Consider the following 142,480-nt stretch of genomic DNA (forward strand, 5'->3'; position numbering starts at 1 on the left):
ACCACCTACATGAAGGCAGCACCCCTACAGGAACGTGCTCCCTTTCCTTTCACCTCCTTCCCTCCATGCGAGGTGCCATGAGTATGCAGCAGTGTACCTGGATGAAAGAGGAGTTGTGATGCTACCAGAACTGTTACCATTTGTCAGATGCCTACAGCAAACCATGTGTCTTCTGCTAGAAGGACATAGTCTCAAGTTGTGCCAGGGTAGGTCTAGGCTGGATGTTAGGAGGAAGTTGTTGTCAGAGAGAGTGATTGGCATTGGAATGGGCTGCCCAGGGAGGTGGTGGAGTTGCTGTCTCTGGAGGCGTTGAATAAAATCCTGGCTGAGGCACTTAGTGCCATGGTCTGGTTGACTGGCTAGGGCTGGGTGCTAGGTTGGACTGAATGAGCTTAGAGGTCTCTTCCTGGTTGATTCTATGATTCTAAGGCAAGACTAGATCTGGAATAGGGGGTTTCTATTCTGCTCTTACCCCAGTAATATACCATCACAGATCCTTAATCACAGAATCATAGAATCACAGAGTGAACCAGGTTGGAAAAAACCTCTGAGATCATCGAATCCAACTTATCACCTAACCCTTCTAATTCACTAAACCATGGCACTAAGTGCCTCATCCAGCCTCCTCTGAAACACCTATAGCAAGGGGTTGGAACTGGATGACCCTTGAGGTCCCTTCCACCCTAAACCATTCTATGATTCTGCCTCCAGGGATGGTGACTCCACCACCTCCCTGGGCAGCCCATTCCAATGCCAATCACTCTTTGCTGTGGAGAACTTCTTCCTAACATCCATCCTGAACCTGCCCTGCCACAACTTGAGACTGTGTCCCCTTGTTCTATTGCTGGTTGCCTGGCAGAAGAGACCAACCCCACCTGGCTACAGCCTCCCTTCAGGTACTTGTAGACAGCAATGAGCTCTGCCCTGAGCCTCCTCTTCTGCAGGCTGCACACCCCCAGCTCCCTCAGCCTCTCCTCACAGGGCTGTGCTCCAGGCCCCTCCCCAGCCTTGCTGCCCTGCTCTGGACACCTTCCAGCACCTCAACATCTCTCTTAAGCACAGTGTTGCTCATCAGTACAGCTACTCATGCTGCTGATTTTCCCTAGGAAGCAAATCTGTAACAGAGATAGAAGTATGGTGAGAAAAAAGAGGACCATTTTCTCTCTAGTTAAATCATATCTCTCTGTAAAGAACAGAGTGGTCTGTTACTGTGTTGTCTTTTACAGAAGGGATTTAAAACCTAATTTTTGTGATGTGAGGAGACAATGGCACATGAACAATTCCTTGCCAGCACAGCTAGGAGCTGTACCAAGATAATCCATCTCTGCTGCAATCTCCAGAATGTCATTTTTCATGGTCCTTCACTTCAGGAAATTAATTGACAATTAATTGAAATTAATGGCAGGTTTTTCTCATCAGTAGTGGAAGGGCAAGGCAAAAACACCTTCTGCTTCTACATCTGTTGTCATCAGTTCTGTCAATAAATAGCTCAAACAGCTCAAGAATTGGCTTGAGATTTTCTGAGCTTCAGAACTTTGTTGAAAGAGAGAGTGCTAATTACTCATGCATGGAGCAATTATTCCTACAGCTGACCCAGCTGGTAGTAGGAATGAAAGCAACAGTGAGAGGTTTGTGCAGTCTATTGTTTGCCTTTCAGGATGAGTAGTCTCAGAAATGCAAAGGGTTGGAGCAATGGAAGTGAAATTACACTACACTGTCTCCAGGAGCAGTGTGGGCAGCAGGACAAGGGAGGTTCTTCTGCCCCTGTACTCAGCACTGGTCAGGCCACACCTTGAGTGCTGTGTCCAGTTCTGGGCTCCTCAATTCAAGAGAGATGTTGAGGTACTGGAAGGTATCCAGAGAAGGACAACAAAGCTGGTGAGGGGCCTGGAACACAAACCCTTTGAGGAGAGACTGAGGGAGCTGGGGGTGTGCAGCCTGCAGAAGAGGAGGCTCAGGGCAGAGCTCATTGCTGTCTACAACTACCTGAAGGGAGGCTGTAGCCAGGTGGGGTTGGGCTCTTCTCCCAGGCAAGCAGCAACAGAACAAGGGGACACAGTCTCAAGTTGTGTTGGGGGAGGTCCAGGCTGGATGTTAGGAGGAAGTTGTTGGCAGAGAGAGTGATTGGCATTGGAATGGGCTGCCCAGGGAGGTGGTGGAGTCACCATCCCTGGAGGTGTTGAAGCAAAGCCTGGCTGAGGCACTTAGTGCCATGGTCTGGTTGACTGGATAGGGCTGGGTGCTAGGTTGGACTGAATGGTCTTGGAGGTCTCTTCCAATCTGGTTGATTCTATGATTCTAAAGTCTAATGATGTGGACCTTAGTCCTGGTGGAGATTCTGGGATTCATAGAATCACAGAATCAACAGGTTGGAAGAGACCTCCAAGCTCATCCAGTCCAACCTAGCACCCAGCCCTATCCAGTCAACCAGACTATGGCACTAAGTGCCTCATCCAGGCTTTTCTTGAACACCTCCAGGGATGGCAACTCCACCACCTCTCTGGGCAGCCCATTCCAATTCACAGCTACAAAGCCCCGCCTTCCTCAGGCTCCCTCAGTGTTAGCATCCAAATTGTATTTGACACAAAAGCATCTTTAACTGCCTCTGAGATTGTGTAGACCCTTTCTGGAAGCAGTTGTCAGCAGCACTAAATGCCAGTTAGAGTTTCTAGTCTTATTTCTTTAAGAAACTTAGGGAGGTTGCCTATAGCAAATTCAACCTCAACAGCTGAATCTCAAACAGTAAAAACTATTCTGCACAACAGAGCCTGCCTATTTAATTCATCAGATGTGCCAGAGCACAGCAGGTTTCTTGAGCAGAGGAAATAAGCCTTCAGCTCTGTCACTTTCAAATCAAAGTTTTGCTTTAATTTTACTGAGTGTATCATCTTTCCATATTGGAACTAGAAACTCTTCCTAACTAGATGAGTAATCAAAGCTGCAAAATGCTTATGCTTGGGTGGCTAATCAGAGCTGCAGACTGGCTGGTTGCTTAAAGCTAGACATGCTTTCATGTTCAGCTGACTAATTAAAATGGAATGTTTTCCTGTGGAAAATGAGATACTCAGGGCTTAATTTGCAAAATATTGAAGTATTAGCAGCTTGAAGACTGTCAAGATAGAGAGGAAGAACTAAAGAGCCCCATAAGTACCCAGGATTTGGATTTGTGTTTGTTTTCCCCCATCAGAAGGAAGCAAAGTTGGGGGACTGACTCTTAAACAGTGGCTCTGGTTGTCAGAGATTCCATCTGCTTCAGCCAGGAAGGAAGGCAAAACAAATCCATCCTATTGGGAGCACCAACTTCAGTCACAGCAAAGAGCAGGATGATGGAGGACTTGGTCATCTTTCACAATCAGTGCCTGGTACTCATGGAGTGCTTTGCAGTTCTGAGTCTTTTCCAAGACTGATTCCTTATCAGTGGAGATAGGTGTTAAGGTTATGCTGGGCTTGAAAAGTGGCTTCCTTTCTAGAATCTGACTCCAGAGATGACTCCAGAGTGATCTCTCAGTCTCCAGCTTTAAGTACAAGAATTTTGACTGACACATCCAGACCCCAAAATTAAGTGAGATTTAAAGTCAGAAGTAAGCACCCAAAGTGTCTGACCTCAAGACTACACAGGGAAATGGGTACAGTTAACATTTAACATTTCCATGTAGGCTGAACAACTTCATCCTAGCAAATGGTGCTAAAATAGCCAAACTGGTGGCAAATGCCACTCAGGTGTCATAGTTTCATAGAGGATCTTTAGGTAGAATTGCCTGGAGACTGACATGGATGACACACCATGGGTATAGAATCAGAGAATCATAGAATCAGTCAGGGTTGGAAGGGACCACAAGGATCATCTAGCTCCAACCCCCCTGTCATGGACAGGGACACCTAGATCAGGCTGCCCAGAGCCTCAGCCAGCCTGGCCTTCAACACCTCCAGCAATGGAGCCTCAACCACCTCCCTGGGCAACCCATTCCAGCCTCTCACCACTCTCCTGCTGAACAACTTCCTCCTGGAACTGGCACCTTCAGTTCTAGCGTTGGTTGTTGGGAATGAGCTTGGCTACCTATGCCTGGCACTTGTCTTAGTGTTAACTTAAACACAGGAATTCAAATAAATCCCCCTTTTTTTTTAGAATTAGAGGAGGTGAACTTCATATTCCTACCCTTATCCCCCTGCAGTGTGCTGAGGCTCAAACAATTTCCAAGTCCCTTTGCTAGCCCAAGTAGCCCTGATGTGAAGCTTCAGGCTCTGGCCAGGCAGCAGCTCCCTGGTGTCTGCTGGCTCAGGAGGTGCAGGGGCTGATCCTGGGCTCCCCCCTTTTCTCCTGAGAGGAGAGACCTGCCACTGAGAGCAGGCTTGTGGACACTGACCCTGTGCTGATTGCATTGCTGCATTCCTTCGTGGGTCAGAATAAGCACAGGAAAATGACACGAGGGCAATATTTCAAGTCACAGTGCAATTTCTGTCTGTCCTGGTGACCAACCTGGTGCTGGGCACCTGTGAAACAGACCTGAAAATCTTCCTGTTGCTTCTGGACATATTAAGGCAGCTTTGTGATTTACAATTAGCCTGTGACTCCTAGACACACCAAACCCAGAGCAGGCTCACCAGACAGAGCTGAGACATATGGGGAAGGAAACCTTCAGGAAAGATTGGATTTAGAGTGACTCAATGACCTGTAGGGGAGAGCAGACAATATCCAGAACTGAAATGACAGAAAACAGATATGAGCATGAGGGAAGGAAAAAGACAAACAAAACCACCACCAGGCATCTGGGTCAGGACCTGAAAGGCAAAGGTTTCATTCATTTCAGCCCTAGATAATTAGCTACATTTTTAGTCACAATAATGAAGAGTGCCATTTGTGATGTCTTCCTGTCACCACTGATGAAAGTCAGCTGGAACAAACACACTCACTCCTTTAGTAAAGAAAGGCAAGGCAGCTACATGAACCAAGGGTGCTTGAGAGTTTGCTCTTCATGGCATTCAGCCAAGCACTAATCAAAGAGAGGTGCTCTTGTCTTCTGCTCTTTGCTTCCATCTGAAAATCTTCTTGCATTTCAGATGTGCCAGTTTATAGAGAAGGGGACAGAGATGCACCTGTGCCATGTTGCTTCTGCCTACATCACAGAATCATAGAATCAGTCAGGGTTGGAAGGGACCACGAGGATCAGCCAGTTCCAAACCCCCTGCCATGCCCAAGGACACCCGACCCCAGAGCAGGCTGACCAGAGCCTCATCCAGCCTGGCCTTAAATACCTCCAGGGATGGAGCCTCAACCACCTCCCTGGGCAATCCCTTCCAGTGCCTCACCACTCCCATGCTGAACAACTTTCTCCTCATGTCCAGCATGAACCTACCCATCTCCAGCTTTGCTCCATTCCCCCCCGAGTCCTATCACTCCCAAACCCTTTTCTGTGCTCAGTGTCCAGCGTGTCCCTACCCATCTCCAGCTTTGCTCCATTCCCCCTAGTCCTATCACTCCCAAACCCTTTTCTATGCTCAGTGTCCAGCATGTCCCTACCCAGCTCCATTTGCTCCTAAACTTGCAGCATGCATTTTGTGCAGGGAGAGCTGTCTCCCAGGCCAGATGAGGGCTCATAGTGTGCACACACTCACAGAATGCCAGGCTTGGAGAGACCCACAAAGATCATCTGGTCCAACCTTTCTAGGCCCTTTCTAGAGTCAAAGTGAGCTGGCCCAAAACCTTGTTGTTATGGTTTGGGTGTTCCTTACCCCCCCCTACCCCCCACCCCACCCCCCACTTAAGAAAATCACCCAGACTAGACTCAGCCTAGCTGGGAATCAGCCAGGGGAGTTAGGAAGTAGAGGGATTAGTTACTCAGACAGCAGGTTAGAAAGAGAGGCAGCCAAAGCCAGAGAGCAAACTCCAGATTGGCTGGAGCTTCGAGCGATTTGGTCTAGTGGAAGGTGTCCTTGTCCATGGCAGGGAGCTTGGAACTACAGCATCATTAAAGTCTCTTTGAACACAAAACATTCTGTGATTCTTTAAATTCAAAATAAGAAATAACAATCTTCAGAAACAACTATTCAATACCATTAGCCATGCCAGTTTGTTAAAACTGAAGCATCCTCAAGGCCTGTGTGCATTACCACATTTGGACTTGTGCTGTGATCACAGACAGAATGGTTAATTATTAGCACAGTATTTGCACTGTTACCTGAGGCAGAAGCAGCCCTTCTGAGTTTCCCACTGCAGGTGCATTGTGAGATGAAGTACAACACCAAAAGAAACCAACACCACCAGGAGCAGAGATACACTTTGACTAATTCAATATGCAATCATTGATCCTTCCTTTGCTTCAGGACAAGCTATTCTCCTGTCTCTTAGAACATGAACAGACCTCCCTGCAAGCATGACTAAGTTTCAGATCTATCCATATGCATATACCATATGCATACACAATGAAATTATCCCATCTGAATTAATTACCTGTGTAAGAAACATAATATTCCATCCATTCCATTCACTTTGCATTCATTACTACTGAGTACTGAAATACTAAAGAACCTTTTTTGGCCACTAGCATTTGAGTTTGGGATATGATACATACTTTTTTACTTTGCACATCAGGTGCTTTTAACTGTAGGCTTTAATTTTCCTCATCTGGCTACTTATTTTACAGATAAACAGTGGCATTTAAAATCAGAAGTGAATGTTTCAAAGTCAGAACCATGGCAAAGGCAGCATTCTGGAAAAAAAACAAAGATGCATCAATCTATTCACTCATGCAACAGCAGCCTCTGACAATTGTTCTGAGAAGGCTTAGTGAAGAAGATATTATCACAGTATCACCAAGGTTGGAAGAGATCTCACAGATCATCAAGTCCAACCCTTTACCACAGAGCTCAAGGCCAGACCATGGCACCAAGTGCCACGTCCAACCTTGCCTTGAACAGCCCCAGGGACGGCGACTCCACCACCTCCCCGGGCAGCCCATTCCAGTGTCCAATGACTCTCTCAGTGAAGAACTTTCTCCTCACCTCCAGCCTAAATCTCCCCTGGCGCAGCCTGAGGCTGTGTCCTCTCGTTCTGGTGCTGGCCACCTGAGAGAAGAGAGCAACCTCCTCCTGGCCACAACCACCCCTCAGGTAGTTGTAGACAGCAATAAGGTCACCCCTGAGCCTCCTCTTCTCCAGGCTAACCAATCCCAGCTCCCTCAGCCTCTCCTCGTAGGGCTGTGCTCAAGGCCTCTCACCAGCTCTGAAAAATCTCACTTCAGTGACAGCAAAGCTGAAAAGCTTTCTCAGCAGACAAATTCTAACAACAAAAAAAAAAAGATTCCCCTGTAAAATATCTCCTTTTAAAATGTCAGCAAATTACATTTCCCAGATAATTGACTTAGCCAAGACTTTTAACCAATCATGAACACAAACTGGAGCAGAATACACTGAATAATTAATTTCCAGAGTTCACCTTTATTAAAAACAAGGTTTTTGTTGTGAGAACAAATAATCTCTCACTTGTAGCCTGAAAGCCTAAGATAGGATCATTGGCTTCCAGGGTTGTCACTAGCTGCTTAGCAACCTGTCCCACTTGTCTTCCTTCCTTCCTGTTGTACAGAACCGTGGACAGAGGAGTCGGCTGGCGATAGATGAAAATGCGTCGCAAGCACTCACAAAGGGCAGCGTAGGAGTAATCTGGAGCACAAGCCATGAACTTCTTGTCTTGCTTTGATGCTTGGACATAACCTGCATAGCCCCAAAACAAAATAGTAAGTATAAGTAACATACTGCTCTCAACAGCAAAACACAGCTTGAAAAAACAACATGCTTGCACGTTGTCATGGCCTTCTGGTTTTCCACTTCTGTAAACCCCCAGTACAGCTGAGGAAATACAAGAAGTTGGGAGGGAACACAATCAGGAAAGATGACTCTAACTTACCAAGGAGCTCAACCCATTTCTTTCCCCTGTTCTACTAGGAGCAGAGAGCTAACCTGTAACAGTACCAGCATAGTTTAACTGCTCATTTTCACGCCTTGAGGGTCTTTGCTGTGGTTTCTTCTCGTTGGTTGGCCTTAAAAACTTCCAGGGATGGGGCTTCCAGCACCTCCCTGGGCAACTTGTTCCAGTGTCTCACCATGGTGAAGCACTTCTTCCTAACATCCAATTTGAGTCTATTCACTTCTAGTTTTGCTCCATCCTCTCCTAGTCCTATCACTACCTGACATCCTAAAATGTCCCTCACCAGCTTTCTTGTAGGCCCCCTTCAGATGCTGGAAGACCACAATATAAGGAGCCTTCTCTCCAAACTGAACAGCTCCAACTCTCTCACACTGTCTTCTGATCTAGCTGAGGATGTCCCTGCTCAGTGCAGCTGGGCTGGACTAGCTAACCTTTAGAGGTCCCTTCCAACCTTGGTGATTCCATGATTCTATGAAAGTAGTAGCACAAAATAAGAGGAGAGCAGCAGAGGAAAAATATTGTGCTTTAGCCTCCTAGGTACAAAAAAGCTCAAAGACATCATAATTTCTTTCCTGTTATTTCCAAAACAACAGAAACATCCTTAAAAGAGTACCACAGAGTCAACTGAGAAACTTGAAGCTAAGAGTAATTTGAATAAAAATCTTAATCCTCATCCACTTTTTTTCCCAGCATAATGAAATTTGAAATGAGTAAACAAAGAACAAAGTGTGAAATTAATCCCTTTTGTTAGAGGATTTGTTAGGATGCTTGATCTGAAGTTAAAATACCAGGCTGTAGTTAAAATACCAGGAATGGGACTAGAGAACACTTAGAGAATATAAAGACTACAGCTGTCACAGAAGTAGTAAATTCTGGACTAGACTGAGGTATATGAAAACAAGTTCAGCTGTTTCTTACTTGATAGGGACAACACTGGGCTAACACAAATCACCTTATTTGATCTGATATGGCAGTTCTTAGGCTTGCATCCACATTATTCTTGTACTTCTTGATTGTGAGCTTTGGAATGCTGCTCTTAACAGTGGGCAAAACCAAATTCTTAAACCTGACTGCAAGAAATACAGCAGTAACTATTCTTAACATTCTTTCATAATCTTATTTTTGGCTTTTCTGTCAATCTGTAATTTCAGAAGAGTTAGAGGCTTCCTGGGCCTGAGCTGGCACAGTTCCACTCTAAATTGATTCTTCCTGTCACGAAGAGTTGTGGCAGAGGGTTCCATATCTTAAATCCACATACAAAGTATTTCTTCTAGCTTCATTTTTACCTTCTGTGGACCAGCAGAATTTGATGCTCCTAGCTCATACTTTCTATGGGCCAGCCTCATTTGATGCTCCTAGCTCAAACCTTCTATGTACCATCTATGGACCAGCCTCATTTGATGCTCCTAGCTCAAACCTTCTATGTACCATCTATGGACCAGCAGAATTTGATGCTCCTAGCTCATACCTTCTATGGGCCAGCCTCATTTGATGCTCCTAGCTCATACCTTCTATGGGCCAGCCTCATTTGATGCTCCTAGCTCAAACCTTTTATGTACCTTCTATGGACCAGCAGAATTTGATGCTCCTAGCTTATACCTTCTATGGACCTTCTGTGGACCTTCTGTGGACCTTCTGTGGACTAGCAGACTTTGATGCTCCTAGCTCATACCTTCTATGGACCAGCCCCATTTGATGCTCCTAGCTCAAACCTTTTATGTACCATCTATGGACCAGCAGAATTTGATGCTCCTAGCTCATACCTTCTATGGACCAGCCTCATTTGATGCTCCTAGCTTATACCTTCTATGGACCTTTTATGGACCAGCAGAATTTGATGCTCCTAGCTCATACCTTCTATGGACCAGCAGAATTTGATGCTCCTAGCTCATACCTTCTATGGACCAGCAGAATTTGATGCTCCTAGCTCATACCTTCTATGGACCAGCAGAATTTGATGCTCCCAGCTCATACAGAAGAAACAGTTATGTACAATTCTACAGACTTGTAACAATGAGACTGGAAAAAACTAGAAGTCATTTCTGGAAATATCTCACCACAAGCATATAAACACCCAGACATAAGCATATATACACCCAGACATGTCACATGAACTGCAGCTGTTTCAGTGTGAGTGCTGAGGTAGCGATTTGTGGTTTTCAGCTTTTAACTGCAGCTCATCTATCCAAGAAATTCTCCTTTTTAATGTGTAGTCATGTGCCTGTATCCTATATAAGGTCTGTAAAGGTTTCTTTTCCTTCCAAGGCATAAACACTTCCTTTCTTATGTTCCAGTATTTCTAAAATTAAGCTATCATGCTGCTATGAAAAGAGTAATAGCACCTTTCAATTAACACGTGATTAAGTGTGGGAATGTAATGTGAGAAGGAAAAATAATAAGCAGACTGAGCATTTCAACCTTGGTTCCCTGGCTTCAGGATGCCTCCCACCAGAGAGGAGAGATGGTGGACAGCTGGTTAATGAGAAAAACAAGGCATGATGTATGTAAAAGACTGGGCTGTTCTTGCCTAGATTATGCTAATATGTAGGTGTGTGCTCTATGCTCAAGACTATATAAATGGAGTCAGAACAAACAATAGAATCATAGAATCATAGAATCAAACAGGTTGGAAGAGACCTCCAAGATCATCCAGCCCAACCTAGAACCCAGCCCTAGCCAGTCAACCAGACCATGGCACTAAATGCCTCATCCAGGCTTTGCTTGAACACCTCTGGGGACAGTGACTCCACCACCTCCCTGGGCAGCCCATTCCAATGCCAATCACTCTCTCTGCCAACAACTTCCTCCTAACATCCAGCCTAGACCTTCTCTGCCACACCTTGAGACTGTGTCCCCTTCTTCTGTTGCTGGTTGCCTGGGAGAAGAGACCAACCCCCACCTGGCTACAATGTCCCTTCAGGTAGTTGTAGACAGCAATGAGGTCACCCCTGAGCCTTCTCTTCTCCAGGCTGCACACCCCCAGCTCCCTCAGCCTCTCCTCATAGGGTTTGTGTTCCAGGCCCCTCACCAGCCTTGTTGTCCTTCTCTGGACACCTTCCAGCACCTCAGCACCTCTCTTGAATTGAGGAGCCCAGAACTGGACACAGCACTCAAGGTGTGGCCTGAGCAGTGCTGAGTCCAGGGGAAGAATAACCTCCCTTGTCCTGCTGGCCACACTGCTCCTGATTCAGGCCATTGGCTCTCTTGGCCACCTGGGCACACTGCTGCCTCATCTTCAGCCTACTATCCACCAGTACCCCCAGGTCCCTTTCTTCCTGGCTGCTCTCAGCCACTCTGTCCCCAGCCTGTAGTGCTGCTTGGGGTTGTTGTGGCCAAAGTGCAGAATCCTGCACTTGGCCTTGTTCAATCTCATCCCATTGGCCTCTGCCCAGCCATCCAGCCTAGCAAGGTCTCTGGTGGGATTCACACTGAATCGTGTGGAGTCCATGTGGTATCCCTTGCTAACTGGTAGTGACCTACAACACGTTCCAGAAGGCAGATTTGTGGCTAACAATTAGAGATCAACAGGTAGGAAAAGTAGAAAGGTCTCAGACTGAGGAAAGAGACACAGAAATCCATTTCCTACCTAAAGCATTAAAAGTTGCAACGTGTTCCCACATGTTCTCTGGCTGGTCAGAGTGGGGCTGCCAGAGAAGAGCATCGACATCGTGCCTCAGGCAGAAGCATGGCATTTCTCTGGGATCCACAACAACTGAAAAAAGATACTGGTTGCTTCCCAGGTGAATCTGAAAAGAGAAGAAAGAAATACAAAACACTGAGGCAGAACATTCTGTCACACATACTGCCAAAGTGAAGGTGATCAACAGCTTCATGTTTCTTAGTTGCTAAAATGTCTGAATACATTATGCTGCACCCCACTGATCCACAACTCAATATGCTACAGGGAGCTAATACATTTCAAGCAGATGCAATTATGTTTCTTGGGATAATATTTAGGGAAACAGTATGTTCACTACACAAGCCAGTGAGACAAATGTTACCTGCCACACTGCATCCACAAAACAGGCTAGTTTGTTTCTGGTGTTTGTTGGCCTTTAAAATCAACCTGGTTTGCTTTGGCAGCACAGATTCAAGAACAGGCATGCATAGATGTATCTGGATACATTTTAAGTACACACTTATGTATATATACAGAACATGAACCAAGTCTGCAAGACACAGACTTAGGACTTCTAGAGCTTTTCTGAGGAAATGGGGAAATTATGAACTGATCCACAATGCCATCCTGTAACTATGACATTTTCTGTACAACACAGGTTACCCTCTATGCACTTTGTGTGACACAAGGTAGATAAGGAGCAACATCAATGTTTATTATAAGTTTAGTAGAAGCATTTTGGAAAAAATAATACCCAGAATGACAATAAACCCACAAAACCCAAACAAAACTCAAAAAAAACCCAAGGCAAGTCAACCTGTGATGCTTTCACAGATTGCTCTGTTTCCTGTTTTAGTCAATGAACCAGATCAAGTTCTTACACCACAGAATCATACAATCAACCAGGTTGGAAGAGACCTCCAAGCTCATCCAGTCCAACCTAGCACCCAGCCCTAGCCAATCAACCAGACCATGGCACTAAGTGCCTCATCCAGGCTTTGCTTGAACACCTCCAGAGACAGCAACTCTACCACCTCCCTGGGCAGCCCATTCCAATGCCAATCACTCTCTCTGCCAACAACTTCCAACATCCAGCCTAGACCTCCCCCAGCACAACTTGGGACTGTGTCCCCTTCTTCTGTTGCTGGTTGCTTGGGAGAAGAGAATAACCCCCACCTGGCTACAACCTCCTTTTAGGTAGCTGTAGACAGCAATGAGCTCTGCCCTGAGCCTCCTCTTCTGCAGGCTGCACACCCCCAGCTCCCTCAGCCTCTCCTCACAGGGCTGTGCTCGAGGCCTCTCACCAGCCTTGCTGCCCTTTTCTGGACACATTCCAGTATCTCAGCATCTCTCCTGAATTAAGGAGGCCAGAACTGGACACAGCACTCCAGATGTGGCCTAACATCATGTTAGTCAAGGTTGCTCACAGCCTAAATCAAGCCTCCTGTGGAAGCATTCTGTTTACAATCTACTATTTCAAGTGTGACTGACAATTAAATATCATGAAGTAATCTATCCTTCACTTCCCTAGTAAAAAGTGTCAACTTTCTACCAGGCTACCCAAAAAGGTCCTATAATTATCCTGCCATAAGTTTGCTTTTGCAAAAGGCTCAGCTGTGGAAGTAGATATATAAATATTTCAAATAAGAATTAAAGAAGTCCTGTTGTTACATTAAAATGACATTGGAGAATATATATACTGGTAGATAACTTCTGCTGCTACTGTGATTTTATATTATGAATGAAATTTATATCATTTCAAGAGTTTGAGAAGATTTTTGTTCTGATAGTTAAATTCAACTTCATATCATAAAAAAAAAATTAGAAGAATTTCTGCAGTACTTTGCAGGACTTACTACATGAGTGACTTTTAAGGTATCACCATCAAATCTGCACAGGCTTGCACTGTCTTCTAGAAAAGCATCACATTCTTCTAATTCTTGAGCATTACAAGGGGGGTTTTCCTTTTCAGGGTTTGGATTCTGAAATAGAAAGACAATTAATTACACTGAGAATCTGAGCTTTCATATATATATAATTTATATATAAAAATATATTTATATGTATCAATAATAGATATATAATATCTATATGACATATGCATACACACACATATATATCATACATGTATAGAATCATAGAATCAACCAGGTTGGAAGAGACCTTCAAGATCATCCAGTCCAACCTAGCACCCAGCCCTGTCCAGTCAACTAGACCATGGCACTGAGTGCCTCATCCAGGCTTTGCTTCAACACCTCCAGGGATGGTGACTCCACCACCTCCCTGGGCAGCCCATTCCAATGCCAATCACTCTCTCTGGCAACAGCTTCCTCCTAACATCCAGCCTATGCTTCCCCTGGCATAACCTGAGACTGTGTCTCCTTGTTCTGTTGCTGCTTGCCTGGCAGAAGAGCCCAACCCCACCTGGCTACAACCTCCCTTCAGGTAGTTGTAGACAGTAATGAGGTCACCCCTGACCCTCCTCTTCTCCAGGCTAAACAACCCCAGCTTCCTCTTATATATATATATATATATATACATATATAATCACAGAATCAACCAGGTTGGAAGAGACCTCCAAGATCATCCAGTCCAATCTAGCACCCAGCCCTATCCAGTCATCTAGACTATGGCACTAAATGCCTCTTCCAGTCTTGAACACCTCCAGAGACAGTGACTCCACCATCTCCCTGGGCAGCCCATTATTTGTATATCTTTACAAACTTAATGACCAAACCATTATATACTTATTCAAAATGAATAAAGCCATTTCTGTCATGGAGGATAGTAAGAGTACAAGAAAACACATTTCAGTTTAAGGCAAGTATGTAAGCCACTAAAACATGGACATAAATGCCTCTGCTCTAAGTAGTAGAAGTATATACCCCTGAAAACTACTCAGGATATTAGGAAGAAGTTCTTCACAGAGAGAGTGATTTCCCATTGGAATGGGCTGCCCAGGGAGGTGGTGGAGGCACCATCCCTGGGGGTCTTCAAGAAAAGACTGGATGAGGCACTTAGTGCCATGGTCTAGTTGATTGGTTAGGGCTGGGTGCTAGGTTGGACTGGATGATCTTGGAGGTCTCTTCCAACCTGGTTGATTCTATGATTTCTATGATTTCTATTTACATCAGTGCAAGCTTCTTTCAGATTGCCACTCGATATACTAGTGATAAAGAGATGAAATAGTTTTGTAAGCTGATTTTGCTTAGTTAGCAGCTATTTAGGTGTTGCTATGCATGTTTCCATGTATTAAAAGTAAGAAAAAACACATGTAGATCATAGAATCATAGAATCAACCAGGTTGCATGTCACATGCCCCACAAATCAGGAAAGAAACATCACTTTTACTACTAACCTTAGAGCAAGAAATAACACTACTGCATGCTAACAACATCTTTGTTGGATGATTTTGCAGCCAAGTTTTATTTTCTTTGTGATATATTTAAAGAACTAATTTAAAGATAATTAAAAGGGAGCTTCATTTGATAGAAGGCACAAATATGTACTTCCTCATTAAGTATGAATCAATGTTGATTCTTGCAGAAAAAAATACACCCATTTTAACAACTAATATAAGCTGAAAGGTGAGGCCAAACAGAATGTATACAGAAAGATAAGATAGAACACTGGTTCAATTCATCTGACAGGGAGGACTTCTTGAGTTCCAGTGCTCATTATTCATGTCAGCCTGTATTAAAGAGTTGGATTTTAGTTCAGTCCACAAACTGCAGGAGAAGAGCACTTTTTTGTTTGTTTTTCAACTGCTAAGACAATTTAAGCTCAAAGAAACATGAAGAGATTACAAATAAGAGAAATGAAGATAATTAATGTGCTAGAGGCCAATGCACAAGATTTAAAACAGCATCTGCTTCTTCAGAGGCTAGGCTCTGGTTTTCATTTCTCCTCTACCAAGCCTTCTTGATGACCTCTAGTTTAGTGTTTCATGAGGTGGCTGTTAAAAGCAACCTTCCAGGTAAGCATCATTGCTGTAAGTAATTGAGATGACCTTAAAGAATCCATGCCTTTATTACACATATGCAGCTGAAGGAGCAGCATAACAAAATATCTACAATTTATTTAAATGAAAGGTTACCTAAGAGAAGATTTTTTCATGTCTACTGCTGCACACAAGCTGAAAAGCTGTGACAAAGCCAAAACAATCTGATAATCATCATTTCAAGCTCAGTATCTGAGTTACAAAATAAAGCTGAAACTCCTAACTACAGTCAAAAGATTCACTACAAAGATTATTTTAACAACACTTTTGAGCCATATTAAGAAAGTAATCATCCAGATCTAATATATCAAGACCAAGAGTGAGTTGTATTTCAAACATTCTAGATGAGATGCCATTTCCTAATTGAACCAGAAAAGGAAGTATCAAGAAAACAGTAGTTAAAATCTACATTTTGTTTTAAGCAGACTCTTTGCATAAAAACAATGCCAGAAAGTTTGAGTCATGGTTATGTTTTCATAAACTTTCCTTTTAAACATGGCTTTTAGATGCTGAGTGTAAATGGTGACTACAGTTTCCACAGGAAGACAGTATAGAAATGTTGCTAACCAATTAGAATCACAGAACCAGTCAGGGCTGGAAGGGACCACAAGGATCACCGAGTTCCAACACCCCTGCCATGGGCAGGGACATCCTACCCTAGATCAGGCTGCCCACAGCCTCAGCCAGTCTGGCCTTAAACACCTCCAGCCATGGGGCCTCAACCACCTTCCTGGGCAACCCATTCCAGCCTCTCACCACTCTCAGGCTCAACAACTTCCGCCTCACCTCCACTCTGAATCTCCCCACCTCCAGCTTTGCTCCATTCTCCCCAGTCCTCTCACTTCTTCATTGCCTAAAAAGTCCCTCCCTAGCATTTTTTGTAGGCCCCCTTCAGATCCTGGAAGGCCACAAGAAGGTCACCTGGGAGCCTCCTCTGCTCCAGCCTGCACAGCCCCAACTCTTTCAGTCTGTGCTCACAGCAGAGCTGCTGCAGCCCTCTGAGCATCCTCCTGGCCCTTCTCTGGACTCACTCCAGCATCTCCACATACTTCTTGTAATGGAGGCTCCAGAACTGGATGCAGTTGATAAGCATCGATAAGGAAGAAACAGATATCCTTCAAAATGACTTAAATCAACTGCTTTATAAGAAAATACATCTTGATGTTAAATCAGATTTCCTTTTTTGGTGCACTGAAGCCGTCATGTAAGCTAAATTCAGTCTCCCCATGAAGATGATATTACTGCTCAAAGGGTATTCACAACTCCAGTGCCATGATTGTGTGAACAGTTTCAGTTACAAATGAATGTAGTTAGGATTCTGAATTGCTGAGCTGTGTCAAGGAAATGCAAATTTGGACATCCAGAAGAGACAAGAAGCAAATGCACAATTAGTTTAAATGGTTTATTTTCCCCTCCTTACCATTACATCAGAAGTAAGATGCATCAAGCTTTCAGCTATTTCAGAGCATTGGGAAGGGTCCATAACAAATTCTCCTCTTGTGTCACCAACTATTAGCTCTGGCCACCGAGGTCCCTCATTTTTCTTAATTAGAGAAATCTCCAAGCTAAAATGTAACCAGAAGACAAAAAGCAGTACATGAAAACACTGCATCCATTTCTCAGATTAATCAGAAAGCTCCAAATGGAGACTTGAGCATTTTCTGCTCTTCAAATGGAATTAATCAGGAAAAACACATAACAGGAATTATTAGCATGCTAAATGAAATTATTCTAACAGAAAATATTCTAAAGAAAAACAGACCAAGGACATGTGAGTCTTAAAACACTCAGAAGAAAGACAAATAGATCCATGGAAGTGTGATCAGAGTGGCTGGAGAGCAGCCAGGAGGAAAGGGACCTGGGGGTACTGATAGATAGGAGCTGAAGATGAGCCAGCAGTGTGCCCAGGTGGCCAAGAGAGCCAATGGCATCCTGGGCTGGCTCAGGAGCAGTGTGGCCAGCAGGACAAGGGAGGTTATTCTGCCCCTGTACTCAGCACTGGTCAGGCCACATCTTGAGTACTGTGTCCAGTTCTGGGCTCCTCAATTCAAGAGAGATGTTGAGGTGCTGGAACATGTCCAGAGAAGGGCAACAAAGCTGGTGAGGGGCCTGGAACACAAACCCTATGAGGAGAGGCTGAGGGAGCTGGGGGTGTGCAGCCTGCAGAAGAGGAGGCTCAGGGCAGAGCTCATTTCTGTCTACAACTACCTGAAGGGGCATTGTAGCCAGGTGGGGGGTGGTCTCTTCTCCCAGGCAACGAGCAATAGAACAAGGGGACACAGTCTCAAGTTGTGCCAGGGTAGGTCTAGGCTGGATGTTAGGAGGAAGTTGTTGGCAGAGAGAGTGATTGGCATTGGAATGGGCTGCTCAGGGAGGTGGTGGAGGCACCATCCCTGGAGGTGTTGAAGCAAAGCCTGGATGAGGCACTTAGTGCCATGGTCTGGTTGACTGGCTAGGGCTGGGTGCTAGGTTGGACTGGATGATCTTGGAGGTCTCTTCCAACCTGGTTGATTCTATGATTCTAAGCCTGTACAAGCAACCAGAAGTCAGTATTATCTCCACCCTAACTTTATTCACTTTGTATTTTAAACCATCAGAATGGTAAGAATAACTGCTGTCACACACATTGCATGCAAAGCAACATGCAAAGCTATTGTGAGATACAGTGCCTTCAGCATAGACACTCTGCTCCCCAGTTTCCATGGCTGAGCCCATGGGGGGCTGAGCCCACTGGGTACTCATCCCATGGGCTGCTAAGCCCCTTGGGTGCCAATAGTGAAAATGTATGTATTTACAAGTTGTGCTTCAAAACTGCAATCACTTCCCCCCCCCCCTTTTTTTTTTCCTATGGGAAACTCTGTCTTAGTGTCAGAAAATTATGGTTAATATAAAGTCTATTTTTCACTGAGTCTTCTCAAAATGCCTCCTTAAATTGCCATACTTTCCAGAATATGATGGTTGAGAACATTACCCTTGGAACAAAGAGGTATTCTCCACACTTACTGCATGATGCTTCAGGTTTATAGGAGTAAAGTCTGCGTATCTCCAAACCTTTCAGAGAAATTGTGGATTAAAAGTGTCTAATGGGGACCTGTGATGGTTTGGGTGTTCCCAACCCCCCACTCTTATGAAAATCACCCAGACTAGACTCATCCCAGCTGGAAATTAAGGAATGAAGCTTCATATTTACAGCTTAGCACAATATCCAGGCAGGTATTTACAATATAATGCAGCTATAGACAGAAACAGACAAGTCAAAAAGGCAATACAGAAACACAACAGCCCTCCCAGAAACCTGAGTCCCCAGGAGGGGCTCCCAACCACCCTTCCACCTCCCTTCCAACCCTCTACCTTATCCCAGACTTTGCTTTACGCTCAAGGTGAGTTTGGTGAATTGGCCAGGAGAGTTAGAAAGCAGAAGGGTTAGTTAGACAGCAGGTTAGGGAGAAAAGTGCAGGCAGCCATAGCCAGAGAGCAACTCCCACATCTATATTTATATTCTTGTTTTTATACATCTCAGCAAAGCCTATGAGTGCAGTTGCCATCACCACTGTTTCATTTTCACAGCCTATAATCTCATTCTTATCACCAAAATATTCCAGCTAGCTTCAAACTAGCACTGGACCCAAGGATGTGAACAGATTCAAACAGGTTTGTTGTCATATCAGTAAGTTTCACATACACAGAAATAACTTCTTGAATTGGGGGTCTGAGACAAAAAATTGCAGTGCATACACTCTCATTAAACAGGTATTAGATACTGAGAAGTGCAAGGGATCAATAAAACCATTTACTCTGCTCTATGGCTGTACCTGGTAAAAAAATAAAGTGCAATTTTCCTATGACTAACTTTATAGCATTCTGCATAGCTATAGGGTGAAAACAGTAATAGATCTATACCAAAATGAGAAGAAGAAAACCCCAACCAACCCCAACAAGGAGCAGAAGCTAAAACAAATCTATACTACTAACATTTTCCAGGAATTCCTGGAATCAAAACCAAGATTTCCAAGAAATAGGCATGCTCAAAGGGATAATTCCTCTTCAGAAGAAATTAACTTCAGCACTATGCATTTAGTAATCAAACAGGATTGTAAGAACACTTTTATGCTGCTAGCTCACTGAGAATCTCTTCGACCACAGTGCAGTTTTGCTCAGAGTAAGTATTTGGTACCTACTAATCAAAGAAAGCTCAAAAATGTAGCAGCTAAGAACTCTTCACATTTTTCAGTAGTAAGTTTAGTTTATGGAAAAGCAAAAGCAACTGCAATGCAAGTGGCAAACACTGTTACCTGGCACTGATCTCTGTAATTTTCAGATGGAAGTATCTTTTGGATGCTAATAATTGGTATTAGAAAAGCAAGAGTCCAATCAAACAGAAGATACTCCAAAATGCCTTGGAAATGGACACGATTAATGCATTGCCTTCACCTCAGTCCCATATCCAGGAGGTACACTGCTGCCATTAACACATCAGGAATTTAAAGGAAGGATTTTTCTTCAACAAAAGAATTACTGATGCTTACACTTAGTGAACAGAGTTAAGTGTTTTAGTTATACCTATGTACTGGCTTTGGCTGTGACAGTTAATTTTCGTTGCAGTAGCTTGTATGGAGATCTGAGTTAGATTTGGTTTTGATTAAGATAATAAAGAAATATGCTTAGTGATACAAGCAAGTTTGTATTTTGCTAAAATGATGTCCTGGATCACAGAGTAATTGCAAATCTTCCCTAGTGAGAAATATTAATGTTTATTTAAAGGAAATACCTCTATTTCCACAGAAACAATTCCTTCCTTCTGATAGGTTTACACGTGATGACACCATATAGGGAAATTACTCTTTAAGCAACCATTTAACCAAACCTGCTTGTTTCAAGAAACAGTGCCTCATTACTTTAGCCTAGGAGAGAGCAAAAGCAGTAAATGTCCAAATATGTAAGATATACTGGCAGACCCTACTGCTTTTCTTACATTTACTGGAAGATCCATGACAACTTCCATCAGGAACCACACCTGAATGATGAAACTTACTGACTCATCTCCTTGAACTCCCTCTCCACCATCAGCTTGTATCCTTTTTCCCCATACTTTAGCTAATGTTCCAATAATTCCTTTGGTTTAGGAATTAGCCTATAGTTCTGTCTTTACATCAAAAACAATACAAGGTGTGTCCAGTCTGGTAGCCGTGTTAGGTATCACAGAGCTTGTGATAGACTAAACCCTTAGGAAAGGAATGTGACTTACTAAACAAACCTCTACAATGAAGATCACCTCTACAATGAAAGGGCCAGGAAGATAATCAGAGGGCTGGAGCACCTCTGCTATGAGGACAGACTGAAAGAGTTGGGGCTGTTCAGTCTGGAGAAGTGAAGGCTCCCAGGTGACCTTCTTGTGGCCTTCCAGGATCTGAAGGGAGCCTACAAAAAATCTAGAGAGGGACTTTTTAGTCTATCAGGGAGTGACAGGACTAGTGGGAATGGAGCAAAGCTGGAGATGGGGAGATTCAGGATGGGGAGACTCAGACTGGACTTGAGGAGGAAGTTGTTCAGCATGAGAGTGGTGAGAGCCTGGAGGTGGTTGAGTCCCCATGCCTGGAGGTGTTTAAGGCCAGGCTGGCTGAGGCTGTGGGCAACCTGTTCTAGGGTAGAGTGCCCCTGCCCATGGCAGGGGGGTTGGAACTAGATGATCCTTCTAGTCCCTTCCAACTCTGATTGTATGATTCTGTGATCACTGGTGGGAGATGGGCAAAGAAAATGTGCCCATAAAGCTCAGGGAGTAACGGGAAGAAGCTGACCATATTTGAACACAAAGGGTAGCCTTTCTTTTAGATAAACAGCTATCAGCATCTGAGTGGATCAACTGGTGTTGTAAATGTTTCTCCTTGAGTTCACTGGAAGAGTGAATATCACTCAGTCAGACTAGCATGGGGAGCATGAATAAGTGGCTCAGCCCAGGAAGTGTATATAAACTAGACAACTGCCAAAAGAACTCTGCTTACAAAGCTACGTTTAACATTTTAATACTTGTGTTTGTTTGTTGTTGTTTGTTTGTTCCATTTTCCCCCTGGCTAGTTGGTAAAAAAATAAAGTTTTTCTTTAGTACTTCAAAATATGACTGAATTTCCTCACTGAATTTACCAAGAAAGTTTCCTAACTGTGTGGTGCACTGTTTTTATGAAAATAATTTAACAATTTACCTACTCAACTAGAATCAAACAGGCAAAACTATCCTCAGGAGATTGAAAAAAAAATGAAGTAGTCATACAGACATGCATGGGGTAGTCTCTAACAGCTGGTGTCACCAAATACTGCTTTGAAAAGGCAACTCACAACATAAGAACAATAGTGTGAAGAATTTAACTTTGAGCATCACTGTGTGCACAATGTACACTTAACAGCTCAGTACAACAAGCTCTGGTCTGCTAAAAGGTACAGTCATCAGTACAGTTATATATATATATATATATATGCTCTTCTATATTGTAGAAAACAGCTAGTCATGTAGCTTACAAGCAAGTAACTCTAAGAGGAGGGGATTACTTTCACAATGGGCTAGAGAAATAGCATTGTGAGACAGCATTGCCAAAGTCAATGAACTCTTTAGCAGCAGAGACAGGTTCCTGTAAGGAGGCAGTAGCTTTAAATGAGATCCCAGACAGGCCCAAAGTCTGTTACAGTAGACACTTTGAAATCAGTTCATATCAATAGGAACACTAAAATGTACAGCACCTTTTGTCCTCTCTAATTATCCACGTGCAGCTTTCATGGTCCACAGATGAATAGAGCTTCCCTTCCATCAAAGGAGGTTGGTCCTTCAGTGTGACACAGATGTGATCAGGGGAAAAGCATATTTTTATGTCTTCCTTAGTGATGTCTTGAGGAATCTGAACTGTTATTGTTATATCATCTTCAGTCTGTTGCCAGTAATAGAGAGGGTCTGCAATTGGAAGCATGCAAGAAAACACAAACTAGATTACAAATACTCTCCTGGATTCCACAGTGTGCAGTGCTGGGAGATATTGAGCAGAGGTTTGAGGAAGAGGGAGAATTAGTTTTTGCTCTGAACAATTCATATAAAATATATTCTGATTATAAAATGAAGAAACCTTTTTTTTTTTAGCAATCAAGGTCATCTGTGTCCCTTGTGTGGAAAGCAATTTATATTCATATGTATATTCAAATATGCTGATAGAGTTATACAATAGGCCTTACCTATTACCCTAAGTTTATTGTAGCATTTAAAAATTCATAAACTTTTGCCTTAGGACAGCAAAATTCTTTAATCTAAACAAGTTACTCATGTGTTATTACACAATGCAAGTTACCAGACTGAAAACAAACCAAAAGCAGCCAACCTGTTCTTAAAGAGTACAAAAATATCTGGAAGATAGATATTAAGACATTTATTGCTACAGTTCCAAAATAGATGTTAAACTGACAGGCTATTTTCTAAGCCAAAAGAGAGCAGCCTATAATAATCTGCCACATAAATCTTACCTTTCTTTTCAGTCGTTGTTTTTGCATCATCATTTTCTTCTGATTTGTCTTCTTCATCATGCATAAATTGGAATGGTTTGTAAGAAACAATCATTAGACCATCCCCACTGGGCTCTATTGCTGCATAATGGGGGACTGATTTCCCTTGTAAAATTCTCCTTTTAAAGATTTCATATCTAGGATCACCTACAAAACAAACATTTTTTTTAATCTTAACTGTACTATTTTGTTAGAAGACAAACTATTACATGAGAATCTCATTACATTTAGAATATTAAACAGTCCTACCAATTAAATCACAGTACCATAGTTTCAAAAGGAATGTGTCTTCTTTTTCCCCAACGAGTTTGTTAAATATGCAGCCCTTAAATTAATCTACCACTCACCCTCTTTGCTTATCTCTCCAATTGTAAGCCACTCCAAGGTAATGTGAAATCCACTTCCTTTTGTGTCCAGTTCATCTTTTTCCACCCTAAGCAGCAGCACAGCTACTGAATGCACACCAGATTTTACAAAGGAAACACTGTGTGCTATAATAAATGGGCTTCCTAGTTCTTCATTAAACATGATCTAGAAGACAAAAATTTAGGAAAGAGTCAATCAGTTGAAACTGGAAGTCTTACTCTTCTTGAGAAAACAGTGATAGGCTTCAGTGAGTGGCAAACCAGTCAAAGTTTGCTCTCCCCAAACCTCTCTGTCAATATAAGCCCATGAACATCATAGTTCTGGTACCTCCTTCCTTGGCTATCAACCCACAGTTCTGAAATGCTTTCAGTTATCATTGTCTATTTTATAAAATCATTAAATGAAGCATAAAGATTCACAAATCCATTTGCATTATGTTTGTTTACTACTACAATAAGCAGAGATACAAGGACTGCCAAATGGAACAGGATGCATAAACACAGCCTTTCAACTGGGGAAAATAGTCTCGCACTCAAGATAAAAATGCAGGCATTTCACCAAGGCCCTCACTGCTTCTCTAGACACCCCAGCCTCCCAAAACTCTTCACAAATCATAGAATCAACCAGGTTGGAAGAGTCTTCCAAGATCATCCAGTCCAACCTAGCACCCAGCCTGAGCCAATCAAACCATGGCATTAAGTGCCTCATCCAGGCTTTCCTTGAACATCTCCAGGGATGGTGACTCCACCACCTCCCTGGGCAGCCCATTCCAATGCCAATCACTCTCTCTGTCAACAACTTCCTCCTAACATCCAGCCTAGACCTCTCCTGGCACACCTTGAGACTGTGTCCCTTTGTTCTGTTGCTGGTTGTCTGGCAGAAGAGCCCAACCCCACCTGGCTACAGCCTCCCTTCAGGTAGTTGTAGACAGCAATGAGGTCTGCCCTGAGCCTCCTCTTCTCCAGGTTAAACAACCCTAATCTTGTCATGCACAAACAAGAAAAAGTCCAGTGCATCACTGACTCTGTTTAATCATCAGTCAGCAATGAAGGGAGAGGTTTTGCTTTATCTGGTACTGTCTTTACAGAGCAATTCAACTTTCCTTCTCTACAAAGTCTGGGTAGGGAGAGTATGTATATATTACCATCATACTGGAAGGCTAAAAAGCCCCACTGTAAACATAAAGGAATTGCACAGAGAAGGGCTGCACATCTTGTAGCTTGAGACATTTAGCATTTGGTACCCAGAGCTGAAAGCTTTAATGCTAGAAACTACATAGCAAGGCAAAAATAATAATTATTTGGTAGATGTACAATTTTAAGTATGCTATGGCAAGACTTACCTCCCACTTTTCAGGTGCACTGTTTCCACGCTTGCCTGATTTAATTAAGTAGAGTCTTCCTGTGCCATCAGAAAGGGTAACCCACGTGGAAGATGAGAAGTGTATTGAGGCACAAAGACGATCATCATAAGCTGTTAAGTCAGTAGGTAGCCTGAAAACTTCTCTGGGTTTTTGTAGTGCAGTGTCCTATAAACAAATAATCACACACTAAGACTTTATGATGCATTTACCAACTTTAGCACTGAAGACAAATTAAGAATAACAAATCTCAGTAGAAATTCCAGCAGTTTCTTTGAGCATATTTGGGAAAAAAAGGGGGTAGGAAGCATTATTGCCAATCATGTGGAAGAGGTGGTGGAATTTCACTGAGTTGGTTTCTACTTAGCAAAATATATTAAATGAGACATGGGACATTGGATATTTCCCATACTTGTCATTTTTTCTGCCTTATTTAGCCCTTGCCTTTTCAAATTTAGTATTTTCTGAAAAAGGTTTATTCTTACCAGAGTCACTGATAGATTCATAACTCTTCCAAACTGATCAACATAGTAAACATTATCCTGGTACCAGGAATCAAGGTGCAGATAATTATACATGCCAAAAGCACGCATGTGGTCAAGGGTATATTGATCATCACGAAGCTTCACTTCTGCTACAGCTAGGGGAAAAAACAATAAGCAAACAGCATAAAAACATCCACTTTAATATTTATTTATCATGTAATAACTTAAAATTCAAGTAAATAATGTAAAAATAATTATTCCATCCTTAGTCCATAGTCAGCACCTCAAGGCTAATCCTTCTTACAACAACAATTCATTTGGTACTTTTTCAGCTTCCTCTTTCTTGTCTGCTCAGAAACAATTTCCAGCATTTCACTTCCATGCACCCTCCAAAGGACCATTCACAACTCTGTGAAGCAGTCTTCATCTTATGATTTCTTAGGCTTTTCTTTAGTATCTCCTTAAAACTTGCTGAAGAAACAGTAGTTTATTTTATTCCACAGAACATCAATTAGTGCAAAGTAGTTCCTTTTGCAGTGTATCACAGTATCACAGTATCACCAAGGTTGGAAGAGACCTCACAGATCATCAAGTCCAACCCTTTACCACAGAGCTCAAGGCTAGACCATGGCACCAAGTGCCACGTCCAACCTTGCCAGTGGCCAGTGTAATCACTGCCACTGCAAAAGGCATCACAATGTCATGAATTAGAGATGCTAAATGGCTCAGAACTGACCCCACTGGAGATCCTGGCTACAGGAAACTATGCAAGATGATACCACCTGATTAATAAAAAAATTCAGTCATACTACACAAAATGCTTGCAAAACAACAGTATAATTAGCAATTAGTTTCCTAATCACTGCTGCTATTTGCAAACCAACAGTATTAATTCCACTCAGTCCAAATCATTATTCATATTCACCACAAAGGAAGGATTTACTGTACCTCAGCAAAGAATAAATTATTGTTTCCCATGCCATGGCCTTTCAAAAAAAGCTAGAGCATCAACAAAAGAGTGGCAAGAAAACACACCTGTCATAATTGAAAAGATTGCTCCCCATTCCAATTTCTATTTTAATTAGATTTTTTTTACAGTAAATTACACTGTAAAAGAAACCAGAAGGATCTGTTGTGAAAATGGGTCTTAAAATTGTTTTTACGACCAAGCTTTATCACACAGACATTTTTCCAACATGAGATGATGTGAATATTCTGTAGACAATAAAAGAGAAACCCAAATATAAGCCAGGATAATTATTTCCAGTGAAACCAAGTACATTTCATGCTTCCTAAAACTCTTATAAAATTTTCTTACTCTGCTTCTCCCTCCCTACCCTCCTAAACGTGTTTCTACTGTCAGATTTGTAACTAAAACACCTGCAAGTAGTGAAAACAGTCCAAGCTAGATGCTTCCTACAGCAAATATATAACCTTTCAAGAAAATTCATGGAACAGTACACTACTGGTTAGTTGACTGCACTGTAGTAAGCTGTGTGCTAGTTTGAAGCTAGCTAGAATGTTTTGGTGAGAAGAATTAGATTACAGGCTGTGAAAGGAAAACTGTGGTGATGTCTACTTCACTCATAGGCTTGCTGAGATGTATATGAATAAGAAATAAAAACATAGATAACCACTCTCACTTGGGCTGCTGGCTGAGCTGCATCTTACTCTCTAAGCTCACTCTCCATTTTGGACTAATTCACTTTGCTTCCTAACCCCCTGGCCAAATCTCCATTCTTCCTTGGGACTGGGGTAAGGTAGAGAGGGGTAGGGGGAAGGTGAAGGAGTGGTAGAAAGCCCCTCCTGGGGACTCAGGTTTCTGGGAGGGCTGTTGTGTTTCTGTATTACCTTTTACCTTGTATATTGCTGCCTATAACTGTATATACTGAAAATATCTGCTTGTATATTGTGCTAGCTGTAAATAGAAGCTTCATTCGTATTTCCAGAGCTGACTGAGTCTAGTCTGGGTGATTTCTAAAGAGTGTGTGTGTGGGGAACACTCAAACCATCACAAGCTGGAAGCACATTAATAAATTCTCTGTTCTTGATTTTTTTCAGACCATAGTCCTGACAAGCCTTGAAAAATAAGAGGTCTGGAACAGGAGATCCAAATCCCTCACACAACTGCAAAGTATAATTCTTGGTGAAGTCAGAAGCTATACAATTTGCTGGTCATATAAAACCAGAAAAATGAACAATTGTGCTCTGTACTGTCATGAAACATTTCATATAAAACTATCAACTGCTTGCAGAATGCATCCTGTATATACACCTCTCTGCCAAGAGGTAATTGGAGAAACAATTCCCTCCCTGATTACAGGTTCACAGATTGCACGGGGTTGGAAGAGACCCTCAAAGATCATCATGCAGTAGCAGGGACACCTCCAATAAGATCAGGCTACACAGGGCCACATTTAGTCTGATCTTGAATGTTGAGATGAGGCCTCAACCACATCTCCGGGCAACCTGTTCCAGTATTTTACCACTCTGATTGTAGAGACTTTCTTCCTTGTGTCCAGCCTAAACCCAGCCTGCTCCAGTTTCAAACCCATTGCCCCTTGTCCTGTTGCTACAGGACATTCTAAACAGTTCTTCCTCAGTTCCCTTCAGATACTGAAACATAACTCTAAGGTCTCCCTGGAGCCTACTCTTCCCCAGGTTGAACAGCCCCAATTCTTTCAGCCTGTCTTCACAGATCATAGAATCATAGAATCAACCAGGTTGGAAGAGCCCTCCAAGATCATCCAGTCCAACCTAGCACCCAGCCCTAGCCAGTCAACTAGACCATGGCACTAAGTGCCTCATCCAGTCTTTTCTTGAACACCCCCAGGGATGGTGACTCCACCACCTCCCTGGGCAGCCCATTCCAATGGCAAATGAGGTGCTCCATCCCTCTGATTATCTGCCCTCTGATTAAATGAAACTCATTCTGTGATCAAGTGAAACCTGCACACAAATGCCACCTACTATCACACACCATATGGTATTTTACAGATTTTACAATAGGATGAAGTTTATTCCTTCCTTTCTATAGTCTTCCAGGTTCAAGTTTTCTTTCCATGCTTGGAAAAATGAGAAGAAAACCAATCAATAGCTGAGTGCAAAAAAAAAAAGAACATAGAAGAAATTAAGATTTTCAACAAAGCAAATTCAGAAAAAAAGATAATATAAAAGGAAAAGATTAAATCCTTTGCTCAAGTCATCACCTTATTCCATCGAATAGTTTGGGGATTTTTTATTTGAATCTTTAAGGATTTTGTTGTTTCGATTATTTAAGAGTCAGACATTCTGTAGCTTCAGCTTTTGGGGCTCAATTAACAAAGAGATAGTTAATGACAGCTGTTTAACAGGATGATACATGGTCTCCTTCAATTTTGTGATAAATAAATCCATATTACTCAGGAACACCATCTGTCACACCAGAGAGTAAATATACAGAGTGTATACATTAAATCTCAACTTTCAATATCATATCCCAACAACTCTAGTTAGGTAGGATATTTCAGACTAGTAGCAAGAAAACTATGACACTTTGCTAGAACTCCATTTATATCCACCTCCATACTTAAAAAAGAACTAAACTAGTTCAAACATAACTAAGCCATTATTTAAATGCAAAAGCACCAATTACAAAGCAACAGGAATAAGACATCCCTAACCTAACTCGATTTCATTGTAATTATTACTCTGCACTGACAAAAGAACTTTCAATTCTCCTCTAATAAAGAATACTGTCAAGAGATTTCTACTTTAAATGGACAGTGAAGTCTTACAGCTACCATCAAACACTATAAAGGAAACTGAGCCGGGGGGGGGAGGGAAAGGCAGAGAAAAAAAGGTGAGGATCACCCTTGATTTTGAGATGTTTTATTGAATACACCTAAACAATACTGGAAAATAATTACACTAACATATTACTTTAGGGTATCTAATGGTATATGCTTGTATGCCATACTTTGTTTTGCAATGCCACCCAGTGGAAGCAATTTAGCATTTCATATACACTTGTCTGTTAGTGGAAGAGTTTACATTGATTTATTTTCTAGTATCAGCATTCAAAGATCCTTCCATCTCTGCATTAATTATTTTTCTTTTAATATTAATAACTGTGGTGTTATTGTAAATGGCAGAACCACCACAGGGCTGTTGTTGACTAAAAGTACAAGGCTTGTTTATTCTACTGCACGTTGTAAGTGTGTTAATAGACTAAGCACAATAATTTACTGGTTAATAAAGGCATAGCTTACTGAAAACAAGCATGGGCTGACAGACCATGTAATGAAGTATGTCTGCCTGATCAAGTTACTTGCACAAGTGTGAAAAATAAACAGGATCTGTCACACACTAAATTCAACAACAACAAAAAAAAACAACACAAGGAAAATCCAACAACTAGCAAGGTATTTGTGAAAGTATCACTATATGAATGCCTTGGCTTACAAGCTGACTTGTGCCACCTACAAGAACCATTTTGTATAACAGATCCAAAGCAGAATGTGCATTTTCTTTGTCAAGAGATTAAAAGTACAACACAGAAACAGATACACATGTATGATACTGTGTCCTGTTCAATATCGTTATTGATGATTTGGACCAGGGTGAAATGATCTGGTTCAGAGTCCAGCATCTTCAGTCCTGGAGAAGAGAAGGCTCAGGGGTGACCTCATTGCTGTCTGCAACTACCTGAAGAGAGGCCGTAGCCAGGTGGGGGTTGATCTCTTCTGCCAGACAATCAGCAACAGAACAAGGGGACAAAGTCTCAAGTTGTGTCAGAGGAGATCTAGGCTGGATGTTAGGAGGAAGTTGTTGGCAGAGAGAGTGATTTGCATTGGAATGGGCTGCTCAGGGAAGTGGTGGAGTCTCCACCCCCGGAGGTGTTCAAGAAAAGCCTGGATGAGGCACTTAGTGCTATGGTCTGGTTGATTGGCTTGGCCTGGATGATCTTGGAGGACTCTTCCAACCTGGTTGATTCTATGATACCTAAACCTAGAGTAGGAACTAAAGCTGTAAATATCTGAATATTCACAGTTTCTTAGTATTTCCCATATATTAAAGATTCTTTTCCTAGGTTTCATTTTTCAAATGGAAATGCAAGTGCAGCTCTATTTGAAATGTATCAGTGTCATTTGCCACGTTCTCCACATAGAATTACTAATGGGCAACTATTTTTCACTGAAGCACAGATTAACACTATATTAAATAAATAAATAAATAAATAAAGAGAGTGAAGTGATAAACCAAAAATGCATGTGATCAAAGGAATGAATTCTCAGCATATTCTCCTGGCTTCCAACAGGAGCTCCATATATGAGTGAGTATTTCCTATGCCTTTCAGCAGTTGCTGTATGGAAAAGCATATACTACATCATATGTACAATAGTTCTGCCAAAGAGGTAAGACAGAGCAGAAAGGCACAAGGGATATTCACAGTTGAACAGATTCCAAGCCTTCAGAAAAAAAGAAATCAAATGACATCTGATCAGTGAAGTCAAGAGTAAGATTATTGTTCCTTTAAAAATGTGCCTCTCAGACATGTTCCTTGTTGGAGACAAGGATTGGCCCCACAATCACTGCTTTGGGCTCTGTTGAGATTAAATCTGGGCAGAAGTAACAGTACTGAGAAGTTCTTTCCAAACAACATCTGAGAGATCTAAAAGAAGGAAGCAATCAAATGCAAGGGAAACATTTGAAAAGAAGTTATGGAAACAAACTAAGGAAAATAAGGAGAAAAATACACAAAGCTTAGGACGAAGAGTTTGGAATTAAAGGTTTAACTGTGAGGGACTCAGTAGTAGTTAAAACACATTACCAGAATGAGTGCCACAGAGCTAATAAATAAATAAAGCAAGCTAGTTTTAGATTCCAGGCAACCACGGTTTGACAGTTAAAGGCAAACTAGAACAGGATACTATATGCTACATAATGATCCATTATAGCTCACAGAAGCACAACTGCCAAGTTGCTAAGAGCCATGTAGGCACGGTCCTGAGGGACATGGCATTGGAATAGGTTGCCCAGGGAAGTGGTGGTGTCACCATCCATGGAGGTGTTCAAAATGTGTGTGGATATGGCACTTTGGGACATGGTTTAATGGCCATGGTGGTCTTAGTCTGATGGTTGGACTTGATGATCTTACAGGTCTTTCCCAAATAAAACAATTCTGATTCTCAGTTACCCCACAATACCAGGCACTGCTATCCACCTGCTTCAGGAGTCAAAGGCTGCATGGACTCCATGTGTCAAATTTTCATTGGTCTTTTTAATTTAGGGCTAGCATCAAAAGTGTTGGTGAAAATACTGATGAAGATTAATACTTCATCAAGGTTTGTAATACTGCTGCATAAACACTTCAACTACAGCTAACTCAGACAGAAATAATACTCATCTTATTGTCACATATTCCAAGTACTCTAAATTGCACAGGTTCATTTTACTACATAAACCCTGGGATGCCACACCAGCAGAAGTTCAAATCCCAGGTCATTTGAGACAAGCACTCCCAAAACAGATTCCAGAAAATCAAACAACAGCTATTCTACATTCACCTATCAGATTCTACTACCACAAAGTCATGCTGACTTTGTTCCTAAACATTTTGTCTAGTTCTGGGGCTCTTTAGCTTGGAGGAGACTGGGAGGTGACCTCATCAATGTTTATAAAGATGTGCAGGGTGGGTGCCAGGAGGCTAGAGCCAGGCTCTGCTGGGTGATGCTCAATGACAGGACAAGGGGCAACGAAGCTGAGGCACAGTAAGTTTCATGTAAACATGACAAGGATTTTTTTTTCCTGTGAGGGTGACAGAACACTGGAACAGGATGCCCAGGGGGGTTGTGGAGTCTCCTTCTCTGGAGAGATATTCAAAACCCACCTAGAAGTGTTCCTGTGTCGTCTGGTCTAGGTGATGATGCTCTGGCAGGGGGGTTGGACTGTATGAGCTTTTGAGGTCCTTTCCAGCCCCTGACATCCTATGATCCCATTGGACTTCCACTCACTCCCACTCTAAGGAAACAAATCCACCCTTTGATCAGTAACTACTATTAATTTGATAACTCAGAAGCTACTAAGTTCTTCATCAGGTTTCTCATACTTTCAATCTGGTGACAAACGTGTTGGAAAGCAGAAGATGCTAATTCCTGATGTACTTGTCCAAACTGCATGCACTACATCCCACTCAGGTGCACATTGAGATGGCTTTGCCAGGAGTGCACAAGCCAAGACCAGATTTCACAGTATCACAGTATCATCAGGGTTGGAAGAGACCTCACAGATCCTCAAGTCCAACCCTTTACCACAGAGCTCAAGGCCAGACCATGGCACCAAGTGCCACGTCCAATCCTGCCTTGAACAGCTCCAGGGATGGCGACTCCACCACCTCCCCGGGCAGCCCATTCCAGTGTCCAATGACTCTCTCAGTGAAGAACTTTCTCCTCACCTCCAGCCTAAATCTCCCCTGGTGCAGCCTGAGGCTGTGTCCTGTCGTTCTGGTGCTGGCCACCTGAGAGAAGAGAGCAACCTCCCCCTGGCCACAACCACCCTTAAGGTAGCTGTAGACAGCAATAAGGTCACCCCTGAGCCTCCTCTTCACACACAGGTTTTCATACTGATCTATAAACTAGGTTCAAACGCGTAGGGGCGGGCAGTTCTAAGGCCGTGATTGGACAATAGCCAGCGACCAGCCCATTGGAATGGGCTGCCCAGGGAGGTGGTGGAGGCACCTTCCCTGGAGGTGTTCAAGAGAAGACTGGATGAGGCACTTAGTGCCATGGTCTGGTTGACTGGCTAGGGCTGGGTGCTAGGTTGGGCTGGATGATCTCGGAGGTCTCTTCCAACCGGGTTGATTCTATGATTCTACCGAGGAATACATGCGACAGGAGGACGGGGCACCTTACAGCCAACTCTAACGAGAAAACAGGAGACGCAAGGCCGAGTCTCCGCCCGTCGTTCCCCACTCCGGACAGGCGCGCAGGCCTCCCGGGCAGGAGGGCCGTGCTTTCCCCAGCTCAGGGCACGCTTACACCGAGGGCGGCTAACGAGGCCGCGGAACGCTGCAAGAGGGCAGAAACACCCGCGAACCGATTCAGCACCCTCTCCGCTGTCCACCACGGAGCCGTCTGAGACGCGGACCCCCGGCGGACCCACTCCCGCTTCTCACCCGCATCGAGCCCCAGCTGGTAGCAGGCCAGTGGCTCCAAGGACAGCTTGTATCCCTCGAACTTGGGGTCCAAGAGCAGGCGCTTGGCTCGCAGGGAGCAGTGGGCGGCGTCGGCCATGCCGCGGCACGGGGTAAAACTTGGGGGAGCGCCGCAACTCGGCGGCCCCGGGGCGACGCGCGGGAGCCGCTGCGCAGCACCACGGGAAAGGCCGCGCTAGCGCCCGGCAGCGGCAGGCATGCTGGGAATGGTAGTCCAGGCCGAGGGCGCCAGTTCGGGCCGGGGGCCGCGGCAGCATCCTCCCGTACTACGCTTCCCGGCGGCGCCCGCGCGGGAGGCAGGGGGAAGCAGGCGGTGCGCTGTGCGTTTGGGCCGCGGCTCCGCTTCCTGCCGCCGGGGAGTAGCGGCGGTGTGGTGCGGTGAGCTGCGGGCGCGGTGGGCTCGGGCCTGGCGGCATCTTTCCCAGCGGCCGCTTCCGCGCTCCGGCTGCGGCGGGGTGTCGCCGGTGGGGTGTGGGTGAGGCAGCAGGCGAGACGGCCCGGCAGCGAGAAAGCCATTCCTGGCGAGGGTGGGCGGCGCCCGCGCAAGCGGCCCGGTGACCTGCCGGTCCCTCGGGGCAGCCGGGTGAATACCGTTCCGGGGCTGCTGTGTTCGTGCTCGATCCCCGAGCTGGTCACATACTGGTGTTCAGGTCATGCACTGAGGGGGACGCGTAAGCGGACGTCGCGCTGCCTGTAATTCTGTACAAGTGACTTGTCTTTGTGTTGTGTTGGCGACACCAGTGCTTGTAAAAACTCTCTTTTGCCCCGTGTAGGCTTTTGAAAAACCTGATTTTCAAAATGAATAAAGATGCCCAGATGAGAGCAACCATTAACCAAAAACTAATAGAAACCGGAGAGCGAGAAAGGTAAGTAGGCTCCCTACTCCCTGCCGCTAAGAGGTCTTAAATACTATCAAACATGAGCTATGTCTAGAAGTAAAGGTGAAGTAAATGCCTACATGTGAAAGTCCTGAGTATTATATAATGCTATATAGAAAACAAACCCTAGCTGGTGAGGGGCCTGGAGCACAAATCCTATGAGGAGAGGTTGAGGGAGCTGGGGGTGTTTAGCCTGGAGAAGAGGAGGCTCAGGGGTGATCTTATTACTGTCTACAACTACCTGAAGGGGCATTGTAGCCAGGTGGGGGGTGGCCTCTTCTCCCAGGCAACCAGCAATAGAACAAGGGGACACAGTCTCAAGTTGTGCCAGGGTAGGTATAGGCTGGATATTAGGAAGAAGTTCTTCACAGAGAGAGTGATTGGCATTGGAATGGGCTGCCCAGGGAGGTGGTGGAGGCACCGTCCCTGGGGGTCTTCAAGAAAAGACTGGATGAGGCACTTAGTGCCATGGTCTAGTTGACTGGATAGGGCTGGGTGATAGGTTGGACTGGATGATCTTGGAGGTCTCTTCCAACCAGGTTGATTCTATGATTCTGCCTTTTAAACAGTTTTAAGTTCCACACTTGAGACACTGGAAAACCAAAGGATGGAGTGATTGACTTATGAACTCTAAAGGTCTTTCCTCTGTTATTTTGCATTGAAAAGCTCTTGCTTCGTGTGGAAAAAAAACAAACCCAACATTAAATGCAGTTGATAAAAAGAATGAAAACTTCCTCTTTTGTTTTCAAGTTTTACTTGTGATCCTTTCTCATGTTTTGTTCGGGAAGGAAATATGCAGTGGAAAACGTAAAAGAGCCCTTGTGCAAATCACTGGGCTCAGGGAAGTAGTTGGAGGCTTAACTTCCACATCAAAGCACATTTAAAGTGTTGGGAACACTTTCTGTTCTTAACAAGGCTTTATATTGTTTTAACAGGCTTAAAGAGTTGTTGAGAGCCAAACTGATTGAATGTGGATGGAAAGATCAGTTGAAAGCACATTGCAAAGGTAACTGTGATCAACCTAGGTTTTGGACAAATTGAAGTCACAGATGAAGGCTTTACTACCTGAGAATTGATTTAAGTGAGGCAGGCAAGAGGAAAGTAGCCCTGGCAATTGGTTTTACATGCAAGAAAGTTCTTTGCCATCTTGGCAAAAAAAAAGATCTTATAACTGGTCTGAACCTTATTAAGCTTCTCAGAAGAATATTGGAATTGATTCCCTAAATATTCATGATGATGCAGCTTTTTGGGTTTTGAGAAAGATGACTGCCTTACCACAGGAGAATAAAATCTGAGATAAAGGAAAATGGAGCAAATAGAATTGTATGCTCAAGAAAACTCTCTTGTCTGCATATAGGAGAGAAAAGTACATTTGTACTCCTTTTGAATGCAGTTCTTGAAAATAAGGTCATCTGCTTAGGGAACACAAGCAGATGAATCTTTAAATAGCCAGATCTTAAGAAAACATTTAATGTCTAGGGGACAATCAATTCTGTGTACAGAGAGACAGTTAAAAACATTCGTGTTCAGACAAAATATTTTTAGGTTTATGCAACTCATTTGAGGTTTCTTCTCAGAATTGACTTTGCATATGTCAGCAGTCTTCAAGGCACTATAGACAATTGTTTAAATACTGGTATGAAATAATCATGCAGTCATCTTAATTATAGCTTTCTCATTTTGCTGTAGATGTATATCTTTCAGATACACTTTTTTACTTAGCTGAAATAGACAGAGTGTTTTTAAACCAGTTAGGGAGAGCAGTAAGTATATTCTGTTTCTGTGGTTTCCCTTGTTGTATGCTCCAGTCCTTTTCAAATTGCATCTTTCTCTCTATTATGTAAATAATGTGTTTGAAGAGCTGAGTGGACCAACTTGTGCACTGCTCCAGTGCTCCTGTAATACAGATCTGGAAATACTCAAATAAGCTTAAACTGCAGTGTTTGATTTTAAAATATGAACTGATCAACAGGTATCAGTAGTGACATGTATCCATCCTTAGATGTGTTGTTTGAAGGAGAGATTAAATCCACTGTACAGTGAAGTAGTTACTGAGTTAGGTCACAAGCTACTTTATACTCTTTGAGTGGTGTATGCAGGTTTAGGCTCTTAAACATTGGCACAGGTATTCTCTTCTAATGAATTAAATAAAGGACTTAAAATGTGGGGTTTGTTCTTTCCCAGATGTCATTAAAGAAAAAGGATTAGAGCATGTTACTGTTGATGACTTGGTGTCAGAAATCACGCCCAAAGGCAGAGGTAAGAAATCACAAACATGGATGTGGCAGTGCATTAATAAACATACCTACCTTTATGTCATTAGTATTTTGAAGCCAGCATTATGAGCTTGCCTGCTTCAGATTAAAGGAAAAATGATGATGGTTTGTTAATAACTACAAATAAATCATGTAAATTTGTATTGTGTAACAGCCATTCAAAATCTGTGACAAGCTGTATGTGTAGACCACTTTTGTAGGTTACGTTACTGAGTTGTGAGTCTGTATTCATCTATGTAACTGTCTTAATGGTCTCTGAAAAATTGGGGTATGCAGCAGAGATGTTTTGTAATTCCAGTTTTTTTAAAGGTGAAAAGTCTGCACTAACAGTACTAGTGTCATGGGAAGTGGGGAAATGAAAAGGACATAGCATACAGATCCTTAAGGAAACCCTGCAGTCTTCTTTATATAGAGTTCTTAGACTTTCTAATAGGCTTTGGTGTTAGTGGGAGAAACTTCTTTAAATCTTAAATAAAAATAGACCTGCAAAATAACTTACTGATGATCCTTACTCTGAGGTCATAACTGAAATATTTTTTTAGGAGTCTTAAAATTTGTGAAGGAAAAAAGGTAGGATAACCAAACTAGTTTCTGCTGTTTGTCCTGTTTACTAATTATTTCCCCTGAAATTTTCCTATTTTCTTGACTATGGCTAGATAAAAAATACCAATAATAACAATGTTCTCAACAGACTTCAATTTTATCCTACTTTTACTTGGAAAAAAAAAAAAAGATGTGCTGTATGAAAATCAAGTAGGTTCAGTTACTTTATGTATTTATAGAACTGAAAGGACAAAGAACAGAAACAGCTGTTGTAAAAGTTTGGTATTAGCATATTTCCCATGTTGTCTTCTTTACTACTTGCTTTTGTATTTGTGTTTCAGCCTTGGTACCAGACAGTGTAAAGAAAGAACTCTTGCAAAGAATAAGAACCTTCCTTGCCCAGCATGCCAGTCTTTAACTTGGACATTGATCTGGGATACAGTGTTTCCATTTTGGTATTACGTCAATGGTGTCAGGATTGGAATGCAGTTTACATGCTTAAGGATGGAAAAACTTCTCTTTTTTTTTTTCTATATGATGAGTTGAAGCTTCTTTGCACTGCATTGATTTCTTAAACTTGGTGTTATTTTAATTAAAAAAAAAAAAAAGAATAATTTTGGACTTGAGGTTTTAAGGCTCTTCTGTCAGTGCACTGTAGCAGCGTGCCACTTACTCCTGCTTTTAATAATCCACAACTTCACATTTGTGCAGACTTGCTCAGATTTTCTGAAAAGAGGCATGGTTAACAAGTACATTAATTAAAAATGCAGAGAGTGGGGGAAAAAGGTCTGTGGTGTACTACAACTCGTATCCTCTCTGATTTTCCCTAACTAGCTGGGCAGCATGAAGAAGACTACATGAAAATTGTAGGTGGCATTCCTGCTGGTACTTCAGTAGAGAGTGGTTTGAAGTCTCTGACTTCTGCTGCAGCTCATTCCTAAGAGATTGAATTCTTCAAACAAAGCAGTAATTCCCTCTTCAAGTTTATTTAATGAAAAGAGAGTCACAATTCTGCTCCACAATAATGACTGTTTCCTAGCTTTGCTGCTATTTTTGGTATTTTTCAGTGAGGTGGATCTTTGTGGCCTTTGGAAGTTTCAAATATAATACAATAATTTGTCAGCATCTCTTAAGATGCTACATTTTTAAATTCTTGCATCTGGAATCACACCATAAAGAGCTGCCAAAATAAAGTTTATGAAAGAGATGCTCGATTCATGCAGGATCAGTTTGAGCTAACAGATGATGAACAGCAGGAGACATGAAAGCAGAAACTGACTGAGCAATTAGATACTGCTGTGACTCAGCTACTGTGAAAAATTAACTGGTCCGATGTGAATACTCCTAATTACAACTGACCCAGTGTGAATCTTTATACTCCTAATTACAGGAATGCTCTGAAGAGTGGCGGCTCTAGCGGGTTCCTCAACTTCCCCAATCGCGGCTGCCCGAGGAGCCGCTCGGGGGCACCCGTGCCTCACGCTTGGGCCAGGCGGTGACTGCTCCCCGCCGCTCCCCGGCCCCGCCGTTTGGCAGCGGAGAGGAACGTCCCGCGGTGTGCGCCAGGGCGAAGCGCCTCCTTTCCGCGCTGCCTGCGCGCCGGCAGCTTTGGCTGTGGCTGCGCTGACCTGGGCACCGCACTGGGCTGGGAATACGTGGCAGCAGCAGGACTAGCCGTGCCAGACTGCGAGTGGCTTGGTAACTTGGCTGCTTGGAACTGGGGAATCGATGTGAGAGAGGAGTCTGTCAACAGTCAAAGGTCAAGTCTGGCACTAGACAAAAATCAGTGTAAACTGGGCAGTACTGATGCTCAGTGGGTTAAAGATGTGACTGGCCACAAGTACCTTTGGTCTCATGTCCTGACTGCGGCTGCAATGCCTCAGGAGCCAGGCTCAGGGATCTGCTGCAGTATAACAATGCTCCTCTGAGGGCCCATACACTCTTAAACCCTTCATACCAGTTTAACCATATGTGCAGCATGGTCTCTGTACAGAGATAGATGTCACAATGGTGGATGGTAGAAGAAAATCCCTCTACTTATAAGCCCATCTTGTTTTATTTATTTACTTATTTGCATTGGGTCTGTTAATTCAATGTTTGAATTTGCAGAATGTTTGGTTAAAATAGCAAATTCTGAGCTCTTCATTCTGGACTTGATTTATGCAATGATTTATGCTGGAGTACAGAATGTTTCTTCACACCACCTAGCAGAGGGTTTATTTAATATAGCTGTAAATTATCTTCCATATTATTATTCTTGTTCTTAGAGAACGTTGCTGATGTTCTTTGATATTTTGCACAACTTTAAAAGTAATCACAGAATCACACAAAATTAACCAGGTTGGAAGAGACCTCTAGGATCATCGAGTCCAACTTATCACCTATCCTTGTAATTCACTAAACCATGGCACTAAGTGCCTCATCCAGCCTCCTCTTAAACACCCCCAGGGATGGTGACTCCATCACCTCCCCAGGTAGCCCATTCCAATGCCAATCACTTTTGCTGTGAAGAATTTCTTGCTAATGTCCAGTCTAAACCTGCCCTGATGCACTTTGAGGCTGTGTCCTCTTGTTCTGTCACTGGATGCCTGGGAGAAGAGACCAACCTCCACCTGGCTACAACCTCCTTTCAGGTAGTTGTAGAGAGCAATGAGGTCTCCACTGAGCCTTCTCTTCTCCAGGCTGCACACCCCCAGCTCCCTCAGCCTCTCCTCACAGGGCTGTGCTCCAGCTGCCTCACCAGACTTGCTGCCTTTCTCTGGACACGTTCAAGTACCCCAACATCTTTCTTAAATTGAGGGACCCAGAACTGGACACAGCACTCAAGGTGTGGCCTGACCAGCACTGAGTAATTGTTTGATGAATAGCAGCAGTGCATCATGGGCACACAGTAGTTTGCTCCAGAGCTTTCACTTATTTCCTTCACTTTGGTGGGCCAGGGTAAGACTTAAGGTATTCATATACTGAACTGTGGAAGGCTTGTTTGATTAGCAAACATTTGAGATTCCACACAGAACATGACAGTTGAAGTGCAGCTGCTGTGAGTTGCGGTTCTCCTCTGCAGGCAGCCCATGTTTGGCACAGAATAAAGACTGAATACAGGAATTTTCAGAAAGCTGTGCTGACCAATCTGAAGGTAAACTCTTGACAAATAGCTCTTTTATGTGCTTCCACAATTAAGCTGTAAAGTCTACCTAGACTGGGTTACTATGCATTCAGAGGCCTAGAAGGAAGAGGAGTGAGTGATTGCCTTCCAGACATATACCAGCAGCTTCCATCTCAAGGTAATGCTGCCTGCTCTTTGATGTGAAGAGCCTAATGGCTCAAGTCCCCCCAATGAGTTCTCTTAATCACATCACTGCAGCCTCCATTTGATAGCCAGGTAAAAATTCATATCTGAAAACATAGGCAGATCCAAATTAAACTGGAGTAATCCGGTCAGAGGTATCTTGATGGCTCTTCTAAGACTTAGATTTGACATATCAGCAATGGGAGGGTTTTTTTTGAGGAATAAATAGGTCTCCTTAGCAGCCTCAAATGTTTGTTTTAAATGCAGATTTCACTTCACAAAAGCACAGGGTGGCTTCGTTCTGCAAAGTTTTCTCTGTACAATCTCAGTTGCTGCTCATTGGGTTGAGTATTGAAAACAATTGCTAACATTCAGGGTTCAGCCAGAACTTCATTGTCCTATTGAGGTTTTTTTTTTTCACACACTGAAAAATAAGATGATCTGTGCTGTTAGAAGTTCCAGATCTATAACATTTACAGGCAGATAGATGAATTAACTGTGCATTTTCAGTGTAATGAAAGTGTCTTTACTAAGGCAGACAGCACACAGAACTAAATAGTCAAGAAGTGACAATTCAGGATTAATGTGAATTAGCTGTGGGCCAATAGATCTTTTAAGTGGCTGCTCTATATGTACACTCTAGCAGCTGATTCAGCTTGGTCTTTTTGTAGAGAAGCTTGTGAAAAATAAAATCAGTTTGTACACTGACATTGAAATAAAAGGTCAGATAACAGCTAGAGTAAATTATAGCTCTGGATGTGCAGTAATCCAAATTCTATGTGACAGTGAATTGAATAGTCCTACTGCTGTCATTGACAGGCCAATAGAAAAAGTTAGCTTAGCCTCTCCTTAGTCAAGCCCTGAGGGGTGTGAAATACACAATGAGCTGAAAGTGGTTACAGATAATTATTTGTCCATGAATACTTCTCCACATTGGCATGGTCAAAAAAATGTTATAAACCAGTAACATCACCAAGAAATTCTACTGGGATGTCAAGATTCCAGTCAGATAGAACTGCAGCCTTTTGCCACCAAAGGTTTTTCAATTGTTTTTCTGTTGTTTCCCCCCCCATCCCTTTCTTCTTCATTCTTGTTTACTGCCAGAATGCTTCAGGGTAGACCTTTACCACTTGGAGAACAAGTATGTCTGAAATCTTTAGAGAATAGAGTAGAATCAGCCAGGTTGGAAGAGACCTCCAAGATCATCCAGTCCAACCTAGCACCCAGCCCTAGCCAGTCAACCAGACCATGGCACTAAGTGCCTCATCCAGGCTTTGCTTGAACACTTCCAGGGATGGTGACTCCACCACCTCCTTGGGCAGCCCATTCCAATGCCAATCATCTCTCTGGAAAGAACTTCCTCCTAACATCCAGCCTAGACCTCCCCTGGCACAACTCGAGACTGTGTCCCCTTGTTCTGTTGCTGCTTGCCTGGGAGAAGAGCCCAACCCCACCTGGCTACAGCCTCCCTTCAGGTAGCTGTAGAGAGCAATGAGCTCTGCCCTGGGCCTCCTCCATTCTAAATACCCCCAGTTTCTTCAGCCTCTCCTCACAGGGCTGTGCTCCAGGCCTCTCACCAGTTTTGTTGCCCTTCTCTGGGCACATTCCAGTATCTCAAAATCTCTCTTGAATTGAGGAGCCCAGAACTGGACACAGCACTCAAGGTGTGGCCTGAGCAGTGCTGAGTACAGGAGAAATCCAGAAAGAGTCCATCAGTGGTATTAAAAAAATACTGCTGCTTCTCAGCTCTTCTTTCTGGAGGGTAACAGCTCTGCACCACCTAGCCCACGTCCTCATCACATTTAATTGTCAGACTGTGGCACTTAAATATTTGGCTTTAAGTTAGGGATGATCAGATTGTCACTGGAGCAATGAAAACTAGGCAATGCTTTTATCTGCTGGCTTCCTTCAGATTTCTAAATATTTGCAGTTAAATTCAGAATCGAATTGTACTTGGCCAGTTTTTCACTTTCTAAAGGAAACAGCTGTAGCTGCAGAGCTGAATTTGGAATGACTGAAGCCCCAAATGAGGAAAAATAAATTACTTTCCTCATAAATAATTTATATTTCACTACTTCTGTGTAATGGATTGGTAAATAAGCATTCTGCTTGGAATGAGAAAAGGCCTAATCTTGCTTTAGTGTTTTGCAGATTTATCATGGTTCTTTCTGTCAGAACAGTTCTATTCTTTAAAGTGGTTCTTACACTCCCCTTATAACTAATGAAGCGACCCAGCAGTTGATCATAAAAAACACCTCTGAAAGAAATACCTGCTGGTTTCTGTTTGTTGGAGTTACTAGGAAAGAGTTTATCCGTGCTTTCAATCATTGATCCTGAGGTAAACACGTTGCTGCTGATAAAAGCTGGGCTTGGCAGCCTGTGGGTGAATACTGACAAGGGCAGCACAACCTGGCCGCTTTTGTTGGCTGGCTCCCAGTAGCTGCCTGTGTACAAAGTCAGCACAACGTTGAGTTTTTATATCTAGTGCAGAGTGGAGAAGCAACATTTAATTCCCTGGAAAGCAGTGATACCAAAGTCATCATCTGCTGTCGTGGGATCTTTGGATGAGTAAGAAAAGAGATAATAGTAACACTGATCTCTGATGTGTGTACTTCAGTGGTGAATGCATTCACAGAATCAACCAGGTTGGAAGATACCTCCAAAATCTTCCAGTCCGATCTTTCACCCAGCCCTGTCCAATCAACTATACCATGGCACTAAGTGCCCTATCCAGTCTTTTTTTGAACACTTCCAGGAATGGTGACTCCACCACCTCCCTGGGCAGCCCATTCCAATGCCAATCACTCTCTCTGTCAACAACTTCCTCCTGACATCCAGCCTAGACCTGCCCGAGCACAACTTGAGACTGTGTCCCCTTGTTCTGTTGCTGGTTGTCTGGCAGAAGAGACCAATCCCATCTGGCTACAACTTCCCATGATGTATGACCTGTAATTTTGAAAGGAAGAAGGAAAGAGAACTGACAGGGACAAGAGCATTATTGAGGGATAGCACTGGTAGTCAAGCTTTACCATTCTCCCAGTGCTAGTTTATTGGAAAGAAAGCTGATAGAAAAATATGAATGTGATGTGTCAGAAGCTCTTCAGGAAACACAGGAAACAAAGACCACTTTAAACAGAGAAATGCCGAAATTGTTGGTGGAAATAGAAGTAAATTTAAATGCAAATTTTCAATGATGTGGTGCTTGTAAAAGTCCAGTTGCTTCATCACTGGGACAAACTATGAAAAAACATGGTGGATCCTTAAGTTTTTCCCCAGAGCTGGCAGCAGCAGCTGAGCTTCTTCCAGCTGAGAAGGGAAAACCAGAATAAATACTCCATGTTTATACTTCTGCTCACTTGGAAAAGGAAAAGAGGCATCCCCAAAAATGTAAGATCCAGAGCAGTTCATGGATTCTTATAAATGTCCTCTGCTTGGAACATAACTCTTCTGTCCTGGCAAAGCTGACTGGCATCTCAAATGTTGTTTCCTAATACTTTCCAAGGTGAAGCTTTTAAAAAGTTTCCATAAAGAGAAATGCTGCTTCAGCTGAACACAAGCTGAAGCTGTTAGCCCCAGGACAGGTGTAACTGAGTGAAACACAGCACCTTCAGAATCTGCACTGGAAGTGGCACTACCAGGTAGCCATTACAATATTTTTTTTTTTTGGTGGCTTAGAATCATAGAATCATAGAATCAACCATGTTGGAAGAGACCTCCAAGATCATCCAGTCCAACCTAGCACCCAGCCCTATCCAGTCAACCAGACCATGGCACTAAGTGACTCATCCAGTCTTTTCTTGAACACCTCAAGGGATGGTGCCTCCACCACCTCCCTGGGCAGCCCATTCCAATGCCAATCACTCTCTCTGTCCAGAACTTCCTCCTAACATCCAGCCTAGACCTCCGCTGGCACAGCTTGAGACTGTGTCCCCTTGTTCTATTGCTGGTTGCCTGGGAGAAGAGGAAGGAGCAACAAAAAATACCCAGTGCAGTAGAGAATCAAACTCCTGCAGCCTGCTTTGAGGTCAGGAAGACCTATGCAGTCACTGCTGCACTTTGGCCTCTTTTGGTGACAGCTTCCCAAAAAATCACTTTGAGTGTGCACATTTTCCCAGTGTCAAATACGATTTTAAATATACTACATGCTTGCTAAAAGTCAGTCTGTTGAGATGAAAGGACTTCATAGCTTAGAAGTTGACTTCCCATGAGCTGACAAAGCCTTCCTCTACCCCATCTGTTGAACATACTGAAAGTGGAGGCATACTCAGAGCTCTGGAAACAAAAATCTCTACGTTAGGTTACTTATTATCTGCCTCCTTCTCTTTCCTGGGCACCGGCAAGGAATGAATGTACTGTCCCAGGAGGCCAGCCAGTGAGCATGTATAAGCACTTTTAAAAGTGTCTGAGTGCACAGAGACACTGTCAAGATCTGCTGCCAGTTGAGGCTCTGCTCTCTCAGAAGCCACCTCAGCGATTTTGGTTTTAGTAGCTTCCAAATTTACAGCTCAGCATCTATGCAACCACACAGCAATACCCTTACAACCATATGTTAAGCATCCTGATCACAGAGACACAGAATTAACCAGGTTGAAAAAGACCTCTAGGATCATTGAGTTCAACCTAACACCTAACACTTCTAATTAACTAAACTATGGCACTAAGTGCCTCATCCAGCTTCCTTTTAAACACCTCCAGGGATGGTGACTCCACCACCTCCTGAGGCAGCCTGTTCCAATGGGTAATCACTCTTTCTGTGAATAATTTCTTCCTAATATCCAGCGTAAACCTGTCCTGGTGCAGCTTGAGAATCACAGACTCAAGTTGGACGAGACCTCTGAGATCATCCAGTCCAACCTAGCACCCAGCCCTATCCACTCAACCAGACCATGGCCCTAAATGCCTCAGCCAGGCTTTGCTTGAACATCTCCAGGGATGGCAACTCCACCACCTCCCTGGGCAGCCCATTCCAATGCCAATCACTCTCTATGCGAAGTACTTCCTCCTGACATCCAGCCTAGACCTCCCCTGGCACAACTTGAGACTGTGTTCTCTTGCTCTGTCACTGGGTGTCTGGGAGAAGACACTGACCCCCACCATGGCTACAACCTCCTTTCAGGCAGTTGTAGTCTGCCCTGAGCCTCCTCTTCTGCAGGCTGCATACCCCCAGCTCCCTCAGCCTCTCCCCACAGGGCTGTGCTCCAGGCCCCTCACCAGCCTTGCTGCCCTTCTCTGGACACCTTCCAGCACCTCAACATCTCTCTTGAATTGAGGAGCCCAGAACTGGACACAGCACTCAACTTGACCAGCGCTGAGTACAGGGGCAGAATGACCTCCCTGGTCCTGCTGGCCACACTATTCCTGACACAGGCCAGGATGCCACTGGCCTTCTTGGCGACCTGGCCAGGCTGCTGGCTCAAGTTCAGTCGGCTGCCAACCAGCACCACCTGCCCTCCTAATAACTTTAAAAAACACTGTTTTTAAATCGCACTGTCCCGAAGTGACAAAGGCCTGGCCCAAGCCCTCCTCAGGGCTGGCGGTCACTTCCCTTGGGGGGGAAGGAGGACGGCAGAGCGCAGACAGCCGGCGCGGGCAGGCAGCCCAGCGCGTCTATGCCGCCCTGCCGAGCGCTGTCTCCGCACAGACACAGCGTCGGCTCGGCCGGCTTCGGCTCGGCTGGCTTCGGCTCGGCTCGGCAGCCATTGGCCGAGCGGCCCAGGGCGGGAGCCGCTGGCATGGAAACGAGCGGCGATTGGCGCGGCGAGGGGCAGGGGCGCGGCCGGAAGGGGCGGGCCCGTCTCCCGGGTGACAGGAGGCCGAGATGGCGGCGCGGGAGGCGGCGGCGCAGCGCTGCGCGCCTGGCTTTGAATGAGGGGCGGCCAGCGCGGGCGGAGGCTGCGGGAGCGGCCGCCTCGGCCCCTGGCGCCCCGTGCGCTCTGTAGCGTCCCCTAGCCTCGGGACAGGTGAGCGGGGAGGGCTGCTTCCTTCGCTGCCGGGTGCCCACTTCCGCTCCGCCTCGGCGCGGCTGGGTTAGGGGTCCTGGCCTTGGCGCCTTCCCGCCGGGAGGGAGGCCCTCACGATTCCGTCATGCTAACACCCATCCCGTGCCTCTCCCTTCTTGGGACGTCTGTCCCGGGGCTTTGTGGCCGCCGCCTCGCCCAGTGGCAGGCCGGCCTGGCTGCCCCGGGACGGCGAAGCGTCTCAGCGAGGCGGGTCCGGTTACCTTCTGGGTGGAGGCGCGGGGGGAAATCTCGCGGCCTGGGCAGAACGTGAGGTGACTGACGAGGAGATAGGCAGCGCCTGGCCACTGCCAGGACTGACACGAGGAGATAGGCAGCGCCTAGCGACTGCCAGGACTGACACGTTGTGGGAAAAGATGGGGAGGAGGGACCGTTTCGCGTCAGAACTGGCGGGATTTAAGCTTTTTCTTGGTGTTTCTAGAGCTTCTGTGGGACTGGACTGCTTGGGGTTAGGTAGTTTGGAATTTTTATTTACTCGTGCTGAGCGACAAATTGCGTGAATGTTAGTGTGCAAGTTGCTTAGCACACTTTGAGAGACTTAAGAACAGGTCCCAGAAAACTTAAGTCCTGCTATCTGGCTTTTGTGCAGTCTCTAATATCACTGAGCCTGGGCTGTCCTGTAGAGCGGTGGGGCACTGATTCATAGTCATGAATTCACAGTGTAAGTGCTCCAGTTGCACATCTAATGAAAAATAGTGTATCTTCTGCTCTACAGTCCATCTGAATACTCTGGAAAGATGAAGGTGCCTGGTAGAGACTTCTCCATGTTGCACATCGTGTCTTCTTGTGTATCTTGACTCTAAATGGTGGTACTTGGGGAGATAGCAGATGCTGCAAGATGATTTTGTGGGAGCAACAGTGAGGGTGTGTTAATTTATCATCTCTGTCTTTCTGTGTAGGTACAAGTAACTTAAGTCCAGGGTGACTGATAAGAACTGAAACAGAACTGGGATCTCTCAAACTCTGATTCTGTGTCCAGTGTTGAAAAGGGAGTTACATAAATGCTAATGCACTATGTCAAAGACTTCTTGTAAATGTGAGCGAAGTAGCAGTATCATGGGATTGCATGACTTCAGTCTTCATATTCATTGTGCTGATTTTTAGGTGGCAATAGCCTATATAGATAGGGGATTGTCAAAAGAATGACTGTGGTTAGTCACTGGACAAAAACTTTTAACTAAGATTGCTTTGAAAATTAAAACTTGCACAATTTCGGAACATAAAGCTTCAAGAAGTCACATTAACAAAATTTGAACCATGTTGATTTTCCTGGAGAGACAGGGATGACAAGAGGTGGTATTATAGAATTTTTATGATTCCAGAAGTAGCATGCTTAATAAAAAAAGAAGTTGAAACTCTGTGTGTCATGTAACAGGTACATAGAAGTTAGGAATTGCCAGTGTGCACTGCTTTTTCACTACCTTTAGTTAAGAGACAAACATACCTTCTTTGATTGTGGTGTCCTGTGCAGCTCCTGATAGTCTTGAAATTTCAGCCTGGATGTGAGCACCTTTCATGACTTCACTCGCTCCCATAAATCACAGGCAAAGTAGTCTTCACTCCCAGCTGCCACAAAGCTGCCCAGTTAGGTGCTTGTGCTAAAAGTTATACCAGTACTATTGAAACTACAGTGCCTATTGCAAACATTCCCCAACCACCTACCTAGAGGAGGAGATACTTTATAATCTTCCCTTTGGATTCTGCTCCTTTCTTTAGTATGCTTTCAACATTCCTTCCTGCTGTCACTTGATCTGTTTGTCAAACTCCAAATTAAAGTCGTTCTCTTGTTAGTTTTTTTCCTTCCTCCTTCATTGTTTGCAATATTATGTTTCTATATAAAGTGATTAAAAAAAAGCTCAGCCAACTGAAAACATACACAGAATTCAGCCAGGAAGATGGGTCTGGAACCTTCTCATTAGGCTGCAGAATGAGAGTTACTCTCTTTGAGATGCAGAGGATGTTGGGTCTTTTGATACCTGACTGAGCACTGTTCCTGAATCATTATGCTGCCTTGTTAAAATTACAGAATGCTTATGTACATGTTGTACCTGATTTGGAGAAGGAATTGTGTGCTTGAAAATGAACAGACTTTCCAAGCTCTCTACTATCCTTCTTAAGCTTCTACATCCTGTAAACCTACTTGGGCTTCTTTAGATTTATGTGACCACTACTTTGGCAAATTTTTGTACAAAATGAACTTTTAAGAACTCCTACCATTGCCACTGAAACTTTGGAATAGCAATATGGCACTTGCTAGAGTTTCATCAGCTGTTCTAGTGAAAACATACTGGTTCTATTTTAAAGGTGATATCTAAAGAAAACTACAAAGTACAGATCAGTTAGCATTGTAGAGGAGCAGAGGAGGACAGGATAGATGCTCTGAGTGTTTTGACATCTTTTCAGGGACAGGAGATGAGTTCAGTGGGAGAAAATAAGTCTGTAAAGCAATTTTGATGCCACAGAGTGACTTGACTTTAGAATCAGCTTCTTTTGACAGTAGTGGTTGTGCTGTTAAGTATGAAAGAGGGAGTGCTTTTTCATATGACAATGTGATCACTGTACAGTGGTGGCCAGTGAGAGTCTTGCTTATTGCACTGTAGTTTAGTTACTCAAACTGTGCATGATATGGATGACTTGCTGGTTAGTGTCAGTGAAGTCAGAGGTGTCAGGTGTTCTAACAAGGCCAGTGCTGCAAGCAGTATAAAAATGTTTCAGTTCAATAAGCTTCTCAATTTCCCCCCTCCTTCACTATATTTCCTTTACGGATCCATAAAATGGTTTTATTTTTTTGGAAATCAGTTGCATCATTCTTCTGGCTTGGCTCCCAGTGTGTTTAACATCTTGCTGCTGCTGTGCTTAATCCTTTGTGCTCTCTTCTTCCCTGTGAGTAGCTGCTGCATTTTTTTTTTCGCTAATAGAAGGTAGTATGAGCTACACAAAGTCAAACTTCATCTAAACGTGGTGTCCGTTCCAAAACTGTTGGAATTGCAGTTGCATTGGCTGCTAGAATTAAATTAATCAAAATTCATGTCCCAATTTGCTCGTTTATTTATATCTGCTGTAATGGAACCTGAAAGTTCAGTTGACAGTAAGTCTGATAAATGTGATATTTTAGAAGCAGTCCCAATAATATGAGGATGAAAGCCTACCCCATTTTACAAATTGGAAGCTGAGCATGACGCGTGGTGTGCACAGTGGTGTATCTGGCTGACAGACAGCTATGAGGTGCTCTTCATTCTAGTCTGGTGTTTCTTTCACCTTTGCCTTTATCTGTTAAGAAATGATTTGATTATTTCTAGAGCACTGCTACTTTAAATGATGTCACTGTGCTCTTCTGTATCATAGTTGGCTGCTAATTTAACTGTAGTTCCTTCTGGGGGTTGATTATCAGGGAAAGTCTTAACAGAAAGAAAAGGAGGAATGAATGTTGTGGCCCTGCCGTTTAGTTTTACACAGCTCAGTATTTGTTCCTGTTCGTGAGATAAGGGAAATACACAGGCTGTCTTCTTTCCTGTGCTTAATAAAGGCATTAAAACAACAATGAACACTGAACAAGCTCAGTGTAATGGTATCAGGTGAATTAGGTTTGCAGTGACTTCAGGAAATACTAAAGTTCCAGTGCACTTGTACTCATACAACTGCTTCAGAATATGCAATTATTTACCTTTGAGAAAATAAATTAACAACTTAACCTAGCAGACCTGACGCATGCACCCCTCCCATCAAAGGCACCATGAAACCTCAAAACTTTTTTCTAACCTTTCCCTTTTCTTTATGGGCAGTGCTGTCCTTAGAGCAGCAATGCAAATACTGCAAGTGCTGTTTCACATGCTGGGGAGAGTGTTTGACTTGTTTTAATCTTGAGCCAGTAATTGGTTCAAGATTCTATTTTAAACAACTTTTAGCATATTGCTAAAAATTGATGCATATATACTGCTTCATATTTTAAATTAGTATTATAAAAACCAGGCTGATGAAACTACTTTTGAAAGGTGAGAGTTGTTTGTATTACTGTGGCATGTTGTTGCCAACATTTGTGTTGTGCATCTGACAATTTTTAGTGTTCAGTTCTTAAACTCTTTGAAAGACTACCATCAAAGCTTAGAAGGGGTAGGCAAAACAGCTGCCACAGTTGACATGAAATACAGCTACAACACAAGTAGGTTATGTGATTATGTGTCTCTCTCATCATAACTGCAATTCTTGCATGACACAGAAATTGGAGAGGAACAAGTTACCTGACTGTTATGAGGAATGACAGTAGCTATTGAGCCTTGCCAGATGGGCATAATGGTGATATTGGAAGTGTAGTCACTCACATACAGAAATGACCTGTGAAAAATCAATTAACTTCTGACAGCTGACTTTGTCAGCAGTGCAGTTCAAAAGCTTGCAAGCCAGACTTCTTGTGGATTCTGATTTTAGTTAACTTTATATTAGGAAGTCAGTGTAACATACAATTTAATACAAATGGAAAAGGAGAGAATTTGAAAAAACCAATGTCCTGTGTACAAAGGAATTTGAAATACTGATGTACTGTATACATATATACATTTGAATGTTGTTTTTATTTCAGTTCTGCATTGAGGTAGTAAACTGCCCAGTTTCTTAAAATTAAGTCACAAATAATATTGACTCTACAGAGGTTTTCAGATTATCATTATTTCCTAAACCAAAGTTTTTAATTAGTACATTGTGTTTTAATCTATGATCTCTCTGGAGTGCCCAGTAAGTCAGTTAGGTAGACTAAATAGTGGGCAAAGTGGCTTTACTCTTTCTAATATTGTGTACTTTCCTACTCTTTCCCTTCTGCCCCTCAAGCTGATACAAGAGTGAATTCTAACTTTAACTTTTAGAAAAGAGAACTGCCCATTTCATTCCTAACCACATTACTTTTTTTCACCAACAGCTTCCACTGTTTCTGAATCCTTCAAATTCTTGATTGGATGCATTTTCTTGTTACTTAGATATTATCAAAACTACTACTTTCAAAAAGTCAGAAAGTGCTGAAGCACAATATGAAACATTCTATCTTCAAAAGCTAAATGTTTTGGACAGTGTCTGTGGTATTCTTTGTGGGAAGTTTGACTGTTTGCTGTTCCTTTTAGAGGAAAGGCCCAATTAATACTCGCTGTTGGATGAGATTTTCTCCCATGAAACAAGATTAGTACAATGCTAGTGTTGAAGTAGAGGTGAATTGCATCCTGTGAGGCCATTCTCCCGAGATACAGCTTAGTAGTGAGGCCTGTACTTTGATGCTTCCTGGTTGGTTAGCCTTCAATTTTACAGTAAAAGGACTCATTTATTTAATACCCACTTCATATTATTTTTCAGTAGCAGAAATTGCTGATCTGGGCTGTATGTGAAGCAATATTGCCAGTACTGTGTTACTGCAGTGTTTAATAGTAGTTAGATGATCTAATAAAAGAGCACCAATAGAAGATAAATCTAAGCTCCATGAAGCTCACAAATTCCATTGTGTACTTTTTAATAAAATCCTCAGGGCAGTATTGGAGCAGCCTACCTAATGATCCACCTTCCTGACTCTTCCTAACTTAAAGCCTGGAATATAAAAAGTGATTTAAATGCCATAGCATATTTGAAATCAAGCTGTCCTTCCATGGAATCCATGGCCTGAGGAAAATGTCACAGGTCTGTCTTCTCTTCTCACCAGGAGGTATGTTAAACTTGCAACAAAAAATGTTGTTTTAAGTGTAGATATGTATATAATTAAAAGCTATTTTTGAAGCTTAGCCTCTATTTGTTCTGAAATGTTTGCCTGTAGAAGAGAGAAAAGCAAGTTTTGGATTACAGCACATTATTCTAACCAGTTGTACCTGTTTGAGGGGGTGTTTTGGAATAATGTGATACATAAATTCTCTAGATTGTCAGATTGACACTGAAGAATACCTATCAAGACAAGTGGCTTCAGCCCAAAACTAACTTTTTCTTGACTGAGTTTGCTAGCAACGATCCTGTCTGGCATAAGAGCATCACTAGGTCTAGGGGTTAATTGATGCTGTAGTGCACACAGGGCTAGCAGTCTCTCTTTGATTTTTCAGGGGTGCTGGCTCTAAAACGAGCAATATTTGTCCTCATCATACATTTCCATCAAAATGGGAACTAAATTTCAATGGCTAGTTTCGGGTTCTGTTATGAAGTCTAAATTTGTACTTTGTACATGCAGGATTTGCTCAAGCGTGAGCTTCTTGCTGATGACTCTTCAGTGAGTGTTGAGTGCTGTTGTTAGTGTCTCCAACAGTTCAGCTCTAAAGTCAATGCAGCTGATTACCCACAATTGTCTTTTTATAAGATCTTTAACTGACTTTACCTTTGATCTTTAAAAGCCCCAGCATTAGGTACAGCAGTGATAGTAGGCAGATAGCATCTTTGCTCCAGACACTTCCTTTCTTTTCTTGCATTAATACAGTTTCACAGAATGCTACTCGCTGAGGAACTGAGGAAATTGAATTTCAGATGTATAATCCTCTACCTTTTGACTTTTTTTCTTTTGCAGGAAGGGTTTTTCACCATGGCCATAACACAGTTTCGACTCTTTAAAATCTGTACTTGCCTGGCAGCAGTGCTTTCTTTCATTAAAAAGTTAATATGCAGGTAAACAAGTCATATTTAATTTGGTTACCTTTTTGATTGTAATTGTGGGTTTGTGCACTCCTTTCCTGCTCCCGCTCACCATTTTACCCCGTTATGATTTTATTAATTGCTAAACAATCAAGACAGATCAAAACTAAGTCACATGCATTCTTTAAGCTGGATATTACTTCAGAGTTCAAAACTCTCTATTCACCATTCTAGTGTGAATGCAGTAAGCATTCAAAAAACCCTCAGGAGTTATGATTGTGTAGTTGTAGAGTTCAACGGTGCAGCAGCAGAGCATCTTGGATTTGTGCTGTCGTGTGAACTACTGTTGCTTCTTGCTGCTCTTGTAGAATGTTGTTTTGCATAGATAGCAGTCTAGAGAAATGTATTCTGCTCTTGTGTATGATGACTACTGATTTACTAGTGAAGTTAAGGCATCTGCAGAACGTGATAGAGGAAAAAAAACCCTATTTATTTCTCATTCACCTTTACTTATTCCAAGAATAAGAGGAGGCACTCAACTGCTTAGTGAATTCACTGCAGACAGTGACACTTAAAGATACATTTTAATGCTGTATGCAACTATATAGATGCCAGCCTTTGTTCTGTGATTTGAACTCCAAGTTTAAATTAAGAATACTTGCTGTCCAAACTCTAAAAAGTAGAAACACTGAGTTGATGGATAGGTTCTATATTATCTATATATCTTCTGTATTCATCTCTTTAAGTGTCAAGGTAGCTTTTATAAGCAGATTAATTGTTTACTAGGTGTAATTGACAGTATTTTCCTCTGCCTTTCAACTTTTAAATGAACTTAATCCTTGAAATGAACAGCTGAGGCACTGCTTAGGACAAAAAGTAGGAAAACTTTTCTGTGAATAACATGTAGTTGAAAGAATGAAAATGTAATAACTTTCACATAAGCAAGTTGGTGGATAAGCTTAGTTCAGTCTGTTAACTACAGATGTTTCTCTTATTTAACATAGCTTGTTAAATTTTGCTTTCCTGTAATTCAGCCTTGCCTATGGGTATGCCTGATAAGGAGCAAATGTGATTTAGCTAAATATGCATTTTAATTCAGTGGATATGAGCTAGTACTTAATCTTTTATATAGTTTACTGTAACTTTCATTTAAACAAGAGCCTGCAGAGATTGTGCATCTTTCTAGTCAGTATAAAGCCTACATACAATATTAGTCATCCCCTTAATTAATTTTTTTTTTATAAGCAGCTACTGTTTCCAAGAAGTAAAAAGTATAAATATGAAGAGTTGAAACTTCTTTTTGTTTAAAATCTGTAGCAGATATGTCCGGGTGCTGCTAATTAGTGAGAAGATCAAAACCAAGAATTACTGAAGCATTTGACATTCAGAGCAGTGATCAGTATCTCTACAGTGAATTCCAACTAAGAATATTTTAATCATTGGTGTTATTTTTGAAAACTGTCATGAAATAAGCATCTAGGTGGTTTATTTGCAATCCACTGGTGCTTGTTTTCAATGAAACGTATTTGATACAGTTGCTGAAATGCTTCCATTGAAACAATACTCTTCAGAGTAGAAGTGTATAATGAGCAGAAGCCATTGACCTGCATAATCTTGTGCTACTGTTTAAACTTTGAGGGGAAAGGAGCTTTAGAGAGGCTTTCAAATCAAGCAGCTCAGTGGTTTGTTAGACACAGCATGACCACAAGCAGAAAAAAAAATCAGTTTACAGTAGAAATAGTTATCTTTGAGCAAATGTAGTTCCATTGTGATGGCGTCAGTAAACGCTGGCAGTCTAAAAACTTTGACTGCGTGCAAATAATTGAGTTAATTTGTCCATTCTTTTAAAGTTGCTTCTCTATTTCCACTTCAATTTGAAAAGTAAATTGCACTTTGAAAGTCCCTTGAGCGCTGCTTTAAATTCGTGATAAAATTCCTTTTGTTTTTTTTAGCAGACTTTAAATGGCAGTAGTTAATACTAAGGTAGTTAAAGCACTTAATGTTTTAGCCATGAATTTTTTCAGTAGTGCTGTTCTCAGACTTCCTTTTTGTTTTTTTTAAACTTAGTGCTCATGTTTTCAGAGCTTGGAGGAATCCTACATTTTTCTTTCAGGTCTGGAAGAGGGCGAAAGTTAAGTGGAGACCAAATAACTTTGCCAACCACGGTGGATTATTCATCTGTTCCTAAACAGGTAATTGCTTAAGTAAGTGGTGGGTGACTTAACAGATAATCACTTAACAGAGTGATTATAACAGTTCTACAACAGGATTGGTATATATCTGAGAATCATATTATTTATGTTAGATGATGTTAACTATGTATCTTAGCAAAATATAAAGGGACAAGTTTTTATTTGCAGATAATAGTAACTTGTACCATATTGTTCTGTTCAGCCTGAAGTAGAAGACTGGTCTTCATGGGATGAAGATGCACCTACCAGTGTGAAGATTGAAGGTGGTAATGGTAGTGTGGCTGCTCAGCAAAATCCTTTGGAACAAATGGAACCTGATTATTTCAAAGACATGACACCAACTATAAGAAAAACTCAAAAAGTGAGTATTGCAGCTCTGCTTGTGAAGGATTTTCCTTGCTTTAAAATAAGCTATAAGTAAATTGGCAATTTACAGGAAGTGCTGATGGTAAAATTAAAGTGTCCTATTGAAATTAAAATGGTGCTGATGTGTAGTCTAACATGTCCAATTAAGAATACTGACTCTTTGAGATGTTATGTCATGATAATAAATGTTTGCATTTTTAATGTTGATGTTATTCAAAACTTATGAATAATTTCATGGTCTGAAGGCTCTGGCAAGTATAATGTGAAGAACCCTCAATCAGTTCAATTCTGAAAGTTGAACCACTGCACTAGGATACTTGAGCTCATTATGATATGATGACATATCATGTCCTGTTCTGCTAGAATTTGATGTAGCAGCACTGTTGGTTCAGAAAGAATGGTTACTTGTTACACAAAGTTGTACCAGGAAGGCTGGTGGTGGGGAGCAGTTATGTCAAAATACTTTGCTCTTCAAATGTCCATTTTCACTATGGAGACAAGAGAGAAGGACATATCCATGAGAGCATCAACACTGTAAATATTAAACTTCTGGTAACTGCAAGTTTTGGTTCTGTGCGCCAGTCTTCCAGCTGAGTACTTACAGGGCTTTGGAGACCACAAAAGCAACAAGTACTAGAACAGGTTACCAGAAAGGTTGTTGAGGCTCCATCTCCAGACATTTTCAAGGCCCAAGTGAATAAGCCCCAAATACCTTCATCAGCCTCAGAGCTGACAGTGCTTTGAGGAGGAGGTTGGCTTCATCGGTCAATCTCCATGTGGTCCTGTGAACTGGATATGATACCAGGGTCATTTTATATTCAAGATCTGTGGTATTTTCTAGACTAAATTATTCTAAGAATTTTTTTCTCCCAACATTTGTGGAGCAGAGGAAGACTGTGTAGAGGTAGATTTCTCCTCCATATCTAATGGCATTTTTTGCCTAGTAGAATGAGCTTCAGGTTGAGATCAAAACTTAAGTCCATGCTGTTTGAAAACTGTATACAGGGTTTAGTTTCAGTGTATCCCTAGGGATGAGTGCAAGAAATTTCTGCTAACTTGACCTTGTTACCTCACTTAAATACTAATTCATGTTTGCATTTCCACCAAATCTAGGTTTAATACAAACCTTAAGATCTGAGGTGGAATCTACTCATGTTACCACTTACGTTTACAATGTTTAGAAATGGAGCTTCCATCAGATAACATGGTCTGTCATTCCTAAGTAAGATGATCTAGTCCTGTTTCCTTTCTTGCATTGGTACTAGCATTTATACAGCCAGTGGAACTCTGAATCTACCTCTTCTGGAAACAACAGAAACTTAAAGTAGGCTAAACCAAATGAGTGACTAAGTTTGTATCTTGAGATCAAGCCAAGAAAGGGATACATGATCTTGGCAACTATGTTAAATTTACTGGTAAACCTTTTAGGAGAAGTATTAGTGTATGTTTTTCAGCCAGATCAGTACAGGGCTTTACCAGTTGTGATAGTGAATACCTGACTGAATTACACTGCAACTATTGAAGCATAAATTTGTCTTCACAGGTATACTGTTGAAGATGTTGAAAGCTCATTCTAAGTGCAAATAGCACAGTCCTCAAGAGTGGTATCTTACAGTGACCTTTTGTGGAAGCAGGATTTCTCCAAGGAACATGTTATAAAATGTGTAGCTTGTATGAGTACTGGGAGTCATGACTATTTAGTCTGTAATTCTTTGTGCCATTCTCTCTTAATCATAGGTTTCCATGTGACCTAAGAAAAAGGTAGTGGGGACAGGAAAGAGTTCCTGTCTTTTGTGTTCATCCTCTCCTATTTTTCAGTTTGTGTGGCTGCTTAGCTTCTCAAATCTCAGCACACCTGAGATGCAGTGCTGTGTAGCTAGAAGTGTTTTTGAAGGTACATGGTCACCAAGGAGTCTGCAGTGCTTTGACTGTGGTAACTTTTTGTTGCTTTCTTGAATGTTTTCAGATAGTTATTAAAAAACGAGAGCCTTTAAACTTTGGGATTCCAGAGGGAAACGCAGGATTCTCTAGCAGATTAGCAGCTACACAAGATATTCCTTTTATTCACCAGTCTGTAAGTATGCTTCAAGTATTCATCTTGTATTTAAAAGTTAAATGGCTGTTCTGTAGAAGTAGTGTGCCTAAGGGCTTCATTGTAGGGAGCAAGGGGAATAGATATGCAGTCATGTAAATTATTTTAAAATGGAGTATTTGGTTCAAAGCAGTGAAGTTGTTCATCTGATTTGAACTAACTTATTCTACTGAAAAACTTAACTAGATCAATAATAGAGGTAAAAAACTTCCACACACTCATATCCTTGCAAGTCTTATGAAACAAAGGACAATACCTTTTCTGAATTCTACACACTAAGTTCCAAAAGAAGTGTAGAAGACTTCTTTTATGTGATGGTTTGGGACTTTTTTTTGTTACTTTGGCTTTATCTTGGTCTCATTTCTAACTTCCTGCTGCTTGCTTCCTTTCTATAGGAATGGTATTCTAACAGCTTCCTAATTTTTGGTCTTTTAGCTTTAAAATAGTCTAGTTGCCTATCAACCTGCCTGTCCAGGTGAAGAAGCCGTCCCTCCTTTCCTCTTTACCTTTTTGACAGTGTTTCTGCTTTGATTAACACAGTCCACAGAAGATTTTTAGGCAGAAAGTAGTGGTCAGAATACTTCTACCACTTCCTTAGACTGTCCATAATGAAAATTATTCAGGAAAGTAATTCTAGTGAAGTAAAAGCAGCACTCAGGTGATACTGGATGTGGATATACATGTTGGTTTGTCCATGTAATTTCCAGAGATCACTTTCAGTATCTGCACCAGTCTGTGTTCTCTGCTCTCTCCCCTTCCCTCCTTAACCACCAGTAGAATCAGAAAAACTGTCCAAAAATTAACTGGAAAATGTTAGTGTTGGGACAGGGTAAGAAGTATAGACAGTAAGCTGAGAAGTACTGTCATATCTCAAATACATCTGGAAGTCTGAAGCATTAAGGTTACAAATTAAAGTGTTTCATCTATTTTTCCCATGTGCTTCTCTTCTGTTATTTCAGCCTGAACTGGGAGACTTGGATACTTGGCAAGAAAATACTAATGCCTGGGAAGAAGAGGAAGATGCTGCCTGGCAGGCAGAAGAAGTTCTTAGGTAACTGAAAAGAATGTTGCACCATGTAAACTTTTTACCTGTGAAAGAATCAAATATGGATTTGTTTGTTGTAACACCTTTCTGTTAAGTGCTAGGGATTGTTGAACAATTAAGACAAATTATTTTTATGCATCTAATCTCTATGTAACTGGTACTTGGCAGAATTCATTTTATATCTAATGAATTTAGTAGATGAGATAGTAAGGGTGAAATCTTAGCCTCACTGGAGCACTGGAACAAGAAACATTGCCTCTGTCCACCTCCCCAGCCCAAACAATTCAGTATGTGCAAATAAGGTGTTTCAACTAAAGTAAAATACCACTGGATGCCTTTAAAGGTCATAACCATGTGCTCTTAAAATAAAAATAGTTCAGGACAGACGGTGATAGAAGGTGAAATGATAGGGAGGATCTGTGGTCTTCTAGCTAATTAAACTAGCTGATAAGACTTGAATGTAAAATCAGTGTCTTGTACAAAGTTAGTAAATACTTCATCTGTCCTGTTTGTGTTCTCTTTTTTCCCCTCTTAATAACATATGGAAGGAGTGTGAAGGGTAAAGAGGTGCAGATTGAGTTAAATCAGTCACTGTGATTTGAATTGTGACTCATGTTAACCTGCTTCATTTCAAGGTTTATCAAATTAATAATTGCTTTCTGCATCATCAATTAATCTGCCTCAGATGGCTCAATCTTCCTAAACTGTTCCCATTGTGCTCAGGAAATCAGAAATACACGGTGGGACAATAGTGATAATATGAAATAAGGATGGGATGTATTCAGCAATCATCATAAAACTTTGAAGATTTAAAGGAAAAAAGATGTATTTGAGGAAGAAAAAGAAAAGTATTCTAGTCAACTATTTATTGGAATATCTGGGAAAAGATAGTTTTTTAATCAATAGAATAAAAGAGAAGTCACCAGCACACTTTTGGTGCCTTAATGAGAGATAATATATTCAACCTGTTCCATTTCTGTCAGTCTTGATCAGCAGCAATTTAATGTGTGTGAATAGGGTTGTAATGCAAATATTTTCTGTTAACTCAGTCATACCTCTGCACATACATTCTGGTCAGTATCATGGGTTGTGGTTTGGGGTTTGTGTTGGATGTTTTTGTTTGGGTGTTTTTGATGTGTGTTTTTTTTTTTTTTTCACTTCAGCAATGCAACTCTTTCATTTATGCATCAGAAAACTGCAGGCTTTGTGGTATGAATGATGTGACTTTAGGCTGTGTTTGTTCTAAGGATAGGGGTCTTTTCCTGCAAAGAATATCAATAAGCTCAACAACTGCTCTAAAGTGCAGTTTTCTGAGACTTAGTCTGTAATGCACCAGACAAAGAAAATAAAAGACAATGAAAAATACTTCTTTTTTGAAGAGAAAGGAAACAATAACTTTGCTAACAGAGGCTGCATTGAACTTTATTCAGCCTTTACGGATGTTTTTAGGAGTATGAAGAGAGATGTTTAAACTTTCTAAATTAGGGGCTTGTCTTATTGTAATTAGCTGCTGAAAACAATCTTGTGTGTACATATACCAGTTCATTTTTGGAATGTAAAATTTGTGTAGTGGATAATCCAAAATATTTTTAACTGCTAGGTTCATGCTCTAAGAACACTCAAAGAGACCTCTTATATGATGATAGTAGTGGGATTTTTTCCACACACCCTGTTTCCAAAGTGTCATCTTTTTGGGTTGAAGCTGTTCTAAAGATTTCAGCCTGTCATATTTACTGTTGCAAGGCTTCAGCTCAAGTACTTAATTTTCTCAGAATTCCTCCCTGGCCTTACCTGGAAGTATCAATATTTACTTGTTTTGAAAGGGATGTGTATGTGTCCTATGAATTCAAGTAAATAGAAGGAGCAGGATCAGAACTGTCACTGCCTGTATTACATACCACTTGGCCAGCTATGAATGGCCACTTTAGTACAGCTGATCATTGTGTAAGCTATATCCCAGCTGTGGGAAGTAAAACCTTTGTTTTCTTTGTGACAGGTCAAGTGACAGTGTTTTTCTTTAACTGAGGAAAGTGCTGACTGATTTTTCAGCAAGATTGGTACAAAAAAACTGGATTTACAGTTGCTCTTGCAGCAGACATCTGTGGTATAATTAACACCTGACATTTAATATAAAAATGAAGTATAGTCCCCGACAGGCCTGGCTCTGTTTTCAACAGACTGTAGCAAAGAAGTGATCTGGAGTCTCTTTTAATTCTGCATCTTGGTCTACAAAATGTTCTGAAGATTTCAGATGCTGAATGGGGGACAAAGTCCCTCTTGCCTTCCAGAGTGTTAATGCAGACTGTACTCCAGCAGTTTTTGTTGAGATTAAAATGAGTGTACAGAAAAAGAATTTCCCTTAGCTAGCTGTGCCTGAGTACCTTTTGGTGCTCGGGTTCTCAGCACATAGACTGGAATAATTTTGGCGCACTAGTGTGCTGACCAGTTGTGCAGAAATGGGCTGTGGCTAGCTAAATAGAGAGAACTGCGTTTTGTGGCCTCTCTGGTGACTTAATGCATGTGGCTAACAGTTGAAATAAGAATGCAGACTAAGCCAAACGTTTCCTGGAATCAAAGCATGCTGAAAGACAGCACTGAGGAGTAGGTTACTAATGCCTTTAAAGTTCTTGTGGTTAGTGGTTTGCTTTTTTTTCCCCCTTCAGTTCTCAGCAGGTTCTGTGCTGAAATTTTCCAGGCAGTGAGGAATTGGTGCAGTGGATAATAAGCTGGATTTTCAGTTAATTGAAGTCAGTTAGAACTTAATTTCTTCTGCAAATTGTGGATAACTGTCTGCACCTTTTAGACTTAGTAATCCACTGATGTATCTTTACAGTAAAGTTAAGTGCTGGTGCTTTTTCAGTTGTGAAGTAAAAGCCAAATGGTATGAAATAGTTCTTACTACAGTTACACAGAAAGTATACACTAAATAAACATAGTGGAATAAGAATGTCTGCTAACAGTGTTTGAATTATAGTTCCTGCAATGTGTGTTCTGCTAACCAGTTAAATTCAGCTTTTTTGGGGCATAACTTGTGTTAGGAATGCAAAGAAAAGTTGACATCAGGAAATAACTTTCCTGGTTTGAACAATTTGTATCATTCCATCCGAGCTCTGCTGAATTCCTTGTTCTGGAACCTAGAAGAGTGAGCCAGATATAGCTGCAGTTAGGCTGCAGATATAACTGCATCATAGGCTCTTCCTTTATTATGAAATGAAAGCTAAATGAGTCTGAAAGGTAGTAACTTTGTGTTGAAAACATACAGAAAGTGTGGAATAGAGATCAGTGTTTTAAATAATGGCCAAGTAAAAGAGCAGTGGAAAGATAATCACTTTATGCTAAGCTACTCGTTCATATATTTTGGTGACCAATTCCTCTGTCCGAGATGAAATCCAATAAAATTACTCGGCCAGCAGAGGGCATGGAAAACTTACTTCTCTATGCAGGTTTGCTTGGTTACTGTTGATTTTGTGGGGTGTTTTGTGTGTGTGTTCATTTGGTTTTGTTTGTTTTGTTGGGGTATTTATCTCCTTATAGGAGGGGAAAGAAACATGGTTTGATATGGCTTTCGTCGTTTAAAATTGCAAATGCTTAGCAGCATTGCTTAACACCTTTTGTGGCTGTCTTAACATGTGGCTGATGTACATACAGCTTCTTTTGGATGGGGCTGGGTGGTGGGTTGGACTTCATGGTCTTGGAGGTCTCTTCAGCCTGGTTGATTCTACTGTAAGCTGGCAAATGTTATTACTCTGCATAGACTGGGCTGACAGCACTGTCAACTATCTGGCTTTCTGGTGGAATAGTGTCACGATGTCAAAAAAGCCCCTTTGAGCTTCCATTAACTTGGGAGATAGATGCTGATGTGAATGACTAATTTCATTCTTTTGTGACAGACAGCAGAGCAGCTTAATACAGTGTAGGAAAACTTCCAGCCATTAATATTCAATCAAGGGAAACCATAAAGTTATTTAAGTGCAGTTCCTCTGTTGTCCAGCAAAAAGATAATGTGTAGTCTTCATACCTCATATATTTGTAAGTCTTGAGTTTGTCCATAGATGAAATCTACTGGAGAAGTTTTCAGTTCTATATATTTTATACACTGAAGTAGGTGTACACAGGTTATTTAGGTGCACTGGAAGTTAAAGAGATACTGCCTTGTCAATTAGCATTCTTTATTGTGTTTTACTAAGTAAAAGAGCTATTCTTACTGAATAGCTGTTAAACTTCAACTTTTCAGGTTGATTAAGCTTCATTTTTATTTTTAAAGTCCTCTTAAAAGCAACTTAGAATTATTTTTTTCATGCTTAATAAACTGAATCCAAAGCAGGAGTGACCTCCTTAAGCCATTCTACTACTGCCTACACAACATAGCAAAACTGCAGTGTGCCACGCGGAGAATGGATACAGGAGTGCAGATCCAGTTGCTACCCCTGTGCCACTCACTGAAGTGTTGCAGCTGAAGCTAGGCAATAAAATGAGTGGATTTTTGTTGTGTGGGTTCCCTCCCCTTTTTTTTTCTAGTCATGTATCTGTTGAAATTGGAAACCCATTTCTAGAGACAGTAGATGAACTATCAGATAGTGATGTCTGGGCTTTATAGCAGTGATGAGAGGTAATGTGAAAAGGATACACAACTGAATACTTTTATTTCCTTAAAGACTACTGTTGGTATTTTTACTAAACAGTACAGTACAGCACATCCCAAACACATGAATGAGGGTATTAGAGGTTATCATCTCATCTGATCATGAGGAAGATGCTTGTAGTACTTGTTTTACAAAGAAGATAACTACTGATGCCCCTGCTGAGGGAAAAGGAGGGCCAGAAGTCAGTGTTCTAGACAAGCTGAACTGTTTTGGTCTGTATTTGAAAAGACAGCTGATCTTGCTACTCAAAGCATTAGGCAGACTTGTTCTCTTTTGTAAATAGCTCCAGACCTCATAACTGTCCTGCACTCCCACTGATTCACTTACTCTGACAATAGAGTGGCTTTTAGCTTGTGAAATAACTGAACAGATATTGCTGCCTAAGACTAGATGAATCTGAAAAAAAGACTTCTGCACAATGAAAGCATTACTGAATGAGGTTAGGCTCAGAACAGTTAAATAAATCTCTGTTTCTACTAGTTATAATAACCTGTTTTTTTGATAGGAACTTAAGGTTTGACCATGCTGGAAATTGGATTCCTGTGTTACTTAGCAATTCTTGTTTTCTTTAATTACAGGCAACAGAAGATAGCAGAAAGGGAAAAAAGAGCAGCAGAACAGCAACGAAAGAAAATGGAGAAAGAGGCCCAAAGGCTAATGAAAAAGGAACAAAACAAAATTGGTGTAAAACTGTCCTAACAGAAACCAGGCACCAATGGCAGTGAAAAAGAGAATTTCATCTCTACAACATACATATTGGTATTGATTTAAGTATTTCTAGGACTTCAACACACTGCTTGGTTTCAGTGCATTCTTCAGGTCATCTCAGAAGCCAGGATTCCCCCCCAGATATCTTGAACTATTCGTAGTGGTTCTTAAAAGAGGGAAAAAAAAATCCACAGAAAATCATGCCTTGGTGGAATGTTTCCTGCAATAGTCCTGTTCCAGCACCCTTCTTTGCAGCAAAAGTGAGTGAGCAAGGATGTTGATTGAAAAACAACTCTAATGAACAGCTCAATCCTAGAGAAAAGAATGTAAATATTCAGCGGTGGGAAATCTACTGTATTGTCTGTGCTTACCTGAAACATGTAATTAAACAGTTTTAAAGAACCCTTTGCTTCCTGCCTGATAAAGAGTGTCTGTCTTTTCCTAAAACTATTTAGAAGTACTTGAGTTTTCCATAGGAGATCATCTTGACCTTTGCAGAAGACAATTACTTCTGTGATCTGTGACTCTGAATGTACTTTTGGTCGAGTGCAAGTTGCAGCTGAATGCTAAAGCAAATTTCTTATCACTTTGTCACTTGCAGTTGTCTGTGCTACCCTGCCCATTTATGTGAGACACTGCAATGCCTACCAGCAGCAGTATCCCTACACAACAGTGTTGGACATGGCTCCTTTCTTAGGAAGGCTGTTATCAACATATGGGAGTGATTTAATCACTTCTATTGGTAAGTTTGTATTTCTAGCAGAAACACTCACTTCCTACAGTTGGTGGGGGGGAAGTGAAAATCCTCACCCCTCATACCTGTTGCATAGGTATTATAATTGAGGAATAGTCCTCTTAATCAAGCTACTGTGAAAATTGTCAGTTAACATCCCATCTGGGATTGTTTAGCCTAGAGAAGAGGAGGCTCGGGGGCGACCTCATTGCTGTCTACAACTACCTAAAGGGAGGTTGTAGCCAGGTGGGGTTGGTCTCTTCTGCCAGGCAAGCAGCAATAGAACAAGGGGACACAGTCTCAAGTTGTGCTGGGGGAGGTCTAGACTGGATGTTCGGAGGAAGTTGTTGGCAGAGAGAGTGATTGGCATTGGAATGGGCTGCCCAAGGAGGTGGTGGAGTTGCTGTCCCTGGAGGTGTTGAAGCAAAGCCTGGATGAGGCACTTAGTGCCATGGTCTAGTTGATTGGCTAGGGCTGGGTGCTAGGTTGGACTGGATGATCTTGGAGGTCTCTTCCAACCTGGTTGATTCTGTGATCTCAAACTGTATTTTTTGGCACACTTACTGTATGTACACTGGAATTCCTCTGAAGTGTGCATGATAAAAATGCAGTAGAAGACAACAACAATTTTAATGAAGAAGGAAAGTTTAATGTCTGCTGGAAGGGAGGAAAGGAGTCTGTTTTTTGTGTGCAGCTCAGCTTCAGTGAATGCCTTCCCCATCTCCTGTAGTGTGTGTGCTGTTGTGCCTGAATTCATTGGGTTTTACGGATTTCTTACCTTGTGACATCAGTGAAAACAGCAAATGCTGTGCCTGAAACTTGTTCCCTGTGCATACAGGGAGCAGTGATGTACAACTTCAGTGGGAAGGGTTGGGAGGCCATCTGGCTAGGTCCTGCCTGCTGAGAAAAACAGCATTTTTAATGGAGTTGTGGCACAAGTTTTACTTTAAAAAGTAACCGAGGAAACAAGATAGTGAGAGCTGCCCTTAATGGTCTTAGCCATGGAGAAAAGTTCTAAGTGTTTAGTATGCTTCTACTGCTTCTTAAAATCTTGCACAAGCCAACTGGTTTGACTGCAGTTTTAGTTAGGTAACACATCTCAAGGACTATTTTCATACCTTCTAAAAGGCATTTAAACATTTATCAGTATGCACTTTGGGGAACATTTTCTGCAGAAGTACTGTGCCTGGAGCAGAATGGATGACTACAGCCTATGGACACTGAACAGTGGTGTAAAAAGCAAGTTCCTAGTACACACCTGTGAAGTATCTGATGGTGGAGAGGAGATAGGGAGAAATTGTTAACTTTACTAACAATTTCTATATGTCCTTTTAACTGCACCCAGCAAGTGAAGAGGTACAGATTGTAATTCTTTCACTGTTGCTGGTGCAAAGCAGGGAAGCCTTGAAGTTCTTCACAGAGAGAGTGATTGGCATTGGAATGGGCTGCCCAGGGAGGTGGTGGAGTCACCATCCCTGGAGGTGTTCAAGCAAAGCCTGGCTGAGGCACTTAGTGCCATGGTCTAGTTGACCGGATAGAGCTGGGTGCTAGGTTGGACTGGATAAGCCTGGAGGTCTCTTCCAACCTGGTTGATTCTATGATTCTTCTATTTAAGGTAAAACCTCCTGGAAGCTGCATCTCAGCTCTTGGAAAAAAATAGCTTAGTGCTTACCATTGTTATTTCTGTGGCAATGTAAAATAGATGCAAATAAATACTATTTATGAAAAATTAACCAAACATGAGCTAGTTAATAAAAAGTTAGAAGCAGAGCCCCTGAATATGTCACAGCACATTTATTTTTTGAGCCTTGACTCATTTAAAAAACCTTTTGGTTGCTCTGCCTTGCATGTCAGCCTTCCTGCATTGCTTGTCCCTCCCTTGGTGTTTACTGCTGTGCCTTCCATCTCGCTGCCCATACCTTAGCACAAATGTTATAGGAATTGCTTCCATTTCCTCTACTGTGTGCTGACAGCATCATAGAATTGTTTCAGTTGTGAAAAACCTTTAAGATCATCAAGTCCAACCATTCTCTCATTGCTAAAGCAGGTCCCTTAGCACCACATCTTTGTGTCTGCATTTTTAAGGTGTTCAGGGATGGTGATGCAACCACTTCCATGGGAAGCCTATTCCAGTGTTCGGAAACCCTTTCAGTGCAGAAGTTTCTTCTAATACTCAGTCTGAACCTCCTCTGATACAAATTGAGGCCATTTCCTCTTGTCCTATCACTTCTCACAAGGGAGAGGAGACTGACCCTTACCTGCCTTCAGCCTCCTTTCTGGCAGCTGTAGTGAGCAGGTCTCTCTTCAGACTTGTTCTCTCCAGATGAAAGAACCCCGGTTCTCTCTGTGTGTCACTGTTTTGGGTGTTGCAAATACTTCCCACATGCCAACTAATTGATTCTGTGATCTATGATCTAATCCTTGTGACTTATTAGTAACAACCCTTCTTCCCAAAAGCTGCAGAGCAATACATGCTTTGCTAGAACTATTCTGCTCTGGCTTGTTTTGCTGAAGGGGAAAAAACAGGAGGTCATTGAGGTTTAAAGTGGCCAAGCTGTTGCTGAAAGCTTGTGTGTAGCCAGATAAACCCTTCATTGTTTCAGCTGCTATGTAGTCTTGCCCTCTTCTGATTTATACACAGAACTCAAGGTTTGGACATGAGGAATTTGTGATTTGATGGTCTGAGTTGCATCTCGCATCTCCTGTGCGGGTTAAACGAGGCCCTCCAGCCCCCCGTTAACTGCCAGGCAGATTGGTAGCTCTCTGGGGAGGCAGGCATGAGAAGTGACAAGGTTGCAGAAGATTGCAGTGGGTTGAATGTGAGGTCACTGGCATTTGTTAATGCAGGGTGAGTGCAGCAGAGTGGGTGGCATGTGTGGCTGCAGACCAACCGGAGCCTTTCTCTGCAGCTGAGTGCTTACGCTTGCAGATCTGCTTAAGCTTTCTGACTCTGCTCTCCGGGGCCTGCTGGTTTCTTTTGCTCTCAGCTGGCGCCTCCTCCCACTTAACCTGTGCCCCACAGCTCAGCTGAGACAGGCTATTTTTTCAGAGCTGAGCTCCAATAAAACACTCAGACGTTTGACATTTCGAACATGCTTTACTGAACTCGTGATTATAAAGGTAATTTACAATAAAGCAATTAAATAAAACAATAAGTTAAAATACAGTACATTTATACATAGTATTTCAAAGGGCTCCAAAGACTATTGGGTTCCAATACATTAAGACTTTAAAACGACATTAAGATTCAAAGTGTCTCCACACCTATACTGATCTTTGTAACACGTTTCAAGACTCCCAACAAGGTACATTTTTGGTTACAGTCCCCCCTATATGCGTAAAACCAGTGAAATGCTCAAGCAATTGTACGACTGAGAAGAGCACTACACGAGGACAGGCACGAATGATGTGCTGGAAGCTGCCTGGGGAAGATAAGTATTAGCTCTGAGTTGAATTGACACCTTGGACAACAAATGGAAGGCGCTAGCATGCTTTCTGGAGCACGTGTGTGATACTCTCAGTGGGAACAAGACTCCATCTCACTCAATACTGTAGTTGCAGAAACGTTTTCAGTTAGTGCTGCCTACAGAAATCCTATTTGCTCCTGGATGCATCTTGTGCTACCCTTGAGCCAGTGCAAAGCACTCACATGTTCCCCCAGTGAACCAGCTAGGGAAAAGAGACTGCCTTAAACTCAGCCAAAGGCCCAACAAAGAGTGCTAGCTGTAATTCACTGCTCTTGCCCTCTGTGAAGATGTGTTGGCACCAGTGCAGGGAAGGCCCAAGGTGCCTGGGAGCAGGAAGACTCTTTCTGTAGGCAGCAGTACTGTTACAAACACCCAGGGGAACTACAGGGTTCAGCCTTTTCATTTTGAAACAAGGAACGTGTTTTTGAACCGATTTATAGTGCAAATCAAAGAGTCAAAAGCAAAATGATGGACTCTGCCAGGATATACAAGAACTTTTTAACCATCTATCTCAGCCCTCTTTCTTTCTGCCTCTGCCAGTTGGCTCCCAGGGACAAAGTGGGCTTTAGGCTTTGATATTGAAGGGTGTACGGCGTAAGGAGTGCAGGGCCACAAGGCAGCAACCACGAAGCAACGCTCCGATATTGTAAATGGGATCTGTTCCTCCTCTCTGAGTACTGAAAGCCCACATGATAGTTGGTACAACAGGGGCTGCTACAGCCAGGACATCTCTGAGGAGACTGCTGCTCCAGTATCTCCTCTTTATTCCCATCTGAGAGGAAGTATTGACATAGCCAAAGGTTTCATCATCATGAGGTGCTGTAAAATCAAGTTCTGTCATGAAATGGCTCCTATTAACCCCATGCTCTACCTTCCTGCAAGGAGACTCCATAGGAGACAAAAGGATGGCAGAGTTTGGGTCACTTGGAGTTAAGTCCACTATGACACCAGAATCACTGAAGCTTCCAAAAGAAAATTCACCCAATTCCTTCAGTGAAGAGGGTGGGCTTAGAGGACTGGTATCTTGAGCTCTGAAGATGTTTTGGATGAGCTGCTCCACGTCCAGGCTATATGGCACCACGTCAGTCTGGACAGCCTGCTCCGCTGTTACGTTGCTGCTCTTCTCTTCCATCCAGGAAGATGCTACTTTTCCATCCAAAACACTTCCAAGCATCTCTTTATTCACAGGAAAATGGGAGAGAGCTGGATCACACAACTCAGAAGCTGTGTTGGTCAAACTCTCTCCAAATGCATCAGTCCCATAAGTTGTGTCCTCAGTAAGAAGCAGCCCACTCCCTGCCACCTCCTCCAAAGCCTGGTGCTCTGCATTAAGGCTGTCTGGCATCATGGCACACACCGCTAAGGGCTTCCCGTCTGAGTCCCATGTGTACTCCAGGCACTGCTCATCCCTCACGGAGCCGTTCTGAGCCATCTCCATGCTCTGTAGCAAGGATTCCAGTTTCTTGTTTTGAATGTTTATGTCTGTGAAGTATTGCTGGATCTTTTTGTCTTTCTCAGCCAAGCTGCTTTTCATGCTTTCAATAACCTGTTTGAGTTGTTTGATTTCGCTTCTCGCTTCCTTTAAGGCCAGCTCTGCCTCCACGCGATTGCACTCTTCTTCAATCCAGTCTTCCCTCATCCTTCCCAGCTGGGCTTTGAGCTCTTCTATTTCTGTTTCCCTGCAGCACAATAAAAATGTTGTTAACACTTTTGCTGACTGGTCAGTTACAGAGGCAAAATAAGGCTGCCACTGCACAGGGATGGCTATGCTGCAGAGATGTGCAAAGAAGGAAGCATGGTCTGGTTGATTGGCAGGGCTGGGTGCTAGGTTGCACTGGGTGATCTTGGAGGTCTCTTCCAGCCTGGTTGATTCTATGGTTCTATGATTCTAATTCTTCCATGTGCTATTCCCTGCCTCTCCTGAGAAAGCTGGCAGAGGTGTAAACCAGCTGCCAAGACTTGTGGCCTGGCTGCTGACTGCTCACTGACTGCCTCACAGCCAGCAGCTATGCTGTGTTCTCAGACATTTTGAGGTTGTTTAGCCTGGAGGAGACTCAGGGGTGACCTCATTGCTGTCTACAACTACCTGAAGGGACATTGTAGCCAGGTGGGGGGTGGCCTCTTCTCCCAGGCAACCAGCAAGAGAACAAAGGGACACAGTCTCAAGTTGTGCCAGGGGAAGTATAGGCTGGATGTTAGGAGGAAGTTGTTGGCAGAGAGAGTTATTGGCATTGGAATGGGCTGCCCAGGGAGGTGGTGGAGTCTGTGTCCCTGGAGGTGTTGAAGCAAAGCCTGGATGAGGCACTTAGTGCCATGGTCTAGTTGATTGGCTAGGGCTGGGTGCTAGGTTGGACTGGATGATCTTGGAGGTCTCTTCCAACTTTGTTGATTCTATGATTCTACGATTCTACAAGTGGTGATCTCTAGGTCAGGTCCAACTAATACAGGGGTAAACATCTCACCTTGGATGAAATGAAAAGCAGCTTTCTGAAGGCATCCTCTGTGCCAGCCAACAGCTCATTATGAATGGACAGAGCCAGCACTGGCCTCAGACAGCAGGATGGCTCAAGGGTGCAGGCAGCCAGATTGCTTCCCCAGTGTGGAGCCAAAGGATGCTGCCTTGACTTGCATGCAAGTGGGGAGAGAGTCTTCTATAAGAGATGTAGCCCTTGCAGATGCAGAGGTCAGGCTATCCCAAGCTGGACCATGCAGCAGCTCTTTGGGACTCTACCTTGGGGCTCTATTTAAAGACCCCTTTGTGCCTGCTTAGGCTGTGTGTGCTGGAGAGCATTTTTAGCAAAAGAGATGACCTCTGTTGCTGTGTAATGCACATTGTCCTTTCTTTGCACAGCAGCCATGAAAAGGGCTAAGGTGAAAAATCAGTATCTAAGTGAAAAACCTAAGTGGGCAAATTGGTTTGTGTAAGAGCTCTTCTGTCAGTGGAGGAGAAGGGAGACACTTGAGTCATATTTTGCTAACTGAGGTAGAACTAAGGTTAAAGACAGTGGCTGCTAGAAACTGGTTTGTGTGTTAATGGTCTCAGTGCTAAGTGAGCCTGGTAAAAAGTTCTCCTTTAAAAACATTCCACTGGGAAAGCCATATTCATATCCATCGAGTGGGACACACTCACTGAGTGGGCTGTGAAACCTGAAACACCTGAACACAACTTCTTAATCAAGCACAGAATTAACCAGGTTGGAAAAGGCCTCTGAGATCATTAAGTCCAAAAGAACCCAAGTTGTGCCAGGGTAGGTATAGGATGGATATTAGGAAGAAGTTCTTCACAGAGAGAGTGATTTCCCATTGGAATGGGCTGCCCAGGGAGGTGGTGGAGGCACCGTCCCTGGGGGTCTTCAAGAAAAGACTGGATGAGGCACTTAGTGCCATGGTCTGGTTGATTGGCTAGGGCTGAGGGATAGGTTGGACTGGATGATCTTGGAGGTCTCTTCCAACCTGGTTGATTCTATGATTCTATGATTCTATCACCTAACCCTTCTAATTAACTAAACCATGGCACTAAGTGCCTCATTCATCCTCCTCTTAAACACTCCCAGGGACGGTGACTCCACCACCTCCCTGGGCAGCCCATTCCAATGCAAATCACTCTTTTTGTGAAGAACTTCTTCCTAACATCCAGCCTAAACCTGCCCTGGCATAGCTTGAGGCTATGTCCTCTTGTTCTATCACTGGTGCCTAGCAGAGAAGACCAACTCCACCTGGCTACAGTCTCCTTTCAGGTAGTTGTAGACAGCAATAAGGTCTCCCCCGAGCCTCCTCTTCTCCAAGCTGAGCACTCCCAGCTCCCTCAGCTGCTTCTCGTAGGGCTGTGCTCCAGCCCCCTCACCAGCCTTGGTGTCCTTCTCTGGACACAGTCAAGCAGTTCAACATCTTTCTTAAATTGAGTGGCCCAGAACTAGACACAGTACTGAAGGTGTGGCCTGACCAGTGCTAAGCACAGGGGCATAAGGACTTCCCTGGTCCTGCTGGTCACACTATTCCTGATGCAGGCCAGGATGCCATTGGCTCTCCTGGCCACCTGGGCACACTGCTGGCTCAAATCTGAACAATCTATGGGGTCAAGAAAGAAGTAAATATGTTGAAGATTCCCAGCCCTAGGTGGGCTGATCTAACTGTGATTTCTGAAGTGATGCATACCTTTCTTTAAGTTTGCTCTCAGATTCCTTCAGCTTTGTTTTCAAATGCCGTACTGTAACTTCTTTCTGCTGCAGAGGAGTCAAGTACTGCTCGGGATTTTGTGGCTTCATGCTGTGACTATCACAAGAATTGTACCTCCCTGATCGCCTGAAAAGAAAAGACAAACAAACCATCATGTAACATCACTCCTGCACCTCTTCAGAAAACCCCCCCACTGAATGATGCAAAACTCAGTCTACATCTGCCTCATTTGGGACTCCTCAGTGTCCACATAAGTGAGTCCCTCTCTCAGATCCAAGTACTTGAGGAAATGGCTGATTTGTGGCTGCAGTGCAATTTTGCTGTTTACTGTGCTGGGTTTCAGTGCCACTACTGCAAATGACTTTAGAATACCTAGGTAGCTCCTAACCTGAGAGGGGTGGCATGCCCAAAAGCGGGCAGCTGGACCACTGGCAAGGACACCCAGCTGTAGACACAGCCAGGTGACGTAGCACGGGGACTGTGTCCAGCTTCACACATGACTTATGAAGCTGGAACTTAGATCTGTCCTATCTAGCTTCAGGTGTGTATCTAACATGTTTGGCTGCTGAGTTGCCCAAGGCAGAGCAGCATGCAGGGGCAGGGAATGGCAGCAGTGTGGTGGTAATTTCTTCTCTGTAATATGTGGCTCATGCTCTGACAGGTATCTCTGTTCTTTCCTGTACAGGGGCTGCACAGAGAGGTGCCTAAGACTGGGCAGAGTGATCAGGTCCTGTATCTGGGTCGAGGCAATGCCAAGCACAAATACAGGCTGAGCAGTGAGTAGCTTGAGAGCAGCTCTGAGGAGAGGGACTTGGGGGTGCTGGTGGATGAGAAGCTCAATATGAGCTGTCAGTGTGCTCTTGCAGCCCAGAGAGCAACCAGAGCCTGGGTTGCAGCAAGAGAAGTGTAGGCAGCAGGGCGAGGGAAGTGATTCTCCCCTCTGCTCTGCCCTGGTGACACCTCACCTGGAGTACTGCATCCAGTTCTGGAGCCACTATTACAGAAGGGATGTGGATGTGCTGGGAGGTGTCCATAGGACAGCCACGAGGATGAGCAGAGGGCAGGAGCTGCTCTGCTGTGAGGAGAGACTGAGGGAGTTGGGGCTGTTCAATCTGGAGAGGAGAAGGCTTTGAGGGGACTTTATTGTGGCCTTTCACTATCTGAAGGGGTCCTAGAAGAAAGCTGTGGAGGGAATGTTTTAGGCTGTCAGGTAGTGATAGGACTGGGGGGAATGGAGCAAAGCTGGAAGTTGTTAGATTCAGACTGGATGTTAGGAAAAAGTTCTTCAGCATGAGGGTGGTGAGAATGGGTTACCCAGGGAGGTGGTGGAAGCCTCATCTCTGGAGGTGTTTAAGGCCACGCTGGATGAGGTTCTAGAGACCTCATCTAGTGTGAGGTGCCCCTGGCCATGGCAGGGAGTTGGAACTAGATAATCCTTGTGGTCCCTTCCAACCCTGACTGATTCTATGATCTTTCACCTCAGTGTGTAATGTTTGCCAGACTACACCACCCAATGCTCTCCAAAGTGAAAGGACCCTTACATGAAAGAAACAGTAAATCCTCATGAGATCTGGTGACAGGAAACCACTCCAAGCCTGCCTTGGAGTGAAAACCAACTGCAAGGGGTTTTGACTGAAAGTACCCTTGAATTTTACAGCACCCCATTGACTGTCGAGCCACCAATATCAGGAGTCACACCTATGCTGAGGAGCAAGGCGCCCTTCTTGGCTACCCAGACAGCTGATCCCACCTGAGGGAAGGTGAGTCAGCATGCTGAACAGCAGGATGCTGAAACAAAAACTTGCCTCATGACTGGGCTGCTGTCACTTCCTTTGTATGAGCCTGAGTTGCTGCTGCTGGCTGAAGAAGCCCTGTAGCCCTGATGGATGTTAGCAGGACTCAGCTGGTTCTTGCACAAAGGGTCCTTGTCGCGGTTAGCAGGTGGGCTGGCTCCGGACTTGTAGGATAAGGATCCATTATTCCGACCATAAGGGCCACGACTGGAGGGAAACCAAAATGGTTAAAGCATGCTGGATTATCCTCCTTGGGCAACTCATTATGTGCCTTATTTTACACACAAAGTTGTCTGAACACTGTGAGAGGTTGGGAGGAAAGTCCTGAAGTCATCAGCCACTGCATGCTCCTTCGCTGACTGTAGGGTGACCTCAGGGGTCTACAGGGGTGGCCTCATTGCTGTCTACAACTACCTGAAGGGAAGTTGTAGCCAGGTGGGGGTTGGTCTCTTCTCCCAGGCAACCAGCAACAGAACAAGGGGACACAGTCTCAAGTTGTGCTGGTGGAAGTATAGGCTGGATGTTAGGAGGAAGTTCTTCACAGAGAGTGATTGGCATTGGAATGGGCTGCCCAGGGAGGTGGTGGAGTCACCGTCCCTGGAGGTGTTCAAGAAAAGCCTGGATGAGGCACTTAGTGCCATGGTCTGGTTGACTGGCTAGGGCTGGGTGCTAGGTTGGCCTGGATGGTCTTGGGGGTCTCTTCCAACCTGGTTGATTCTATGATTCTATGATTCTAAGGGGCTCTTCGTTTCAATTACACGAGTTAGAGCATCCTTGGCCATTTTCACATTCCTCTGTGGATCCAGTGCTCACTCATGCTCCCTAGACCTCCGACTCCATTAAGTGATGAGGGAACTGTAGCCTGGACCAGTGCCAGAAGAACTATGTTTCAGCACTCCTTGGCCAGGTCTGTGGAGAGATGGCCAGCCCCGGGGGTTTGCTGTAAGACTGCTTTCATGCTCCTCAGCAAGCAGCCAGAGGAACTGCAGCGTGCAGTGAAAACAGATTTGATTTTGCCACTGTTCTTTTCTGCCTTTGGCATGCTGGATGCTTCAGCTGTCATTGTCAGCTATTCATTCACTTAGATAATAGTTTGAACCCCACTGACATCAGGCTGAAATAGCATTAAAATAGACAAAGAAAAGCATGGCATTTTCGTCCTTCCTTCCTTCCCATTCCCCTCACACATATCTATCTTTCTCTTCCCACTCTTTGTGGAACCATCTGACTGTCAACTGTGTATGTTTGAAAGCAATTGGTATGTGCACTGCTTCTTGAGAGCTGCCAAAGGGCTGAGGTGCCCTGAGGACAGCTTCTCAGGGTGTGTTCTTCGCTTGCCTGCTTGGTTTCCTTTTCTTGCACTACCATGCTGCTACCTTCACCCTCCCTCCCAAGGAAGAACACTTCCAAACTGTAATGAAAGGGCAGGTTTACAGGAGGGGGGGAGGGGGGAAACAACAACAAAATCCAGCCAGCAAAAGACAAGGCTGGAACACAAAAAAATCAAATACCACAGAATTAGGAAGCAAAATATCCCCTTAAAATTGTCTGACTTGGTTTCCTCCCTCCTCTGAAAATGGAACAGTTTATAAGGAACAGATGGTTGAGTGGCTGCTGCAAACCTTCCCCACACTGCTGCGGTTTGGGTGATTTTATAATCATTTTACAACCAAGTGCAGGACTGTGGTTTGTGAGAACGTTGAAATGTTTCATATTCAGTTAAGTCAGACAGCTGAAAAGCTAACATATCGCAAAGGAGACATCTCCTTCCACTTTGTACAGCAGGAAATCAGCTCTGCTGGGTAGGAGAGCCTGCACTGAGTGTGCATAACACAGCAGTGCATTGGAAGGAGCCTTATTACAGGAGGCTTCTGTGCAATTAAACAGGGCAGTATGCTCGAATTGTTATATTTAAATGCACCAGATGGAATGATAGAGAATATTACTGCAAGTAAGGCCATGGTAGGGCTTTGTATTATGCTTAGTGCTGTTTTCTTCCCACAGCCTGTAACTTTACTGGCTAGATTTTATCTGGAGAGAGCTTAAGGACTGTTTATTTTTGTAAGAGTCTCAGGACACAGATAGGAAGCTGCTCAGTAAGCATCCTTCTGCCGACTTCTCTGTGCTGGGGCACACGGCGACCTTGGAGGCTGTGTGACTCAAGCATACGGGGATCCTGCTGCTAGCCCCAGCCTGCCTGCCAGCTCTTCCACAGAGGGCAGGAAACCACTCCTGCGAACCGGAGCGCTCGCCACCGGCTTCAGAAAGCCGCAGCCAGTAGGGGCTGCGCGGGCAGAGCACAATGCGCGCTGCTCCCGCCCAGCGCCGCCGTGCGCGCAGGCTGCCTGCCTTTGCGCTTCCATGGTAAGCACAAATCTCACAGCCAGCTTTCGTGGGAAGTTCATTTAGATAGATGAGCCACCTTCCTCCCTCCCTCCCTCCCTCCCTCCCTCCCTCCCTCCCTCTCTCTTTCTTTCTTTCTTTCTTTCTTTTTTCTTCTTTCTTTCTTTCTTTCTTTCTTTCTTTCTTCTTTCTTTCTTTCTTTCTTTTTCTCTTTCTTTCTCTCTTCTCTCTTTCTCTCTTTCTCTCTTTCTCTCTTTCTCTCTTTCTCTCTTTCTCTTCTTCTTTTCTCTCTTTCTCTCTTTCTCTCTCTTCTCTCTTTCTCTCTTTCTCTTTCTCTCTTTCTCTCTTTCTCTCTCTCTTTCCTCTCTCTCTCTTTCTTTCTCTCTTTCTCTCTTTCTTTCTCTCTTTCTTTCTCTCTCTCTTTCTCTCTTTTCTCTCTTCTCTCTTTCTCTCTCTCTTTCTCTCTCTCCTCTTTCTTTCTTTCTTTCTTTCTTTCTTTCTTTCTTTCTTTCTTCTCTCTTCTCTCTTTCTCTCTTCTCTCTCTCTTTCTCTCTCTTTCTTTCTTTCTCTCTCTTTTCTCTCTTTCTCTCTTTCTCTCTTTTTTCTTCTTTCTTTTCTTTCTTTCTTTCTTCTTTCTTTCTTCTTTCTTTCTTCTTTCTTCTTTCTTTCTTTCTTCTTTTTTCTTCTTTCTTTCTTTCTTTTCCTTCCTTCCTTCCTTCCTTCCTTCCTTCCTTCCTTCCTTCCTTCCTTCCTTCCTTCCTTCCTTCCTTCCTTCCTTCCCTCCTTCCTTCCCTCTTTCCTCCCTCCCTCCTTCCCTTCCTTCCTTCCTTCCTTCCTTCCTTCCTTCCTTCCTTCCTTCCTTCCTTCCTTCCTTCCTTCCTTCCTTCCTTCCTTCCCTCCTTCCCCTTCCCCCTTCCTTCCTTCACTCTTTCCTCCCTCCCTCCTTCCTTTCCTCTTTCCTCCCTCCCTCCTTCCCTTCTTTCCTCCCTCCCTCCCTCCTTCCTTCCTTCCTTCCTTCCTTCCTTCCTTCCTTCCTTCCTTCCTTCCTTCCTTCCTTCCTTCCTTCCTTCCTTCCTTCCTTCCTTCCTTCCTTCCCTCTTTCCTCCCTCCCTCCTTCCCTTCCTTCCTTCCTTCCTTCCTTCCTTCCTTCCTTCCTTCCTTCCTTCCTTCCTTCCTTCCTTCCTTCCTTCCTTCCTTCCTTCCTCCTCCCTCCCTCCTCCCTCCCTCCTTCCTCCCTTTATCTCTTCCTTCTTCCTTTCTTTCTTCCTCCCTTCCTCTCTTCCTCTCTCTCTCCCTCTTCCTCTTTCTCTCTCTCTCTCTCTCTCCCTCCCTCTTCCTCTTTCTCACTGTCTTTCTCTCTTGATTTGCAAACAGTTTTAGGTATATAAAGGAGAAGTAAAGATGTTTAAGGGAAAAAAAACATCCAAGCCACTACTACCTACTGCTTCCTACAAAAAACAAGGTCACCATCTGAAAAGGAACACGCCGAGTTGACACTTTATTACTTACTGAGAGAAAACAAAGTGGTAAGACTCAAAGGTTAAAACTATCTGCTTAGCAGTACTGCTGTTAACTAGCACACCTCCAGTTAAATACCCCTCTCCCCTAACTAGCTTACCCCCAGTTAACTACCCCTCTCCCCTAACTAGCTTACCCCCAGTTAACTACCCCTCTCTCCTAACTAGCTTACCCCCAGTTAAATACCCCTCTCCCCTAACTAGCTTACCCCCAGTTAACTACCCCTCTTGCCTACTCCAGCCAATGCCTTTTCTGCCTTCCCTGGCAGTGTCTCTCATGCTTGTTAGGACGAAACAACAGAAGCCCCCCCAGCTGGCTGCTCCGGCACTCTCCAAGCGCAGCATGTGCTCCCAGCGCAGTTCTCACCGGTCTAAGCGCTGCCCAAGAGCACAGTGTGACCCACATGGTTTTAAACTCCAGGCTGCTGTTGCGTGTATCAACTGCAACCCTTCCACGGCAGTCTGTCTTGGGCACTAGCAATCGCTTGCAATAGTCAGGAAGAAAAACAACCCCCAGCTGCTTTGCTTACTTGCGAGGAAAAAGATGATCTTTTGCTTCCAGCAGCTGACATATGGACTTCGGGCGCTGAGAACTGCCGTGCTGCTCGAGGAGCTGAAATCGGCCTTCACTCCCTGCAACAGCAAAGGGAAGAGTGAAAACGCCGCGGAATTTAGAACCCAAAGACTGTTTTCAACATAACAATGAATCACAAGCATCCTTCCTTTGTCCGTGCCCTGTGAGTGTCAGAAGTTGCATGACTTTCCAGAGATCCCCGAGGACAAGCGCTGGATTGGTTCCAGATTTGCAACGTTTCTTCAGAACTGGCACTTCAGCAGCAGAAAAAAAAACAACCCAAACCATTTGGACACAAACCCCTCATGCTGCAGAAGCCATTTTAAGGCTCAGCTAGGAACATTTGTTGTGACAACCTGTTTGCTTGCTTTCTCCTTGCCATCCACACGCGAATGAGGCCGCTCATGTGGCTCCTTCGGCAGCACACGCTTGTCACTGGAGAATAACCAGCAATAGAACAAGGGGACACAGGCTCAAGTTGTGCCAGGGTAGGTATAGGATGGATATTAGGAAGAAGTTCTTCACAGAGAGAGTGATTGGCATTGGATGGGCTGCCCAGGGAGGTGGTGGAGGCACCGTCCCTGGGGGTGTTCAAGCAAAGCCTGGATGAGGCACTTAGTGCCATGGTCTGGTTGATTGGATAGGGCTGGGTGCTAGGTTGGCCTGGATGATCCTGGAGGTCTCTTCCAACCTGGCTGATTCTATGATTCTAATTCTCCTGCATCAAGCCATACAAACATGCCTCTTGCTGGGAGGAAAGCAGCTTCTGTTTTGGTTTCTGAGATGCTGCACACACATACATATATGCATTTATACATATATACATTTATACATCTCCCAGGGAGGTGGTGGGGTCACCATCCCTGGAGGTGTTCAAGCAAAGCCTGGCTGAGGCACTTAGTGCCATGGTCTGGTTGACTGGACAGGGCTGGGTGCTAGGTAGGACTGGATGAGCCTGGAGGTCTCTTCCAACCTGGTTGGTTCTATGATTCTATATAAAGCATATACACACAGGTGTATATATGCATTAATGCGTGGAGAATGCCCACATGTACACACACAGGCAGGTTTTTGTGTGGCACAGAGGCAGAGTGAGGCAGTTCTCATAGCCCTAAGTAATCCACTAATCACGTGTGGCTCTCAAGTGCCAGCCAGATACTGACTTTACTATGCATCACAGCTTTTGTTTCTTTCCCAGGCTCTGGCATATGCAAGGAGAAGTGCTCACATTTTCCTAAGGCCAGCACTTTGCTGAGGTAGATGTACTAACAAAGTCTTATCTTCTGGAATCTTCCCCCCCCTCCACCACCCAGGTTAGGACTCAAATGGCAAACATCCCAGGCCACATCCAGGTCTCACGCTGCAGCGCCACAATAATGGGTGGTAACTGCATCTGAGGGGACAGAAATAACTCTTCAACATCCTCTGAGCAGCCAGTCAGGAGAAACATCTCTCACTTCAGAATTACAGACACCCACGGCCAGTGGCTGCAGGCTAGCCATAAATCCATTTCTGCCATCATTCCCATGGGGGGCAGATGCAGCCCCAGGTACCATCATCCCTATCATAGCAGAGAAACTTTCAGGTGGCCTATCTCTCTTAAATCACTTGCAGAGCTGATGGTTATAGGCATGTCCTGAGGAAAGGCTGTAATGGGGCTGTCCTCACTACCTTGAAGAGGATGAGACATCCAGCAACCTTCATTAACATCTAGCAACTCTTAGCAGCTGGTCTTAGGATCAGATGTGTTCAGATTTAACCCAATACCTTCCCAACCTCACCAGGTCTGAGATCAGCCCCTGTTTCTCTATGCATCTTATTTATCCCAGTCCAGAGTATTCCTCAGCCCAATTCAAAGTGCTCAATGCAAAGCTTAGCTCTTTGAAACGAGTACCCTAGGAACCCAGTTACATCACCCCTAACCACTCCACACCCAGTACAACAGACTTCTAATAATCAGCCCCAAGTCAGCACAGCTGTAATCAGATCAGAACCGAGCATGAGATTGAGAGAGGAGGAGGAGGAGGAGCAGCAGAGCTGCTGCTCTTTTTCTCACAAAGTGTTCATCTCAAGTCTGCAGATGCAGATGTCACTGACCCTCTCCTTGGGGAAGCAAAACGATCGTGGGATATAACATCCAAAGCTGCAACAGTGTTTTCCTGATAAACAAAACATTCCCATCTACAAAACTAAAGTACACTGCAAACACTGTCCCAGTACCCCACTGCTCCCAAATCTACTGCTCCAAACAAGACCTGAACAGGTAAACACATCACCAGATACCATACCTCCGGTGTCTGGGCCCCCAAAGCATTCCTGTCCTTGCAAGATACCAACAAGCTTTCCAGAGCCAGGTCCTGGCTGTGACAGAGAACAGGAGCCCTAGCCAAGGCTTATCTCTGCTTAAGTAGACCACATCATAATCAGATCTTGCTATCGAAAGCATTTCAAGGAAGCAAGGCTTAATAATCACCTCTCCCTGACCTGCCTGGCTGGCAGCGCAGCGCTGGGGGAGGGCTGCCCAGCCTGCGTCAAGTCAGCAGAGCCTGAGAGCACAACCACTCCAAGGATGAGTTTTCTGAAAGGCTGGGCTGAGCCTGAGAGCAGGAGCTGTGGCTGCGAAGCTCGAATTAGCCTGTCTGGCCCGACTCTGATAATAAGGTCTCTTCCAACCTTGGTGATACTGTGACACTGTAATAGCTGCACAGAAGCTGTGCGCTGAGCACAGGAGACTACTTGTGCTTAAAATTAGGCATGCAGCTATTTATAGCATCTTCCAGAACGTTTTACAAAGTAAAGGGGTCACTGCTAGCATTGGTTCCAAGTGTGTTAGAGATGTAAAAGCCAGCTCTGCATAGAATGAGCTCTGTGGTAAAGGGTTGGACTGGATGATCTATGAGGTCTCTTCCAACCCTGATGATACTGTGATACTGTGATACTGTGAGTCGTAGAATCAACCAGGTTGGAAGAGACCTCCAAGCTCATCCAGTCCAACCTAGCACCCAGCCCTGTCCAATCAACCAGACCATGGCAGTAAGTGCCCCATCCAGGCTTGGCTTGAACACCTCCAGCGATGGCAACTCCACCACCTCATGTGGCAGATCTTGAGAGCAGTGTTACTAGGAGGCTTTTCAAAACACTCCCTCCCATTTGGTAGACATCTCTAAATAAAACAAGATCTGTGTAATATTGACTGCAACATCTTCTTCTGAGTTAAGTGTGAAGTCTGTCTTGCAAATGTCTTAACAAGGAGATGAAACTCCTTGCCTAGCAGTGATATGGGCAGGAGCTGAACACAGGCTCTCACAGGATCACAGGGTATTAGGGGTCAGAAGGGACCCAAGGAGATCATCAAGTCCAACACCCCTGCCAGAGCAGGACCACACAATGTAGGTCAGGTCACACAGGAACACATCCAGGCAGGCCTTGAAAGGCTCCAGAGAAGGAGACTCCACAACCTATCTGAGGAGCCTGTGCAGTGCTCTGGGACACTTATGGTAAAGTGTTGAAGTGGAGCCTCCTGTGCTGCAGCTTCCATTATTTGGTCCTTGTCCTACCCCAGGGAGCAGTGAGCAGAGCCTGTCCCCCCCCTCTCCTGAGCCCCAGCCCTCAGATGTTTATAAACATTTATTAGATCCCCTCTCAGTCTTCTCCAGACTAAACAGCCCCAGGTCCCTCAGCCTCTCCTCACAAGGCATGCCCTCCAGTGCCCTCATCACCCTTGTAGCTGTCATCTCTCCTAACACCATTCTACATGCTGGCAGCTCCCTCAGGACACCTGCTGACTATTTTTGTCACTGTGGCAATGTGGTTGCAGAAGTTCACACAGGTAAGCCCCAGTACAGGCAGATGATCCAACATGAACCACAAAAGAGGTTGCAGCTTCTCAGAAGCACATTTTGCCCTAACTTGTCTAGCTCTGATGTGAGACTTTCTTGTTAAGAGGACTACCTTACCCACCCTTTCCTGTGAAAGATGTGTTGAGCTGCTGGGTTCAGCAATATCTCATTTGAAATTCAGTGAGCCATAGTCTCCCATGCTCCAGGCACTCAGTGTCACAGCACCAACAGCCTTCTGGCAGGTGAGCCAGCTTGGGTATATGCTCTGGTGGAAAGGTTTGTGCTGTACAAATGGCATTTAACGCCAGGAGCCTGTTGCTCTGGCCTCCTCTTGCCTCACAGTAACAGCACGCCCACGATGCAGGAGAGGAGCTGTGACCTGCTCTGTGCAGTGGGAAGGACAACACAAGGACAGCCAACGAAGTACTGTAGCATTTCCCTGCAGTGCTCCTTCCCTGGAACAGCTCTCTGAGAAGCAGGAGTGGAATTGTGCACTGTCTGGCACTGCCCCTCCACTTTCCTATTGAATGGGCCATGACACAGATAGCATCATGCTTTGGGCTGCTTTTTGAACTCCTTCCTGCCCTGACAAAACCACTCAAGTGCCCTAGCTCCATCTGACATGGAGGGGAGGAGAAGGCAGCCTGTGATCCTGCTACTGCATGCTACACCCTGTGAGGAGGAGTGCAGGTAGCATGGACAGGCACAACCCAGGCAGAGGCAGAGAGAGCCATGAAGGTCTGGCAGAAGCCATGTGCTCATCACAGAATCAGTCAGGGTTGGAAGGGACCACGAGAATCATCTAGCTCCAACCCCCTGCCATGGGCAAGGACAGAAGCTGGGGCCATGGGCTGGGGCCAGAGCTCAGGAGACTAACACTGTCCTGCCACAGCATGGCAAACAACTGGGGAACTTCCTACTAATCACTCCAGGGCAGATTTCACATCCCATAAGTGATGCAATTACAAGTTTCAGGGTGGGACTGAGGAAAGGAAGAAAGAACTGCCTGGGCAAGGCAGGTACCCAACCAGCTGGCTCTGTGCATCTTCATTCCATTCATGGATGCACCACCACTGTGCCTACATTTTGATGCAAGAAGACCCCATCCTTAACTCTGCTCTTTGCAGAGCAAAGTGCCACATCACAGCTGTTGCATGTGGATCAGGCCTTACCAGGACAATATGCAAGCACAGAAAACCCATGTCCTGTATGCATGTATCTCTTACACAGGGTCACAACAACTAACCTCACATGCATTCCTGAGCACAGCCATCCCAGTCTGCTATTTGAAGCCATTGCAGGTGCCTGGATGCCTTGTTTGATCTGCTCTTGATATCAAACTCTTGCCTGCACTTTAGCATTTAATCTTTTTCCTTCTGCTCAAACTTTCTTGTCTGCATTTTGCTATCAAAACAGATAAAAATACAGAAGAGATACAGAGGAGTAAAATACAGGAGGAAAAAACCCCAACAACAAAAAAAGAGAGAGGCAGTACCTGTGACAGGACCACTGACAGCTGAGCAGAGCTGGGTTTCCAAAACTGAGGATGTGTATGGGCTTAGTAAAATGTAGTCTTTTTGTGTCTTTCCTGTTTGCATGTTTCACAGCTGCTGAAGTATATAGAGTGTATATATAGAGAGCTTACATATCTTCTGACTTCATCAACATGACCTTTTCATATCTATACCTAGCTGTGAATTTCATGTACCATGCCTGGTAAGATCACGGAGCAGATCCGCATGGAGGCACTACTGAGACAGGAGAATAGTGAAGAGGTGATCTGCTATATTCAGCATGGCTTCACCAAGGGCAAATCCTGCCTCACAAACCTGGTGGCCTTCTATGAACAGGTCACAACAGTCATAGATGAGGAGTGAGCAACTGATGGCATTTACCTGGACCTGAGCAAGGCCTTTGACACTGTCCTGCACCACATCCTGGTCTCCAAGCTGGTGACACATGGGTTTGATGGGTGGACCACTGGATGGATAAAGAACTGGCTGGATGGCCACACCCAAAGAGTGGCTGTCAATGGCTCCATGGCCAAGTGGAGGCCAGTGACAAGTGGAGTCCCTCAGGGAGCAGTCCTGGGACCAGGCTTGTTCAGCATCTTTGTGAGTGCCATGGGCAGAGGCATTGAGTGCAGCCTCAGCAAGTTTGCTGACAACACCAAGCTGTGTGGTGCAGCAGCCAGGCTGGAGGGCAGGGATCCATCCAGAGGGACCTGGACAGGCTGCAGAGGTGGGCACAGGCCAACCTCAGGAGGTTCAACCAGACCAAGTGCAGGGTCCTGCATCTGGGTCGAGGCAATGCCAAGCACAGATCCAGGCTGGGCAGTGACTGTCTGGAGAGCAGCCCTGAGGAGAGGGACTTGGGGGTGATGGTGGACAAGAAGCTCAACAGGAGCCAGCAGTGTGCACTTGCAGCCCAGAAAGCCAAGCAGAGCCTGGGCTGCAGCAGGAGAAGTGTGGCCAGCAGGGCCAGGGAGGTGATTCTCCCCCTCTGCTGCACTCTGCTGAGATCCCACCTGGAGTACTGCATCCAGTTCTGGATCCCCCATTACAAAAGGGATTGTGGAGATGCTGGACTGTGTCCAGAGCAGGGCCATGAGGATGCTCAGAGGGCTGCAGCAGCTCTGCTGTGAGTACAGACTGAAAGAGTTGGGGCTGTGCAGGCTGGAGCAGAGGAGGCTCCCAGGAGACCTTCTTGTGGCCTTCCAGGATCTGAAGTGGACTACAAAAAAGCTGGGGAGGGACTTTTTAGGCTGTCAGGGAGTGAGAGGAGTGGGGGGAATGGAGCAAAGCTGGAGGTGGGGAGACTCAGTCTGGATGTGAGGAGGAAGTTGTTGAGCCTGAGAGTGGTGAGAGGGCTGGAATGGGTTGCCCAGGGAGGTGGTTAAGGCCCCATGGCTGGAGGTGTTTCAGGCCAGGCTGGCTGAGGCTTTGGGCAGCCTGATCTAGGGTAGGGTGTCCCTGGCCAATGGCAGGGGGGTTGGAACTAAATGGTCCTTGTGGTCCCTTCCAGCCCTGACTGATTCTCTGATTCTATGATATGTATCTGACTCTCAATGCTAGGCTTTGCATATACATTCACCTAGTGACACAGGGCTGTAAATAGGAGGGTGCTGACAGCTAGTCCTCGAACTGTAAAGCACTTATATTTGCTAAGCAGCCTTGTCTCAAAACCATCCTGTTGTACAGCAAAGAGATCAAAGCATGCACATCTGTTCACCACTCTAGTGTAGCCACAGAGTCAGTGGCATCCTATCTCTGTAGATAACTTTGTTTAGAGATCCCAGGAGAAGATCCTGGGCCTATGCTCTTCTGTGCAATAAACTTTAACTAAGCCATTAGAAGCAGCTGGCAAAGTAAAGAGAATGGAAAGAGCAGGATTTGAAAGAGATTTGGTTTTGTTTCTCTTCAAACTTTTAACTCACAGCTACATCTGGAGTTCCAGTCTTACAGAAGCTGTTATGCTTATGAAAGAGAGAGAGAGTGGTCAGGCACTGGAATGAGCTGCCCAGGGAGGTGGTGGAGCCACCCACCCTGGATGTGTTTAATGGTGGTTTGGATGTGGTGCTTAGGGATATGATTTCAGGTGAACCTTGTGGAGTAGGGTTCTAGGTTGGGCTTGGTGGTCCTGAGGGGCTTTGCCAACCTGGAGGCTTCTGTGATGCTCTACTTCTGCCTATGTCTCATGTTTCCCACTACTGTCAGGTCTTGGGTGGGTGGAGGAAGCTGAGGATGACCAGCAGGTTGCAGTGGTTCAGGAGCTCTTAGAGGAAGTGTGGATTTGAAGCCCTTTGTTCTAAGGAGTGCACTGAGCTCCGATCTTAGCCCCGAGCTCTAACTGCTCAGCTGGGGCACAAACCCAGGCAGTAACTCCAGCACTGGCCACGTTTCAAAGGAATGAAACATAATGTTTGCTTCCACACACAGACCATGGTATGGCTCCAGCAAGCAGGTCCAGAGCGAGTCTGAGGTGCCACACATGGCATGCTCAGAAGTGGCTAAGTCTGGGGGATGGACCCTTCTGGATGCACTCCTGTGCACCCTGAGCTACATTCTATGTTCCTGCTCTGGCAGGGGGGTTGGACTCAGTGATCTATGGAGCTTGCTTCCAACCCCTAACATCCTGTGATCCTGTGACATTCTTCTCTGGCATCTCCTGCAGGCAGGTGAAGATGTGTCCCTGCCTGGCATGCTCTCTGCTGTGAATCTTGGATCTCAGTACCTAACCATCCTATTTTACAATGCAGTTTAGTCATCAAGCTCAGATTTGAGTTGCACTCCCAGGAGGATGGTGAGAATCTGGGCACTGCATTGCCTGGCACTGTCAATCCTGAAGTATCATAGAATGGTTTATATTGGAAGGGGACCTCAAAGATCATCTAGTTCCAACCCCCTGCCATAGGCAGGGACACCTCCCACTAGAACTCATCCAACCTGGGCTTCAACACCTCCAGGGAGGGAGAATCCACAACCTCCCTGGGTAACCTGTGCCAGTGTTTTACCACCCTCACTGGAAAGAACTTCTTACTAACATGTAGTTTAAAATCTCCCCTCTGCCAGTTTAAACCCATTAGTGCTCATCCTGTCATTACAAGATCTTGTCAATAGTCCCTCCCCAGCCCTCCCTGTAGGTCCCCTTCAGATACTGGAAGACTACTACAAGGTCTCCTCAAAGCCCTTTTCTTCTCCAGGCTGATGAGTCCCAACTCTCATAGCCTGTCCTCACAGGATAGACTCCAGCCCTCTGATCATCTTCGTGGCGTTCTCTGGACTCTCTCCAACAGTTCAATGCCAAGAGGCATTGCCTTCCCTACCCACTGTGCTGGCCACTGAGGCCATCACTTTCCAGTCTTGAGTTGACATCCACCCAACTGCTTGCCCATGCTCACTCTCCAGACAGCTCTGCTGACTGCAGGCTGTGCAGTAACAGCTCGTAACTCGGGCAGCTGGCAAAGATGCAGTCAGAGGGGATGTGGAGGGAAACTTCCAGTGTGACTCCTCCATAAATTGTTTAAACCTGCTGGATGAAGAAACTTCCCAAAACTTTGGGAAAAAAAAACCCCACCAACAACCCTGCAATACAGCTCCTGCTTCCTGTGTTTGGATCTAAACTTCATTTTACAACTGATCAATTCAGTCTAACTGGTTGTGCGATCTAAACTCTTTAGCTTGACTATTTTATTCACCTTGTTTGCTTACTCTTCTTACTTTGGAAGAAAGGTTCATTGCCAAATAATTAATATTTATCCCATTAAGGATTTCCCCCCCCCTGATCTCATCTAAATACCACAGTTTGGTAGCAATCTGATCTACACCACTGCAAATCGCAAGCACCGCGGATCTCGACGTGAGCGCAGAATGCGCCTTGTGTGTGCTGTGAAACCACAATCAATCAAGCTCTTCTCTCACAACACAGCCACTACAAACTAATTACAGACACTGGCTGAGAGCCATCATGTTTATTCTGCATATCACTGTGATCTGGGTTTGTGTTTTCCTTAATTGGTTTTAATTAATGAATTTGTAGAGCAGCCAAAAGCGGACTCTGGAGCGGACACAGAGCGCTGCAAGTTGCTTTGGGGTTTTGTTTTCCTTGCTGTATATAGTTTAAGGAAATTCTTCATACAGAAAGCAACCACACCTATTTTTTTTTTTTTTTTGTGCTTCTACAGCTTTAAATTGCTCCAATACATTTTCTGTTCTCTGCCTGACATGACCTTTGTCAGGGGGAACCATATGTTCACAGAGCAGAAGGAAGGGAGCAGTCTGGGGAACTTTGCTTCCTGTTCATGCAAAAAGGCTCTTTGGATCAGAGATGGGAGGATGCTGCTCAATAGGAAATAACCACAATACAAACAATGAGACTGCAGGTTAAAAAGTACAGGCAGTTCATAGAACCAACCAGGTTGGAAGAGATCATCCAGTCCAGCCTAGCACCCAGCCCTATCCAGTCAACCAGACCATGGCACTAAGTGCCTCATCCAGGCTTTGCTTCAACACCTCCAGGGATGGCAACTCACCATCTCCCTGGGCAGCCCATTCCAATGCCAATCATTCTCTTCTCTGCCAACAGCTTCCTCCCTAACATCCAGCCTAGACCTCCCCTGGCACAACTTGAGACTGTTGTCTCCTTGTTCTATTGCTGGTTGCCTGGCAGAAGAGACCAACCCCCACCTGGCTACAGCCTCCCTTCATGTAATTGCATCTGAATGATCAACTTGAATCTGACAGCTTTATGAAATGGATAATACATAAAATGTGCAAACCCTGCTATGGAAAAGTATCTTTATAAGCATGCAGTATCACCTCAGGAGATGTTTTGTGGTGTGTGTGTGGCAATGTTATTTGATCTGTTTGAAAGGAAATGGATAGGCTGGTCAAAAGTATTTTTAGGAGCTGGAAAATATCATCTTTGGCAGGGATGACTCAGCAGTGCACAGAGAGGGAGCAAACTCCATCACAAAGCAGGAAAACATCCCAGCCCTCTCATCACGTTGGTGGCACAAGTTTAACAAGGGGTTTTCAGGGGCCCCTTCAATACACCTAGAGCTGGTTGCCAGGCAGAAGGTGAGAGGCTGGCTGCAGCACTGCACAGGCACGTGTTTGCAGCATGTAAGCAAATCCATGCAATCACATGCTAAACCTGATTCAGCCCAAAGCTTCTGCAGGGTCACACTTAACATAAGACATATGGCTTGCTTTAGAATGTGCAGAAAACATTTCATGGCAATTTGAAATGTTGTCAACAGGCAAAAGGAAAGAAATAACCAAACTACTGGAAGCAGAAATGCAATGGGGAGGTAACTAACTAACCAACCCTGCAGTCCCAGGAGGAAAAGCAACATTTATTATAAGCTAATTAAATATTTGCTGTTATGTAAATGCAGTGTATGATTTGCCTTTGGAATGGGCTGCCCAGGGAAGTGGTGGAGCCATCATCCCTGGAGGTGTTCAAGCAAAGTCTGGATGAGGCACTTAGTGCCATGGTCTGGTTGACTGGCTAGGGCTGGGTGCTAGGTTGGCCTGGATGATCTTGGAGGTCTCTTCCAACCTGGTTGATTCTATGATTCTATGTGCACATGATCACAAAAACAAACCTGATTTGGTTCAAGTGTCATCCATTTAAAAGAACAGTGAAACTATCTAGAATATAGAGAGATGTTGAGGTGCTGGAACATGTCCAGAGAAAGGTGAGAAAGCTGGTGAGGGGTCTGGAGCACAGCCCTGTGAGGAGAGGCTGAGGGAGCTGGGGGTGTGCAGCCTGCAGAAGAGGAGGCTCAGGGCAGACCTCATTTGCTGTCTACAACTACCTAAAGGGAGGCTGTAGCCTGGTTGGGGTTGGGCTCTTCTGCCAGGCAACCAGCAACAGAACAAGGGGGACACAGTCTCAAGTTGTGCCAGGGGAGGTCTAGGCTGGATGTTAGGAGGAAGTTGTTGGCAGAGAGAGTGATTGGCATTGGAATGGGCTGCCCAGGGAGGTGGTGGAGGCACCGTCCCTGGAGGTGTTCAAGCAAAGCCTGGATGAGGCACCTGGAGGTGTTCAAGGCCAGGTTGGATAAGGACTTGAGCAACCTGTTCAAGTGGGAGGTGTCACTGCCTATGTCGGGGGGGTTGGAACTGGATGAGCTTTGAGATCCCTTCCAACCTAAACCATTCTGTGATTCCATGATAATTTGGTCACCAAAAAAACCCAAAACCATTCCCAAACCAAAATCAAAACCAACCAACCAAGCAAACAAAAAAAGTCCAAGAACCATTTATGATTTAAAGTAAAACATGTCCTGAACTCTCTTCTTTGTGTTTGATATGATGCTTTAACTTTGAAAGCCAATGATTTTGTGTCTTCTTTTTTGTCATAGCAAAAATAATTCTCCCCAAATATTTCGAGCATATTAGATTGAGCATGGCCTTTGTTCAGGCTGAAACAAAGCTTTCTCTTTAACGTTTTGATGCAGCAGCAGAGCTCCAAAGCAGTGATTTGCATAGCTCCACTTTGAACGTAGTAAAGACATCAGACACAACAGGAACGGCCCCTGCGAAGCTAAATAGGAGAGGAAGCAATCTATCAATTCTGGAGCAAACATTGCTCAGAAAGCAGTTTCAATCCCAGGATTCTCATTAAAAAGGCATTAATAACCTGGAGGAATTCCAAAAAAAGGTCAAGAATAATGATAACAGGATTACAGGTCACTGTTTCTGAAGGGAGATTAAGGCAATGCAATTTGTGTATTCCGGGATGAAAATGAATGCTGGCACCAGTGGTTATCACAGGCAGCAGGAATACAGCTGGAATGATGCAAAGCAAACCATGTAGCATTCTGGCTGTGATGCCTGCTATTCCATGAATAATGGCTTGAAATAAAAGCTGATGGTTGGTGAGAGCTGTGCATAGTAAAGTGCAGCTGAAGCAGGTTCAAGAATACTTTAGGTGGGGAACCAGAAAGGTATTTTCAAGAGCAGCATAAATAATACAGGTTGTAATGTAAAAGCAGAGCACACACACACAAAAATACCCTAAGGGAACATTCATAATGGCCTCTTTTGTATGCAGAGTGTTTCTGTGGAGGTGAAGGGGGCTGAAAACTGCCAGAAGGAGCATGAAATCCATTGCAGTAAATAAAGAAAAGGCAAAGCATGTCCTAGCTTGACTTCACACACACATTAAAACAAATAAAGCAGGCAGTGTGTGGAGCATCCCTTTGGCTTTTTTGGGTTTTTTTTGGCTCATATTCCACTCTGGATTAGCAGAGGAGAAGGACAAAAAACCCCAACCCTGCTTGGAGATTGCAAAATCTTTTTTTTTAACTTAAATATCACTGCTATTGCCATCTTCCATACCTGCCTCAGCTCTGACTTCTACTAAACTGCAGTGTCCTTCTTACACCAGGTATGCAGGCATCATTTCCCGGTGCAGAAGCACATCCTCAGGCTCAGAGGTGACCTCATTGCTGTCTACAACTACCTGAAGGGAGGTTGTAGCCAGATGGGGGATGGTCTCTTCTCCCAGGCAGCCACCAACAGAAGAAGGGGACACAGTCTCAAGCTGTGCCAGGGGAGGTCTAGGCTGGATGTTAGGAGGAAGTTGTTGGCAGAGAGAGTGATTGGCATTGGAATGGGCTGCCCAGGGAGGTGGTGGAGTCACCATCCCTGGAGGTGTTCAAGCAAAGCCTGGATGAGGCACTTAGTGCCATGGTCTGGTTGATTGTCTAGGGCTGGGTGCTAGATTGGACTGGATGAGCTTGGAGGTCTCTTCCAACCTGGTTGAGTCTATGATTCTATGATTCTAACCCCCAGGAGACCTGCATCACTGTCAAAAGGCATTTGGAGCTAAAAGATGAACTGGCTGGCACAGGTTTCACCCTGTTCAGTAGCCCAGGTGCTCCCTGTAGAAGTTCCATGTCCATGTCCTCTACTCAGCCTGATTTGCAGTTTGAACTGTGGCTCTCATGGACAATCACAGAATCACAGAATTAGCCAGGTTGGAAAAGACCTCTAAGATCACTGAGTCCAACCTAGCACCTAACCCTTCCAATTAACTAAACCATAGCCCTAAGTGTCTCATCCAGCCTCCTCTTCAACACCTCCAAGGATGGTGAGTCCACCACCTCCCCAGGCAGCTCATTCCAATGCCAATCACTCTTGCTGTGAAGAACTTCTTCCTAACATCCAGCCTAAATCTGCCTTGCAGCAGTTTGAGGCTCTGTCCTCCTGTTCTGTCGCTGTTGCCTGGGAGAAGAGCCCAACCCCACCTGGCTACAACCTCCTTTCAGGTAGTTGTAGACAGCAGTGAGGTCCCCCCTGAGCCTCCTCTTCTGCAGGCTGCACACTCCCAGCTCCCTCAGCCTCTCCTCACAGGGCTGTGCTCCAGCCCCCTCACCAGCTTTCTGGCCTTTCTCTGCACAAGCACTAAGCTTGAGGCTGCAGGCATCCTCAGGCACAAACCTCCCCTTAATGCTGTCCCACTTTCTGTACATCTAGAGCAGCACTGGGACAATGGACTGACCACAAAAAGGGGCCAGTGTGAGCCTGCTGGGAAGCCAGCTTCAAATCTCTAGTAAAATAGATTCTAAAGTAAATGAAGTGGAGCAGCTTCCCTGGGAGCAGGCTCCTGGTATCCCTTCAGCACTCTTCCCCTCTGTGCTCGAGTCCATCCTCCAAAAGAGGTACAGACAGATCTAAATGTAACTTTCTTTTCCCTTTACTGAACTATGCAATGGTCTTTGTTTTTACTGGGTTTTTCTTTGTAAGGAAGGAGAAAAGCCCCTGACTGCAGAAGATTTGTGCCTGAGACCCTGAATTGCAGGTGACCTGTGCCACCAGCACCCAGCTGGGCAGGGTGTTATCTAGGACAGCCCCGTGGAGAGGGGCCTGGAAGTCCTAGTGGATAACAAGTTGTCCATGGCACAGCAATGGGCCCTTGTGGCCAAGAGGGCCAAAAGAATCCTGGGGTGTATTAGGAAGAGTTTGTCCAGCAGATCAAGGGAGGTTCTCCTCCCCCTCTACTCAGCCTTGGTGAGACCTCAGCTTGAGTATTGCCTTCAGTTCTGGGCTCCCCAGTCGGAGAGGGACAGGGATCTGAAGGAGAGAGTCCAGTGGAGAGCTAGGAGGATAATTAGGGGACTGGAGCACTGCCTGATGAGGAGAGGCTGAGGGCCCTGAGGCTGTTTAGTCTGGAGAAGAGAAGACTGAGAGGGGATTTAATCAATGTTTATCAATATCTGAGGGCTGGGGGTCAGGAGTGGGGGGACAGGCTCTGCTCACTGCTCCCTGGGATAGGACAAGGAGCAATGGATGGAAGCTGCAGCACAGGAGGTTCCAGCTCAACTCAAGTGGGAACTTCTTGACTGTAAGGGTCCCAGACCACTGGCACAGGCTGCCCAGAGAGGTTGTGGAGTCTCCTTCTTGGACACTTTCAAGGCCTGTCTGGATGTGTTCCTCTGACCTGAGCTACATTGTGTGGTCCTGCTCTGGCAGGGGACTTGGACTCGATGATCCCTTTGGGTCCCTTCCAACCCCTGACATCCTGTGAGCCTGTGAACTGTATGGAGAACTTAAGAGTGATAGGCAGCAAGCTCTGACCTTCACTGCACAGGCAAGGCTATGCCTGATTGCAGCATGGTGTACTCTGATTAAATCCTGTGCTTGTAACCGAGTTAAAGGCTTCTTGGAGATCCATGCATGACCTTCAGGCACAAACTTTCTCCCACAGCTGGAGCTGAATTTCTAAGGCTGCCTGACTATGCTTCCTTGAAAAACAAACAAATAAACAGGCAAAGACTTTACTTGGCTTCAATAAGGGCTAGCAGCAGACTTTTCAAGGACCTGATGAGGGACACAGGTGACAGCAATAAGATTTGTTTGACTCCACATGGATGTCTCTAACATAGATACCTATGTCTGAGCTAACCTTTGTCCTGCTTGTAGCCCATGGAGCCTTAGGTAGTGTAACCAGGGAGTTCAAGAGTGTTTTTATCCTAAAGTAAATGCTGATATATTGGTTTAGAAAGGCTGCACCCTGGCCTCACTGGCTGTGTTATGTCTCCTGTGAAACAGAACAGGACATTAGTGTGCTTGTGTGGGCAGAGCCTATCACAACTGCACTAGAGATAGGGAATTGAGGTTAAATAAATGACAGTGCATCTCTGCTTTATCCAGTAGTGCATCTCTGCTTTATCCAGTAGTGCATCTCTGCTTTATCCAGTAGTGCATCTCTGCTTTATCCAGCTTGGCTCAAGACCATGAACTCACATCTTCCTCAGTCTTAGAACAGCTCTTGCAACCCCTAGCAGAAGCTAAATAGCAGTTTCATCTCTTATGAGCAATGGAATCAGTCACTAGACTGGAAAGTCAGTCTCCACTGACAGCCCACAGCTCCTGAAGCAGACCTGTAGACTAAGATTTCACCTCTTCTGTGTCACAGAACCTGTGGGATTTACACCAGAACAGACCCAAATGGATCTACTGGCTGTGCACGGCCTCAAGCTGTGCCAGGGGAGATTTAGGCTGGAGGTGAGGAGAAAGTTCTTCCCTGAGAGAGTCATTGGACACTGGAATGGGCTGCCCGGGGAGGTGGTGGAGTCACCGTCCCTGGAGCTGTTCAAGGCAGGATTGGACGTGGCACTTGGTGCCATGGTCTGGCCTTGAGCTCTGTGGTAAAGGGTTGGACTTGATGATCTGTGAGGTCTCTTCCAATCCTAATAATACTGTGATACTGTGAAACTGTGATACTGTGATACTGTGAAAAGAGTGGTCTTGGAGGGCTAGATGTCTATGTTCATCTCCCCACAAAGCACACCCTGGTCCTCTGGTACCCATGGTGACCAAGTACTTAGTAATTCCCTGTGCTGGCAGGTCAAAAAAGCAAATCTGCAAAGCACCATAGCAACAGCCATGAAATTAGAGCGGATCCCATCAGTAAAATATGCAGCAGGGCTCAGAGCATACAGAATTATTGTCTGGAAACACTGCTCTTAAAAAAAAATAATCAGAAATAGCTACTTTGTGCAGGCTCAAAATGAAAGGTAAAGAGAAGGAAGAAAAGCAACAGTAAATGAGAGAAAGGAGTAGGCTTGAAGATTGCCACAGATGCATTTAGAATCATAGAATCATAGAATCAACCAGGTTGGAAGAGACCTCCAAGATCATCCAGTCCAACCTAGCACCCAGCCCTAGCCAGTCAACCAGACCATGGCACTAAGTGCCTCAGCCAGGCTTTGCTTCAACACCCCCAGGGGCAGCGACTCCACCACCTCCCTGGGCAGCCCATTCCAATGCCAATCACTCTCTCTGCCAACAACTTCCTCCTAACATCCAGCCTAGACCTCCCCCAGCACAACTTGAGGCTGTGTCCCCTTGTTCTATTGCTGCTTGCCTGGCAGAAGAGACCAACCCCCACCTGGCTACAGCCTCCCTTCAGGTAGTTGTAGACAGCAATGAGGTCTGCCCTGAGACTTCTCTTCTACAGGCTGCACATCCCTAGATCCTTCAGCCTCTCCTCACAGGGCTGTGCTCCAGGCCCCTCACCAGCTTTGTTGCTCTTCTCTGGACACATTCCAGCACCTCAACATCTCTCTTGAATTATGAGAAAGACTGTCAAAGAAGGAAAGTAGCTCCCACTGCTCTTACCAAGATGCAAACATGAGCTGTAGGAACTTGAGATGCATCTTTGCAGGAGGAGCACACTAGGAAATGTGAATATGCAGCAGTGTTTATGCTCCTGTTTATTAAATTACTAAAGCTAGGATTCAGCATAGCATCTTGATTAGTGCTACTTAAGCTTTTAGTGCCTTTTTGGAAGGCCATTTTCTACAATATGTTTTCTATTCTTTTAATATTGCATCAATGAATCATGTCCAAAAAAAGAGACAACATTTTGTAAAATCCTGAAATTAAAAGGCTCACAATACTCCTGCACTGGATATTTTGTATCTTCCTTAATGATAAAATCATAGAATCAACCAGGTTGGAAGACACCTCCAAGATTATCCAGTCCAACCTAGCACCCAGCTCTGTACAATCAACATCAACTCATAGAATCAAGCAGGTCGGAAGAGTACTCCAAGATCATCCAATCCAACCTAGCACCCAGCCCTGTCCAATCAACATAGACTCATACAATCAAGCAGGTTGGAAGAGACCTCCAAGATCACCTATTCCAACCTATTACCCAGCCCTGTCCAATCAACATCAACTCATAGAATCAAGCAGGTTGGAAGAGTCTTCCAAGATCATCCAGTCCAACCTAGCACCCAGCCCTGTCCAATCAACATCAACTCATAGAATCAAGCAGGTTGGAAGAGTCCTCCAAGATCATCCAATCCAACCTAGCACCCAGCCCTGTCCAATCAACATAGACTCACAGAATCAAGCAGGTTGGAAGAGTCTTCCAAGATCATCCAGTCCAACCTAGCACCCAGCCCTGCCCAATCAACATCAACTCATAGAATCAAGCAGGTTGGAAGATACCAATGTACCTTCCTCTCCATCGTTTTCTGGGAATGCAGTCACAGCTTTTAAGCCAAATTCACCTTTAACACTGCTGGGATTTGGGTGTAACGTGCAATAAAATCCATTCCCATCTATCCCAAATGAACAACATCCTGATGGCGATAAATCTTTCAGAGGTTTAGCAAGACACAGTGATAAGGCATTGCAGGATTAAGGATGAGCTGCTATGCAAACAACATAAATCACAAATGATATATCCAAATCCAGTTCCTTAATACTTCAAGAGCTAGAGAGATGACTTAGATCCACATAACAATGCCTTAGGTTGTTTGAGAAGAAACCCCCCAATGTCATACTTTGTATTTTGAAGCACAGAAAAGAAAGCTGAAGTGATCTTGCTAGAGCAGCTTGGGAACAGCCTAAAAAGAGAAGTCCCAGGGTTCATTCCCAGTGCAATCCCACTCTGACATTTCCTGAATGATCTAAATATTTGTGTGAGTGTTGCTTCTGAGACCCAGCATGTTCCAAGCAAACAGCCCTGCAAGCAGATACCTTTGCAGCAACATGAGAGCCAGTGTGAAGGTGCCCACTGATTGATGTGCTTGCCTGGATAAAACCTAGGGCAGGGTGGAGTCTGCAACAAGAAGAAGAGTGGAGTAGACTGTGGTTGAACATGAGCCAGCAGTGTGCCCAGGTGGCCAAGAGAGCCAGTGGCATCCTGGCCTGCATCAGGAATGGTGTGGTCAGCAGGAGCAGGGAGGTCATTCTGCCCCTGTACTCTGCACTGGTTAGACCACACCTTGAGTGCTGTGTTCAGTTCTGGGCCCCCCAGTTTAGGAGGGACATTGAGATGCTTGAGCATGTCCAGAGAAGGGCAACGAGGCTGGGGAGAGGCCTTGAGCACAGCCCTACGAGGAGAGGCTGAGGGAGCTGGGATTGGTTAGCCTGGAGAAGAGGAGGCTCAGGGGTGACCTCATTGCTGTCTACAACTACCTGAGGGGAGGTTGTGGCCAGGAGGAGGTTGCTCTCTTCTCTCAGGTAGCCAGCACCAGAACGAGAGGACACAGCCTCAGGCTGTGCCAGGGGAGATTTAGGCTGGAGATGAGGAGAAAGTTCTTCCCTGAGAGAGTCATTGGGCACTGGAATGGGCTGCCCGGGGAGGTGGTGGAGTCACCATCCCTGGAGCTGTTCAAGGCAGGACTGGATGTGGCACTTGGTGCCATGGTCTGGTCTTGAGCTCTGTGGTAAAGGGTTGGACTTGATGATCTGTGAGGTCTCTTCCAACCCTGATGATACTGTGATACTGTTTTGCCTCCCCTGTCTGGCTCCTGCTCTGCAGCCATTACCACAGGACATGACAAATAAGCCACAAGTAGAGATTATCTCCACAAATCAGTGCTGACTTTTGGTAGAGAGCTGTTATGCACAAGCCTTTCTGTGCTGCAGTTCGAGGGGTCCAGCTGGATGCACAATTAGGTGATGCACAACAAGAATCCACTGCTGCTAACTCTTCTGCCACATCCCACATCCCTTCTGCTGCTGCCCTGGTACTCCCTGGCTGTTTGGCTACATGACAGTGACTCCTCTTTGCACAAAGGCTATAACTTTCTGACTGAGTCACCAGAAATTCATGCACAAGTAGGGCATGGGGAAGAGACTGGATCCACCTGAAGTCAGGAGAAAGCAGTGGGAGAGAATTACATTAACCTCAGTGGCCACCGCTGAGGAAAAGGGATCCCGGTTTTCTCTTGGCATGCTCTCTATCTCAGGAATGTTTCCAACCCCTGGCACCTCTCAACCTGAGCATTTTCTACTAGAAGGTGTGAGGTACTTGCCAGGAGGAACTTAGAAGTATTCTGTAAACCAGACTTGATTCCTGCTGTGAGAGTTTTGATGGATATCAAGAGAGCTTCGATGGACCTGGGGGCTTGCCTGCCTGCCTGCCTGCCTGTCTGTCTGCCTTTCTGCCTGCATTTCTGCCTGCCTTGGCTGAGGGGCCTGGGGCTGTTTAGTCTGCAAAAGAGAAGGCTGAGAGGGCACTCAATATCTGAGGGCTGGGGGTGAGGAGTAGGGGGTCAGGCTCTGCTCACTGCTCCCTGGGATAGGACAAGGAGCAATGGATGGAAGCTGCAGCACAGGAGGTTCTGCCTCAACACAAGGGGGAACTTCTTGACTGTAAGGGTGACAGAGCACTGGCACAGGCTGCCCAGAGAGGTTGTGGAGTCTCCTTCTCTGGAGCCTTTCCAGGTTTGTCTGGATGTGTTCCTGTGTGCCCTGAGCTAGATTGTGTGATCCTGCTGTGGCAGGGGGGTTGGACTGGATGATCTCTGGGTCCCTTCCAACCCCTGACATCTGTGAGCTGTGAGCTGTGAAGTGTGGCCAGCAGGGCCAGGGAGGTGATTCTCCCTCTCAGCTCTGGTCAGACCCCACCTGGAGTACTGCATCCAGTTCTGAAGCCCCTATTACAAGAGGGATGTGGAGATGCTGGATGTCCTAGTTAATTAGAAAGTGTAATTAACAGGAATTGAAGGAACCATACCACACTCACCAGGCTTTACAAGGCTTGACTTTGTTTCCTTCTTGTACCGAGCCAGCTGTGGATTCCCTTCACTCATTGTCCCTGGACTGAATTTCTTCCTGGAGAAGTCTCCATCGCTGCCAGTGGAAAAACTGATTGGACTGTTCCCAGCATCAGGAGTCTTAACTGGAGATACTGACTGGCTACTAGGACAGCCAGTGTCATCTGAAGACAAAAGAGGAAAACATCACCATTGCTAACTAATAAGTACATGAACATTAGCAGAATTAATTGAAAGAACACAAAAAGGAGAACAAAAGGAATAAAGTTTGAACCACAACCATTGGCAGTCAGCTCTGCAACCTGTGAGAAGCTCTTAACAACTACAGGTTGTCAACAGGTCTACAACTACCTGAAGGGAGGTTGTAGCCAGGTGGGGTTGGTCTCTTCTCCCAGGCAAGCAGCAGTAGAACAAGGGGACACAGTCTCAAGTTGTGCCCAGGAAAGTACAGGCTGGATGTTAGGAGGAAGTTGTTGTCAGAGAGAGTGATTGGCATTGGAATGGGCTGCCCAGGGAGGTGGTGGAGTCACCATCCCTGCAGGTGTTGAATCAAAGCCTGGCTGAGGCACTTAGTGCCATGGTCTGGTTGACTGGCTAGGGCTGGGTGCTAGGTTGGACTGGATGATCTTGGAGGTCTCTTCCAACCTGGTTGATTCTCTGATTCTCTTAATATTAAATGCAAAGCTAGGAGTCTGGGTTCAGGTGAAATGCACATATCAAACATGCCCTTCATCTAATCATATCTTCTGTATCTTGGGTAGTCACAGCTCTCCAGAAAGTAATGGTGGCTTTGGAGATACAAACCAAAACCACACAGTGCTCTGACACTGGCAAGCCTTGAATATTTACTCTCCTGGACAAGAGCAATTGTTTGTTCTTTCCCAGGCCAAAAGGAAAGCTGCCCTCTTAATTATGCTGTTGCACACTGCTCCCAGTGCATTATCTTTACCTAACATGAAACTCAAAGATGGATCTGTGACTGAGCCAAATAATTTGCATGATCTAACTGCACCTACCATTTCCACACCGTTCAGAATTTAGGTCAAGACTGATCTTAGAGTGAGCTCTGCATGGACAAATGGTTTTCAAAGTCAGTATGTGACTGTGCATTCATGAGGCAAGAGGGGCACCCATATCTAGTTCCCTTCCTGCCCACTTCCCCTTTGCAATAAAGTGCAGCTCTTGCTGTTGTCAACTGTTGCTCCCTCAGTACAGCAGAACAACCTTAGCATTTAATGTGAACAGTTTTCCCTCATGCCTGGCCCCTTACCCAAACCCACCTATTTGTTCCAGTGTTCTCCTTCTCATTGGAACATTGGTCAGGCCACACCTTGAGTACTGTGTCCAGTTCTGGGCCCCTCAATTCAAGAGAGATGTTGAGGTGCTGGAACATGTCCAGAGAAGGGCAACGAAGCTGGTGAGGGGCCTGAGCACAAATCCTATGAGGAGAGGCTGAGGGAGCTGGGGGTGTGCAGCCTGCAGAAGAGGAGGCTCAGGGGTGATCTTATTACTGTCTACAACTACCTGAAGGGACATTGTAGCCATGTGGGGGGTGGTCTCTTCTCCCAGGCAACCAGCAACAGAACAAGGGGACACAGTCTCAAGTTGTGCCAGGGTAGGTCTAGGCTGGATATTAGGAAGAAGTTCTTCACAGAGAGAGTGATTGGCATTGGAATGGGCTGCCCAGGGAGGTGGTGGAGGCACCGTCCCTGGGGGTCTTCAAGAAAAGCCTGGATGAGGCACTTAGTGCCATGGTCTGGTTGATTGGTTAGGGCTGGGTGCTAGGTTGGACTGGATGATCTTGGAGGTCTCTTCCAACCTGCTTGATTCTATGATTCTATGATTTCTACATGTCCTGACTGCAATGATGAGTGAGTTACTTGTAAGTGTTATCTGTCCATGCTATGTGTATTAGCATGTAACAGCACTCAGCAGCCTCAGGTGTTGCTGCCCAGGCCTCTGCAGGCTGCCAGACTTGATGCCAAGCCACAGAGGCAGCCCAGACTACTGCCAGGACTACCTCCCAAGGCACAAAGGGCAGTAACAGTGCAAAGCAGCTAATACACTTTAGTTAAATTTCATTCCTTCAAATCACCTCCATTAATCACCTCCTTTTGTCATCTTGCTGCTGCCTTCTGCAACTGTATCCCTAGAAGAACAGCAGGAAAGGGAAAGCTTCTAACAAAGTTTTCAGCCTGTCCACACCACGATGAAACAAAAGAATGACCCAAAAGAACCAAACAAAAAACCCCCTCCAAAACTATTAAAAAAAAACCCAAACCAACCAAAAAAACTCCCCAAACTAACCAAAAGAACTCCCAAAACCAACCAAAAAACCCCACAAAACTAAACAATAAATCCCAAAACCAAACAAAAAACCTCAAAACTAAACAATAAACCCCAAAACCAAACAAAAAAAGGCCAAACTAACAAAAAGAACCCCCACAAAACTAAACAATAAATCCCAAAACCAAATAAAAAAAGGCCAAACTAACAAAAAGAACTCCCACAAAACTAAACAATAAATCCCAAAACCAAATAAAAAAACCTCCAAACCACAAAAAAAAAACCCAAACCAACAAAAAGCCCCAAAACTAAATGATAAACCCCCAAAACCAATTAAAAAACTCCAAACCAAACAAAAAAGCCCCAAAACCAACAAAAACCCCCAAAACTAAACAATAAACCCCAAAACCAAATAAATCCCCCCCCCAAAAAAGAGCCAAAAAACCACAAAACTAAACAATAACCCCCCAAAACCAATTAAAAACCCCCAAACCAAGCAAAAAAACCCCAAACCAACCCAAAACCCCAAAATGAAACAATAAACCCCCCAAACCAATTAAAAAAACTCCAAACCAAACAAAAAAATAAACCAAAACCCACAAAAAAACCTCAAAACTAAACAATAGACCCCAAAACCAAATAAAAAAAAACCAAGCCAAGCAAAAAAACCAAAACCCAAAACCAATAAAAAAAACCCCAAACTAATCAATCAACCCCAAAATCAAATCAAAGAACTTCAAACCAACAAAATACCCCAAAACTAAAAAAAAAAACCCAATCTAATAAATAAATCCCAAACCCAAGTAAATAACCTCCAAACCTAACAAAAAAAACCCAGCAAACCCAACCAAAAAACCTCAAAACTAAACAATAAACCCCAAAACCAAATAAAAAAACAACCAAAAAAAATTTAAAAACCCCAAAACTAAACAATAAACCCCCAAATCAAATTAAAATACCCTCCAAATCAAACAAAACCCACCAAAACCAACAAAAAAACCCTAAAACTAAACAATAAACCCCCAAACCAAATAAAAAAACCCAAGCCAACAAAAAAAAAACAAGAAAAAAAAACCCAAACTAATCAATCAACCCCAAAATCAAATCAAAGAACTTCAAACCAGCAAAAAAACACCAAAACCAACAAAAAAACACCAAAACCAACAAAAAACCCCCCCAAACTAATTAATAAACCCCAAAACCAAGTAAAAAACCTCCAAACCTAACAGAAATAAACCAAAACGAACAAAAAACCCCCTCAAAACTAAACAATAAACCCCCAAACCAAACAGAAAAACAACCTAAATTACAAAAACCCAAACCAATAAAAAGCCCCCAAAATTAAACAATAAATAGAATCATAGAATCAAGCAGGTTGGAAGAGACCTCCAAGCTCATCCAGTCCAACCTAGCACCCAGCCCTGTCCAATCAACCAGACCATGGCACTAAGTGCCTCATCCAGGCTTTGCTTGAACACCTCCAGGGATGGTGACTCCACCACCTCCCTGGGCAGCCCATTCCATAGTGATGACTCCTGTAAAAAGCTCCCCCATCTCCAAGTCAAACCAGCATTTGGGCAAGGCCAAATCGATCAGGGTCTCTGTAATAATCTATTTGAGGGGAAAATCCTGATGGACAAGAGTGGAGGAGAGGAGTGGGCCATGGGAGAAATAACTGAGCTTGTTTGGAGGTTCTTTCAGGGAAGGGCAGCTACTGTATGCCCTTGACTGATGAATGGTACCATCTCTATCAGGGAAGGTCATCCTCTTTGAGCATGCAGCTTCAGAAGGGACACACATGGAGCGGTGAGGGAGGAAGAGGACACCTGTCTAGTCAGACAGATCAGCCAAATCAACCCTGGAGATCAAGGGGGTGACAGATGTTGCAACCAGATCACCCTTACATCCAAGATCTAGTGCCTGGATGGGGCACTTAGTGCCATGGTCTGGTTGATTGGGCAGAGCTGGGTGCTAGGTTGGACTGGATGATCTTGGAGGTCTCTTCCATCCTGCTTGATTCTATGATAAAATTATAAAGTTTCTAAATCTAGGGCAAGCTGCAGAGAAACACTTTTCTTCCTGCATCAGCTTTTTGCAGTGCCTTTTGAAGATCAGTCTGTTTACTAGCACAGACAGAAGCAGCTGCACAGGAGACACCAGTGCTTACCACCAAAGCTCTGCTGTACAGCTGGAGGATGCATCTCCCACCTGACCTGCAGCTCACCTTTCTGGCACAAGGAGAAGTCCTGGTGAACAGTGATGTGTAATCCAGCTGCTAGTGCAAGCCACATTGCCTGCACTTGCTTTTGTTCTATCGAGGCTTTAATGAGCTACTGAACTGTATTTGCTATTACACATAGAATCACAGGATGTCAGGGGTTGGAAAGGACCCAAGGAGATCATCAAGTCTAACCCCCCTGCCACAGCAGGACCATGCAATCTAGCTCAGGTCACACAGGAACACATTCAGGCAGGCCTTGAAAGGCTCCAGAGAAGGAGACTCCACAACCTCTCTGGGCAGCCTGTGCCAGTGCTCTGGGACCCTTACAGTAAAGAAGTTCCCTCTTGCGTTGAGGTAGAACCTCCTGTGCTGCAGCTTCCATCCATTGCTCCTTGTCCTATCCCAGGGAGCAGTGAGCAGAGCCTGTCCCCCCACTCCTGACCCCCAGCCCTCAGATATTGATAAACACTGATTAAATCCCCTCTCAGACTTCTCTTCTCCAGACTAAACAGCCCCAGGGCCCTCAGTCTCTCCTCATCAGGCAGTGCTCCAGTCCCCTAATCATCCTCCTAGCCCTCTGCTGAACTCTCTCCAGCAGATCCCTGTCCCTCTTAAACTGGGAAGCCCAAAACTGAAGGCAATAGTCAAGATGAGGTCTCACCAGGACAGAGTAGAGAAGGAGGAGAACCTCCCTTGGTCTGCTGGACACACTCTTCCTAATACACCCCAGGATCCCATTGGCCCTCTGGGCCACCAGGGCATTGTTTGGGTTGGGTCCCAACCCCTACCATCCTGTGATCCTGTGAACTCTGATGCAAGACCTCCACCTGCCCAGAAATGGGCCAAGGTAAGGCATCTATCACAGGGTAATAAGAGCAGAGAAGCTGGCAATGAGATTCACTTTGCAATGGAACTCACTTTCTGCTTCAAACACAATGTGAATTAGTTTTCAGCAAGATTAGTTAAGGATTCAGTCCTATTACTCAGCAAGAGCTTTGCATCAGTGTGGATTTCAGGTCCAGACTTCTCAGTAGTACAGATAGACCTGATTTGCCTTCTCATGAGGAAGGTAGAAGACACAAAGCTGGAAAACACTAAGTGAAAGTCCATACTTCTAATCCTGCCTGGATTATTCATTTGCATATGAGGGAGCACTGCATTAATTTATACCAGAGGACTTCCATTGCTTTCTTAGCAATATTTGTGGTGTGTTTTTCACAGCAGCCTTCTAAGAGCATTCTGGGAGCAGACTTTCCCTTTGAACATCAGCTGGATTTCATCACTGGAAGCCTAGATCCAACCCCTGTCCCAGATCAGACACGCCTGCCAAGTTTCAAAGCCAAGCCTGGGATAGTGTCTCCTCCAACAAACAGTCAGGGAAGCTGCTCAGAGCTCTCTGGCATTTGCATGCCCTGCCTAATGTTCACATAGTAAAGCTGGAGTACAAACAGCAGAGTTAAAGATAATAATGCTCTTAATGACTGACAAAAACTTTACAGTCCTAGACTTGGAGGCCATATGTTGTGACATGATGACTGTCTCTGAGTTTTTGGGCACTGAGAAGTCTCACTGGGAAATGCCTTTCTGGGCACTGAGGAGTCTCACTGGAAAATGCTTCAATGTCTTTTCCTAAAGGCTTTAAGAGCCACTGAAGGGACAACCTCCTTACATAATGCAGCCAAATAGTTAATGGTGCTCTGGCTCAAGAGCCACTGACTCATTTCTGCTTTCACTGCCAGCTGCCAGATCTATTGAGGTACTACTCTGAGTCTGACATGTCCACTCCCTACCTGATTCCACTCTTCCACTTTCATGCTCTCTTATAGCTGCCTTGACCAATCTTAAGGCTGTACATACTTTGCACTTCCACTAAGGAAAGTGGATTCCAGAATGAAAGGTGGGCCTCTAGTCATAGAACCAACCAGGAAGAGACCTCCAGGCTCATCCAGTCCAACCTAGCACCCAGCCCTAGCCAATCAGCCAGACCATGGCACTAAGTGCCCCATCCAGGCTTTTCTTCAACACTTCCAGGGATGGTGACTCCACCACCTCCCTGGGCAGCCCATTCCAATGGCAAATGGACTTCAAATGTTCAGTATACCAAGGCAAAAATAGTTTCCTGACTCTTACCTGACAACTCCTTTCCATTTGGCCCAGGAGCTGCTAGTCTGTGTGGCCATGGCTCTGCTGGGGTGGTGCACTGTGAGCTGGTTATTAACAACAAAGGTATCACCAAAGGGCAATTCAGTGTTTTTTTCCAGGCTAGTCTCCCACTCTGTTTGTCTGCTCCATGTTTTTTCACCCCCTCCATGTTGCTTTGGTCTTCTTCTCAAGACATAGAAATCATAGAATGGTCCAGGCTGGAAGGGACCTCCAGAGGTAACCTACTCCAGCCCCCCCTGCAGTCAGCAGGGGGTTGTAGGCAGGTGGGGTTGGTCTCTTCTCCCAGACAAGCAGCAGCAGAACAAGGGGACACAGTCTCAAGTTGTGCTGGGGGAAGCATTGGCTGGATGTTAGGAGGAAGTTGTTGCCAGAGAGAGTGATTGGCATTGGAATGGGCTGCCCAGGGAGGTGGTGGAGTCACTGTCCCTGGAGGTGTTGAAGCAAAGCCTGGATGAGGCACTTAGTGCCATGGTCTGATTGATTGGCTAGGGCTGGGTGCTAGGTTGGACTGAGTGATCCTGGAGGTCTCTTCCAACCTGAATGATTCTATGAAAATTACACAGGCTGTTGAAAAAAAATGATGTAATTTCATCACTAAAAATGCTGCTAGTTTTCATCCTTCTGATCTATTCTAACTTCGTTTTACAGTTATTTGTAAGATCTGCTGGGGTTGATGCTTAATAAATTATTCAGGCTGTTGTGTGCTTGTGAGGCAATGATTTACTAGAAGTCAAGCACATTAAAGCTGAGCAGAAGTGTAGGGTGGGGTGTCTCTGCCCATGGCATGGGGGTTGGAACTAGGTGATCCCTGCGGTCCCTTCCAACCCTGTCTGATTCTGTGATTCTAAGAGCAATCAAAAGTGTAGCTCTGTCAGGAAAAGAGAGGAGGTCTACTTATATGAAATCCTGCTAAGCAAATTAGTTCCACTTTTAATCTCTTTGTCTCTACAGACAGGACTTGAATTAACTCTGCTCCACTTTGCCTGTGAACTAAGGCAGTAGCAGCTCCACCACTCACTGAGGTCACCTAGAGAGGCTGTGCATATGTTTGTCCTCAAAGGTTTTCCAGATTCAGAGAGACAAAGCCATGGCTGATGGGATGCAATGCTTGTAACAGCCCTGCCTCAAAGAAGAGGCTGAGTTAAACAGGGCCACGAGGATGCTCAGAGGGCTGCAGCAGCTCTGCTGTGAGCACAGACTGAAAGAGTTGGGGCTGTGCAGGCTGCAGAAGAGGAGGCTCCCAGGTGACCTTCTTGTGGCCTTCCAGCATCTGAAGGGAGCCTACAAAAATGCTGGGGAGGGACTTTTTAGGCTATCAGGGAGTGGCAGGACTGGGGGGAGTGGAGCAAAGCTGGAGGTGGGGAGAGTCAGACTGGACATGAGGAGGAAGTTGTTGAGCATGAGAGTAGTGAGAGGCTGGACTGGGTTGCCCAGGGAGATGGTTGAGGCCCCATGGCTGGAGGTGTTTAAGGCCAGGCTGGCTGAGGCTGTGGGCAGCCTGCTCTAGGGTAGGATGTCCTTGCCCAGTGCAGGAGGGTTGGAACTGGATGATCCTTGTGGTCCCTTCCAACCCTGACTGATTCTGAGATTCTATGATTTTCATTCAGTTTGGCTCACTCCCAGCATGGCATGAATGTTGACAAGATCAGATTGTGTAGAACAAGTGAAAGGAAGGTGAAAGAAGATGGTCTGACCCACTCCTGGAGCTTGGACATCTTTTATCATGCAGTATTTCCCATAAACATATCCTTACAGGATTGTGCAAAAGCAAAGCTACACTGGAGCAGGAAATGCTAACTGACTTTGGCAGCAAGTGATGTCTCTACTATCTTCCTTTCATTTGAACATTTCACTAATAAGCAGCACTAATGTGAGTTCTGGGAAACAATCTGGGGAAAAAATGGACTACATAATTGTGTCTTCCTGGAAGTTGTAGTCAGGTGGGGTCGGTCTCTTCTGTCAGGCAACCAGCAAGAGAACAAGGGGACACAGTCTCAAGTTGTGCCAGGGGAGGTCTAGGCTGGATGTTAGGAGGAAGTTGTTGGCAGAGAGAGTGATTGGCATTGGAATGGGCTGCCCAGGGAGGTGGTGGAGTTGCCATCCCTGGAGGTGTTCAAGCAAAGCCTGGATGAGGCACTCAGTGCCATGGTCTGGTTGACTGGACAGGGCTGGGTGCTAGGTTGGACTGGATGATGTTGGAGGTCTCTTCCAACCTGGTTGATTCTATGATTCTATCATTTCTAGTACCAGTAATGGTATCAGTATTGCAGAACAAAAGCATCAAGGCTTACTGGTAAGGCTACTGATAAAAATAGTACTGTTACTAGGAGAGTGCTGCAGTCAGGAATAGTACAGCTTCTGGAGCTTTCACAGCACACATTACATTTGGGAAAAGGAGGTTAAGATGACAAAGGTCTGAAAATCTATTTGAAAACTTTAAAGGAAAGTTTTAACTAAAAGTGAGGAGAGGACAAACATGAAAAGGAGACAAAGAAGAGACTTGGCTGCTTGGTAGGAGTTTCAAAGAGCTTCAGTGGACCTCAATGACCTTTTCTGAGGACAACAGGTGGAAGCAAAACCACTGCTGCTACCTCTGGTGGGAGAGCCTTTCCTGCATCCAATATTCTCCATGAAGTATTGACATAATGTGAGATGTATATGTAGGCATAGATGGGTTTCTCTGTGTGTGTTTGTCATGTGTTTTGTTCCATCATCAGTATAGGAAAGAATACTAAATATTCACAGAATCATAGAATGAACCAGGCTGGAAGAGACTTCAAAGATCATCCAGTCCAACCTAGCACCCAGCCCTAGCCAGTCATCTAGACCATGGCACTCAGTGCCTAATTCAGTCTTTGCTTGAACACCTCCAGGGATGGTGACTCCACCACTTCCCTGGGCAGCCCATTCCAATGCCAATCACTCTCTCTGCCAACAACTTCCTCCTAGTATCCAGCCTAGACCTCCCCTGTCACAACTTGAGACTGAGTCCCCTTCTTCTGTTGCTGGTTACCTGGGAAAAGAGACCAACCCCACCTGGCTACAACCTCCCTTCAAGTAGCTGCAGATAGCAATGAGCTCTGCCCTGAGCCTCCTCTGCTGCAGGCTGCACACCCCCAGCTCCCTCAGCCTCTCTTCACAGGGCTGTGCTCCAGGCCCCTCACCAGCTTTGTTGCCCTTCTCTGGACACATTCCAGTACCTCAACATCTCTCTTGAATTGAGTAGTCCAGCTCCAGTATCTCTACTATCTGATTCTGAAGGTACCACTTGTAGAAATAAAAGCTTTCAATAGACCACACAGAAATTTGTCCCTGTTCCTCAAATTATAAACCATATTATACCCCTTTGTTCTCACACAGCTCTGCCTCCATGGCTGACAGCATATGACTGTGACCCTCCCAGCTTTAACATCACTCCCTAAGGCTTCATGATTTATCCTCTGATGGAAGCAAACCACATACATTCTATCTGTTAATTAATTTACTAACTTTCTCCAAGTCCAGAGTAGCTCTTAGCATCACCACAGCTGGATGAGGCTCTTAGTGTCATGGTCTAGATGATTGGATAGGGCTGGGTGCTAGGTTGGGCTGGATGATCTTGGAGGTCTCTTCCAACCTGGTTGATTCTATGATTCTATGACTCTATGCCCACTCATTGCACTTGGAGATGCACATCAAAACACCTGCCCAATATTTCAAGGACTTATGTTAAAGCTATACATGTAGATTTCAAACATGTCAGGTAGAAACTTCTTTCAAAACATCAAGATTCTATTTTGATTTAAACAAAAACTAACAAAAAAAAAAAGGAATACCAAAGACTTCAGATTGAAGTTTCCTTCCTGCTCCAATTTGTGATGTTCTTCAGTTAAGTGTAATAATGTTCAACTCAACAGAAAATTGCACGAGAAGCTTAGAATTCAGTCTGTAGTATGCCATAAACTGCCACAAAGAGGGCAGAAGAAAGGGTGAAGTACTGAGTGTTCTCAGGACACCATCCAAAATGTGCCAGAGAGAAGAGGAACTCTTCCACTGACCTCAGGAGGCTCTGGGTCAGGCTTTAAAGGTTGGTAGTGCTGACAGATACATAAAAAGGTGAGAACAAACATTTCTAAAGGTCAAATATTTTGGCTTCCAGATGTTGTTATGTGGCATAGGAACAAAAAGATCATTACTTAGGAAGAGAGAATAAATAGTCAAGCTGAAAGGGAAGCAGGCAAAGGCCAAATGCTGAGGAATGGGCAGGCTTGGCTTTGCTTTGCAGTACCTAGGCACTTTGCTCATTTCCATGTTTGGAGCAGATCTGTGCCCTGCAGGAACAGACCTGGTGGGTCACAGTGACAAATGATTGCACGTAAGCTGGCCCAGCAGGAAATTCTCCATGGGAAGCAGCAGTGACAAAAGGAAGCATGTCCCCAGTGTCATCCTTCTGCCAGAGGTGCATCTTTGAAAGCAGATTTTCTTTCAGTGGTTTTGTGACATTAGTATCACTGTGGTTACTGAACTGCCTCACAGAGTGCTGCAAATGAATGTGCTGGAGAAGACCTTGTGCTGGAAGGCCAATAGGTCTATTAGACATCCTGGCTTGCCTCACCTTTCTGCTGATGGGGGGAACAAGGGCAGGAGGAACACAAAGGCTTGGGCCATTATGTCCCCTCCCAAAGTGATAAACAGGTACCCAGAGGGGTTTAGGTGCTTGATGGTGTCTTGCCCAAACAAGGGTGAGCAAGCCCTGGGTTCACCTAGAATGGGTTCAACCTAAATGCCATTCAGATTGCTGAATCTCTGTGGCCAAAGGAGCCTTTGCACTTGGGCAAATCATAGACATTGAGCTAAGTTGCAAGCAGTTGAGCTGCTTCTGTCTGGCTGCTCTTGCCTTGCTGCTCCTGCCTTACAGAGCTGCCTGTGCCTCACTGCTCTAAGACTACACGTTCTGTTCTGCCTTGTTCTTCAGACCAGCTTAGCCCTGATGTTTTGGGCTTGAATTACCTGGAAACTTAAGCACCTCCAATCTCCCAGAAGAAGGCATTTAAGTGCCTCACAACATGGCAAGAAGTGACACTGCCATGGTGCTCTCTGCACATCTGCAAGAGATCCTGCCTGCACCTGTGCAAACCTTCGTGCCAAGAGGAACCAGGATCAGGCCAGAGATCGTTTGCCTCGTTCCCAGCTCCCTGGGAAGATCTAGAAGCCTCTTAACAGCTGAGCAGTTCCAACACTGCCACACAGGAGCCAGGGACTGTGTGCTCAAGAAAAGAGCTGTGGGCATGAAACAGGTCCTCTGGCTCGTAAAGTCTTTTGCTGAAATGATTATTAAATGCACAAGTGATTCCTTGCACAAGTTCTGTTGGGGGGGAGCTATAGGTTGGATGTTAGGAGGAAGTTCTTCACAGAGTGATTTGCCATTGGAATGGGCTGCCCAGGGAGGTGGTGGAGCCACCATCCCTGGAGGTGATCAAGAAAAGCCTGGCTGAGGCACTTAGTGCCATGGTCTGGTTGACTGGACAGGGCTGGGTGCTAGGTTGGAGTGGTTGAGCTTGGAGGTCTCTTCCAACCTGGTTGATTCTATGATTCTATGACTCCTGCCAAGCTGCATCTCAGTTAGCTAAGCGCTGCTGCATGGCTTGCAGAAATTCAGATGGCTGGCTTCTGAAACAAGCTGTTCTAAAGGGTGTCATTATAAAGACAGTATGTAACAACTCTCCCTCATAAGAACAGAGTTTGAAACTGAGTTATTCAGAGGCAGAAAACACACAAAAAGTATATCCTAAAAGAACTTCATTTTAAAATGAAAAGCTGAACGGGCTGAGCTTAGCACACCCAGGCTCTCTTTGATCCAATATGCAACTGGCTTGGCATCAGAAGGACGTGTGCAGAAACCCCAAGGATAAGACCCCACCCAAAGTATCTTATTTCTTACAAGGCAAACACTGCAATTGGAATTGCCAAAGGCAGCCTGGCTCCTTCTCAGAGCAGCTCCTCTACCACGAGCTTGTCAGCAGATAAATTGTTCCCGATGTTTCAAATGGTGCTCTCTGCCCAGCTGACAAGGTAAGCACACACAGCTGCTTCCAGGCCAAGTGCAGCTTAGGAGGAAAACATCCATGACAGGCAGATGCATGGTAGCAGCTGAGTCAAGTGAAGCTGATGGGAGAGTGTTTTATCCATCATTTAACATCACACAAGTTCTGTGGCCAGCATCCAAGCCAAAGGAGGGCAGTGGCTAAGGAAGAGAATTGCTCCTCTACCAAATGACAAACAAGCCCCCAGATGTGCTAACATTTCCAGAAGGATTCTGCACCATGGACACTGATGCAGAGGTCTAACTGGCATCCAAAGGGCATCCACGTTCATTTGGCAGGAAGATAAAATGCTAAAGCCATATTTCACTGGGAATGTCACTGATAAGATTGACAGTCTCACTGTCTTTCACCCCAACTGACACAGCAAAACTGACATAAAGTCAACTGCAAATTATTGTCCAACATGACCTAGTGAATCTCTGACTCAAACAAGACAAAAAGGGAGATGGTAAAGCGAATTTATAACTTATTTCAGCCAGAAATAACAACTTCAAAAGAAAATAAGCATTCAAACCAGGTGTCTTGTCTGTTGCCAGCAGGAATTTATTGCTGTTGCCACCACACTTGCAACACTGTCATGGGTCCCAAAGGCTCCTCCTACCTAAAGCTGGAAGACACTGATGCTCTCATTTAGAGAGAAGGGCCTCCAACCTTCACAACCCAGGCACCCAAGGAAAATGAGCATCCTCAGAAGCTCTAGAGAACCAAGGAGGAAACATATTTAAATGGACAAAGGAGAGAAAACCCAAATAAAAATTCTACTGAGGTTAAAAGAAGTCTACTGATCACAGCCACTCAATGTCAATAATAAAGGGAGAAAGGTAGAAAGGAACTTGTCAAGAGAAGTGTAATTGTTCCAGGGGTCTGTTCACACTGTCTGCTGCTTACCAACGACCTTCTAGAATGCTTCAAAGCAGTAACAAAAAAAGACTGCTTCTTCATGCTGCCATCACACTGTCATTCTTCACATCACATTCATCTGCTCACCTCTTCCAAATGTATTACTTGCTAATTTAAGCACACTTTCTGCACATGCCACTTCTCAGCCAAGACTGAAAGCTCCTAGCCAGGTACCAGGAAAGGCAGGTTAAAGGCTGCAGCCCTTCTACTCACCTCTCCATGCAGCTCTTCACCATGCTCAGAAATAGGAACCAGCAGCTGCCTGCTGCCACTGGGGAATTTCAGTCTGAATTATACATATGATCATAAGGAAGGACCATAAGTGGAACACAGAGTGAGGAAATCAAGTCAGCAGCTGTTGCCATACCTGCATCACGGTGAAAAATCCACTGAACCTATGCACAACACAACCACCTAGCAGGATGGAGGAGGGTGCCTTGAGGTAATGTCTGAAGACACCCAGCAGTCCATCTAGGTAGTGCATACCTGTATGGGTGCTGCAGGCAGTTTGAGAAGCAGAGAGCTCTCAGCATGGGGGGGTGGGGGGAATTCAAACTAAATAAATACAGCATTCATGGAACACTAGAAGATGAATAAAGGAAACAAAATATGAGCAGTTGTGCTCAAGACACAAGTTAAGAGACCAGCTTTGCACTCTCGAATACCTCTGCAAAGGGCACCTTAAAACTGTCAGGCTGTGAGATCAGACACACCCAAAGTAAGCGCAAAGCTCTGCTGGGACTCAGGACAGCCTACATAGTGCAGTGGGAGAGCAAAGGTATTGCCTTGGCAACTCTTTGCTGAGCAGATCTGAAGAACATGATACAAACCCAAAAGATACAAAAAAAAGAACCATCAGTAGCCAGGATGAAAGGCTTGTCAACACACAGGGGAAAAAAAATCAGGATAAAAAGCAGCCATAGAGGAGAGATCATAAAAATAATCTATTTCTAGAAAGCTTCAAAGGGTTTTAGTTCTTTGCAACAGGCAAACTGAAAGAGATAAGGTGGAGGGATTCAAAAGGCAGGGGGGAAAGACTTCAAGCATTCCTACAGTGTTATGTTGTTTGTTTAATGCTCTTAAATAATAAATAGATCATTCCACTGAGCCTGAGTTGCAAAATGTATCCAAGCTATGAAGGAAATGGTCGACTCAGACAGGGATATTGTGTTTTTCATCTTGGAAAGCTGAACTGCTTTTGGTTAAAACTTGAAAACCTGATCCACTGTCATGAAGACAAAGATAAATGTGAGCATTTCTGGCTGTTCTCAGGAAAACCTTTGGTAGCTGAAACACCTTACAAACAAATGAAAAGGCAGCTTAAGAACTTGCTCCGATATGAACTTCTAACATAACACTTGCTAGATTTCAGATGATTGGATAGAAAAATGTCATGCTTCTCAAAACACTATTAAACCCAAAATTCTCATAACCAAAACGTCTTTACTACGTGCACACAGAACCCCAGGTCTTCATGATGTGATCCCCAGTGCTGTCATCCGTGCACATAATGCCACACACAGTGAACTGTTTCCCTGAATTAAAGATTACTCAGCACTAGGAGGTATCTGAGTCATTCACTGCTAGTCGAGGCATTTAACTTGGGCTAAACTCTACACAGGACTAGCATTTAGTGTGAAAAGACATGGTTTCCAGTTGTTCCTGATGTAAAGGGATATGTTTATTTTGAAGAGCAAATGCCACTTTTGTGGTCTGCAGTTGGAAAGTAGTCATTTCCTTCTGGTGTATCACCCAGCCATTGCCCACTCTGTAAAGAAGACATCATGCCCACTTCATGCCTGGTGACAAGCTTGTCAGTGAAGCCTGAATCCTCAGATAGACAAGAACTCAATTCACCATGACAGTGAAGACCTCACCTACATATTTCACGTTGATTCATGAGCGAGGATCGTTGTCACAGAACCAAAAGGCATTGCAGCTTTTGACGCCTGATAACCCTGAACAGCAGCTCTCCTGTTTTACAGGCTCCGTGTCTTTACAGGTTTTTTTTCCTTTTATTTGATTGCCTCAGATCCAGGCTGCAGGTTCTGAGGCAAATCTTTCTCTTTAAAGCAACTATTCTGCTGCAGTGAACCCACCAACTTTTTAGCAGGGATGACAAAACTTGAAATGGAAACATCTGGGGTTGCTTATGGACACGCATTAAATGAAGGGATACTGAATTTTTCCACCCAAAATCAGTGGTTGCTCTTCGTCTGCAAAGCAGGATGCTCGTCAGGGCTCGATACGAGCCCGACGCACGGATGCTGTATCTAAGGATGACTGCAGAGCCTCGGTGGTCGGCGCAGGGCGACCCTCCGTGACCCCCAGGCTGAGGACTTAGAAGGGGCGGGGGAGGGTTGTCTGCGGTACCTGAACAGAAGCTGTTGCTGCTGATGGTTCTGCCGGAGCACCCGGAGGAACTGGGCGGGTTGAATTCCCGGCTCTCCTCTTCCGAAAAGGGAGACTCGGAAGCGGGAGATACCTTTGGCTGCGGCCGCAGGACGAGGCGGGGGATGCGGCTCCGGGACACCTCCCTCTCCAGCTGCGTCTTCTGCTCCTGCTCGGCAAAGGACACCCCGACGTCAGGGACCCCTTGGACGCTCCCTCCTCCTCCCAACACCCCGGCAGAGGCAGGCAAACCCGTCCCCCCCACCCCGCCCCTGCGGTGCCCGCCTGCCCTGCCTCTGCTCCGTCCCCGCAGCCCCGACTCGCCGCCCTCTTGCCTCGCCTGCTCCTCACCTTACTGCTCTCCCGCAGAGGCCCCATCGCTCCTCAGTCGCCGCGCAGCCGGGGACAGGCACCTGGCATGGGCGAGAGAGATGCGCTAAGCTGGGCTCGCTGCTGCGGCTGCTTCTGCCGCTGCGGCGCTAGGGGTGGCAGAGCCCGGCCCGGCCCCGCCGTCGCCGCTCCCCGCCCCGACACGTGGTGCCGCCGCCGCTGCTGCCTCCCCCCACACCCCCCCGCCACCGAAGACGCGGAGCAGGTGCGGGTCCAGCGCCAGAGCCCTCTGGCCCATTCGCTACTCCCCGGCGGCAGCCGCGGCTCCTCGGCATCTCTGGAGGGCCGGCTTGGGGACGTCGTTCCCTGCCCGCTCCCTGCCCGCTCCCTGCCCGCTCCCTGCCCGCTCCCTGCCCGCTCCCTGCCCGCTCCCTGCCCGCTCCCTGCCCGCTCCCTGCCCGCTCCCTGCCCGCTCCCTGCCCGTGCTGGCTAGCCCTGTTCGCAAAGGGCTGAAAGGATGGCAAACGTGTTAAAACCTCGGCAGGGTAGCACAGGCTGTGAGTGCAGCGGTACCAATTTCACGCCGATGTACCAAACCGAATACACGACAGCGGGCAGATGTTACCGGTAGAAACAGGATGGATCTATAGCTACATAAGCAGCAAAATGCGTCAGATGCTCTCTGCTCCTTTCTATGCAGTGACAGCTTCGAATGGAACATGTGAAAACTTACTAGATTCTCAGACAATATATTGCATAGACTATGTAATTATTGTATTATCTCCCTTTCCTTTTATTGTGGCAATTATTGACCCTTCCATTGATTAATGCCTGTGTTAACCTTTTTTCACCTGCTCCCCACAGTGGATCTACTTAAAAGATATGCATTTATTAGCAGGACTGCAATCTGGGTTGTGTTCATATCCACACAGTGGGTGAAAAGGATGATGAAACTCTCGGTATGGAGCTCATTTGAAGTTCAACATAAATATCTGTTCATAATATTCAGTGAGCTTGCAGAAAGTCTATTTCCAGCAATAGTATTTTTGGGCAAAGATGTCTTTTGCATGTATGCATCCTGCAAAGGGCCCCAGTTCCTGTGGGGAACTTCCATTTGCTGTTGGAGCATAAATATTAACTATGTCTCAAAAATAATTAAGAGCAAATGTGTCTTTTATGGGCAGTGCAGGGAACATACCACCAGTAATAGGCAAGGTGATGGATTCCTCTGGTCCTCAAAGAGGGAAGAGGACACTGGTGAGTACTGACACACTGATTGTTGCATATACAAAGAGTTATAATTACTAATTTATTAACTTGCTGCCAGGATTAGATCCATTACTTACATAGAGCTCCAAGCTGCACTCTGCCAAAATGATGATACCATCCTCCCCTGGCAGTGTCAAGGCATCTATAATTCAGAGGAATGAGGTAGTTACTGCTGAAAGGAAGGCTTAAAAATTCTCCTTTAAAAATTCTGCCTGCTTGTATCCTCTGAGTGCTGGAGTTATACCTTCCTGAGGCACAAAAGAGCAGGAAGAATCCTAGACCTTTCTCTGCTGCTTTGAGATGATTTCCACGGGAAAAAAAAACCCTGCAAAGCATGTATTTTAATCACACAAATTTACTCTTCCCTTCAGCAGGGCACCTGAGACCGTGGGCTTCTCCTGCAAGCTGCACATGGCACACGGGCGGTGGAAATTTCCCCTGCACATGTCAAAGCTCTTCTAGCAGCAGAGTAAAGAAGAAGCTGTGCAGCAGCAGCACCATTGCCATAGTAACTCAGCTCGACTTGATGATGGTGGTTCAATTGGCAGGGCCTGCTTTATCTTTTCTTTTTCCATTTTTAAGCTCAAATTTTCCCCCTGCTTAGGAACAACATAGGAAAGTGAAGTCTTTGGGCTGCTTTGGGATGCATAATGGGATGTGATTCCCTTTGATCTCCTCTCCTCTTTGCGGAGAGATTTATAGCCTTATCATAAATCATAAAGCCATCATTAACTTTCAAGCAAATATTTCCCCCCCCCTGTATATCTAATAAATATTGAGGCATTAAGTCACTTCTCAGCTTGTTAAAACGTTTTTGCTCTGAACTAGTTAATCATCAAGTGCTGGGAGGATCACATACTTGACACGTCCTGCGATAACCACTCTTCTCTTTGATGTCTTTTACTAACTGGTGGTATTGCTGTACTATCTGTAAAGCCAGTTTTCATAACCAGTGTGCAACTGACCAAACCTGTGTTTGCTGTGGAGGGGAAATATGTTATACATTCATGGGGGGGGGGGTGTGAGGGTGGCTCAGAGAACACAGTATCTTCTTACACTTTTTTTTTGCTCTGCTCCCTCCTGAAAAATAACAGCTCCAGGAAGCCGCAGAGGGCTGCAGATTCAGCAGAAGGGCCTGGGCTCCTGGAGCTGCCAGGGAAAGCTGGGCACTGAGCCAGGCCTCTGGGTTAGACCTTATGCTTTCCTGAAAGGGGAGAGAGGTACATGAAGCAGATTTTATTCCAGGCTTTGCTGCTAGGATCTTCACTCAAAGGGAGTGCTCTTCCTGAAAACTTTGCAAGGGAGAGAGGCTGGGGTGAAGTGCAGCACATCATAGGCTACGTTTTGCTGTCAGCTCTGCTTCTTTTCTGTTGCTGCCACCCAAACGCCTCAGTGGGAGGGGGAATGGGGTTCTGATTCAGCAGAGTTTTGCGAGCCAGTACTTAGCTGTATCCTTTATCACAAACAGGAGGAGCTCGGGGTGCTGCTGCTTCCACATCTGGACTGCCAAGGCAAAAACTTCACCTGGTTTTTGCAGAGCTTTCAGTGCAATTGTTTATTTGTTCCACCTGATGGCACATTGTTTCCAGACATCTGCAAATGACGTTTTCCACTTTGCTTTCTTGCAGTGTAACATTTTTGCTCATGAGCTGTCGAGTACCAGCTGTAGAGAAGTCCATTAAAGGTCTTGGCATCCTGATTAAGTATCTTTGTTCAGAACCAGGTGCTTCAGAAGTGCAAGAGAAAGGAATACCATGCCCAGGAGAAAATCACTTAGAGCTCTGCAGTACCCTGCAGCAAAAGAGGTATATTCACAGGATCACAGGATATTAGGGGTTGGCAGGGACCCAAGGAGATCATCGAGTCCAACCCCCCTGCCAGAGCAGGACAATCCTATCTAACACAGATCACAGAGGAGCACATCCAGACAGGCCTTGAAAGGCTCCAGAGAAGGAGACTCCACAACCTCTCTGGGAAGCCTATTTCAGTGCTCTGTGACCCTTACAGTAAAGAAGTTCCCCCTTGTGTTGAGGCAGAACCTTTCTCGCTGCAACTTACACCCATTGCTGCTTGTCCTGTCGCAGGGAGCAGTGAGCAGAGCCTGTCCCCCCAACTCCTGACCCCCAGCTCTCAAATATTTATAAGCATTTATTAAATACCCTCTCAGTTTTCTCTTATCCAGACTAAGCAGCCCCAGGTCCCTCAGCCTCTCCTCATCAGGCAGTGCTCCAGTCCCCTAATCATCCTCATAGCTCTCCACTGGACCCTCTCCAGCAGATCTCTGTCTCTCTTCAACTGGGGAGCCCAAAACTGAACACAGTATTCAGGATGAGGTCTCACCAGGGCAGAGTAGAGGAGGAGGAGAACCTCCCTTGATCTGCTGGACAAACTCTTCCTAATACACCCCATGATTCTTTTGGCCCTCTTGGCCACAAGGGCACATTGCTGTGCCATGGATGTTATCCACCAGGACTCTCAGAACCCTCTCCACAGGGCTGCTCTCCAGCAGATCACCTCCCAGCCTGTGCTGGTGCAGTTTATTATTCCTCCCCAGATGCAGGACTCTGCACTTGTCTTTGTTGACCCTCATTTGGTTCCTCTGTGCCCAGCTCTCCAGTCTGTCCAAGTCTCTCTGGATGGCCACACAGCCTGCAGCTGTACCAGCCAAGCCTCCCAGCTTGGTGTCAAACCAGTGAGATGTGATATTCTTTAAAGCTCCTTCTCAGCCACGCTCTAATTCCATGATCTCCACTCTGACTGATCTTAGTTCAAATGAGTTCCAGCTCTCCATGCAGAATAAACACCCTGTAGTTTGCTTATCAAATGTGTTGATCCTGTTGTTCTCTTCAGTGGGTTATATAACACAATGGCTGCTCTCACTCAAACACTGCACAAATGAGCACCAGCTGTAGCCAACCATTTCCATACCAGCAGTTTACAGTGGACATCTCCAGAGAGCAGCTTTAAGAAGTGCTGGATGAACAGAAAGATGAGCAGACAACAAATATCATTGCAATATACTGACAAGAGCTTCCTGTTGGGGTGAATAATTCATTTAGGACTCCAGAAACAGAAACCAGAGGTTAAAAATGATAACTAGTAGGTATCAGGAGGTGTTTCTGTGCTCAGAGTGAGTATCTTCTGTGTTCAGACTGTGGAGTAAGGCTATGAAAAACTGCAGCCAACTTAGAAACATCTGGGACAAATAATACATCTCTGCCAGTAAGATGGGAAACTGTTTTGGAAGGCAATGATGAAAGAAATAATTTGGACTCCTAGCAGTGAATGTCTCAATACTTTGGACTCCTCCTAGCAGTGAATGTCTCAATATGAGTCCTTAGATTGTGGCTGCGCTGAAGAGCGACTGGCGAAGAAGTGGAGTTCTTAGCTGCAGTAGGGGAGTGATCTTGCCTGTGCACAGAGTAAGCTATCTGCTGGAACAGTCTGTTCAGTTCTAGTGGGGAAGAGTTCAAGGGAGATGTTATTTTCTGCAGGACATTTATTTCATCTGACTTCTGATAAGCACTGTGTGATCTGTTTGTACTGGGCAGATCTCTGTCAGTACTACTCAGTGAAATGCAAGCCAGAAAGCAACCTAAAGCACTGCTTACCCACAGATGTTTGTGTAGTAGCCTTTATATGTAGAAAGGGCTTCTGATGGCCTGTCTGACTTCAGGCATCTGAAGTTATGGCATGAAATCATCAGATCACAGGATTGCAGGATGTCAGGGGCTGCAAGGGGCCCAAAGAGATCATTGAGTCCAACCGCCCTGCCACAGCAGGAGCATGCAATCTAGCTCAAGTCATACAGGAACACATCCAGACAGGCCTTGAAAGGCTCCAGAGAAGGAGACTCCACAGCCTCTCTGGGGAGCCTGTGCCAGTGCTCTGTGATCCTTACAGTGAAGAAGTTCCTTCTTGTGTTGAGCTGGAACCTCCTGTGCTGCAGCTTACATGTAATCAACCAGGTTGGAAGAGACCTCCAAGATCATCCAGTCCAACCTAGCACCCAGCCCTATCCAATCAACCAGACCATGGCACTAAGTGCCTCATCCAGTCTGCTTTTCAACACCTCCAGGGACAGCAACTCCACTACCTCTCTGGGCTGCCCATTGCGATGGCAAATCATTCTCTCACCCATTGCTCCTTATCCTATCCCAGGAAGCAAATGATCAGAGCCTGTCCCCCCACTCCCGACCCCCAGCCCTCAGATATATATGGAAATTTATTCAATCCCCTCTCAGTCTTCTCTTCTCCAGACTAAACAGCCCCAGATCCCTCAGTCTCTCCTCATCAGGCAGTGCTCCAGTCTCCTCATCATCCTCCTAGCCCTCTGCTGGACCTTTTCCAGCAGATCCCTGTTCCTCTTAAACTGGGGAGCCAGTTTAAGCCACTGAAGATACATAGAGGCAGAGTCATGAAAATCAAATATAGCTAATCCTGTGCCTACAATAGAGATAGAGGTGCATGGAAAGACCTGTGGCCTGTGCCTGACCTGGATTTTAGCTTCCCTCTCCAGGGCCCCCAGAGTTCTGCCAACCCCTGGGACTCAGTCCTGCATCCAAAAAGTTTGGGAAATATTTAAAGTCTGGGTTAAAGAGCAGTTTGGATCTGATTTTAAAACATACTATAAACACATTAGAAACACCCCAAAACAGCCAAACAAAAACTTGCTAGAAACAATTGCTAAACTGCCTTACTATAGCAGGCACTCCCATCATGGGCTATGCTTTTGTAAGTGACACAGAAATACCCAGTGTCTTTTCATAGAATCATAGAATCAAGCAGGTTGGAAGAGACCTCCAAGATCATCCAGTCCTACCTAGCACCCAGCCCTAGCCAATCAACCAGGCCATGGCACTAAGTGCTTCATCCAGGCTTTACTTGAGCACAACCAGGGATGGTGACTCCACCACCTCCCTGGGCAGCCCATTCCAATGCCAATCACTCTCTCTGCCAACAACTTCCTCCTAACATCCAGCCTAGACCTCCTCTGGCACAACTTGAGACTGTGTCCCCTTGTTCTATTGCTGGTTGCCTGGCAGAAGAGCCCAACCCTACCTGACTACCTGACTACAGCCTCCCTTCAGGTAGTTGTAGACAGCAATGAGATCACCCCTGAGCCTCCTCTCCTCCAGGCTGAACACCCTCAGCTCTCTCAAACTCTTGGGCTGTTGTGGCCAAAGTGCAGAACCCTGCACTTGGCCTTGTTCAATCTCATCCCATTGGCCTCTGCCCACCCATCCAGCCTGGCAAGGTCCCTCTGCAGGGCTCTCCTACTCTTCAACAGCTCCACAGCTGCTCCTAGCTTGGTGTCATCTGCAAACTTACTGATGCTGAACTCAATCCCCTGGTCCAGATCATCAATAAAGATGTTGAACAGGACTGGGCCCAGCACTGATCCCTGGGGCACATCACTAGTGACAGCTGCCAACTGGATGTGGTACCATTCACCACCACTCTCTGGGCCCAAACTTCCAGCCAGTTCTTGATCCCTTTCAGAGTGAATCTGTCCAAGCCAGGAGCTGCCAGCTGTGCCAGGACCTTGCTGTGGCAGATGGTGTCAAAGGCTTTGCTGCAGTCCAGGCAGACTCCATCCACAGCCTGCCCCACACTCACCAGGCAGGAACCTGATCACAAAAGGAGCTCAGGTTGCTCAGGCAGGACCTGCCCTTCCTAAACACATGCTGGCTGGGCCTGATCCCTTGGCCATCCTGTAGGTTCCTTGTGATGGCACTCAAGATGACCTGTTCCATGCCCTTGCCTGGCACTGAGGTCATAGAGCAGGCCACACATTTTGATGATCCCTGAGAGGATTACTGCTTGATGCAGCATCCAAATTTAAGAGCAGTCTTATTAGGAGTCCTAAATTCAACCAATCTGAGCTGCATAACTGTAGCTTACTCTACCCCATGGCATTTGTAAAAATATAAAGTGAAATCTATGCAGAGTTGCAGCAGAGCTTGGGATGTGTCAAGAGAAAAGATGATGTGCAGCTATTTCTGCTAGGTCAGCCCAGGTATAATCAAAAGCTCCAATTGGTTGGGAGTTTAGTATGATATTGCTGAAACACAAATACCCAAGGAAGACAGATTGGTCTGAGATGATGGAAATGCTCACAGTGACTCCTACCTGCTTGTGAAAGCTTTTTTTTTAACTTCAGAGCAAGTGTTGTACAATCACAGAATCGTAACATCAGACAAGGTTGGAAGGGACCACAAGGATCAGCCAGTTCCAACCCCCTTGTCGTGGCCAGGGACACTTCACGTTAGATTAGGCTGTCTAGAGCCTCATCCAGCCTGGCCTTCAACACCTCCAGGGATGAGGCTTCAACCACCTCCCTGGGCAACCCATTCCAGCCTCTCGCCACCCTCATGATGAAGAATGTTTTCCTAACATCCAGTCTGAATTTAACCATCTCCAGCTTTGCTCCATTCCCCTCAGTCCTCTCACTCCCTGACAGCCTAAAAAGTCCCTCCCCAGCTTTTTTGTAGCCCCCTTCAGATACTGAAAGGCCACAAGAAAGTCACCTGGGAGCCTCCTCTTCTCCAGCCTTCACAGCCCCAACTCTTTCAGTCTGTGCTCACAGCAGAGCTGCTGCAGCCCTCTGAGCATCTTCCTGGCCCTTCTCTGGACACACTCCAGCACCTCCACATCCCTCTTTTAATGGAGGCTCCAGAACCAGATGCAGTACTCCAGGTGTGGTCTCAGCAGTGTTGAGCAGAGTGGGAGGATCATTTCCCTGGCCCTGCTGGCCACACTTCTCCTTCTGCAGCCCAGGCTCTGGTTGCTCTCTGGGCTGCAAGTGCACACTGACAGCTCATATTGAGCTTCTCATCCATCAGCACCCCCAAGTCCCTCTCCTCAGGGCTTCTCTCCAGCCACTCACTGCCCAGCCTGGATTTGTGCTTCAGATTCCCTCGACTTTGCACTTAGTCCTGTTGAACCTCCTGAGGTTGGCTTGTGCCCACCTCTCCAGTCTGTCCAGGTCCCTCTGGATGGATGCCTGCCCTCCAGCCTGGCTGCTGCACCACACAGCTTGGTGTCATCAGCAAACTTGCCAAGGCTGCACTCAATGCCTCTGTCCATGGCACTCACAAAGATGCTGAACAAGACTGGTCCCAGGACTGCTCCCTGAGGGACTCCACTTGTCACTGACCTCCACTTTTATCCTGGCTCAGCCAAGCATCATTTACTGCAGAGGATACAGGTATGGTAAATCTGAGCAAGACATTTTTGGTACTGAGTTAGAATGAATGTGGAAGTAAGCAGCAGTGGCATTTGGTAGTTAATTATCTCTGAATGCTGCACCTCCTGGGGTTATCAGGAAAATAATGTAAGTATCTTGCTTTGTTTTCCTAACGTTTCTTTACACAGCAGCACACATACCTGCAGGATGGAGCAGACAGAAAAAGCATTTGATTTGGAATCTAGACCAAAGTGTCACTTGAAGAAGCATAGTTAATGTTTCAAGTTCTATCTAGAGAAAAGTGCTTCTTGATGAATAAAGCACTTGTGAAAGGAGTTTTATGACTCCCAAATGGCTGTCTGAAAGTTGTCTTCTCATTTATCTTACATGCCTAGTTGGGTCTCTGCATTCTGAGATTTATTTCTGAGCTGCTTTTATTCTGTTCTTACCCTTTGGGTAGAGAGGAGTTTGGTTTCAGATGCTCTTCAGTGTGGGAAAGACAAAGGGTGCAGCGATACCTCCCTATCAGAAACTTGTCCAGGGATTGAAGCAGGCTCAGAGATCTTGAGGTGAGCTTGAAATTGGTTGATGACATTTAATATGGTTAAGAAGATAAACTCTCACTGACCTGGAATCAAAGTAATGCCTTGCCAATTGTCACATGCTGCTGGCAAAATGTAATGATTGGAACTGGGACAAATTAAATCGACTTATGGGAACGCTTGCACAGGAGCGAAAGGCAAAATGAGAGACTGTTAGGGCGGACAAGAAGATGAGGTTTAGAGTGTCCTCACACTCTGTATCGTGCTGCAGCCATGTGAGATGTGATATAGGAGGTGATGATCAGTGCTAAGTCCCTGAGGGGCAGACACAAGATAATGGGGAAAGGATATCTTGGGTGCAGATGTGATCCGAGGCTCTGCTTGCCAACATAATACAATATATGAGGCATGAATCCATCTGAACTGCCACTGAAATAAGGAAAGCAGGACAAACAAGGGCACAATTGCCAGTGTCAGGAGCAGTTCAGCTGAAGGGAAGAGCTGAAATTGCATTAGCAGAGCGTTGTAATTTGAACATGGGTGAACTGAATTGAATTTTAACCATATTTCACAAGTAGTGGTAATGAAGAATGGGCAAAACCAGAGGCATTTTACCACATGTCCTTTTAAATGACATAAATATGAACAACTGATCTAGGGTAGGGTGTCCCTGCCCATAGCAGGGGGGGGTTGGAACTGGATGATCCTTGTGATCTGTTCCAACCCTGACTGATTCTATGATTCCATGAATACTCCCACCCCCAAAAATACTGTGAGCCTTTGATCTGATGATTTCATGTGGCAGATCCTGCAATCCTGTGGTCAGAGAGGTGTTAAATTTGGCATAAATCAATAAATCAATTACAGAAAGTAAGAACCTTATAAAGTCTTTTAGCCTAATGATGTTACTAAGTACTGTTTTAGGCCTGGGGTTGCTTTAATAATGAAGTCTGGGACGTGCATGGGTTTGTTCAGTGCTGAGACCCTGTGCAGAACAAGTACAAATTGGTAGATGGGTATTCACTTATAAATGCACAGCACCAAAGAGGAGCCATAGAAACATGTTTTATATATGATATAGCATTTATATGGTGTTTGGTCTTAGCTGGCCAAGCATCTGTCAGCCTCACAGTATTGATACATGTATAAGCTGAAGATCATATTGTAGTGACTCTCATCCTTCTGATGCAGCCTGGGCTGCAGCAGAAGTGTGGCCAGCAGGGCAAAGAAGGTGATTGTCTCCCTCTACTGTGCTATGGTGAGACCCCCACCTGCATCCAGTTCTGGATGGTGTCCTCAGCAAACTTGCTGAGGCTGCACTCAGTGCCACTGCCCATGGCGCCCACAAAGATGTTAAACAAGGCTGGTCCCAGGGCTGATCCTCGAGGGACTCCACTTGTCACTGGCCTCCACTTTTATCCTGGCTCAGCCAAGCATCATTTACTGCAGAGGATACAGATATGGTAAATCTGAGCAAGACATTTTTGGTACTGAGTTAAAATGAATGTGAAAGTAAGCAGCAGTACTGCATCCAATTCTGGAGCCTCTATTACAAAAGGGACGTGGAGATGCTGGAGAGTGTCCAGAGAAGGGCCACAAGGATGCTCAGAGGCTGCAGCAGCTCTGCTGTGAGCACAGACTGAAAGAGTTGGGGCTGTGCAGGCTGGAGCAGAGGAGGCTCCCAGGTGAGCTTCTTGTGGCCTTCCAGGATCTGAAGGGGGCCTCCAAAAAAGCTGGGGAGAGACTTTTTAGGCTATGAGGGAGTGAGAGGACTGGGGGGAATGGAGCAAAGCTGGAGGTGGGGAGAGTCAGCCTGGAGGTGAGGAGGAAGTTGTTGAGCATGAGAGTGGTGAGAGGCTGGAATGGGTTGCCCAGGGAGGTGTTTGAGGCCCCGTTTGTGGAGGTGTTTAAGGCCAGGCTGGCTGAGGCTGTGGGCAGCCTGCTCTAGGTTAGGGTGTCCCTGCCCATGGCAGGGGGTTTGGAACTGGCTGATCATTGTGGTCCCTTCCAACCCTGCCTGGTTCTCTGATTCTAGGATGATTCTGCCCTTTTTCCATTCTGCTGTTATTGATGTTTTTGGCTAGACACTAAGCCAGCAGTGCCCTCCCTGCAGGCACTCCCTGAGAAGGTTTAAAGCCTGAACTATGAATGAAGGCAAGGCTTTTTGATCTGTTTTTTTTTTTCCAGTATACATTTCAGTGTGCTCTTGAACGTGGCCTTGAATTGCCAACTCCATATAAACAATAAACGCTAATATTAATAGGAGTAAAAGATAAAGGCTAATGCCTTTGACATCAGAGAGGTTGTCAGGATGCCAGCTGGGCTATAAGCTCTTCAAGTAATCAAACAGATTGTGGGATCCTTGACAGCTTTTAAATCACTAGCACAAAGATTCTGGAGAAGTGTGCCTGTGGTTTGTTTGTGTGGGTCCTGACAGGTACATCTCTGCTTGATAACATCCCCACGTGAGGCAGCATCTTGTTACCACTCTCCCACTTCCTTCCCATAAGATTGTTCTGCTATCTGGGGCAATTAAAAGGCAAGTGTCACTTTTTCTTTTCTCTAGGCATCCACTTTCAAATGATGCTGGTGTGATATTTGCCACAGCTGTCAGCAAAGAGCAGTGACACTGCTCTGATATGAAGGCTTGTGAAGCTGTTTCTGCAGTGCAATCAACATGCAAAGGGCAGAAGCAGGGCGCTGCGCTTTCAGGGGGAGATGTGTGTTTGGAGGGCTGCTTGAGGAACTTTGTGTTCATTAGAAATGCCAAGAAGAGGAAAACAAGATTTTTCAGCTGCTTTTGTTGTTTTCTGATTGATAATTTTATTTGCACTGTGTGCTTGCATTTTTATCACAGAATCACACAGTTAGCCAAGTTGGAAGAGACCTCTAGGATCATCCAGTCCAACCTAACACCTAACTCTTCTCTTTCACTAAACCATGGCACTAAGTGCCTCATCCAGGCTTTGCTTGAACACCTCCAGGGACACCTCTTCCACCTGGAAGACCCCTCTTCAGCCTGCAGAAGAGAAGGCTTCAAGGAGGTTTTCAAGAAAAGACTGGATGAGGCACTTAGTGCCATGGTCTAGTTGATTGATTAGGGCTGGTTGGACTGGATGATCTTGGAGGTCTCTTCCAACCTGGCTGATTCTATGATTCTATGATTCTAAGGAGACCTTGGAGTGGCCTTCCAATATCTAAAGGGACTACAGGACAGTTGGGGAGGGACTATTGACAAGGTCTTGTAATGACAGGACAAGGGGTAGTGGGTTTAAACTGGCAGAGGGGTAGATTCAAACCAGATGTTAGGAAGGTCATTATAAGCTCTCCTTGAACTCTTCTCCAGGCTGCAGAGACCCAACTCTCATAGTCTGTCCTCATAGCAGAGCTGCTGCAGCCCTCTGAGCATCTTTGTGGCCACCTCTGGACTGGATCCAACAGGTCCATGTCCTTCTTGTGTTGGGGGCTCCAGAACTGTACACAAGACTCCAGGTGGGGTCTTGTGAAAGCAGAGCAAAGAAAGACAATGGAAGAAGAACTGCCTTTTTGTTCATCAGCAGCTGTGTACTGACCTTCACCCAGCATTAAAATAACATTACAGCTGCAAAATAACTTACAAATGAAACGGGCATAAGCGATACCCAAATTCTCCCCCTCTGCTCTGCTCTGCTCTGCTGAGACCCCACCTGGAGTACTGCATCCAGTTCTGGAGCCCCTATTAGAAGAGGGATGTGGAGATGCTGGAGTGTGTCCAGAGAAGGGTCAGGAGGATGCTCAGAGGCTGCAGCAGCTCTGCTGTGAGCACAGACTGAAAGAGCTGGGACTGTTGAGTCTGGAGAAGAGGAGGCTCCCATGAGACCTTCTTGTGGCCTTCCAGGATCTGAAGGGGCTACAAAAAAGCTGGGGAGGGACTTTTTAGGCTGTCAGGGAGTGATAGGACTGAGGGGAATGGAGCAAAGCTGGAGATGGGGAGATTCAGGCTGGATGTGAGGAGGAAGTTGTCCAGCATGAGAATGGTGAGAGGCTGGAATGGGTTGCTCAGGGAGGTGGTTGAGGCCCCATTTGTGGAGGTGTTTAAGGCCAGGCTGGATGAGGCTGTGTGCAGCCTGCTCTAGGGTAGGGTGTCCCTGCCCATGGCAGGGGGTTTGGAACTGGCTGATCCTTGTGGTCCCTTCCACAACCCTGACTGATTCTCTGCTTCTGTGTTGATTCTGCCCTTTTTCCTTTCTGCTGTTATAGATGTTTTTGGCTAGACACTAAGCCAGCAGTGCCCTCCCTGCAGGCACTCCCTGAGAAGGTTTAGAGCCTGAACTATGCCATGGCAGGGGGGTTGGAACTAGATGATCCTTGTGGTCCCTTCCAACCCTGAGTGAGTCTGTGATTCTATGATTCAAATAACACCCACTGTGTTATTTTTCATGGCACCAGGAGAGTTAAAAGAAACATTCTTCTAGCAGAGACTCAAGAGAGAACTTGTGACAAAATGAAATATAGCCTGCTGAAACCTACTGTAAGCAAATACCACAAGCTGCACCAAACAATCCTATTAGTTTCACTGCAAAAGTAACACCAAAGAGAAAGAAAGGACTTGGGATGTGCCTGAGCCTGTCACCATTGTTTTCAAATGGTATGTCCGTGAAGAGGGCTTGCAGTCACCTGACTATGAAGCCATTAATCACCATCTCTGTATACAAATGCCCATCACAGGCTGAGCTTTAAGGTTGTTTTTTTTCAGAAGGAAAAAGATCTGCTTCCTGATCCTATTTAGGAATGTTTAGAAACCCTGCTGTGATTTCAGAGTTTAATTCTCATTGCAGTTCATCGCCACAGAATCACAGGTTGGAAAAGACCTCTGAGATCATCGAGTTCAACCCATCACCTAACCCTTCTAATTGACTAAGCCATGGCATTAAGTGCCTCATCCAGCCTGCTCTTAAACACCAGCTGAAGCACTGGTTGCTTTTGTTGGTCCAATATGCATGCTGACTCTTTTTCTACTTTCATAGAATCATAGAATTAACCAGGTTGGAAGGGACCTCCAAGATCATCCAGTCCAACCTAGCACCCAGCCCCAGACAATCAGCCAGACCATGGCACCAAGTGCCTCATCCAGGCTTTGCCTGAACACCTCCAGGGATAGTGACTCCACCACCTCCCTGGGCAGCCCATTCCAATGCCAATCACTCTCTCTGACAACAACTTCCTCCTAACATCCAGCCTAGACCTCCCCCAGAACAACTTGAGACTGTGTCCCCTTGTTCTGTTGCTGCTTGCCTGGGAGAAGAGATCAACCCCACCTGGCTACAGCCTCCCTTCAGGTAATTGTAGACAGTAATGAGGTCACCCCTGAGCCTCCTCTTCTCCAGGCTGCACACCCCCAGCTCCCTCAGCCTCTCCTCACAGGGTTTGTGTTCCAGGCCCCTCACCAGCTTTGTTGTCCTTCTCTGGACACCTTCCAGCACCTCAACATCTCTCTTCAATTGAGGAGCCCAGAACTGGACACAGTACTCAAGGTGTGGCCTGAGCAGTGCTGAGTACAGGGGCAGAATAACCTCCCTTGTCCTGCTGGGCACACTGCTCCTGATCCAGGCCAGGATGCCATTGGCTCTCTTGGCCACCTGGGCACACTGCTGCCTCATCTTCAGCTCCTCTCTACCAGCACCCCCAGGTCCCTTTCTTCCTGGCTGCTCTCAGCCACTCTGTTCCCAGTCTGTAGTGCTGCTTGGGGTTGTTGTGGCCAAAGTGTAGAACCCTGCACTTGGCTTTGTTCAATCTCATCCCATTGGCCTCTGCCCACCTATCCAGCCTGTCCAGGTCTCTCTGCAGGGCTCTCCTACCCTCCAGCAGATCCACAGCTGCTCCTAGCTTGGAGCATTTAGGAAAGTTATGGTGCAGTGCACCTGCTATTTGCAGCAAAGCAGGAAAATGTGGTAAGTGCTTAGCTCTTGCCTAGTACATGACAGCATTTATAAGGCTATAAATGGATTTCTGTGGACACTGATGAAGTGGTGAGGTTATACATACTTAAAACACCAGGGTAGGGGTGCATGTGTCAAAGCCAACAAGACCTTTCTATGCTTGTCTATATTAAAGTAGGGGAAAAAAATAGCCTGTCATTTGGTCTGGGATCACACATGCCTGGCTCAGAGCCCTTGGTGCAATTTCTCATCAGATGCTGCACTGCTTTTTCAAACACTCTGAGTCTGCAACCTGACCTCAAGGTGCAGAGAAACTCCCTTCTCTACCAAAACAGATGAATCTGGACACGGCTGGAGAATACAGGCCTTGATAATGGGGGCAGTATGGGGTGTGATTTTATCTTTACAGTTTGCAGAACACACTGCCAATGGTTCTGTTTTCAGAGCCAAGTTCAGCTTCTTTATGGAACCCTTTGTTTATGCCAGCTGGGAATCTTCCCAAGTGCTCAGATTTAGCAGCACTTCAATAGGAATACAGAATCACAGAACCTTAGAGGTTGGAAGGGACCTCCAGAGATCATAAACAAATATCTGCTGTGTTTTTCATGTATCAAAAGTCTGTGTGTCACTTTACATGTAGCCTCAAATGATCCTATGTTGGAATAATTGTATCTCACTAAACATGGTTTCATAGTGTACCATCAGTCAAAAAATATCCACATGTCACTAGCCTCACTCATTCTAATCCCACCAAAAGTTCCTGAGTGTCACAGGATCACAGGATGTTAGGGGTTGGAAGGGACCTCCACAGACCATTAACCTGGAGAAGAGGAGGCTCAGGGCAGACCTCATTGCTGTCTACAACTACCTGAAGGGAGGCTGTAGCCAGGTGGGGTTGGGCTCTTCTGCCAGGCAAGCAGCAACAGAACAAGGGGACACAGTCTCAAGTTCTGGCAGGGGAGGTCTAGGCTGGATGTTAGGAGGAAGTTGTTGTCAGAGAGAGTGATTGGCATTGAATGGGCTGCCCAGGGAGGTGGTGGGGTCACCATCCCTGGAGGTGTTCAAGCAAAGCCTGGATGAGGCACCCATGGTCTGGTTGATTGGCCAGGGCTGGGTGCTAGGTTGGCCTGGATGATCTTGGAGGTCCCTTCCAACCTGGTTGATTCTATGATCCTATGAAGTTTGTAGTCCTGCCTTAGCAATAGCATTTTGTTATTCTCTCTCTAATCCTATTTTCAAGCTGCAAGAGAGAACTGAAAAGAGCTTTCTTTGCCCTGTTTTCTTTTTTGCTTCATTTACTTTCTATAGTTAGTCTAAACTACAGTTTCTTCCATGACCTCAGCTAACTTTTAAAATCACACTAACTTTTATGGGTGCTTTGGCACAAAACATAGAATGATCTAAGCATTTTAATGACTCCACTGAAATACACACTTGGAAAGTGCTTTTATCTGCCAGCTCCCTGTGACTTACAAGGCAGTGCACAGAAATTAAGGGCATGCACTTTTTTGTAGAGGGCAGAGTTTTCATTCTTCCTTTCCAGCTTAAAGCTGGTGCCACCTCCCCTCATTTGCACAGGTTTATAACTGAAGGGCACAACAATTTATAAGGAGTGGCTGAGTTGCATGTTTCATGGCCTGGCATCTTATTTGTGGAGTTAGGAGCTTTAAAATGTGAGCCAGCACTAAGAATAAAATCACAGAAACTGTTGCATGCAAATCACAGAATCACAGAACTTCTTAGGCTGGCAAAGCCCTTCAGGCTCACTGAGTCCAATCATTAGTTTCACACTAACAGGTCCTTGACTAACCAAAATCCCTCAGCACAACATCTCATCACTATGAATCACTATGGTTGGAAAGGACCACCAGGATCAGCCAATCCAACCTTCATCCCAGCAGCCTTCATCACCAGACCATAGCCTCAAGTGCCACATCTACTCTTCTTTTAAACATCTCCAGGGATGGTCACTCCACCACTTCCCTGGGCAGCCTGTTCCAGTGCCTGACCACCTGCTCAGTAAAGAACATCCAACCTAAACCTCCCCTGATGCAACTTGAGGCCATTTCTCTTGTCCTATCATCAGTAATTTGGGCAAAGAGACCAGCTCCAGCCTCACTACAACCTCCTTTTAGGTAGTTGATCATGACTAGTTCTATGGCTTGGATGACAGCAGTAGTAACTCCTCAGTCCTTGTCTAATTTGGTGCCATGACAACCTTCTCCTTTGGTTTTGTGGTGCATTTGCATTTTTTCCTCTCACGTGAACAATACCATGCAGGTTGGTAAAAGTCCACCTTTTGTCTGCTGCAATGTGTAAGAACCATGAATCATAGAATCAACCAGGTTGGAAGAGAACTCCAAGATCATCCAGTCCAACCTAGCACCCAGCCCTGGCCAATCAACCAGGCCACGGCACTAAATGCCTCAGCCAGGCTTTGCTTGAACAGCTCCAGGGACGGCGACTCCACCACCTCCCCGGGCAGCCCATTCCAATGCCCAATGACTCTCTCAGGGAAGAACTTTCTCCTCACCTCCAGCCTAAATCTCCCCTGGCACAGCCTGAGGCTGTGTCCTCTTGTTCTGGTGCTGGCCACCTGAGAGAAGAGAGCAACCTCCCCCTGGCCACAACCACCCCTCAGGTAGTTGTAGACAGCAATAAGGTCCCCCCTGAGCCTCCTCTTCTCCAGGCTAACCAATCCCAGCTCCCTCAGCCTCTCCTCGTAGGGCTGTGCTCAAGGCCTCTCCCCAGCCTCATCGCCCTTCTCTGGACACACTCAAGCATCTCAATGTCCCTCCTAAACTGGGGGGCCCAGAACTGAACACAGCACTCAAGGTGTGGTCTAACCAGTGCAGAGTACAGGGGCAGAATGACCTCCCTGCTTGTGCAAGCCATCAGTTGAAGGTCTTGGTTTGTAGTCCTCATTACACTTCCAGCAGCTCTAAGTGGTATCCAAACCTGAGTGCTCTTCCAGCTGAGTCCCTGGAAGCTGAAGGAGCACTTCACACTTAGCACCTACAGAAGCCATGATGTGTTTTCTTCCTGTTGCTATGACACTGGAGTTAGTTTGTGTTTCACAGCAGCTCTGGTCTTTCACTACAGAACTGCCACCTAACAAACTCTTCCTCACTTTGTGCTTTCATTCCTTTTCATTTTTGCCTGTTTAGAAAACCATTCTACAATTTTTGTTAGGATGGTTTTTAGTACTAAGCATTCTTCAAAGGTCTGATGGTCCAGTTCAGATTGTAGTTGTCTCCACATTAATAATAGATTTCTTATTGCATCCTGCAGCCTGTTAATGGAACAGCTTGCCAGACCCAGGGAAGATCCCTGAGGACCCTACTGTCATTTTTACAGAGAATCATTGATAACTGCCCTCCTGATAGGATTTTGTAACTGGTTTCACACTCAGTCACTGATGTTTTATCTGCATCACATCTCCCTGGCTTGTTTTGAGAATGCTCTGTCCTTACAGCCTCAGAAGAAGTACTAAAATGAAAATATATGACATCAGCTGTTTCTCTCTTCCAGGCCTGTCACCCTGCCACAAAGGAATTTTCATTGGCTTGACATCATTTATTGGCTCTTAGCCATCTCTTCTTCCTCTGGATGCTTACAGACAGTTTGGGCAAAAATCACCATTTTGGTTATGACTGGAGGGGTATTGAAAGAGACCAGCACTGTGGCTGGCTCCCACTTGAGTGTCAGTGGATATTGCCAGAACAAAGATCTATGTCTCTAGGCTCTTCTCCCCAGCTGCTGTTCAGACTGCAGCAGGGATCACTGCTGCCTAGGCTTAAACCAGGCCTATGTTTGTGCCAGTCAGCTCTTGTGCCAGGGACAAGCTCCTGGCATGTCCTATCAACTCCTTGGGATGAAGCTTCAGTCTTTTTCTCCTCTTGCATCCATTTTCAAAGCTGAGATCTTTCACAGCTGTCACTAGTGGGAACTGCTGATTGTAATATGCCATTTGAAAGGGATAGAGTGGGCAGCAAGAAGTTTAAATGAGTGAGGGAAGAAACTAAAGAGATGGGATAAGGAAAACACAAAGCCACTGTAATGGGCTTTGGTTTGCATCCTGAGGGTGGAAGTACCCAGGGAGCAGTTATGCAGCCTGCGCTCTCCAGCGCCCTCTCCTGGCCGGCCCAAGGGTGGCACTAGAGCCTGGAAAAGTGCTCTCTAAGGGAGTGAAACTGACAGGTCACAGCTACGTCTTGAATGGGAAGTCCAAATGGGAATGAAATTGATGAAAGGAAATAATTTCCTTCTTTCCCAGAAATGCTGAGGCTACCCACAGTGTCTGCTCAGCAAGTTTGCTGATAACACCAAACTGGGGGGGCTTGACTGGTACAGCCATCCAGAGAGAGCTGGACAGACTGAAGAGATGGGCACAAAGGAAACAAATGAGGTTCAACAAGGACAAGTGCAGAGTCCTGCACCTGGGGAGGAATAATAAACTGCACCAGTACAGGCTGGGAGGTGATCTGCTGGAGAGCAGCCCTGTGGAGAGAGACCTGGGAGTGCTGGGGTATAATACCCAGGGCACAGCAATGTGCCCTGGTGGCCAAGAGGGCCAGTGGGATCCTGGGGTATGTTAGGAAGAGTGTGTCCAGCAGATCAAGGGAGGTTCTCCTCCCCCTCTACTCTGCCCTGCTGAGACCTCATCTTGAGTACTGCCTTCAGTTTTGGGCTCCCCAGTTTAAGAGGGACAGAGATCTGCTGGAGAGAATCCAGTGGAGGGCTAGGAAGATGATGAGGGGACTGGAGCACTGCCTGATGAGGAGGGGCTGAGGCACCTGGGGCTGTTTAGTCTGGAGAAGAGAAGACTGAGAGGGGATCTAATAAATATCTGAGGGCTGGGGGTCAGGAGTGGGGACAGGCTCTGCTCACTGCTCCCTGGGATAGGACAAGGAGCAAAGGATGGAAGCTGCAGCACAGGAGGTTCCAGCTCAACACAAGAGGGAACTTCTTTACTGTAGGGGTCCCAGAGCACTGACACAGGCTCCCCAGAGAGGCTGTGGAGTCTCCTTCTCTGGAGCCTTTCAAGGCCTGTCTGGATGTGTTCCTCTGTGACCTGAGCTACATTGTATGGTCCTGCTCTGGCAGAGTGGGTTGGAATTAATGATCTCTTTGGGGTCTCTTCCAACCCCTGACATCCTGTGAGCCTGTGATCAGAGAGAGGTTAAATTTGGCATAAATCATTATTGATGTCCATTTGCTAAGACTTTCTGGGCACAGCCTTCCTAGTCTTTGTCTTCCTCCTGTCCCCTGACATATAGCTGATGGCTCAGATGATGGAGTACTTTACCTAGGGTGCTGCAGTACCTGTTTACCTCAGCTGAGCTGTTGTCTCACAGACCACACTAAAAGGCTTTGGCAATTATCAGGTGAGGGATTTGCAAGCCTGTTTGCCATAAGCATTCAAGGAGTGGCAAAGTGTCAATTGGAGCTGCAAAAGCCAAGTCTGTCTAAACGCATTTACTTTCCAAACTGCTTTCCAGATCATTTGTTTTCTTGGAGACCATTAACAGCTCAGGGTCAAAAGAAGTTCTGTGAAGATTATTTACATCAGCAGCATTCCTGTGGATAGGCACAGATGTAATTTGATCAGGCAGTGAAGTGAATTGCAATGCATCTAATTTTGTTAGACTTTAGCTGCTGCACATTAGCTGAAATCAGTCCTTACTTCCAAAAAGTTACAGGTCTGTTGCCTTCCACTGCAGACTTGAGGCTGTGGGATGCTAGTGGAGAAAAGGATTATGCTTTTTTCCCTTCCCTCTCTCTCCACAAAACAGAATCATAGAATCATAGAATGGTTTAGGTTGGAAGGGACATCAAGGATCATCGAGTTCCAACCCCCTGCTTTAGGCAGGGACACCTCTCACTAGAACAGGTTGCTCAAAGCCTCATCCAACCTGGCCTTAAACACCTCCAGGGAGGAAGCAGACACAACCTCCCTGGGCAACCTGTGCCAGTGTCTAACCATCCTCACTAGAAACAACTTCTTCTTAACATCTAGTTTAAATCTCCCCTCTGCCAGTTTAAATCCATTACCTCTCATCTTGTCATTACAAGACCTTGTCAATAGTCCCTCTCCAGCCCTCCTGTAGCCCCCTTCAGATACTGGAAGGCCACTCTAAGGTCTCCTCAAAGCCTTCTCTTCTGCAGGCTGCAGAGCCCCAACTCTGGTAGCCTGTCCTCATAACAGAGCTGCTGCAGCCCTCTGAGCATCTTGGTGGCCTCCTCTGGACTGGCTCCAACAGCTCCATGTCCTTTTTGTGCTGGGGGCTGCAGAATTGCACACAGGACTCCAGGTGGGGTCTGATAAGAACAGAGTAAAGGGGGAGAATCCCCTTCCTTGCCCTGCTGCCCACACTGCTCTTGCTGCAGCCCAGCACACATAAATAATACATAAATAATAACAGATAAATAATACTACATAAAAAGGCATCTGGGGAGCAGCTCTAGGTCAATGGCTCTATCTTCTTCCAGACGTACTGATTCTAGGTAGCATCCTGGAGCTTGATACTACCTAATCAACATTCTGGATTCTGATACTTGCTCTCCAAAATTTCTTGCCCACAGATCAGTCAAAGGCACAGAAGTGAAGAAATGTCACAGTATTGAACAACTTTTCAGGGAGGCACTTAAGGTCTGCTGATGGGCAGTTAGTGCCCTTTGAGTCAGCTTCCCTCTTCTGTGCAAATGTTTATTGCTACAATTGTGCTGCATCAATGGGGAAGGCTGATCATTTTCCCAGGCACCAATGAAAGGAAAATCATTTCCCTTTGCCATTCTCTGAATCTCTGGCACACACAAACGGCACAACATGGCATTTGCTAATTACTCAGCTTTATATCTTTGCATCACAGCTTAGAGAAAAGCAATTATAATTAATTCCTTCATGGATGTGGTATCTTCAGTATGGTAATTCCATGAGAAATAGCTCAGAAGCAAATAGCCATCATTCATAGTCACAAAGTCCATTATTGTTGAGTGAATTATCTCTTTTAAACACCTTTGGTCCAAGCAGCAGAAGGAGGGGACACAGTCTCAAGTTGTGCCAGGGCAGGTCTAGGCTGGATGTTAGGATGAAGTTGTTGACAGAGAGAGTGATTGGCATTGGAATGGGCTGCCCAGGGAGGTGGTGGAGTCACCATCCCTGGAGGTGTTCAGGCAAAGCCTGGATGAGGCACTTAGTGCCATGGTCTGGTTGACTGGCTAGGGCTGGGTGCTAGGTTGGCCTGGATGATCTTGGAGGTCTCTTCCAACCTGGTTGATTCTATGATTCTAATTTATGTTGCATTAATTGGGCTGCAGTGATGAAGTGCATGTTAATTTTGATGATAGATGCAAAGTCACTTGAGTTAATTTAGCTATTTTTCAATGCCAGATAAAATGACTTGGATTACATCACCCTTGAGCCAGATAAGGAAAATTCAGCCTCTAATGCAAGTGACAAACCTGTTCATTTCCTTTCAGCCCATGGATGGCAGTTACCTTTTTGTGTGGAGTGTTTTGATCTTCCTTGAATAAATTAAGATCCTTTTGAAATCCAATGTTAAATTTGACCTTTCTGAAGAGTGAGAATAATTTATGCTTAGACACAGCTACTTTATTTACTTTATATCTACAGGCATTTTAAATCTAACCACAGTCTTGAGTGTATAAAAATGGTACAAACATGACCTGTGCTTCAGTGTGTGCCAGATTAGGCAGCTGATCAGGAGTCTTCCCATGCAGATGATGGTTCTAAGGTGAGCCAACCTATCAGCAAGCTACCCTACATCAGCAGCTGTGCAGCAATTGCCTTTGGAGTTGTTTGCTTCTCTGAAATGAAAGGGGAATTGCCTTTCAGTCTCTAAAGGGTGAGCTATCCTAAATTACTTCACATTTCTAGGGCATAAGAGGGCATGTGGATAATTATAGTGGTGAGGAAAAGAGTGTGGTAACTTGTTCTCTGACTCAAACTCCAAATGTGAAATTGAGGGAAGAGCCAAGGAGTATCACAGCCTTCTCTGAGGAATAATGACTGGGAAAGAGGAAACTGCTGTAAATAATTAGGGGAACTTAAAGCAAAGAAGCATGGCAGATAAAATGGAGCATTTCCCCCTTATTCATCTCATATTAAAGATAGGAGTAATTTTCCCCACAATTTCATTACATAAAGAAACAAGGAATGTATTTTGCAGCCCTGAGAAGAGGGACTTGGGGGTGCTGGTGGATGAGAAGCTCCATACAGAATCATAGAATCAAGCAGGTTGGAAGAGACCTCCAAGCTCAGCCACTCCAACCTAGCACCCAGCCCTGGCCAGTCAACTACACCATGGCACTAAGTGCCTCATCCAGGCTTTTCTTCAACACCTCCAGGGACAGTGACTCAACCACCTCCCTGGGCAGCCCATTCCAATGCCAATCACTCTCTCTGCCAACAACTTCCTCCTAACATCCAGCCTAGACCTCCCCCAGCACAACTTGAGACTGTGTCCCCTTCTTCTGTTGCTGCTTGCCTGGCAGAAGAGACCAACCCCACCTGGCTAAAATGTCCCTTCAGGTAGTTGTAGACAGCAATCAGGGCTGGAAGGGACCTCGAGGATCCCTGAGGAGAGGGACTTGGGGGTGCTGGTGGGTGAGAAGCTCATTATGAGCCAGCAGTGTGCACTTGCAGCCCAGAGAGCAACCAGAGCCTGGGCTGCAGCAAGAGAAGTGTGGGCAGGAGGTTGAGGGAAGTGATCCTCTCTCTCTTCTCTGCTCTGGTGAGACCCCTCCTGGAGTACTGCATCCAGTTCTGGAGCCACTGCTACAAGAGGGATGTGGATGTGCTGGAAGGTGTCCAGAGAAAGGCCATGAGGATGCTCAGAGGGCTGGAGCTGCTCTGCTGGGAGGAGACACTGAGGGAGTTGGGGCTGTTCAGTCTGCAGAGGAGAAGGCTCTGAGGTGACCTTATTGTGGCCTTTCAGTATCTTAAGGAGCCTACAAGAAAGCTGTGGAGGGACTTTTTTAGGCTGTCAGGTAGTGATAGGACTGGGGGGAATGGAGCAAAGAGAGAAATGGGTAGATTGGGACTCAATGTTAGTAAGAAGTTCTTCATTGTGAGAGTGGTGAGAGGCTGGAATGGGTTGCCCAGGGAGGTGGTTGAGGCCCCATGGCTGGAGGTGTTTAAGGGCAGGCTGGATGAAGCTGTGGGCAGCCTGATCTAGGGTAGGGTGTCCATGGCCGTGACAGGGGGTTTGGAACTGGCTGATCCTTGTGGTCCCTTCCAACCCTAACTGATTCTATGATTCTGTGATTCTATGAGAATAGAACAGAGTAGAACACAACTGCCTGATCAATTCAAGGATGGCCAAAAGCTAAACCATATTAAGTAAGGACTTGCTCAAATGCCTGTCTCAGGACATTGAGCATCTCTGTAGGAAGCCTGTGCCAGTGTTTGAGTATCTTCTTGGCAAGGGAATATTTCCTTTGCTCATTTCAAAACTCAGCAAACTTTAAAACTCCAAAGTCTGTTTGACCTGTCCAGTAAAGTAATATCCTCCTGCAAAACTGCAGGGCTAAATAATAATCCTTTAAAACCACATAATGGAGCTATAACCAGACTAGTAAGCGTTGTTGGACAGACAGTGGCGAGCTGTGCTGGACTGTACAGTAAATCTGGGCTGGTTTTCACTTACATGAAAATGCTGCCTACACTGATAAGGACTACTAAAAATGCTCTCTAAAAAGCCACACTATTTTAAGGGCTATTGCAACAGAAAAAGATTAAGGATTCCCTGAGATGAAGCATGGTGATTTCTTGACTGCTGTGTTATTTTCAAGCTGTGAACACAGAAAACTTCCAAAATTATTCCCCTCCCACAAATCTTATGTTAAAAGTCTTTTCAGTACTGACTCCTGGAACAAATCCCAGTGATTTGATTGAGGAAAGCAAAGAGAACTTGGGTCAGCAATGTCAGTGCAATAGGAATGATAACTTCCTTCATAGAATCATAGAATCAACCAGGTTGGAAGAGACCTCCAAGATCATCCAGTCCAACCTAGCACCCAGCCCCAGCCAGTCAACCAGACCATGGCACTAAGTGCCTCATCCAGGCTTTGCTTCAACATCTCCAGGGATGGTGAATCCACCACCTCCCTGGGCAGCCCATTCCAATGCCAATCACTCTCTCTGCCAACAACTTCCTCCTAACATCCAGCCTAGACCTCCCCTGACACAACTTGAGACTGTGTCTCCTTGTTCTCTTGCTGGTTGTCTGGAAGAAGAGACCAACCCCACCTGGCTACAGCCTCCCTTCAGGTAGTTGTAGACAGCAATGAGGTCTGCCCTGAGCCTCCTCTTCTCCAGGCTAAACAATCCCAGCTCCCTCAGCCTCTCCTCACAGGGCTGTGCTCCAGGCCTTTCATCAGCCTTGTTGCCCTCCTCTGGACACGTTCCAGCACCTCAACATCTCCCCTGAATTGAGGGGCCCAGAAGGAAAGACTTTACCTTTTGAGAAGAAATGAGATGTGTTCTTCTTAGAGAGTCCTGTCTTGGACACACTGGTAAAAGATATCTTCCCTCTTGATCTAGATGAAAAGAATGAAGTTGTTTAAATGTACTTAGCATGTGGCTGTTGTTTCCCTTCCAAAGCAGAAAAGAGAGAGATATATACTAAGTCCTCAGCTGCAGCACTGCACCTTTGTTCTAGGCAGATGCCAACGGCAAACCTGCTACTTCACACTGCTCTTGTTACTTTGTGGAGCAATGATTTGATCTGACAAAGAGCTTCTAGCCAAATACCCTGTTAATAAAACAAGATGATGTGCTGCACCCTCTCAGAGGTGTGGGTGAAAAAGCAACCACAGTTAAGGGCATTAATACATGAAGTTAAAGGACATAAAAGCTTTGGCCGTGGGACTCTTTGTTGCCCATCCAATAAATTCTCCTACAAAGTGTACCCAAGCAATGAAAAGAAAATTTGAATGCTGAGAAATTCCAGACCTTTTTTAACATGCTTATGTTAATTACAGCCAGCCTGTCTCAAAGACAGCCTGAATCAGACAGGTCATTACTGTTCTAGAATGCTGCATGAGTTCTTCAAAGGGAATACATCATTTGAAAGGGGGAAAACAAGATGTATAAAGAGGAGTAAGGAAGCTAAGGAGGAAGCCAAAGAAAATAGAGTGTAAAATTAAGAAGATTTTCTGTCCACAAAGTCCATGACAAGATTTGAGTATCATAGAATCAGAATTATAGAATCAACCAGGTTGGAAGGGACCTCCAAGATCATCCAATCCAGCCTATCACCCAGCCCTAGCCAATTGACCAGACCACTAAGTGCCTCATCCAGTCTTGAACACCTCCAGGCATGACAACTCCACCACCTCCCTGGGCAGCCCATTCCAATGGCAAATCACTCTCTCTGTAATTTAATTCTATATGACATAAATCAGTGGAAATCAATGGAATGTATTTTGGAGAGTGCCATCTGCCCTATGGAAACTATCACAGGTGGGACTGTGGGGAAAAAAAATCCATCTTTTAACTGAAATTATTCACATGATGATGAAATATAGTCTGGATGAGGAAGTTCTTCACAGAGAGAGTGACTTGCCAGTTGAATGGGCTGCCCAGGGAGGTGGTGGAGTTACCATCCCTGGGGGTGTTCAAGAAAAGACTGGATGAGGCACTTAGAATCATAGAATCAAGCAGGTTGGAAGAGACCTCCAAGATCATCCAGTCCAACCTAGCCCCCAGCCCTAGCCAGTCAACTAGACCATGGCACCGAGTACCTCATCCAGTCTTTACTTGGTGTCATGGTCCAGTTGACTGGCTAGGTCTGGGGGATAGGTTGGACTGGATGATCTTGGAGGTCTCTTCCAACCTGCTTGATTCTGTGATTCTATGATTCTATGATTTTAATGCTCTAAGGTGAAAGAGAGTTAGTTACCTGGACATTCTGATCAATGAATCTTGAGAATCTCCACTCTGTAGTAAATATCCACAAACTCCTAGCAAGGAAGAGAGAGAGAAAAGAGAATGGAAAGTAACATCTAATCAAACTGTAGGATAGCAATGGAGTTAATTAGACTTAAAGGACCCTCAGGGGTTTCCAAAGCT

The 142,480-nt window shown here is 45.2% G+C and overlaps 4 protein-coding genes across 8 annotated transcripts; 2 read left to right on the forward strand and 2 right to left on the reverse strand.

Annotated features, from left to right (window-relative positions):
* Positions 1-7,411: 7,411 nt before the first annotated feature.
* Positions 7,412-33,637, reverse strand: NUDCD1 (NudC domain containing 1). The gene is made up of 10 exons (XM_064154154.1): positions 33,443-33,637; positions 25,288-25,442; positions 24,785-24,970; positions 23,424-23,607; positions 23,038-23,223; positions 22,270-22,477; positions 16,961-17,105; positions 13,397-13,522; positions 11,508-11,667; positions 7,412-7,707 (listed from the first exon to the last, which is right to left on the reverse strand). Exons 1-10 carry the CDS (start codon positions 33,558-33,560, stop codon positions 7,415-7,417), a joined length of 1,761 nt encoding a protein of 586 aa, XP_064010224.1. The 5' UTR covers positions 33,561-33,637; the 3' UTR covers positions 7,412-7,414.
* A 114-nt stretch (positions 33,638-33,751) lies between these two features.
* Positions 33,752-37,799, forward strand: ENY2 (ENY2 transcription and export complex 2 subunit). 3 transcript variants are annotated; one of them, XM_064154162.1, is made up of 5 exons: positions 33,752-33,859; positions 34,255-34,347; positions 35,295-35,365; positions 36,544-36,618; positions 37,520-37,799. In XM_064154162.1, the coding sequence occupies exons 2-5, from the start codon at positions 34,280-34,282 to the stop codon at positions 37,594-37,596; spliced, it is 291 nt and encodes a 96-aa protein (XP_064010232.1). In that variant the 5' UTR covers positions 33,752-33,859; positions 34,255-34,279; the 3' UTR covers positions 37,597-37,799. The 3 variants fall into 3 exon arrangements, with proteins under 3 accessions (XP_064010232.1, XP_064010234.1, XP_064010233.1); XM_064154164.1 differs by lacking the exon at positions 33,752-33,859 and adding an exon at positions 33,883-33,956; XM_064154163.1 differs by lacking the exon at positions 33,752-33,859 and adding an exon at positions 33,973-34,174.
* An 8,448-nt stretch (positions 37,800-46,247) lies between these two features.
* EBAG9 (estrogen receptor binding site associated antigen 9) lies at positions 46,248-64,514 on the forward strand. 3 transcript variants are annotated; one of them, XM_064154165.1, is made up of 8 exons: positions 46,248-46,427; positions 51,988-52,161; positions 53,002-53,099; positions 55,180-55,258; positions 55,461-55,619; positions 57,591-57,698; positions 58,676-58,767; positions 63,983-64,514. In XM_064154165.1, exons 3-8 carry the CDS (start codon positions 53,017-53,019, stop codon positions 64,101-64,103), a joined length of 642 nt encoding a protein of 213 aa, XP_064010235.1. In that variant the 5' UTR covers positions 46,248-46,427; positions 51,988-52,161; positions 53,002-53,016; the 3' UTR covers positions 64,104-64,514. The 3 variants fall into 3 exon arrangements, with proteins under 3 accessions (XP_064010235.1, XP_064010236.1, XP_064010238.1); XM_064154166.1 differs by lacking the exon at positions 51,988-52,161; XM_064154168.1 differs by lacking the exons at positions 46,248-46,427; positions 51,988-52,161 and having other exon boundaries at positions 53,013-53,099; positions 55,134-55,258.
* Positions 64,515-67,922: 3,408 nt separating this feature from the next.
* On the reverse strand, positions 67,923-115,649 carry SYBU (syntabulin). Its single transcript, XM_064154169.1, has 9 exons — positions 115,487-115,649; positions 115,118-115,304; positions 99,061-99,255; positions 83,177-83,206; positions 78,676-78,745; positions 78,130-78,132; positions 74,294-74,488; positions 72,468-72,614; positions 67,923-69,991 (listed from the first exon to the last, which is right to left on the reverse strand). Exons 1-9 carry the CDS (start codon positions 115,511-115,513, stop codon positions 68,878-68,880), a joined length of 1,968 nt encoding a protein of 655 aa, XP_064010239.1. The 5' UTR covers positions 115,514-115,649; the 3' UTR covers positions 67,923-68,877.
* Positions 115,650-142,480: the final 26,831 nt, after the last annotated feature.

The sequence above is a fragment of the Pogoniulus pusillus genome, chromosome 14, assembly GCF_015220805.1.
Source record: "Pogoniulus pusillus isolate bPogPus1 chromosome 14, bPogPus1.pri, whole genome shotgun sequence".
Lineage (NCBI taxonomy): Eukaryota > Metazoa > Chordata > Aves > Piciformes > Lybiidae > Pogoniulus > Pogoniulus pusillus.

Excerpts from the sequence above, each read along its gene's own strand:
- EBAG9 (XM_064154165.1), top strand. The coding sequence starts at position 53,017 with ATGGCCATAACACAGTTTCGACTCTTTAAAATCTGTACTTGCCTGGCA. Across the intron at positions 55,259-55,460 it reads ATTCATCTGTTCCTAAACAG|CCTGAAGTAGAAGACTGGTC; the intron begins GTAATTGCTTAA and ends TGTTCTGTTCAG. Across the intron at positions 57,699-58,675 it reads TTCCTTTTATTCACCAGTCT|CCTGAACTGGGAGACTTGGA; the intron begins GTAAGTATGCTT and ends CTGTTATTTCAG.
- NUDCD1 (XM_064154154.1), bottom strand. The coding sequence starts at position 33,560 with ATGGCCGACGCCGCCCACTGCTCCCTGCGAGCCAAGCGCCTGCTCTTG. Across the intron at positions 24,971-25,287 it reads TGAATCTATCAGTGACTCTG|GACACTGCACTACAAAAACC; the intron begins GTAAGAATAAAC and ends ATTTGTTTATAG. Across the intron at positions 7,708-11,507 it reads TGCAACTTTTAATGCTTTAG|GTTATGTCCAAGCATCAAAG; the intron begins GTAGGAAATGGA and ends GGGGCTATGCAG.
- ENY2 (XM_064154162.1), top strand. The coding sequence starts at position 34,280 with ATGAATAAAGATGCCCAGATGAGAGCAACCATTAACCAAAAACTAATA. Across the intron at positions 34,348-35,294 it reads GAAACCGGAGAGCGAGAAAG|GCTTAAAGAGTTGTTGAGAG; the intron begins GTAAGTAGGCTC and ends TTGTTTTAACAG. Across the intron at positions 35,366-36,543 it reads GTTGAAAGCACATTGCAAAG|ATGTCATTAAAGAAAAAGGA; the intron begins GTAACTGTGATC and ends GTTCTTTCCCAG.
- SYBU (XM_064154169.1), bottom strand. The coding sequence starts at position 115,513 with ATGGGGCCTCTGCGGGAGAGCAGTAAG. Across the intron at positions 115,305-115,486 it reads CTCTGCGGGAGAGCAGTAAG|GAGCAGAAGACGCAGCTGGA; the intron begins GTGAGGAGCAGG and ends TTTGCCGAGCAG. Across the intron at positions 69,992-72,467 it reads GAGAGCAAACTTAAAGAAAG|GGAAACAGAAATAGAAGAGC; the intron begins GTATGCATCACT and ends ATTGTGCTGCAG.